Here is a 121,766-nt window from a genome sequence, read left to right on the forward strand (position 1 = left end):
GGAAGGAAGTGTCGGAAGGAAGTGTCGGAAGGAAGTGTCGGAAGGAAGTGTCGGAAGGAAGGAAGGAAGGAAGGAAGGAAGGAAGGAAGGAAGGAAGGAAGGAAGGAAGGAAGTGTCGGAAGGAAGTGTCGGAAGGAAGGAAGTGTCGGAAGGAAGTGTCGGAAGGAAGGAAGGAAGGAAGGAAGGAAGGAAGGAAGGAAGGAAGGAAGGAAGGAAGGAAGTGTCGGAAGGAAGTGTCGGAAGGAAGGAAGGAAGTGTCGGAAGGAAGGAAGGAAGTGTCGGAAGGAAGGAAGTGTCGGAAGGAAGGAAGTGTCGGAAGGAAGTGTCGGAAGGAAGTGTCGGAAGGAAGGAAGGAAGGAAGGAAGGAAGGAAGGAAGGAAGGAAGGAAGGAAGTGTCGGAAGGAAGTGTCGGAAGGAAGGAAGGAAGTGTCGGAAGGAAGGAAGGAAGTGTCGGAAGGAAGGAAGTGTCGGAAGGAAGGAAGTGTCGGAAGGAAGTGTCGGAAGGAAGTGTCGGAAGGAAGTGTCGGAAGGAAGGAAGGAAGGAAGGAAGGAAGGAAGGAAGGAAGGAAGGAAGGAAGGAAGGAAGGAAGGAAGGAAGGAAGGAAGGAAGGAAGGAAGGAAGGAAGGAAGGAAGGAAGGAAGGAAGGAAGGAAGTGTCGGAAGGAAGTGTCGGAAGGAAGGAAGGAAGTGTCGGAAGGAAGTGTCGGAAGGAAGTGTCGGAAGGAAGGAAGGAAGGAAGGAAGGAAGGAAGGAAGGAAGGAAGGAAGGAAGGAAGGAAGGAAGGAAGGAAGGAAGGAAGGAAGGAAGGAAGGAAGGAAGGAAGGAAGGAAGGACAGGCAAAACCCAGGCGAGTGGCAACAGTCTGAACAGGGAGTGACTTTCTGGAGGTCAGGCTGAAAGAAACGGCCTTAAGAGAGATAAGATGACAAAGACTGACACAGGAGAAAGAAAGAAAAAAAAAAAAAAAAAAAAAAAAAAAAAAAAAAAAAAAAGCACAAGGCAAAGCTTAAAAGATCAAAGCTCTAAGATGAGTATAGGAAATGTTTCCATGAAAAACATCTGAGAAAGAAGCAGATCATGGAGAAGGATACTTCAGACCTGAACCATAATCTGCTCAGATGCAAGGCTTCATGGGCTTTTGAGAAAAGATCTTTGAAAGGAACTGAAAAGAAGAAGAGACAGGAGCTGATCCAGCACAAAGGGACAAGACACAGGCACCAGAAGTGAGTTAATCACCAGGTCAAAGACGATGAGCTTCAGCAAAAGATTTGCTACAGAACAAAAGCTTCAAAGATCCCAAGAAATCCTGGATCAGCTGATGGAGGAATGGATTAGGGAATCAAAATGGAAAACATTTAAAGGAAGAAGAATGAAATTCTGTAGCCAAATTTAGAGTAAAAGAGAATGAGGATGAGAAGACATAAATGTGCTGCTAAATATAGCTGAGAGGAAAATTCAGCAAGTCCCAGAAATTTTGGCCAAAAATACCCAACAGAAAGTAAAATACATCCAGAAAATTGTTTGGAGGAAAGAAACCACTGCTCTCAAAGACAAAGCTTGGTGGTGAAAAATGTCATCAACAGGAAAGAAAATGTCATCAACAGAAGAAAAAATCAGAATAAGAGATCAGAGAAGTTATTATTTCAGCAAACAACTAGATGTCCTCAAATGCTTGTTATAGTGCAGATAATCTTAAAACTTAAAGATTACAGCTAATCTTTCAATGGTTAGTCCAAAAAATAGCTTGCAATTTATTCTTTTCAAGTTTTGTCAACAACTCTGGATTGTGTTGAACTAAAATGGTTTCATTTTAACCTTGCTGCATCCAAGGAATATGCCAACCACCATCTCTCCTGGCAGCCTGGCCTACCTCCCTGCTGCTCTGATGTCCTTTGGTTGCACAACACTTGGAACACATGGTAAATATACCTACATAATATAAATTTCAAATATATTTAAATAAATTTTACTAGATAACCTTGATTTATGCAGGTAAAAAATAAAGATCTCTTCACAAAATATGTTTGCCCTTCATTAACTTTGCAGCTTTGAGAAGGAAGAATTGCTTGTATCTGTTGTGCAGGTGTTTTTGGCTCTGGAATGCAAGATAAAATACATAAATTTTTCAGAGTTCAGAACTAGAAGAGTTTATTTTAGGACAAACTAAAACAAGAACATAGTTATATTTAATTGAACATGTAACTAGCTAGTTTGCATTTCTGTTGTTGAATATACCATTAGTCAATACCTGGACAAGGAACAGTATCACCTGAAAAAGTGAACAGCTTTCTTTCCCAGAAAATGAAGGCTGAAACAAAGTTCGTGGCATTAGGCTCTACACCTTTGTGAGGAAGAGCAGCAGAGCATTCCAAGAGCTGGCAGTTCCAGCTGGTGGCAACTACACAATTGGTGAATGATGAGTGGGAAATAGACTGCATTTAAGAGCAAGCCTTGGTCTGCAAAGACATTTAGGAACTTCTGCCTTGAGAAACTAAGTTTGGGTTTTCCCAAGCATGGGGCTCAAAAATAATGTCTCTCTTCTAGAGGAGCAAAATTCTGACCAAAGCAGGAAAGTCTAGCAGCTGGGAGAGCCTAACCCTTTCACAACCACTGCTGAACATCAGAATATTAGTTTTGTTCAAGCGCCTGTGTGAAATTTCCTAGCTTCAGGCTGCAGCCCAACAAGTCAAAAGCACTTTTTGACAGAAAAGAAAGTAAAGCTGCATTTTGCCAATATAAATCATTACAATTTGAAGACTTTTTCCTGCTAAACATTCAAAGAGACTGTAGAAGCAGGATAGCCTGTCTAAGAACCCTACAGTTGGAAATACACATGTTCCCAGTAGAATTGAGGATTCTAATTTGTAAATCATGCCAGCAAGATATTTACATACTTTGAAATCTACAACATTTTTACACTGCCTTCCATCATAGTCATCTACTGAGAGATTCCAGTTAAACTTTCCTGCTTTTCAGATGGACTTGGAAAGTGTAATGGCTGTGATTCTGATTTCTGTAGATTCTGGTGAGGCACAGGCAATGGACTGGTTTGCTGCTTGCCGTGCACTTATCCAGCAGTACAGAAACTTGCTCCAGCCCAGTAAGGACCTCTAATACTACACAATTCTTATTATTTCTGGATAAATATAGAACTGTAACCAGTTTCTCTTTCAAAGAAAACATGATGTTACCTCTTTCTGGCCTGAGCAGAGACCCAGGAGTCTGGAGTCTTGTGAGTTATTTCAAATGCAGAAGAAACTCCCAGAGGCCAGCATATCTTGGATATAAATTATCTTGTTACAAAAAATGTTCAAAGTAACCTTTCCTCAGTGCAAGAGAAAATAAACAAGAGCAGGTTTCTCAGAAAACAGGTAAAGGTTGTCCCTTTTTGAACAACACTTAGAATTCTCTCTCTGTTTTCTCCCATGCTTCTTTATAACTGTCTTTAGTAGACTTTTCTCCTGGATATTTCTGTAATTCTGCATCCCACAGATTTGAACATCATCATATTACAAAATCTATTTGTGCTGTGACTTTTTTCAACACAAACTATTTTCATTACAGTTTTCTGAATACCTACAGAAGCACAATCTTTTCTTACCTTTATCCCTCACAAAACCCTGTTGTTAAGCCTCTAAGCATTTAATGACATCTAGCCACCTATGACAACATCCTGGTTTTGAACACTTAGCAACAGCTACAAGATTTCTCATTGCTGCGAACAGCAGCCGTATCCAGCCCTGTGCCCCAACATCTATTTCAGCAAAAGGCAGACAAAGATAAATTACCCTGGTGTTTGGAGATAAAGAAACCGCAGCATAATAGTTCTCATAAGTGTCAGTGCTTCAGCTTCAGAGGTGACAGAAAAGGAATTGACTCAGGAGTCACTGTGGACACACAGCACAACAGGATAAGCTGGGTGCAGGGGGAGGAAGAGACCACAGTAGTGCTGCCTTTGGAAATCCTGCCAGTGGGTGAATGCTGTGAAATACACAACATCAAACCATAGTATGGATTCATGCTTAGCAAGACCTTGAAACATGATCTTACTTGTCTTTCATGCTGCATTTCTGGAATACTGTCATTGTTTTGTAATAACCCCCTCCCCTCCTTTTCCTAATTAGCCATATCTGAGAAGAGAATCCACTCTTCCTTTAGTTTTGAGCAATTATGGGCAGACATCTATCTAGACGTCTGTGAGTGTGCCTGCAGTGCATGTGAAGGTCTTGAAGCCTCAATCCTAAAGTGAACTCTATACAGCAAACAAACAAGTTTTTTGTTGGATTTCAACTGGGACACACAATATTTACAAAAATATTTACAAAACTATTTTGAAATTTAAAATAAAACCCATGAGGGATTTCAAAGCAATGTTTATAATTGATTTGGATAAGCTCAGCTTTTAGGATTACTTCCTGCTACTCTTTAAAATAACTGGATTATCTGAAGGATGAAGAAATCTTTGACCTATATATTCTAGTTACTGTCTCTTTCTCCCATTTCCTTGGTTTTAAAGCATATTAAGACAAGCTAACCCATATAAGTGTCTTGTGGGACATTAGATCCAATTTTAGCCATGCAAAAAGTACCTGTGTAACACAGGAAGACAGATGGACAGACTCTTATTTTAGCACATATTGCAAGGCAGAAGGAAACCGGTGGAAAGCAGAACTTGAATTTCTCTCTGTCTGAGAAAAGTACAATCACAGAATTAACCCAGAAAATTATAATAAGACAAAACAATACAAACAAAAACCACCAAATACAAAACACCCACCAAACAAACAATCCCCCCCCCAAAATCCACAAACCCACCTTCATGCTGCTTGTATTGATACTTCTCATATCAGTGTTGGTTATATGCTCATCAAAGCTACAAAAGCTACATATTATCAAGGAGAAAGGACAGACAGGAATGTGGCAACTTAATTTATCAGTGAATTCCCATTCCTGCAGGGAGGACGTGACAGGCAGATGAGAGAGTAAAATCAGGAGAAATTGCTCTTTACCAGGAAGGAAATGAGATATATATTACATAAGGAAATACAATAGAAGCACTGGTCCAAGGGTGTGAAGCAACAATCCTTTTCCAAGCAGGGACCACAGCTGTTTCAGGTAACACCTCCCAAAAATCCAAGGAAATCTGAGTCTCTTGACAGTGCATCAAGCCTTCTTGCCCTTCCATGGGACTGGCATAGAGTAGCACACAGTGAGGCTGCAGGGATGTGGTCCCAGGGCAGAGAGGCTGTGGAGATGCTGCCCTGGCTCTCCACAGGGCCAATTAAGCCATCTAAAACTATGCATGAGGTGAGTCTCCTGCATCTGCACACACAGTAGATATTTGACTTCATTCTCCTGTACACTGGCTCCACCACCTTTACATTCATTCTTTCTTTGAGCAATGTGTTGATTTAGATAGCACACCTGTCCTCCCTTTCATCCAGGAGAAATGCACGCAATGTTCAATGCTAAATGACCCACATGGAAGAATATCTGACTGACCTAGAGAGTGGTAAGTTTTACTGTTAACTTATTTTTTTCCACTTGGCTCTCTGACATACCTCACTGAGAAGTCAATATCATTATGGCCCCTGGAAAAGTATATGTAAAACAAAAACATGGCACACACAGAGTCCTTTGCTGGTTTTGATTTCCTGTTCCCTTCCCCATTTTAAGACCAATAGATTGATTTGAGAGATAAAACAGACAACAGTAACATTTCAATTTAGTAATAAAGCCACAAAATTATTTTCTTAACTATATTTAAACAGTTTCTTTACCAAACATAGGCATTTCCACACTGGGACAGGGGAGGGCACTAAAGAGTTATACATAGATCTGAAAGCTGAAGCAATGCTTTGTTCAACACGTAAATTGGCTCGACAATGATTCCAGGATCAGCATGTACACTTCTTGAATGAAAAAAAAAAAGCTTTGTCACAGCCTATTTTAGTTGCTTAAAGGGCTTCCTTAATCGTTGGGAAAAGCTGCTGAAGCCGAGCTTTGCTTTTGTACTTTATCTAATCTTTCAGCCAAGTAAGGAAAAACACATCCCTGTCAATAGTTTTCTAAGAATGTGTGGGACTCTGAGAGAAGTAGATGTGGTTTGAACAAGATTAGTGTGTTTAGGCATTAGTTTTATTTGTTTCTAGTCAATCAAATTAAGTCTTTGGATTAAAAAAATCAGTTATAACATCCTTGTTGTACCTGGGCTAATACCACTACAGAATGGAGACAGTTCTTGGATAGTGTCAGTTTGGACAATCGACTGCAACCATTACTGCACTGACAAGAAATGTCCTGCAAGACTATTTGCAAATTTACTGCACTTGTTAGCTCCTTATGGGAAGCAATGATTCATCTTCATGTGCATGTGTGTTTTGTGGACAGAAATGAACAACACACAACTATTTACATAATTAATTACCATCAAGCTCTGAGTAGCGTATGAAGCTGAGACAATTCTCCCCATTTTCTGCCTGTCAGAGTCCACTGACAGCTTCCATCACAGCTCAGAACATGAACGGAGGTCGTTCTTTGTACAAACACATCTGAATGAAGACTCTTTTAATTATAGCAACTTCTTTTTAATTAGTGGATAATTCTGTAACCAGTGGTAACATTTGTCATGGTGCAAGGGTATAATCAGATCTCATGCACTGGTGGATGAGTTTATCACTGCAGAGATCAGGAAGGCTTTATGAACAGCATTCAATAGTTCAAAAAAGTACAAATTCTATATTTTTCTACAGACCTTTTTTTCTGTTTTTCATACTATGCAACATGTAATAAAGCAGGAGTAAACCTTGGTGTGTTGGTCAGTCACCAGAGAGTTATGAGGCAAAGTTGTGCAGTGCACATGAGGAAAAGACATGCTAACAGAGATGGAGAGGCATGAATGCCACTTCACAGGTCACTGATACAATTCTGGCCCACTGTTTTGGTCAAGCCTGATCAAAAATATAAAATTTTAAAAATGGAGCAGAGATATCAGAGGAAGGCTGTTAAGCAGCCCTGAAGCTTTTGAGTTGATGGATATCCTGTATGCAATGAACACATATGTAACACATCCTAGGGCTTGATTTTGAAATACATCCAACTCTGCATCACACTTTTCATTTAGCAACTCCAACAGATGCTCTGGGGTAAAAGGGTTCCTCTAGCCATCTGGATTACATCCTCCTTATTGGTGTTTTAGGAGGAGTATCACATGCACCAGAAACAGAACTAGGGAACAAAGAGAGGCGTGGAGGAGAATGCCTGCCTGGAGAGTCCTAGACAACAGCCCTTGCAGAGGTGTGGTGAAAGAGTCCAACAGCACAAGTCCTCCAAAAGCTCACCACCCCAAGGCCAAGCTCTGCTCTGGTTTCCAGAGAAGCACAGGCTTGATGCCTCATGGTACAGAGAGACAAGTCCCCTGATGGCTCACAGGACTTGTTTTTCTCTCCATGATCACAGTCTCCCATGACAACAGTGTTTTTCTCCATAGGGACACTATGCCTGGCTGCCAAGAGATGGACTTTTGTGAGAAACAGAATTTTCACAGAAGCCGGACCTGTCCCCAACAGATGGAAATGGTTCAGCTGCTTATGGTGTCCAAAGTATATATAATGTGAACCCATTTTTCCATCTTTGAAAGAAGCAACAATGAAAACCACATTGCAAACAGAAAAATTAAGCTTCTTTTGAATTTCAAAACAAAGCAAAGAAGGAATCACTTTATCTTAAGAAAATACCAGGAGCTTGCAAAAACAAGGACGAGCTGTGCAAATGTAACCATCCTGACTCTGTGGGTGTAATAGAAAACAGGAATCATAAATGCACACCATGTGTTACAATATTTTTTTTTGAAACAGATCTGGCTCCTGTGCTACCATACTGACACAGACTCTCCAAATCAGTTGTAAGGACATTGCCATGAAAAACAGGAGCGAGGGAAGTGCTCGGTTTTCCCAGGAGCCGCTGGGGTTACTGGAGGTTATTTCCTCGGCACACTGCGCTGCCTGCGCCCCGTCCTTCCGATTACACACCCTGCTTTGTGCCGCCCCGCTCGCCGGGGAGAGAGCTCCGCGCCTTTGCCGTTTTGTTCCCTTCATTACCATGCAGACAATATTCGGCTGTTCTCAAGGAAGGCCTGGGATCCCTGCTCTTTTCCCAGGCTTTCTTCTCGCCCATGAAAAGAGGAGAAACAACGAGGAGCCTGTTAGGCTGCGTCTCGCCAAGCCATGGGCTGATGGTGATGCAAGGGGAGGGCGGGCGCTGAGTGGCTGCGGCCGGACTGGTCATGCTCTGTCCAGGCATGGCGCGGCTGCCGCCGCCTCACACCTCGGCCCCGCCGCCGCGCAAGGGCGGCCACGGAGCGCCAGCCGAGCATGAAGGGCGAGGGATGTGCCCCTCGGCACAGGGATGTGCCCTCACACAGGGACGGCTCCCAGCTCCCGCCCGGAGCCCGCACCATGCCCGGCTCACGCTGGGGAGCCCGCCTGGGCTGCCGATATGGTGATGGTGATGGTGGTGATGGTGGCGATCGTTATTAGCTGGTGGAACGGGATTTTGTGAAATTGGGGCTGGCTGGGGGAGTAAGCGCAGAAGGGAGAGAACCAAATCTGTTTGGGTTTCGCAGATCTCAGCCGATGTAAATCAGCAGAGCCTCATTGCCACCAGCGGTAGATAGATTCGCATAGAGATCAGATCAAAAGCGGGTCCGTGATGTCACATATGTCAGATAACCGAAGGCGGTTTATCTCTGCAACTGTTGCACAGTTCCTTGTCGGGCAATTAGTGAGCTAGATGTCTACTAGCGCACATTTAAACAAAAACATTAAAGCAGTAAGTTTAAAACCAGTCCGCTTTTTTTCCTTTTTTTTCTTTTTTTTTTCTTTTTTCTTTTTTTTTTTCTTTTTTTTTTTCTTTTTTTCCCTTTTTTTTTTCTTTTTTTTTTCTTTTTTTCTTTTTTTTTCCTTTTTTTTTCTTTTTTTTTTCTTTTTTTTTCTTTTTTTTTTTTCTTTTTTTGTCTTTTGTAATTTTTGAAATTTCATTTTGCCAAAAAAATATTTGTTGTTCTCAATGGGAAAAGAAAATCCTTAGGCAGTCCTTTGGTGATTGCTTTCCCATTTTAATTTTGAAAATGAGTTACATTATTACAACTAGAGATAGGTGGCCGCAAAAAGACAGTGAATAATTCTCAGGCTTGTTGTGCGATCTCTCCGGACACCCAGCACAGAATGCAATTCCCCAAATATTTGAGGTTTATTCACAGTAGAATGTAGTAAATACAGGATTTATCTTTGCTAGAAAACTTGTTAACTAGGTCTAGTTTTTCAGTCTTCTTTCTGCCTTCACTCTGCCTACTAAAGACTGACTCCTGGGGTGACACATTCAAACACTTTGTGTCTCACAGTGCTTACAGCCTCTTGACAGATCCATGGGGAATGCAAAGCAATGGAAGTTTGCAGCTTGTTTTCAGAGGGGCAAGACACTGAAAGCACATAGCCAAGTTTTTCTGAGAAAATATTAGACCTAAGTGAAAGAAGAGGAGGACGAGTGGGAGGAATGAAGTATTTCATGTTATCTGAAACATCTCTCACCTTAAAATTGGACCAACTTCCAAAGTATCAGTGAAAGTACTGTTCAGCTGCAGCTTCCCAAGACATTGTGGTATCATTTAAACTTGCATAAGGGGTGTCAGACAGCATGCATGTTTTACATGCCTTCCAGAGCCTTGAGTTTGAAACGTGCTATATTTTAATTCAGCCAAATTATAGGTGGTAAAATAATTAATTGTTAATTATAATGAAAATTGCCCAGGTAGCTGACCTGCATGCCTTTATACTCATTAGAACACATAGAAAAAATAAACAGCAAAGCCCTGATTATCACCCAACAACACAAATATTCATCAAAAAAGCCTCCCCTCAAGTTTGTCATCAGTCAATCAGACTTTTTAAGTGTTTCACAATACATCGGCAATTTTCTATCTGCTACATCCATTTCTCAAGAGTATGCAGGTGCTGCCTGTTTCTGCAGCTCAATGACATACAGTGCATGCACAAAAAGTCTAATGAACATTTTCATTTGGGAGATCAGAAGTTGTCTTGTGGGTAGTTCAGTCTCTCATTGGCATTTGGACATTGACACATAATGACAGCAAAGCCATACACCCACCAGGACATTCAGGGTCTCTTCTCTTTACCTTGCTACATCTCATACATGCACACACAGAGATGTTTATGACAGCAGGAAATGCGTGCAGTAGAGGGGCTACAATTGCACTAGTAAAATCAGAAATTAGAAGTGCTTGGAAAGGATTTCTGTATTAAAAAGTAAAATTAACAAGAGCTGGTGAATTCCCTGAGCCTGCCACTGTATGTTCTTATGGAAAACAGAGCTGAGGAGAGGAGTGTTTGGGGTTGACTGTTATTGGAAGAAAAAGAAAACTAAGCAAGTCACAACTGAGAAAATTTCAGTCTTCCCCCAAGCAGTTTTCTTTGCTAATTAAGTTGTCCTCATCATTAGACTTTTTTCTTTTCCTATAAAAACGAGCTATGTTGTATGACCTCACCCTTTTTCTTCATGGTACTTCTCATCTCAGTACTCTGCTCTGCAGCAAAAACTACAATTTGCACAAGGTGTTGCAATCCTGTGCTGTTAGGATTCTCATTATGACTTGGCAATTCACTGTTCAACCTGATTTTAACTCACTGCTTGTAATTCCTTCCCAAAGCCACCTTTCAAACATGAAATCTGAAAAAAACTAACAACAGTGATTTCTCAAAGGTTAGTCCTGTTCTGGGTGTTACCCAAAGCAATGGCTTCTGGATGTGGGTGCCCCATCCCTGGCAGTGTTCAGGGCCAGGGTGGATGGGGCTTTGAGCAACCTGGTCTAGTGGAAGGTGTCCCTGCCCACAGTAGAGGGGTGGAACTAATGATCTTCAAGGTTTCTTCCAAGACAAACAATTCAGTGATTCTATGACCTCTTGTATTTCTCCAACCACTTCCTGTTTTTCACTGGGTCCTCTAAGCAAAGTCAAGAATTGCTTGAGCTGTAATTTTTAGCCTCTAAACGTTTCAAGTGACATACAGAAAGTGTGTCTAGAAAGAGGAAGGTGAGGCCTGTGAACAAAGCACATTGCTTTGGTTTTATCTTTGTTATCATGCTTACAATTGTACTGCAACAGGTTTTCCTAGGCAAAACCTACCTCGTGTTGATGCTGATAGTGACTGAAAAGCAGCAGAACAAACAGAAGGTAGTGAAAATATTCAAACAAATCACAAAAGATAACTAGGGCACTATGCTACTTGAGAATACCAAAGAATGGATTGCTTTGGTAAAATTTATAAATTATATAAAAAAAAAAAATAAAAGATCAGTAAAGCATACACAGACCTCCAGAGGAAAAAAAAAAAATAAGCCATCTATCTGTACTTATATAAATATGTGTTTGGTTAGTTTTGACAACAGTGAGCTCCATTGTAGGGAATAAACATTTCCAGTTCCAGAGGGGAAACCTTCACACTTAGAAAGGCAGAAAGCAGTAGAGGCTTTTCATTCTGCTGTGAGATGCTGGGTTTTGTACTTGTTATGTGTAAAGGGACCCAAGCTTTCATGTTCATGGGGAAGTAAAATAGTTCTTTATGGAGTATTTTATAAAGGACTATCAATCATTCCAGTATGAGTCTGAAGCAGAGGGGAAGCAAAGGAGAGGTCATGCACAAAAATGGTTGTGTTTCAAGCCATGCAATGAAAGATTTGACTGTGGGAAAGCAAATTCACATTCATGCAGACCCTGAACTTGGCCTTGCAGAGCGGATAAGTGCTGCTTGTGCCTGCAGTATCCTCTCACTGAGGTCTACCACCTATAAAATAAATCCTGTAATGAAAGCAGATCACCTCATAATGCAGTCCTGGAAGGGGCTGATTCATCCAATATCTCTTGCTTACAAATGTACCACGGGGTTACCATAGTTCAGGCAGCCTCATTAAAAGCAGTGCAAAACACGCCGAGCCTGAATGGAGATGAAATAAAAGCCCTATAGATGGTTGTTACACATAATCCATTTGTTACTATGCTTCAGGCAGACAAAGGAGCCCATTGTTTATATAGCTGCTTTCTGCCAGCAGCAGAACAAATTCTTGTATGATTCTAGTGAATATTTTACAACATTCAACAAAACGAAAAGTGTGCCTCCCCCATAATGCTAGTAATTCATATCTGGGAGAGAGATGAGGGCAGAATAGAGAGTTGTGAGAGTAAAATAGTGAGATCTGGTAATTTTTAACAAGGAAACCAAAACCATAACTGATTCTGAGCACCTTAAGACCTGCACTGGAAAAGAGATGGAATTTTTCATTCTTTTATATGCATTGCATATATTATGTATAAAGTTCAGAATCTATTCCTGAACCACTAAATTCAATGGTTTATCATTTTGCATATCAATGGGTGAAAATGTCTAAGTTCAGAAAGGCAAAAATAAAAGGATATTCTTGAAATAAAAGTTGGCCAGACAGTAAAAACCACAATTGAAAGCATTGAATGAAGCAACGAATTTAAAAAGTGTAGGACCCTGTCTAGTTACACAGTAAGAAAGTTTAAAATATAATTGCTATTTCTAGTTCTATATTTGGCATGTATGTTGAAGACTTTTTTTCTCCTGGAAAATTATTCAAAAACATAGTTTTCAGTCTACATATTATTTGCTTTCTCATATCCTGAGTTAAATTATGTAGATGATGTATATGCAGACTTTATCCTGACCTCACTGGAGTTGCACCAGAGTCTAAACATGCCAACCTAGGTGTTAGCCTAACCAATTAGCACTGGTGAATTCACATTTTTCACCACTCCTTACTTTGTTTGTCAAACTGTGTCTTCAGGAATACACTGTCATTGCTCATAAATGTGAACGAACAAAAATTCCCAAATCTGGATTTCTAAAAGGAGGCTAAACACTCCTTAAGCTGGCGTGGGCCTTATACCTAAACAAAGAAAGTGTGTGATTATTCTTCAATACTTCATGCAATACTCTACATAGAGCTACCCTTTTGCAATTTAAGCAGAGGGCACTGGTCTGTCACCACACCTACAAACAAAGTGTGAAGAAAAAATTATCACCTGAAAAGAAATCTAAGAAAACGGGTATCAGAGACAGAGCCCCAAAAACCCCAAACCTATTGTGAGGTTTTATTTAGCAGCAGTATGACAACAGTTGTGCAACTGCAGCTGAAGGAAGGGATTTTCACCTCCCCTGGTCATCATATGACTTACCCTGGCTTCGAGGAGAAGGGGCAGGTCTCTCTCAAATGGCCTTAGCTCTCCCTCAGGAGGGAAAGCAAAGCAAAGAGACCCTGAATGCAGCTGGGGGCCTCAAAGAGGGACTCAATGTATGTGCAAGGAAATGGCACACCATGAGGCCCTGGCTGTTAATGCTATCTTTGTCCTGAGAAGAGAAGTGGTGGCAAAACACAGCCTGGTGAAAAGACGTGAAGACAGCACTGGGGCAGATATGCAAATTTCTGTGGGAAAACACCCCCTTGGAGGCATTGAGAAGCACTGACGTGTTTTCACATAAATCATTAGGCAAGACAGGATCCTATTTTCCATCCAAAAAGCACTCCAGAAGCTGAGGGCCACCCCTCTTCCATGCCCAAACAACCACTCTTGCCTCTACCCAGCTGCTCACACAGCAATTGCTTTTCTGCATAACTAAATGAAAGCAGCAAAAATTATAAGGATTGCAAGGAGTTTATTGTTTGTGCATGTGTGGTAAATACTGATAATTGGGATACAGGAAAAGCCACATTCAGATTTTCCAATTGCTGATTTTCTGGGTTCTAAGTTTCCAAAGTCATTCAAGGCACTATGACACTGTTTGTGTCAGTGCAGCTAATATATTCAATGCAAATTCCAGTGGGATGGATTTCTGCTGCAGCTGAAAGGTCTTATGGACTAAATAAGTAAGTAAATGCGGTGAGTGAGTGTTAATTTTTTAACTGTTTCAATGGATCAAACCTTAATTGTAGGCATATTCTGAATGATGGACTTGCCTGAAAACTTGAAGTGATACTACATAAAACAACCCAACAAGTAATAGATGGCATTTAGCAATTAAATAAAAGAGGAAATATGACTGGGTGACAAAGAAGGTTGCTGAGAGAAGCTGTGGATACCCTAGCCCTGGAAGTGTTCAAGCCCAGGTTGGATGGGGTTTTGAGCCAGCTGGTCTAGCAGAAGGTGTCCTTGACCACGGCAGGGTGTTTGGAACGAGATGATTTTTAAGCTTCCAGCTAAACCATTCCATGATTCTATGACAGGGAAAAATCTGGGGCCTTAGAGAAGTGACTTGAAAATCCTGGGCAGAGGGATGGGCTTAGGACAGGGGTGGAGGTTGCCCAGGGAATGATGAGGGCAGGGAGCTGCTGAGGGCAGGGAGCTCATGCGTACTGCCATGAGCAGTGGCACCTGCTGAGCAGCACTCCAGCCCCAGCACCTGCAGGGATGGAGAACCGCTGAACAATTGCCCTGATGAGCCCAGTGAGAATGTTCTGCTCTGCCCTGCTGCCCCACCAGCCTGCTCTGACCCACTCCCCTGGCAAACTCCCTGCTCCTAATTCTCCTTCCCCTGACCAGACTAAAGGGAAAACCCCTATTTCCTGCTGACAGAATCCCTTCTGTCCATCCTTAGAGTCTCACACACTACAAGCAACACACTCCACTTCCTACTGTGGGGCACTTTGTGGGGAGCTCTTCACCACGTATACAAATATTTAGCAAGTGTCTTCAGCAGAAAATTCCCAGCATTACAGGGGATGAGACTGTGGGCTTGGGGCGGTGTAGAGATTAATGGGTCCTCTGCAGAACAAAACCTCCTCAGCTCTGTCACAAGATAGTTGCTATGGTTTTTTGACATTGCTTAGCAGAAATTTACTTTGGCCATGGGATTGGAGGAGGGGAAATATAAAAAAAATACTGTAGAAAATCCCTCCATTGTATACTGGCAATTATTCTGAGCAAATCCTGTGCCTGTCTAGAATTTCAAGCTCTGTATAAATACTTTCAATTACATTAAAAAAAAAAAAAAACAAAACCAGAAACAACAAAAGGGGAGACTTTGTTAAGAACAAACAGCTTGAAACATGTCTTGTTAGCTATCAACAAAGTCATTAGAAATGCTGGAAGGTTTCAGCTAGGTTGATGTAAAAACAACATCAAATACCCTGTGAGAGACTAAGTTAAATGTTCTTTGCAGTAATTCAGTCAAAGATAGATAAGAATGCACACTTCATTGCAATCGGCTCCAACAACCTCAGAATCTTTTAGCATGATATTTTACCAAGGTCTTAAATTTCAGCTGGCTCTGTGGCAGATGGCAGCTTACAGAGATGTAAAATGTTCTAATATATCAGACAAGTTCTGCCTAAAACATCCAACAAAATAAAAATGAGAAGTTGGCCAAGGAATGTTTTTGAATGTGCTTAAAAATGGATGCTTCCCATTTTATACAGCATAAAAAGGCCAGAGCAGCATGCAAGAGTTTTAAAGCACTCTACCCGTCTGGAAGAGGAGTTTTTCTGCATATATTTTGAGTGACACAATCACAGGCTTGTATCACCACCCCCACTTGCAGGAAAATCCTGCTAGACTGAATACCGGAGATTTGGGTTTCAAAGCTTATATAAGATCATAGAAAAACTGCTATTCTTTAGCAGCCTTAGGCATGCCTGAATTGTCTTGTAAACTCCAATCCACAAGATGCAGAGTGTTCTAACTCCTTAGAAACACTGTATTAGGGTGTTCCATCTATAGTCAACAAACATCAAACCATCAGAACATCTGGGAGCACAATTCATTTGGGTTTGTACACTTAAGTCTGTTGGTATGCACCTGCATGTCATAAATCAACGTTATACAGGCAAACATCCAGGGGAACTTGGAAAGGAAGCAGGATAGCTGTGTTATCATGTCACTCTGGGCTACAAGGGGAATTATTCCAGGAAAAGCAGTATACTGATACAGATACTCTGCTACTGCTACCTGGGTCTGTTTATTCAGTTCCAGGAAGGACTGTATTATGTCACACAGAAATACTTTTTTAGGTATGTTTGAAAAGCCATTCCTTAATCTCAAGCAGAATTATTCATTTTTTTATTAATTCATCACTTTACTAATTTCAGTGCTCTTAAGTCAGTATTTACCAGCTGATCATCTGATCTGCACAAAATATCAAACATCTTAGACTATTCAGGACTACTAAAGCTGCTGCGGCTTTATTGGCATCCATTGGCATGTACTCTGTTGGACAGACAAGGTGTCAGTTCTAGCATGTGGGAGAAGTTTTGAGGATTGCTTTACAGTTTCAGTGGAAAATGCTGCATCACTATCGGAATTTTATATATAAACATAACAGTCCCAATTAAAATTTTAATTTAGAAAGTAGTTCAGTTCCAGGGCAGAAGGAGAAAGCATAGTCAACACCATGATAATGCTTAGCAAATGCTTGAGGGGAAGGTGACAGGCTCAGGTGCAAATCCCCACTTTGCACTTCTGTGCCTAAAACCTTGACAGCCTTGATTTTATTCCAGTGGGGAATACTGAAATATCAGGATGCTTTTCAGGATGGGAGAAACCTTTTCTGCCCAACTTTTTTTGCAACTTCTCCAGCTCAGTTATTCCTGATGTCTAAGTGGTTGCTTTCAAATCCACCAAAGAGTTTATAGGGTATGAGAACGGTGTCCAATTTTCTCATCCAGTGCAAGTCAGAAGGCACGATGGGGGAATATTTCAGCAATTAGATGTAATATATTTGACAGGTAGATCCAGATGAAATTTGATACAAATGCAGATAATAGAAGCAATTTTCTAAATGTTCTATAAATACAGCTCTATCACTGAAGGCAACATAAGTTGAATTTGAACAGCTGCAATTTGACCACATCTGTAAGCACATCTTGTGCTCTTCCCACTGCTTCACTAAGTCTTTGAGGCTGAGGTTGCCACATTTCCAGTAGTTTTCCTTTCAGCATTTTTTCAGTTGATCACTTGGTTGTATTTTCAGTCATCAACCAATGTTCCATCGTACATGTGGCTACTCTCCTGATACCTACTTTGGCAGGAATTCATATATGGTGATGAGTAGGACAAAAGCAGTGTTTCGTACAATGCTTCACTATTCCCACAACCACCAGAAACTAATTAAGCATACATAGGGTACTTTAAATTTTTAGAGGGTTTTTTTGATGTTATTTTGAGTTCCTACAGTTGTGATATTCCACACACAGTATGAAAACAACATTCACCTTACACTAGAGTTCTTTGCAGATCCGGAAATAACTAAACTGGTGGAATTCATAGGTAGGATGTTCCTCCAGCAGAATAAGAAACCCAGGCCTGGTAGATGACAAATTAATTATCTAAAGCAGTATTTTCTTGTTGAAAGCTCTAATGGTGAGCATATAGAACCTAGTCTTCAGCTTTTAGAAAATAAGGAAGAAAAGCAATCTTGAAAGTTTCTTTCTTCATTGACATTGGCATACTTCATTTTGACTGGGAATGAGAGGGACTCCCACGAGTTTTATTTTATTCTCAGACCAATGTAACAACTCACCTTCTTGAGATTGCTTTTCCATGGAGGGAAATTAGATACAGCATTAAACTAGATACTTTTTCCTTGGAAATGCTGTGTGCTCATCATTTGTCCATTTCACCACAGAAGAATACAAAGTTTCTGCTTCTGGTTTTATGCTCACAAATTTTACTAACAATACATCACTCACATATTCTCCAGTCCCATCTCCTTCAGTCATTTCATTTCTTCAAACTGACAAGTGAAAACAATAGAATTGATGAGATCACATCCAGACACTAATGAGTGCAATCTAAAGCAATTAACATATCCGTCTGGATGCACCTTCACTTCGGTTTGGATCAGAAACGCAGCTTTGAACACAGTTTACTGATCATCCTCACTTACTGTGCCTTTATTCATGTTGCCCAGAGCTCTTGAAGAGTGTTCTTTCAGATGTAACTGCATCTGGCAGCTGCATTTCAAGGGTACAACTACCATCCTTCAGCTGCTACTGAAATGTGCAGCAGTCAGATCAGCTCCTCAGCACCAACTCTCCTGTTAAAGAGGGCACTCCTACTAGGCTGCAGTTCTTATTAATGTGAACATAAGCTTCCACAGGATTCCCTGTGGAATTTCACTCAGTTCTTCCCTGGATGGGGGCTGAGACCTGTACTTACCACAGGGTTCAGGATCCATCAAGTGACATGGCCTCTTAGAAGCCAGCAACATTTACTACCTAGAAGTGCAACATGGCAGTACTGCTATAAAGAAGCAGCAGTACTTCCTTTGAAAACTAGTTACCTTCAAAAGCTAGAATTTAAATCCTCGAATATTTCAGAAATCCTTGTTCATATGCCTCTAGCTCAACTGCAGATAAATTAAAACCTTTTTACTCCACTAGGTGGTGTAATTTGTCTTTCTGTCAAATGCAACCTTACAAATATTCACCCTAATTCTTCATTTCAAGATGAGGCCACAAAAATATCACCTGAAAAGTGAAGTGGGAATCTGGTCTACAAGGGTCAGCTACTTCATCAGGTCATGCTTCTTTGACGTTTTCCATGATTCCTTAGAAAAGCTTCTGTCAGCATAGGATAACTTTCTTGCAGAACATTCCTAGATCCATGAAGGAATAAAGAACCCAAACCAAGAACGTCTCCCTCTATTTCCCCTTACACCCGGGCATGTTGCCTAGGTATCTAAGCTATTCCTGTGATTTATGTCATGTATTTTCAACTGCAACATCTCTGGAAGCTCTCTCCTTGACTTACCTCCCAGTTACAAGATGATGCAGTCAAACATATAGCTGCATCTTTCTCGTCCATTTATGCTTGCACTTCCATGGCTATAGTTACATACAGAAAAAGCAGAGAATGCCAGCCTGCATAACAGGATGTATCTTAGGGGATATAGCCTGGCAAAATGTAACCCTGGTAGCTATAACCCTCTGTCTGAAACAAAAAAAGACCTTGGCTGGTGCCATTCAACTCTGGGCTTCAATTGGAGTCCACATTAAAAAAAAAAAAAAGGTATGCCTGGACCATAGCTTGCTATTTAGACATTGGAGGCATTCATTTGTTTTTCATGCTCATTGAACAACATCTACTGACACACAAACAAAACAAAAACCACAAAAAACCACCAAAAACCCCAACTAATCTATGCAGTATGATCCCATGAGCAGAATACCCCTCTTCCTAGAATTCTGTAGCAGCTAAATCACCACATGGTCCAGCTCTCCCTAAAGTTTAGCAATAAATAAGCCTGTAATGGAAGATTTTTTACAGTGTTTCCAGGATGTCTTGTAGGTATTAAGCTTAAATGGAAGCTACAGAACTCACAGAAACAAACCAGCATGGTTTCAAGCTCAAGACTGAACTGAACAAAACCCATCTGGCAAATTGGAAGAAGCTCAGCTGTCCTACCAGTTCCAATTGCCTTATGCTATCCACCCACAACTCTGCTTGCTTCCCTTGGAAAATGGGTACTGGTAACAGGCATTTTTTAAATAAACACACCCATGAGAATCACAACCAAGGGACACGTACAACACACAGGGAATCATGAGCTTTCAGAACAGAAACTTTATGGCACTTCCTCACAGTCTGTACACTCACAGTCCGTACAGTGCCTACGTTAATTTAGATTATTTACATATCCATTTGAGGCCAGGCAGAGTTGATAGCTCTAAAGAGTTATGTTCACCATATCTTATCCAAGCACTGAATTTAAAATACAGGACTGCCTGCTGTGCACTGGAGGACTTGTTTCTGAATGCAAATTTAACAAACCAATCATCTCCTCTGTGGATGATTGATGCATGAGAAACCTGAGGTATCCAGGTCTACAGTTGTGCATGCTACAGACTGCAAAACTATCTGAAAATTTTCTGCTGCATATTTTAAGCTTGAGTAGAAACAAACCCAGGAAGTTCCTCAACAGCTGCAGTAAACCCATCAATTGGATTTGTTTTGTAGCCACTTCTACAGCTCCCCTTACTCAGGGATAATATAGAGCAGGTTCTGTACTGTATTTTGTTGACCAAAGTTTCCAAAAGTATAGCTCTTCATGTGGCAGAAAAATGGGTAAAGGTCCTTCTTGGTTATACACACACCAAATAAAGGGCCATCTTAATAGCATCATCTCGTGCACATATTTAGCCATAAGAAGAGGAAGAAGCAATCTCTGCAATTGTAAATTTGAACATGTGATAATCTTCACATTAAGTGAAAGATTAAAGATTCTCTTTGAAAAAAAAGAAACCTAAGAAACAGCATAAGTAAATGTTTACCCGTGCCACACAGAGAATGTATATGCTGAGTCGAATTACTGATGTTGATCAATTTAAACCTGATATACGGTCTGCTGCAAAATCTCATACCAGGACACTTTTTGGTATGAGACACAATGGTATATACATAGTCAATAGTAAGAAAAAAGCCCTCTGTGCTGGGCAAATATATTCTGAAAAATTAGATTAAGCATTTACAGGATTGAGGTTTACATTCCATTAAGTCACTTTTATGCCATCATTAGAAAATGCCCCTAAGAAGTGGGTTTGAGGGATTAACAAGGAAAACTTGGCACAGAGAGATTTATAATACTGGCTTTGAATCATCAACATAACTGCACTCAAGTCTCAGCAAATGCAGGTTTTGCCGACTTCAGTTTGCAAATGGTTGAAACCTGCCCCCATAAAAATCCCATGCCTGGAATGGCATTGCCTATGTTTACACACCCTGAGAAATAAGACTTGGATTTACAAAGGCTTGAGTGAGGAACTTCTATTCCCACACACTGGGATGCCTGTTAGAGAAGGTACAGTACAGGACACTTGAGACAACAGCAAAGTATCTGGCCACTATTACAAAGCAAATAAACTTTTATTTAGATTATAAAGGAAAACATATTTGCCAGAAGAAAGATCTAGAGAGTTTTACTGCACCCCTGAAATGTAGAGAAGTCCCACAGGCTCCCTGTCAGCATGTCAGTGCTTGAGCGAAAGAACAAGCAGGTTCTTTAAATCACAGGCTAAAGCCACTATCTGCATTAACTGCACAGAGATTTCATCTCCACACTGCCTCCCGATTGATGCAGTCTGTGTATGAGTAGGAATCTAAATACTGGATTGCACATATTTGGCAGGTCTTGCACCCCTCTTCGCAGAGAATAGTTTTGTCATAACTCACAATATAGTTACTGTAATACTGCTCAAACAGTGTGCTGTGTGGCATAGACAACTGCTTGGCCATTTCATGTAGGCTTTCTGGCTTCAAGTCTTTGATGCCATAAGTTTTAGTCAGGATGTATTCTAATTTCCAGTTTGATTCATTTTTCTTGTTGGCGTCTCTGAGGTCCAAGTAAAACTGCCAAAGATCCTACAGTTAAAAAAAAAAAAAAGAAAAAAGAATGAAAGAAAACATAGGCACTGCTGTATTGCTTTCTTCCCTGCTTCATTAAGTCTCTGGAGTGATATATTGATTAGGAAGCTGTCACTCCTCATTATTCACATGTGAATAGAAGGTCACGTCCCACCCCAAGAGCTGGGCTTTCACCCAAAGCTGGTACTCGCAGAGCGGTAATGGCGGGGGGATGGGGAGGAGAAGAAAAAGGAGCCACAAAGGCAGCAGTGGCAGTGTTGGAGGTCTTTCCTGTCCAAACTCCACAACATTCGTGTCTGCCTTAGGAGTGAAGCAAAAGGGTGAGAGCCAGAAGTTGCTTTTCTGTGGGCACTACTTGAGGGGCAGAATGGACAGAAAAAGAACGGCCCAGAGAGAAGTTAAGGAAAAGGAGGGATGCCGATGCAGGAGTGAAATCTGCACAACAAAGGAGCAGCCTGAATTAGCATGGGTCTCCAGAGAGAAACCCCAGTCCCAATCAAACTGCAGGGTGCATTGTCACTGAACTCGGCAGGGTCAAGACTTTATCCTGAATTACAGAAAGTCTAAACCATTCACAGCCAAGATAATTACACAGGATTCACTTTATCTCCAAAAATCACATGAAACTACAAAGTAGAAGTCTTCTACTTTTTATTTTCCTTCTAAATATATCTAACATTTCCTGTAAAAACTCTTTATAGGAAGTTTTGTGATTGCAAAAGACATCATATGGTTAAAAGTGCTTTCTTCATCAGCTCTTTTACACCCTTTAGAAACATTTCATGGGCTGCATCCCAAAACTCAGGCTATCACCAGCTAACAACATTAGTATGTAAGCATGCCCAGGATTTAGGTGAATCTCTTTCACTCTTGCAGAGCTCCCTGCAAATAGTTTTAGGATTTTGGCCAGAAAAATTATGTCTTTGATCCTACATCATAAGACTATTTGATACAGACCAGAGAGTACTGGGTAGTTCTGCAGGCACAGAAAGACCAACCAAGTTATCTTTCATGTTTCCTTTCCTTTGCCCAGGAAGAAAAACTAAGAGTAGGCACCAAAATCCCATCACCAGCAGCCATAATACTACAAAGGCTGACATCTTGCTGTAATTTTTACTGACAATATAATGTCTTAAACAATGCTTTAAAATCTTTCCTTACCAGCAAGCTATAGTCAAAAAGATCATACTGATACAATCTGACACCAGGGTTATTGGACTCTGTTTGCAGTACACTCTTCACTGGTGTTACAGCAGGTGCCACAAACAAGGAATTGACTGGCTTTTCTGCAGAAAAAGGGAAATTGAGGAGATAGTTTCCTTTCAAACTTTTCTTTTTCAAACAAATGTTTTTGTAGAGTACCAACACAGCAAAAACAAGACTGACAGGCTTAAAGACATTAGAATTTATCTGCATCACTGTGAACTGCCATACTTCCAATGGATAGACTAAACCTTGTGTGGAATATCATGGTACCCACTCCAGTGTGTACCACTGTTTACACTAGAGGCTTCCCAGCCAATTCAAATGCGGGTGCAAATTTGCAAAATGGTCTTGCCTATATGTGAAGTCTCTGTATTTTGTATATTTCTACTAAAGAAATATATGAAAACTTTAGTTGCTGTTTCTATACAGTATTTTACATGTTGCTTTATGTATTTAGGATGTTATCAGAAACACCAGGGTCTGTTTCATCACCTGACCCTTAGGAGCCCAGCACCTATTGTGTGAACACCAACCTTTACAGCAACTGAAACATGAGGATGTGAGTTTTATTGGGATAGAATGTGCAGGTGAGTACACTGGGAAGTTCTCTGTGGAACAAAAAGGAAGCCCTAACTATTCCCATCTCTGACAGCATCACAGTAGTGAAATCACAAGGTCAGCCTTCACATATAGGCAGAAGTTTTGAAAGTTTGGAAATCAGTAGATTCTTCTGGAGAAAATACAGATGAATTCTATGTCAGTACACTGGTTTTGGCTGCAATATTGCATTTATCTTGAATTCTCTAGAATTTTGTCAAGAGGAAAATGTCCTGAATAGAAGATAGTCTAAAACTGTACAGACAAACACAATGTGTATTTGATTGCTATTTAAATTTTGTCAAAAGATGCAAAATTACTAAAATAATTGGGAAGTGGTTACTTGCACATGCAAACTTTAATGTCAAATACTAAGATCAGTCTGTTCCCAGTAAAATTTGCAGTAGAGATGATGATTTCATGAACAAATGGGACAGTGTAAAAAAACACAGGTATAAGACTGCATGGAGCATCATTTGAAAGAAAAAAATAATGAAGGCAGTTCTTTCACTGGGCTGGATTATTTTTTACTAGAGATTAACACCATGTAAAAAAGTAAAAATTTGGAATAGTATTACTTAGCATTTTGGACATTGCTCATATGAGTTCATACAAATCATGGATGAAGAGCCACTTAACAATTGGGTATTTTACATAAATCAAAGCAATGAACCTCTTACTGTTCTATTGGGAAGAAAAAACTTCTTCTTTAGAGATGCTGAGTGCTCCATATGGCCATGCCCATGCTTAGAACTAAGGGATTTCAAAGCAATAAACAAAAATTTCAACGTGGGTGATTTTCTTGAAGGGAAATTAGCTGATCTAAGAGATGCAACAGGCAGAGACTTTCTTTCCCCTACCTCCTGCTTACCCTTATCTTAATTAACTTTGAAGCAGCAGGGAACTCAGCAGAGAGGCACAGTAATGATCCAGGAAATACAAGAACATAGAGCATGTCTAGCTGGCCTGAGAACATTCCCTTTGACACATTACACAATAGCAACTGGCTGGTATAATTTGCCCATGTCACTGTGAGAGCAGAGAGGAAAGACTAGAAATTCTTGTCTAGGCATAAGGATTCATTAAAAAAAAATTAGGAAGCTTGGGGAGTCTCTGCTGACACCAACAGAAAAAGACAGTCACCCTTTCAAGGTTCTCTTTGGAAATCGGAGTTTGTGAGACTTGAACTCCTGCAGATAAGTAACAGTATTTCCAAGTTTACTTTTTTCAATTATTTATAAGACAGGCTGACTGCAAAGAGCATGCAAGAAAGTATTGATTTGCTTTTAATCAGGAAGGAAAAGTTCAAAAGTCAACAAGCATCATTACCTTCTTCATCCAGGAGGACCATGATACTATCTCTATGGGTATGTCCAAAAAACTGGCCCGCAATAACACTACTGTATTTGCGAAAAATCTTTACCAGTCTCTCATTGTAATACTCCCTGATAGCTGTAGTATTCCTTGCATATGGCAAGTATCCTACTGGGACATGACCTATTATATACACCTAAGGGATTAAATACAGAAAGCACAATTAGCACCTTCATTTGAAACTTAAAATCGTAGCTGTATCCTAGAAGTGGTTACCAGTTTCATAATAATGCTGCCTTTAAAAATGGCATTCTAAAAGCTGTAAATCATGACAGGTTTTTTTAATATAAAATCCCAACAGGAAAATTGCTTAAGTTCATAATATCAAGATACTATCAAATTTAGCATCTTGCTGGGGAGAAAAAAAATCTATGCATGATTTTAGGCCTAAGGAAAATGTTATCAATTACCTCACATGAAAAAAAAAAGTTACTAGGGCAAGGCTTATAATTTGGCATCTCAAGGGGACACAAGAAACAAATTATGTTTGAGCATTATAGAGTCTGCACCAGGGAGTCAGAGAGTCACCAGAAACATGGATAACTGGTTAAACCCCTCTGTCTGAGTTAGAGACTTAACACCAACTGCACACACCATGCTGCAGGGTTTCCCGAGGAAAGGAAGTCCCTCCTTTCTCCTGATTGTAATATAATATTCTACAATTGCAACACTGTAGCAAAATGTAACCATGTTTCAAATTAAACAGAGTTGCTCAGATGATGATCCAATCTCCACACCAATCAATCAATCAATCAATCCATCAGGAGCCAACAATTTAAACCTTCACTTCAAAACCTGTGTATTAAAGGACAAGTTATTATAACACTCAAATCATAGCAATTATTGCAGCTTGACTAAGTTTTGTTCTGACAAACTCTTTTCTAATTTCTATTTTTGATACCTTAAATTACATTACAATAAAATATGCTAGCTTTTGTCTTAGGTCAAGAGCATGTTTTAAAATAAAAGGCTATGTGTAAAAAAGGTCAGATACTGACTTCTGCAGTATTTTACATGGTAGGAGAGAAAAGGTATTTTACTGTATAATTTGAGAAACTTCATTCAACCAGTTTATTAATTGTTGCAGTAAAATGGGCATATTAAAGGAGGAATGATTAAAAAATAAAATTTTGAAATTCTGACTTTGTAGTATCTTTGGCAGCATTTTTAGTCTTCTAGAAGCATGTTTACACTCTCATTATCTCTACTTCTTCCTTCTTTTTTTTTTTTTTTTTTTCAAAATTGAAACAAATAATGATAGCTTCTGATCCTGATCCCTACCTTTTCCTGCTTTTGTGAAGAGGTTTCAAGTATGTCCTCCAGCCAGGCAAACTGGTTGGCTGGGTCAGTGATATTCACAGTTACCTTGTTAGGGCTGTAATATAAATTTGTGTTCAGACTGATTATCCTGAGTGATTGATGGCTGTTACTGGATTCAAACAGCTGCGTGTAAAAGCCGCCTGTGAAAATAAGACCAACATCATATGACAAATTAAAGGCCTCAAAGCACAACTTTACAATCAAAGCACACCACTGACAAAATACCCAACCTTCCTCTTTCTAACAGAATATCATGCTTATTCAAGCCACAGTCACCTTATCCCACTAGAACATATCAACAATGTTTTCAGCCACATTTTACTAAAAGTTGACACTGAATCATTTATGAATTATTGCCTGTATTATCTTTGTGTTTATTTGACAGTATTTAGATACAATTATTCAACTGACATGGAAAAAGCGCCCTGTAATATTTCTTCAACTTTGACAGATACAGTAGCTGTTAAAGGTCCATACTTCATGAAATACAGCAAACATACAGGCTCCTTCAGGAGGAACTGTTTAAGTTTAGTAGCTTTGCATTTTGAAAGTCATTTAACTTCAGACTGATGATATGATGAAAAGTAAGGATCATATTTTTCAATCCTTGCTCCCAAAATTCTCCATGGCATGCTGAGCTTTTTCAATAGGTATAACTTCATTGTTCATGGACTTCAATAGAACCATGGCAACAGAAGCATAGCAATATAATTTAACTGCCTCTTTGAGTTTTATTATCCTTATCCAAGTTTCTACTTTCACTCTTATCCAGAGTTTGCTCTCATTCAGGACACAAAAACAAAAATGAAACTTCCAAATTCCTAATGTTTGAGTGGATTGGAAATTACATTGAACCTTTCAGTCCTTTGCAAAAAGGAAAAATTCTAATTAGGATATAATTATTCTGCCAGTTTAGTAAGTTGCATACAAACATTAACAGCATAATCAGCACAGCTATGTGTTATCATACCCTGAATAAAAATGCACCTATTCAGTATGCTCTGAAATACATATACCATTAAAACAGAAACAACATTTTAACAGTTTTTTCCCATCAAAGTAAAGTTTTTGTGTGCATCATATGTCCTCATCTAAAAAGTGTTATGAGGTCTTGAAAGCAGAGATATTTCACATGCATTGGTACAAAGTCAATAACACTAAACATGTTACAAGAAGTGATAAATATTGCAGCAGAAAGTAATAAATGTATTCTGAATATAGGCATTGCCATTCAAAAAGATCAGTAACTTCTTCCAGGAGAAACATTAGAGATAATCCATTGTTCTGACTCAACCTATGAGACTTAGCTAAACAAACAGCACAAATCCACAGAAACATTAATTCTCGAAGCCCTAGCTTCACAATGTATTACTGCCATACTTTACCTCTTCTGAAGGTACTGATTGCTTCATCACTTAGCCAAGGTTTCCAGAAATCTGCTACAGCATTGTAAACTTCACTGGTAGTTACAGGAAGCTGGTCCTGTGAGAGAGGAGAACCTGCCTAAGTCTTAGTATTCAGACACACAGACAAAAAACCCACTAAATAATCCTGCCTGACCTCTTACATAACATGTAAGTGTATCCAGTCATCACCAGGAGGAATTCAAGAAAGAAAAAAAACCAATTTCTGAATGTCTAGTATTGCTGATCAGGAACAAATGCCTAAACTTAGAACTGACTGCATGGCGTTGTAAATGCATTATTAAACTAATGCCAGAAATGTGTCAAGCCTTAAGAATACAGTAGAATGGAAAACCATACATTCTGCAAAATTAATAAACATATCAAGTCTAAAAACAAAGTCATTTGGATTAACACAGGTTTCTTTTTCAATAACTTGGGTTTCATAGCAGCTCCCCAAAATGCCACTTCTGCCCTCAGAAACATTCTGGTGTGAAACAGTACATTAGGACTGTAGCACTCTTCAGTCTGAGCCACAGGCTGATGGCACCCATGCTCTGATCTAACCCTGACAGGAAGATACCAGCCTGCCCTTGCCTTTCTTAAAATATCTGGAGTCTTGGTGCTAGAAGGAAAAACACAGGGGTTGAAAAAATTGCAGTGCATGTTTTCTTAAACATAAAATTTGACCTTTCCAATATCTTTGAAACTAAACCTATGTTATTAGAGGTTTAGGAAGTAAGTCTCTGTCTAGGAGCAGAGCAATCAGACGATGTCTGTTGAGACATTTGTTGATTGCAGTGCCCAGACATGAGTTGTTAGGACACACCTTCGAGCCAGAGCTAACAGTCACTAACAGACAAAAACCTGATTCCAGATAAGAGGCCATGTAATGGATTGAAGGTGCTTTGGCCCAGGAAGTCAGTGCTCTCTGAACTGCTAGAAGCAGTCTCAGGATTTGTCTTAAACAGGAGCAAGAGTGTGAAATAAGTAAGGCCGAGGTCACAATATATGATCTGAAAGGTATCCCAATGCTTGATCAACCTGAGTAGTATTTTAACATGTTCTGCAAGAAAAATCACTCAGGACTGTTTAATTGTTAAGCTCAGAACACAAGAGAGCAATTAAACTCTTTGGTTCATGGTAAGTGCACAGATTTTACACTTGCTTTGGAACAGCCTACATACAGTGTGTGGCTTGCTCTATATCACTCCCAGTCTACAGGACAGCTGCCAACCATATCCATATGAAGAAAAGAAATGTCATAAAGAGAAAAAAACAAATATTAAAAAACTGAACAATCTGAAACGACCCCATAGCGGGGATTGTCTGATCCCATGCCTTTTTCAAAGAATAACTGAAAAGCAAGCCAGCTCTGCATATTAGTGAAGCATGCCATTTTGAAGTATCACAGAAACGCTCCTGAGTGGCTTTGTGCAGGGAGAATGAACAACAATCACCAGTTATTCCAATCACCAGCTTGTGTCAATTCTCTATTTGCTGCCCATCTGCCCCTCCTGACCATCTTTTCTTCCTGTCTTTAGCTTTAATTTCACAAACAAAATTCATACTTGTTGAAAAAGTCCCAACATTCTTTGCTTACAAGGCTTTTGTAGGGTTTTTTTCCTCTACCAAAGGAGATTGCTGAATAACAACAATTCTCTGCTAAGACATTTTTAAAACTGAAACAAAGTGAACATGAAACACTTTGTGACACTTCAGTTCAGGTGTTACTTATTGAAATACTTTCCTAGTCATTTCTAGTGAATCAACCTGTCCCCATGTACATGCATATGAAAAGCCAAAGCTTTACCACCACAGTAAGAGCTCCAAGGACTGAAGTCACAGTTTGGTTTGTGCACTCACACTTCTGATATACATCTAGTGGTTACTTTGTCTCTCACGTTTCCTTTACCCTGTCTCTCAGCACCCCTATTAGGAAACCACCAACTCCAGCAATGACACAGGCTGTCACACAATCACCTGCTGTACCAACCTACACCCTGACAGGCCTAATAAATACCACAGAAAGCTGGAATACAAGCCTTGAGGGTGTGAAGGGGTGTTACTAAATTCCCATGAAGAATTTCAAACAAAATACTTCAGCTGACTCGCTTCACATGCCTTCTGATCCCCTCACATCCAATGACAGCATTTGCTTCTGATCCAGTGTGCTGCCAGATCGACCCACAACACACTTTAAAGGACAAATGAAGCAACTGTTTACTTTGGAGTATGCCAAGAACAAAATTCAGCACAGTCAAAGTGAAAAAGCACCATCCTCAGCTGAACATAACTAGTGAATCATCAATGTGATTATATTGGAATGTCCAATGAGGAAAGAAAAGTAGACATATTTTTAATATCAATGGCAAAACTATGGGAACTTTACAAAAATTCTGCCATTACTTTAGCTAAAACACAACACAAAAAGTCTAGTGATGCCAGCTGACAGATTTCCAGTAGGCCTTTGAGTAGGTTTTAAACTTACCACAGGCTCACAGTTCCATTAATGATGTCACTTCTGATAGATGTAAGTTACTGTATACACATGCATGACATACACAGTAAGGAAAAGTATGTGTGTATTAACTATGTTGACACCTGGTGGTTCTAAGCCATGAGGAATGATTAGTGATAAATTTGTGTGATCCCAGGCCATGTACAGATTCTACCTGGCATCAACATTTCCTTAGGTAAGAGCACAGAGTGATGTATAGCTTCTGTTCAAGAGTGGAACTATTTATAATATTAAATGCTAATTGAAGAGGTGTAGAATTTTGTTTCCAGAATAACAGTTGCACATAATTAACTCTTATTTTTCAGATGTGCTTTCCCAGGAGTTAGGAACACACTCAATATGATGAACAAATTTCTAACTTGTTTTACCTGTGGCCAGTAGTCATGATTGCCTAAGGCTGGGAAAACCTGAAGATCTGGAAAGAAATTACGAATTGTAGAACTCAGATTACCAATGATGCTAATGACCAGCTTCGTGGAGAGCTCATTTATGGGAACATGAGGAGGGCTATCTCTGAAAAAGGAAAAGGCTTGATCAATAAAGGTTGTTAACAACACAAGGAAGGCAAAAAAGTCTGCAAGCAGATCTACATTCTAGCATCTAACATTACTATACACCTTAATTAAAATCACAGAATCAAAAGCTCTCTGCAAAGGCTATTGTTTAAAAAACCACGAACAAGTAGACTTGTTCAGACAATGCGTATCTTATGATTCATATTTATCATAATGAAGATTTCTTAGACATTAAAGTCATAATTTTGAGCTACTGTGAAGTTTGCCTTATATATCTTTCATCACCTGCACTTCATTGCTAGTTCCTTTTTTCCCTTTTAACAATATCCTGTTGAAAATTAAGTACAAGAAGGTAAGTGAAATAGATTAATCACTTGCCTTCATATATTTCTTAACACTTTCCCATCAAAAGTAAGTGATCTAACAAACAAACTAGTTCTCACACTCAAAAATACTAATCTCTCAGATAAATTATTCATTGATGTATGCCTTAAGAAATTGTGTGATAGCAGAACTGAGAGTTCTGCTATGGCAGAAGGGTAAATCAATTCTATCTATTATGAATACCTAGAAAGTAACAACACACAGTAGTATGCCTTGATAGCATAGTACTATGAAGCTACTCCTTTTCACACTTCTTTGTCTGGTCCCACTGCTGTGGCACACAAAGCCTCACAGGTAACACCTCTGTGAGGCAGTACAATTAATAATACTGTCGACTGGAAGAGGGAAGGTAAATGTTCTTACTCAAGAGAGGCCTGCAGTGAGTCAGTTACTGCCATGACCTTTCCTTTTGCTTTTTCTACTTCCCACCCTCCTTGCACCATTTCTGTTAACTCACACTAATATAGCCATATGCTAAATATCACAGTGAACAGTCCAGCAGTTACCACAGAGATCAAAGTCTGTTCCTGAGGCCTTATATTCTCACTCAGGCTTGCACTTAGTAGCCATTTGGACAACTAAAGGGACAACTAGCATTAATGAGATACTGAACTCAAATCTGTTGGTGCAAATACAAACTTGTGAGGTGCCACACTATCTGGCTATCCAGCTTTAACTACAGAGCGACTTGAACACTTACCCTGTCCAAATCATGAATGAAACCTGCTCTTTTGAATCGTTCATGAATGCAAATGCTGACAAAATAAGTTGATAAGGAGAATCACACAAAAAGTCTCCAAAAGGGCCTGGGTTGGAGGCATTGACTCCTTTGGAAGAAGAACAAACTTTGGTGCGATCAGGGGTAATGTGGTAAGTTGGATCTAAATGCAGGTCAGATACATGCCAGAATTGCCCTGTTTTCAGAAAACAAAGATTACAGGAAATGCATTATTTGCATTTGAACTGGATATACCGGGTAATGCCAAGTTTACTCTAGTTTATCTACTGTGACTCCTATTCAAAGTTAACAAATTGTTGATTAGCCTGCCTGATAAGTGTGGGCAAGTTCTTCCTGAGGAGTCCTTCCCGTAAACCGCTTAGAAAAACTGAAAACAGAAGCAGGGGCATGGCTTTATGCTATTCACCAAAAATGAAATGGAGATTGGAAGGAACTGAAAAATCAGCTCCTTTTCATTAATAGCAATCTGGAAACTGGATAGTAGAGGAGGCAATATAAGGACTTCTCTATTCCATTTGATAAAGAAAGGGAGCTGCTTTTAAATTATTTTTCCAGACCTTCCCTGGCTGGAAGCTACTGTAAAAGATGACAAGAAAGATGTCTCAAAAGAAAGGCAAGAAACAGCATGTATGCAGAGACTAGACTTCTCACCATAGAGCAGCAGCGTGTCAGCCTTTACCTACTCACTACTTTCCAGGCTGACATGCTTTCAGCCACTGTGACACATGACTGTATGGATAAAGGAGCTGAGAAGTATAGGAATATGCTGAATAAGATGAACAAAATCTGTGTTAAGACTATTGACCGTCAAGTTACATGTAAAATAAGATTAATTTCTTTCTGTCAGTTTCAAAGCACTTAGTGAAGGCACACAGGTATCTGGGGCAGTGGTTGTGAAATAGGGACAGATTTAAATTGATTTTTCCCAAGGTCACACACTAACTCTATGGAGTTTTATTTCAGGAATCAAAGACCAGAGATGATCTTCAAAATCTTTACAATTGTGACGCCTACCAACAGGAGACAAGACAAACGCCGGGACGCTGCTGCGTGCTTGTTCCAAGGCAAGCGCGTGTAACACGGAATGAGAGTTCTGTGGGAAACCTTTTCGGAGCACTCACCTGCACGCACGCCCTGAGCAGGGATCAGGCCCAAAAGAGCGTGTGTGTTTGCTGCCAGGCCAGCACGGCCCAGCACAGCCCAGCACGGCCCCACAACGCGGTGTTTGCAGTGCGTGCCTCGGGACACCGAGCCAGAGGCAGGGCAGGGCTCACCTCACTTCACCCGCCGGCCTGCCCGGGCAACTAAATATAAACCCCGTGTAACCCCCCGTACCTCAAAAGTGCCCTGTTGACTGATTTAGCAGTCACGTGTGGCCGAAGTCAGCTGGGACAGGGAATGCTACGGCAGCAGGTTCTGTGCGGGCAGCAGTGCCAGGGGGAGGAAAAGGAGCGCAAGCAGGGACCGCGCAGCCCACCCCCCTCCCCGCCGCCGGGCTGGCAGCGGCCCCCGGCCGGGCCTCCCTCGCAGGGCCGCCCCTCACCCGCCTCCCCCGCCCTGCACGGGCGGCCCCGGCCGGGCCCTTCAGCCGCTGACCCGCGGCCGACTCACCCACGGCGGAGCGGGGCCGCTGCGGGCCGGCCGGCGCCGCCTGCAGCGCGGAGCAGAGCAGCGCCAGCCCGAGCGCCAGCCGCAGCTCCATGTCGGCCGTGCGGGAGCGCCAGGCCCGCCGACGGCTCCAGCGGCCGGGAAAGAGGCGAGCCCCGGCCGGCTTGTGCAAGCCCCGGCGCTCCGCGGGGCCGCCGGAAACCACCGCGCCCCGCCCGCACCTCTCGGGGCCAGAAGCCGCCCCAGGCCGCCACCCCGCTGTCGGACGGCGGCTCGGGCCGTCGCCTTGAGCCGGCCGTGCCCGGGGTGACCTTCAGGAGGTGCCACCCCCGGGTCAGCGCCAGGGAGCTCGCAGGAGCCAAGCCTGGCCGCGGGCAGGGCTGCAGTGGGGTCACCGGCTGGTGCGAGGCGGCCTGAAGGAAGGCTGTGCCCGACACCCCACACCGGTCTCAAGCATCTCTTGGAAGGAAGGAAGGTTTCTCATAGCATACATGTAAAAACGGATCCTGATTACTTAAAAGGCTTTAAAAAACAAAACAAAGCAAAAACCCAAAACCACCCAACTTGATGAAAAATACTATCGAGTACGCCTTTAATACAGCTTAAGGGAACTGATGAGGTATATTGTAAATACAAGTCTCCCCGGCCAAGGTTTTCAGAACTGCTGTTTATTGAAGTCAGAGTAGTTCTGTATAGAGGAAGAGTACTTTGTGTCAGTTTTAGGAGCAGATCACAATAACAATGTCATGAATCCCTGTGGCTACCCTGAAACGTCCCATTGCTCACTGTGCTGTTCCTGTCAGGGCTCTGCAAAGCTGTGTCAGCAGCAGCTGGAAGTCCCATTTGTCAGTATATTTCTCTCATCTGCTCTAAGCAATGTCAGTTACTCCACAGGCACCACTTCTCCACTTCTCTTTCCCGTAATTGACACTAATATTGTTTATATTTAGAATAGGGAAAAGTAACTTTTGTTTACGAGAATACTTTTCTTCTTTGTTTAAAAGTGACTGCAATGCAAAATATTTACCATTCAAGATTTGTTTGTAAACCAAGTCTTAAAAATTTGCCTCTACATTCCTTTCCTAGTATTTAAGAAAAAAAAAAAAACTGGGTTTTTAATTCATGACCCCACAAATCATTTGTTGTGCAGATAAAGGGCAGTATTGGGAAAGCAAGTCTGTTTACTCCAATGAGGGAAAAGCAGCTGCTCCCAACTTTCTGAGAAAAGGTGGCTGGTAAGGACAGTCATGTGGCACATGCACCCACAGGCAAGCAGGCAGCAGCAGAGGGGAGGCAGTATTAGGTACTGAAGCTGAGGATTAAATAGATTGAAAAAAACAAATGGCAAAAGATGCTGCTTAAAAATAACTTGCTATTACCAGTGAAACAGCCCAAAGCATAGACAGTGGAGCTCCCCCTACCACTGGATCACAGTCTACTTTTCATTTCTCTGATTAAGAAAAGACAGCTCTTAGATTTTAAAAACTATCAATGTTCACCAAAATAAATATATTTATAAAGGTTTATAATGAAGGTCTCTGTCTTCTAGCTGTATAGTGTTCCCCACAAGAGAACACAGACTTGAATATTAATTTCAAACTAGTTTTCGTGAAAAAAAATTAAAGCTAACAACACTGGATTTTAGATTTGTATGGGATAGATGCCAGTTATGTGTGAACTTTCATCAGATGAGTTACCCATGTTACCCTATCTATCCAGGGAAGCAAGAAGCCTCTTCCCATATCACGTGGCAGATCTGAAGGATGAGGCCTGGGAAGTTGGGCAAGATGCCCCTCCTGCACCTCTGGCTGCAGCCACACAAGCACTCACAGAGCAATGACCAGCTAAATCCACAGCTCAGCTTTGCCTTTGTTTACAAGGCTGTGAGTAGCTCACCTCCATGTGGGTCTCAGAGTCAGTGTGTAGAAAACGTTGTTTGGAGAGTCTATCGCCTCCATGGTGCCAAAAATCTGTTTCAATTTTCCTAAGAGTAAGGCAGTTTTTCTCACACTGGCCTTTTAGGGATACATTGTTCAGGCATAAGGTTTTAATTTCTCATTTTAAAAGCACTTTATTTTAAATTGCTCACAGTGCAAATTGTTATCTCTTGTGCATATTAGCTATGAAACAACAGTTTTGAGAGGGAAGTGCAGTAGGTTCGTGTTGTACTGTTTTCCTCCCATTGCTGTGGAGACTGATGTAAAGGAGTTACCTTGTTGATCCTTTCATCCCACCCTGTGAAAGACTTCAGTATTTTCATATTAGCAAAAGAAAAAAAAAACAACAACAAAAAAAAAAAAAATCCCAAAAACCCAAACCTATCAAAGCAAATTAAAAATTGTATAACTATTAAAACCAAAAGACTACAAACTCTGGAACACTGTCTGTCAAACTACTGATCTTAATCCGCACTTAGTAACAAATACCCAGTGAAGACAAGAGCTGAAACTTATGTGAATATCTCACTTCTCTGTCTACATAAATAAGTTAAGTTTAGATTTTCCAGCAAAAAGCCAAAGTAAGTTTTTCATTTCCCCAAATACTCTACACTGCATAGAAAGGCTGCTGCATCACTGTGTGCCACATACTTTTCTGGCCTTTAGCTCAGAAAAAGAAACTTTGAACACCTCCCTCCAGGACACTGGAATATTAGCTGATTAAATACAAAAGAAGCACAGGTTCAAAAAACATTTTAATTTTTTAAATTTGTTTTATCTGCATTCCAAAACAATTCAAATATTTATTGTAAAAAAAAAAAAAAAAAAGAGGCAAGTGTTTCAGAAATTTAATGCCAAGTTTAACCTGTTTCACTATATAACACAAGCATGCCAATTTGATGGCATGACTATTTTTTTTTATAAAAAACATCCCCCCCAAAAAAAAACCCCAAAAAACACTTTATTAACCTTTCATGCCAGAAATGTGCATTTTAGCTAAGATAAATCATGGACAGGACATGAATCCATCCAGCTGAAGTAACATCTGGACAGAAGGCAGGTATGCTCTATGCTTTCTCATAGTGGCGAACAGCAACCACATCACCAAAGGTAAGAGTCTGCAAGTCCAAGGGAAAGACAAACATGTTAGAGGCAGGACCATTTTCCACAATGGTTTGACACGTTATGAAATCCACGCTAGATATCAAGGTTGGTTTACATTATGTAATTTATAGAAAAACAAATAAATTAGATCGACATTTTAAATGAACAAGAAGCCAAACCTTAGCTAAGGTTCCCACAAGAAATGATACTTTCCCCTTGCTGCTTTATCACCCAAGAAATGCCTAATGCACATTTACAAGGCAGCTGCTAAAAATGTAACTTACTGTTTATTTTTTTAAATATAGGGTTGTTTTAATACAGATTTAATACTAATTTTCCCAAAGCGTATCCCACTAAGATGAGCAATCTAAAACTCCAAGGCCTCTATACTACTATGCATAAATACAAACTCTAGGAGAACATGTCTTAAAAGAATGCATTCTGTACCCTGTGTAGCTAGAACTACCAAATACTCTAAGTCACTGCAGTTGTGTTCTAGAGGGATTTCCTGAAGTAAATCAGGGCACCGCATTGTATTCAAATTCCAAAGGACAATGTTTTCTGTATATGTGTGATTTGTGCATAGTGCTTCAAAAACAAAAGTATAGGTTTTCCCTTGAAACACTTGCACATTGTGTATCAGTATGATTTAAAGTTTGTATTATTTGCAAGGCTTCATCCACACAGATACTCTGAAGTAATTAGGAAACAAAATAAGAGGTCTTCAACAACCAAGTCTGATAAATTAGTATAGCTGAAAACTTTTTTTTTGAAAGCTACGGCTCTGTGCCATGAAAAGTGCTATCCTGGACATTAGCTATAGTAACTTACAACATTTATGCACCCTATAGTCTTGTTTCTAAGAAGTCTGGAAAAGCAGGTAAATTTAAACTCGGACTTTTCTCCACATTATTGCTGTTTATCCTAGTTTTTAAACACGCTAGGATGACTAAATCCTTTATTTTTAAAAATGAAAATGCTGTTAGGTCCTGCAATATTGAAATTTTATTTTCACAGAAAACTACTTGTTCTGTGTAAGTAAATACTATTTATGGGTGTATACATAAAGCAAGTTTTCAGAGAAGTCCAAATTGCCACTGGCAACAGATAACTTCCTATCTAATCAAGAACTTTGTATCATTACAACTCACCAGGACTTTTTTCTTTGGTTTTTGTAAAAAGTCTAGAAAGAACATATATACTCTGGAAATCCACAGGCTGGCCTGCCTAAAGCCACTAGCAACTTTTAATTGTTTGTAAAACAAGACACAGACCAAACCAAAATAAATATTTTAAAAATCCCTGCTAGCTTTCCTCGCCAACCAGTTTAAGAATTTGCCTAAGTCACAGTGTTCACAAAGTTTGAGGTAAGGGTAAGTTGGGAGTGTTTGTGGTGCATGTGAATGCTCAGTGTACTCCATACTTACCATTACCATTTTGCCATCCTTTATTTCTCTCACAAAGTTTGTCTCTTTGCCGTCCCATTTCTGTACGTGCACTAGCTTCTCTCCATCCAGGGTCACAACTGACTGTGAGATACCCAGAAACACAAAGACATGCCTTTATTTAAGGTACTTGGGATTCTGCTCACACATTCAGCATGCACTCTTCTATTGAAGTCTCTTCAATAGATGGATGTGGATCGAGAATGATAAAGAGTCCCGGCCATTTTAAAGCCAAGGCTATGAATCATCCTCGTTTTAATCATGAAATCCACACAACTCTTGCTTGTGTCGAAGGATGAAAAAATTGTTTTCTCTGAGTTCTAATCTCACAAGAACTTGCTTCAGATGTGCCTTGGAATAATATCTGATGTTAAGCCCCCAAAAGTGCAGGGAAAACGGCATCTGACTATTTTGACTGGGAAGGATTATGCCAAATGATGTTTAGCTTGTGAGAAAAGCAGGCAACTAACACAATTGACACTGGAAGACAGAGAGGGAGCCGGCAACGCGATACACTCAGAAAAGGCATGGGGTGTTTAAGCAGGCAGGGCAAGCAAGACTCAGTGTTGCCTTTTTTTCCTGCCCTTTGCTGCGCTGTAACAAGTTGCAGCAGAAATTACATCTTTTTCTTTTGACCCTACCAATGGCAGAGCCTGGGAGGCAGGGGAGGCAAGAAAAAGAGAGGCGGCTGCAGCCCGAGTTCACTTACTTTGCAGTTTCTGTCATCGGGGGTAGTTTCATCAAATTCCTCTCCGAGTTTAAAGCTGATTTCTGTGTTTTTGAAAGTGCTTTGAGTTCTGATCACTACTTTGTCCCCCTCGGTGCTGATAATCACAGTGGGTTTAGTCACATTCCCCACCTGCCGTGTTGCAAACCCCACTCCTAGACCATTCAAGGGAAAAGAGAAACATCAAACTTCGGAATTTTTACTTTTTTTTCCCCCCCCCACATATCGAAGTACAGAGATCTTTCACCCCGCTCTCCAGCTGCAAGCTGTCCCTGTGAAACGCTGCTTTCTGTTTTTCTCGTGCCCCGGTACCGAGACTCTCCACCGCTACTGTCCGCCCCGCGGTAGCTCCGCGCCCTCCCTCGCCGCCGAGCACGGCAGCTCCGCACTCCGTCCGCGGCCCCACGCACGGCCGCGATCGCTTCCGCCGCTCAGAGTTCCAATTCCTTATCACTCCAGCATAATGATTGCTTTTCTGCTTGGTTGTTTCAAAGTTATCCGCACGCAGCACGTGCTCGTCCTTCACACGCTTCCCATAGCCCGGGGGCATTTCCCGGAGCCTCTCCCACACAAACACACCCGCCGCCCCCAGGTGAGTGACTCGCATCGAATTAGCTCTATGGATGGAAGCACAGCCAAAATCACCCCCTCCATCACCACCGCTGCTGCCAATATCTCATCTACGCCTCTTGCAATAGCGGGGAGCCTTTTAAAATTTTTTTTTCCAGATGGTGAAAAATTCCAGGGTATCCCAAAGTGCCGCCGCCCGGCCGTACCTACCCAGTGCCTTCATATACTCATCGAAGTTGTGGCTGTCTACCAACTTCCAGGTGGCGCAGAAAGCCTCGACCATGGCGGCCGGCTATGAGTTCCAAGCGCGGTGCCGGGGATAGCAGGAGCGCTGATGCCGCCGCGCCGCCCCGCATTTAAAGCCGGCGCCCGGCGGGGAGCCGGAGGCGGGGAGCGGTCGCGGTCCGCCCCCGACGCCCGCAGCGCTGGGGGAGGGCGCTCCCGCCGCCGGGGAGGGGGCGCGGGGTGGCCGGCCGGGCGCTCGGCGGGACGTGGAGGGGGCAGGGAGAGGGGCTGCCTCCGCCGGCCGCGCCACTCATGGCCTGAGCCACCCCGGGGACACCCCCGCCCGCCCGCCGTCACGGGAACGCGCGGGCTGAACGAGAAGCGGGCACCCAGCGTGAAAGGCTACTGAGTGAAAACATGGGATCGTAAAGCTACTGCAGAACGCCAGCTCTAAAAGTTTTCCCATGAAGATTTTCAAGGCCATTTTGGTGCTCACCAAGTACAGATCCCTTTACCCACAATGGCATCTGTATGGATGCTGCCTGAACTTGGTATTTGGTGTTCCTGGCTCTTAAGGGCATCTTGGCTCCACAAGTGTCATCATTTGGAGGTTAAGAATGAAGAAAAAGAGCTTAAAACCTTTTATTTTTCATTTTCTTTTTTCTTTTTTTCTTTTTTCTTTTCCCATCTTCATTCTAGTTGTTCCTCGAAATTTGTTGAAGGCATTAGGTGGTCGTCTTGTCTCATCTTGAGTGCTTTTCAGAAAGCAGCCTGTCTCTGTGGGACATCCCATGGTGCCAGCTTTTCCTGACCTTTGGCTTGGATGGATTCCAGAATAGTGAATACAGCACTTCAGCTCTTGCAACAAAACTCAGGGACTGAGTGAAAGAGAATTTACGTGATTTAGGAACAAAACCTCAACAATTTTCCATCTAGTTCAGCCATACAAAATAGAAACAATTAGGAATACTTTCCTAATATTTTAAAACTAGTTTTTGACCATCATTTGCATTTCATTCAGGCTCTTGTAGTATGGCATATTCTTTGGATGTAGGGCAAATTATATTTCTGGTGGGATTTTGATTTAAGCATGTCAGACACATTGGATGGGGCATTGAGGAGCCTGGACTAGTGGAATGGTCCCTGACCATGGCAGGGGGCTTGGAACTGGATGATCCCTTCCAACCCAAATCATTCTATGACTCTGTGATATTAAATTCTAAATTACTTTAGCAATATTCTCATTAAATGTCTCCTCACCCAGTATTGACAGGAAAAGTTATCTGCTCATACAGATTTTGTTTGCAGTAGCCCTGGAGCCCTTGTTTATTATTCTGGTGCAGATGTGTGCACAGAGCATGGGAGAGCTCGTGCTGTTTTGCTTGCTGGGGCTTGTATACAACCAGCCTCATGGACTTTGTGATCTAAAACTCCTGAAAATGATTCAGTGCCACCCCTGGTAGCTGGACTCCTCAAGCACACTTCTGCCTTGCACCTTCTTCCAGACAGTGCTGCAGCCAGGCCTTTGGGAGGCAGCCTCTTCAGGATCCTTCATAATTTAAGCAGTCATACCTATACTGATGGGACAGCTCTGTTCTGCTATGATTTCTCAATGTATTTAAATAAGACAAGTACTTAGTGGGATGACCTGCCCTTAAGGGGAAGGAAGCACGTAAGAATTTCTTAAGAAAAATATGTTCTTTAACACTTTGCACCATGCTTCAAACATAAAACAGGGTCTGTCAAAATGTTCACATTCCCTCTTAAGCGGATAGGTTGCCAGAGTCCTCACATCATGTTTTATGATGGTGAGATACCACTTGTCTGCATTAGTGATGATTTGGGACCAGGGTAAATCAACAGTACGAAATGTTACATTACTGACTCCTTTGTGGGGTGACAAGCCACAGTTCAAAATGTTTTCCATAGCATCTTATGCCCTGTGTTTGGTTGTGGAGCCTTATGCAAGAGTTATGCCAATGTCAAAAACTAGAACAAGTCATCTTGATTGACATAAATGCTTTGCTATGGCTGAAACAGAGATCTTGGTGTGAAATACACGGACCTGGTGTGCATTTTGGGTTCCTGCACAGGATACCAGCTTGGGGTTTCTTTTGCGCTGTCAGCACTTGGATGGTTTTGACACACTGAGTACTCCTGTGACAAACAGTATCTCTGGAGATTCTGAACAGCCAGGGATTCATTCTCCTTTACACTAAACCCTTTACACCACCCAAGCAGTGTAAGTAGGCACATTTGCAGTCCCTGTACAAGGTCTTCTTAAAAGATGAAAATTCTGCAGCAAGATATCCCTGTGTAATGAGTAATCCTTGCTTCCAAAGGCCATCTAGTGAGACTGCTCTAACCTTCAACCTTCAAATATAGGACAGACGACCTGATTTTGGCTACTTTTCCCCCTGTTATATCCCTGCTTCATATGCTCTCACACATTCAGAGAATGAGGCTGTCAGTCTCATTCAGCCTTCAGTCTGTACTCAAAAGAAAAAAAAAAACATTACTTCTTCAGGAAAAAAAAAAAAAGTGTGAGGGGTATGGGGAGGAAGGGAGCACCACAAGATGGTCACCAGGTGCTGAAGTAGAAAAGTGTGACCATGAGGTTCTGTCATATGTGGATTCCTCATAATCTGTGTCAGGAACTACGGAGCATCTAACCACACCAGCCAGTCACTATAGGCTTAGTGTCTTACTGTAGAAAAGTAAAACTTCTTCTCTGTCCCTCTCTGCATATAATGCAGGCAGGGCTCTCCTGCTACACCAATTCAGTTAATCTCTGTCTTTTCACCATCTTTGTAGTACAATAGTCAGGAATACTATGCTAAGGGGATACTATGTTATAAGACCTTCAGATAACGCAGTGATGATTGCATTATTCAAACATTTCTGGCAATGAAGGTCCAGGAACTGCAGAACATCTTGTACCCATATGTGCAACAAAGGGCAGCAGTGATACCAGGGCCTAACTCCCCTGGTACAAAAGCAGATGTAGGTACTCAGAAGCCTTTTAGGAATTGAATTCCATTGTAAGCCAACAGGATTCACGGTCCTAGCTCACTTAGGCATTTCTTTAAACTCTTTGTATTATGAAACGTATAGGGAGCTACTTTTGAATTAAAGAAACTGAAAATAATGTGCAGCTGAAAGAAGTTTCCTCTATTTATGGACAGCATGCTAGGGTATTCTCAGCAAATTTTAAGCTTGTTTGAAGTCCTGCTGTAAATCTTTGTGCAGCTTTGATCTTAGTGTAATAAAGAAATGAACAGAGTTTAGTGGCTATTGTGTCAGACAGGATGAGTGTGATTCTTCAGGGCTGAGTGTGATTTTGTTTTTGGAGCTGCAGAAAAACATAATGTCAAACAGGGCAGTAGAATGTTCTTAACTAAAATTACTGTGTATGTCTCTTAGCTGTCTAAGAGATTTGCTGATCTCCCTAATAAAAAGAAACCACCTCAGTGCTGTTGGTGAGTCACAGAAAATACCTAGGTTTATTTACTCCATCAATGGACAGCTAATTAGAAATCCCAGGTTCAAAAAGAGATAAATGCCTCATGGAGAAGACATCCACGTATGCAGCTGCACAAGCAAGCGGTCACAGAATGGCCCCAGGTACAAAGCATCTGTATGAATCCAGTTTTGAGCTGTGTAAATGCCATGGGAAGGGTTTTGCTGGAGCTTTGGACCGGATGATAGGTGAGGTGCAAGGTAAGGCAAGGTGTAGGCAGGAGCAGGAAAGACATGTTACCACAATATCCTTTCTAAGAGCATGACATATCTTGGGCAAAACTTAGGAACATGTTCAGCAGGTTTCCTGCCACTGTAAAGCTCAAGCAAAATAATGCCAGGACAGGCTAGCGTTAGACACAAGTCATGTTAAGGTCTAATTCTGGTGTTGGTTGCTAATTGGTGAAAACTAAATGGACTGTGATCATGCATTTCATTCTTGTAGACTCTCTCTTCTGTTACAAATTGGTGTGACATGAGTTTAGGAGAGTCCTGGAAAGTAAACACCCACTAATACCTCATTATGAACTATTAGACATATATTTGGATTGGTTTAAGCTGGGAGGACGGCTGGTTGACAATAATTTAAAGTAAACAAATGCTATGAAATATCTTCAGGGTGTTCTCTGCTTCTGAAAGGCACTTGAGAGGTTGTTAGCTCTTGTTTAATATTACTGTGTCACTTACATTTAGATTACTCAAGTCAGACAATTTCCTCAAAGATTTAGCCTGCATTAAAGCCAGCCACTCTCCTGGTTCCCAGTTCAATTTATTGAAGATGAAGTTCCTTTAATTTTGTGCTATTAGGCCTTTGTTATTTTAATATTTGTCTTTTCTTTCTTTTACATTTAAGAATAGAAAAACTATTTAAAAGCCTTTGAAGTGTAACAGAAATGTCTGATACTGTGTGTCACTTACAATAGCTCTCTAGGTACTGTAAAAAATCAATACAAGAAATAAGCTTTCCAGACTTAAAATTTCAGCACGGGTATATGTAAGGAAGCAAGAAACAAATTTGCATAAATAAGCAACCTGACTATTTCAGGGGGTAATAATAACTCAGAGAAATTTAGAAGGCATGTGAATACTATGAACATACTAAATTGAAATAATTCTTATTAGAAGGAATGGAAAAATAGCACATAGGTTTAAAGAGATTAGGTAACTTGCATTTGACCTGTTGCAGCTGATTCTGAGAGACATGTAGATTTGGTGTTCAGGGCAGAGTAGTGAGAATATTAATAGAGCAGAAAGACCCTCTGTATTAAGGTTCAAGGACTGTATTATAGCAAAGGAGGGAATGATTTTTGTCATGATTCATATTCTATTACATCAATATAAATTTTACAGTGTTAAAGGTACAAGTTTAAGTTGTCATACATCACAAATATCATGTTCTCTTTCTGTAGCCCTAGAATACGCTATGGAGGGTGTCAAATATGTAACTAAACATGAGTATTTGGAGTTCAGTATAATGAATCTCAAGCTAATCAATCCCAAGGTAAATCCTTTCAGCAAAACAAGAAACAACTGTGCAATTTGCAGGGCTGAATTTAAGAAATTTTTGGAATGGCTTAATGTACCTTCAGTTTGTCCATCTGAAGCACTCGATTTTCTACAATATACTGAAATCACTCTCAGTGCCAGCTGAAATTTAGGCAAGAAGTAAACTCAGGTTTATTTCACTGAGTTTCAAGAATTCAAGAATTTAAGAGAACAACTACTGTATTTGTAAAACAGTTGCAAAGTTACAACTCAGCTCATTAATTACCTGCATTTGGATATTACTAAGGTCTTCCTCTCTTCCACTGAGCTAGGGACTGACAGGACACAGTCACAGCCTTTTGGAGGCAGATATGATCTCCCAGATGCAGCTGGAGCCACACTCCTCTGGGTTTGTGTCCTCTAAATTGGAATCTCTCACTCAGAGCAAACTGTTTCCTCAGAAGTTTTAAAGAGCACTGTAGTGCATCTGGAGAAATATATGAATTCCAGTCTTGATAAATAATTTAATTAGGTTATCAATTTATGGGCCTGTCACGGATGAATAAATGCCTGATACAGATCAGGCATTTGAAATGAAACCTCATGCTGGGTGACCTAGCTGGAATTACATACCTAACTTGATTCATTCAAGAGTGCAACCATATCCCTGCTTTACATATTGGTTTGTGACCAAGCCCTGACTCATTGCTGAGTTTTCATTAATCTAAATACGTAAATTTCCTGAAACACAAAATTTTAGAGCAACTTGAGCATTGCAGGTTTACTACAGCTCATAACTAGCTTTAAAAAAGGACTACAACCAAGACAAATTTGGGGAAAATTTTGGTCATATTGGATGTTTGGAGACAATCCCAGAGAAATGGTGGTCTCTTCAGTCTGGTACACAAAACTACAGTCACTGTAGGAAAGTTAGAAGAAATTTATATTGAAAATTAAGTGCATATTAGCTGTGGGGAGACTTAAGCCTTTGGCAAGCTTTCAAACTGCCTTACAAGGCTTTTCAACCCTGTAAATTGTAAACTATGCTAACAACCACATCTATTGGACATGATGCAGGAAGTAATTCAGAGAAGTTCTATATCCTGGATTATGCAAGAAATCACATGAGTTGGTCACAATAGACAAGTCTATACCAGGAAACTTAAAAGCACATCCTACTTGCTAAGTGTAGGTTCGTAGTTTGCCAAATCCAGTTTGTTATGGGAAAAAGTACAGATATACACAGAAAGGAAAGCAGGCATGTAGTCCCTGCCTGGATAATCATGGGACTCACTTTGTGGACTGTACTGCACTAGGTGCCAGTAGGGACTTATAGATACTGCCACTGTTCCTTTAATTCCCTACATTCATGTGTACATGTTATGCCACTAATTCCCTACATTCATGTGTACATGTTATGAAAGGTTTCCCCCTCAGTGTGGCAACAGTAAACATAAACCAGACCCTCTGTGGTCAAAATCATTAACTAATCTTGTAATATTTAAACAATGCTTCTAATAGCATCTTCCTCCAGACCTTTGAAACTTTCTTGAGTGACTGATCAGCCATGCACCCAGAGCTCAAAACATCCAGAGTCCAGAGCCAGTGGAGGGTGCAGGACCAGGCTGACTTCCTAGCCCCATGACTGGCTCAGATGCTCTGATAAAAGAAGGGCTATGGAGCAGAAACGTGGTGCAACTGTCAAGCCTTGAACTCCACCTCATTGCCCTTTGTCTTCCCTCCCTTAAATATACTCCTTCTTACATTCCAGCATTTCATTTCATCCTTTGTAAATCTACCTAGAAATTTCGAGTCACAATAGTCAATGCTAAAAGAAAAAAAAAAAAAAAAAAAAAAAGAAAGAAAAAAAAAAGAAAAAAAAAAAAGAAAAAAAAAGGATGCAAAGTTCAAAGGCTGTCTGAAAGAAGATGCCCGGAAGAAACTTATTTCAGCACTTTTTTTAGATTGCAACAGCACCTCTACTTGCATAATGACATGTTATTTGTTTTCCACAGAAGCTTTCCCTGCCTCTGTTAAGAGACAAGGGCCGTTCTGGGCCTGGCTCAAGGGTGTCTCATGAATCTGTCTGATAAAGTAAAATTTACCCAGTACTTTGTGAGAGGAACAGAAATGTCTTTCTACCATCTTATTTTAGTGAATACGGAGGTAATGAAAGAGATTAGTTTCTTGTATGGAGTGTTGAAAGCACTAACGCTTGATGTTGGGCTTGAGGTGTGAGTGTGTGAAGCAAGGGCTGAGCACTGAAGACAGAAAAGGAGCAGGTGTATAAGCTTTGAACGGAGTAAGAGGACAAATCAAGAGGGAAGGAAGGAACGGGATAGGATTGGAATATTGAGTCCCCTTCCCCTTGCTTGGGAAGGCGCGGGAGTTGCGGCGCCCGGGGCCCGTGTGGGGACGAGCAGCCGCTGGAGCGAAGGCCGCGCCAGGGCAAGAGCGCCCTCTGCCGCCAGCGCCCGGGGGAGTCCCGTCCTCGGTCCCGCGGCGCTGCCACTGCCCCCGCTCTTCTTCAGGGCAGCGATGCGGAGAACCAGGTCCGGACGGAGACCCGAAGTCCGCCGTGCCCGGGGGGCCGGGAGCCGGGGGACGGACAGAGGCTGTGAGGAAGGCGAGGGCCCGGCTGTTTGGCTGGCGCGGGCTCGGACGCCATCTTGTGGTGCCGCCTGTCGGCTGCGGAGCCCATCCCTCGGGAATGCTGCTGCGCCCTTAGGAAACTGGGTACGTTACTGGGAACCTGCTTTTGGAATACTGCTGGGCATTAGCAGCAGTTCACATGCTCCTTCTTTTTAGGTTTGCACTGCTGATATATCATTGATAAACATGCCCGAGGAGTCTGGAAATAAAAGCACAGAAAGCCCTACACAGTAGGGTCAAGTCAGTCTTTGGCAGATTAGCTTTCCCATACATTGTGTGATAAACTCTGGATTTACAGCATCAACCCTTGAACAGCAGAGCCCCAGGAATAAAGCACTGGTAGGGATTGTCTAAATCCTCACATCAGGGCATTTACATTGCAAGCAATTATTATAAATATATTTAATACAGAAAAACCCACAGCACACAGGTAACCACCCCTGCCCCTCTAACAAACAAACAAAAAGAAATAAACACACACACACACACACACACACACACACACACACACACACACACACAAACCACACAAACAACAACCATGAAACCCCACAACACTATTTATCAAATGTAACTCTTGCACCAAAATCCAGAGATCTGGGATCAGGATGTGGCACATGCCAAGGTGAAGTGGTGGCCTTCCTGTTGCTTACAATCCATTGGGATGGTCCCAGTGGGCTGAAGATGGAAATAAACCAAGACAGTAAAGGAAGAGCTCTCAGTAATCATTGCTACTTACTAGCGAAAGTAAAAAAAGCTGCAGGTTGAGAAGATGAAACACAATTACCCCTAAAAATGGTGAAAACAGTCATCTGTGGTGGGATTTGCACCTAAGCCCAAATTGCAGAGAGGGCATCTAAAGCAAGGTAGGCTGCAAGCCAGACTCAGACACCTGTTTTACAGTATGAGTTTATGGGTTGAAACACAAGATGCCTCCTGATTGCAATCACATGGATTTCTGTATACAGAGGCACCAAGGTTCTGGGCCCACAGCAAAACTCCTGAAAAGAACATGTTGGACATGCTAGAGACATTCTGCCTCTCACCAGCCCAGCTGGCAGCCGGGTTTGAGGTCTCTCAAACGTGTCTCCTCTCACTGCCTTGCACAGCCTACCGGAGGGCACGGGATCCCACTAGATGGCAGGACAGTTTAAGCCTTTGCTATTTCTACTTCAGAGCAAGTGCCCTGGGGTCCCGGTGGGCTCAGCCCTACTGGTCTGTGCTGTCTGGACCAGGGGAAACCCACACTCGCCACTCTCTGGGGCTTATGCTCACTGAACACACATGGAGAAATCCATGGACAAGTCTTTGTTCAATTCTGTTCCATGGACTTTAGCACACACAGAGCACTAGCAGACAGAAGAGAGGAGTATGAACTAATATTAATTTGCTAAATCTTGAAGTATTCATCTTTATGTGCATGATACATAAAGGCTATTTAGCCTACTAATGGTGGCAGGTAAAATGATAGTAGTGGTAAAGGATAGTTTAAGCTTCTTATAGCCACTGCTCTCTTGTAATTTTTAAGTAACCAAGTGCAGTTATATTTTCTTAATGATATCTGGAAAACATCAAGGTAATTTTTCTATATATTCAAAATACCTAAATTGTTTTATATATGCACAATAAAATTACAAGGGTACTTCCTGCCTTTTTTTTAGCATGCTAAGTGGATAAGAATGGATAATTGCTCAATTATGTTCTAAAATATGGACACAACAAAGTTACCTTTTTTGCTTGGTACTAAAATGAAATTCTTTGCTTTGTGAAAGCCCAGGATAGCGCTGTAAGATAATGAAAAAGATGCTATTACCTGTACCAAACTTGCTGGAATGGAAATTGGGATTAATGCATTATAATACCAGATTAGCCTTAATAGAAGTTTGCTGCTGTCATTTATCAAGGTAATTAAGTATGTACCTTATTTTAGGCACCTAAGTAGTTCTATTGCCTGCTGTGAGACCTGTCTGCATTTAAAGTTAAGCATGTTTTAAAATACTCAGGTTGATTCAGGGCTATAACACTGTGGCCATGTGAACCAAGAGAATGCAGTGTTCTCAATTACCCATTAGTTGAACTAAGGGAGGTTGGTACGGCCAGCATAATGGTTGAAACTGGATAAACTGGCTCAGTGACAAACATATTCAGAAGCACTTCATTTGCTCTTTACAGACTCAGCCAAAGTTTAGTAGGACTATTATCTGTCTTCAGCACACTAACAAGAAAATGAACCAAAGCTTCCCCCAACTTCAGCTTTGCTTTAGATGGGAACTCTGCCCAAGCCCCAGAGTACTGGACAGCATGGCACAAAGCCCCTCAGACACCCTAAAGGGGTGAGCTCCCTTCTGCCTGAGGCAAGAATCATGCACAACTAATAAACTCTGCTCCAAAGACCAAAGCTCATACAGTACAATGTCTCCCACATCAGTCAGTTTGTGAGGCAGTTTATACTGGTCAGAAATGTGCACTTGGCTCATAACTAGAGAAATTTGGTACAATTCAGGCATTACTTAATATTCTTATTGCAACAACTAACTCGAAAAGAGATCTCTCATGCAGTCTAGATTAATACTTGTTTAGACACAAACTGTACATGCACATGGCAAAGAAGCATTTCTGTATTTGTAACTTGGTTAATTTGCAGTTAGATAATACACATATAACATATTACAGATCTTTTAAAAATGTTCATCCTGCTTTTAATTAAATTCCGTTTTAAATTTTAGTTTTTACTACTGCATTTTTTTCAAATTTGCTGTTAAAATTCTTTTTTATATGCAACATATTTTCAAAGGCAGGTTCATTTAGCTCAAGTACAAAGTAAACACCTGAGTGCTTACAATAAATTCCCCAGGGTGTCAAGCATTTTGGACAAGTTACAAATTATACATCTGTAGGGGGATAGAATATAAGAAAATAAAGATAGTGTAGAAAGTAATCTTACCCCTAAGGAGTTGCAGCTGGGCCAATTATCAAAGATTAGGAACAGGCCTGACTTTAACAGGCCACAGCTGTAACCAATGAGAAGAAGAGTGCTATAAAAGAGTGGGTTGGTGAAGAAGAAAGAGTCAGTGCTCTGAGGAGCTGTCCATGAGAAATACCAAGAAGATATGAAACTTTTGTGATAAGGAGACAACACGATGGAACCCCTGCAATAAGATGACAACATATATTCGTGAGCAGTTAATGCCTTTTATGTATGTAGTTATAGATTGGGGATTTTTTACATAGAATTTAGCACATGAATAATTTGCTAAATTCAGCTGGTTCATAATTGGTATTTTTATAGCAAAAAATTTCAAACTAGCTTAGATTAACAAAGTACCTAAAGTATCTATTCCTGTAACCCAAATTTCAATGTCTGTATTGTATCAGAGAGGAAACTAAATATATCCAGTGCTGCAAGTGTGAAAGAAGTGCAGAATTTGATATAGGCCATGACCCAAAGAGCAAAGTATATAAGAACTTATGTTTCAGTAATACTCATGATCTTGATTTTGATGGGATCACCATAGCTTCCTCTAATTTACCATTTTTATGTACTGTGATGCTGTAAAGGAGGCTGGTACAGGAGAATGGGACTACAACCCAGAAGAAGAGTGTGTACCACAAATACAGGTACCTCCTAGTCCCTCTCCACTGTGGTTTTCAGCTCTGGTCCTCTAGTGTCAGCTAGGTCACTCTCTCGGACTTTCTTAAGCCACCTGTTTTGATCCAGTGGAATAGATTATTTTACCTTTCAAAATTGGAAAAAAAAGCTGGGATGTTGCACTTGTTAAATGTAAACAGGTTTAAGAGGAGGGAACTAATTGTCAGTTCAGTTGAATTAAACTGCATCCTTTATTGAATGGTCCCCAAAAGCCAGGGTACGAGTAAATGCACAGTAGGAATGAAAGTTGTGCCTTACAAGCTCTCAGCCAGGTTTAGATTACACAAATATTTCATAGATGGAATACCAATCACATGTGGGATGTACCCATCAGAGATGCTTCTGCTATTTTCATGCTGTACGTAAGTGGCTGCTGCTCAAGGAATCGTGGAGGTTCGTGTTTGTACCCGAATCTTAAGTCTTCTACAACAAAGGAATGAATGCCAAGTGTTTTCAAGAGCATGACTGCCAAAACAAAACAAGTCCTTTCAGTAGAGAAAAAACTTTGCCTAAAATTTTTGTAAAAGTCACAATGATTGAAACATTTTTCACTGTCAGCAGACAAGAAAGCAAAACACAGATGAAATAAAAGAAATATGCATTATTGGGTTTTAAATATTGTCCTACAGGAGAAACATTAAGAAATAAACTGAAGACAGAAAAGATTATAGGTATTTAATTTCCACAGTGCGATTAAACAATTTTCATCATATACAAACATACCTACTTTACTTTAGGTACACATGAAAGCTACAATATTCAGCATGAAAACAAATGGCCGAAGTGGCAAGACTGCTAAGAGTGGGAGAACTGAGATGATCTGCCATAATCAAACAGAGGTAAGGAGAGTCTGAAAACAAACACTGATGTTTATGTAGTTTATAAAGCCTTCTGGTGACAGGAGTAGGAGAAAATTTTATTTTATGTAATTAATTTTTTTTCTCACACCCATCTACATATGTCTAATGAGAACAAAAATCTCAGGAGATAAATTACAGATAATGTCTGTAATCTAATATATACTTAATATCACTTTGTGGGAAGTGAACACATCTCTGTGCCAGAGAGAAAGGAGCTGGTTTGGGAAATTAAGAAACAGAATTTTTATTTTGAAACAATGATTAGTTCCTGGTAGGTATATTAATTGGAACTGTCAAAGAAGATTAGTTAGGATGAATACTATAACCAAAACTAGAGAGAAAACTGAAAACAAGAGATACATTCTTTAATTGTCTTCCTATTTGGATATGTAAGAACATTGCTTTAGAAGGATGACAGTGGAAAGAACTGTATGCCATCCACATAATCATCTAGGTACAAGTGTGTTGCCAAGTCACGTCTGTGCTGCTAAAGTTGCTACCACACTTCAGAAGGGGTGACACAGGGAAACTGGGAAGTCTGTTGATGGGATTCATTAACCCAGGAGTCCTTAGGTGTTAGGAATCATTGTGTTTTCCTTCCGCCTCTTGACTTTCCAGCAAGGCTTTGGATGATGACTCTTCTCCACCCTCTGCTCCTGCATCTAAACAGAGACAGAGTTAAACATTTATACCACACACATTCTCACAGCTTTTTTAACGTGGTTTTATTTGGATTCACTGATCATCTCTGTTTGGACCGGCTCTTTACTACCAGTCATGGGTGCTTTAGAAAGAGAGATTAACTCAAGAGATTGAGAGGCATCTGTTGATGTTGATTTTCCCACTTCTTGTACAGGCTGACCAATCTGCATTTGTCTGTAAAAAATAGATTGGAAATGACTTTGTATTATTGGTTTTTTTTTTTTTGGGTAATTTCCAAAATCAAATTAAAATGTCACATTCCTTTGAGCACTGTGTGGTCTCAGGTAGATAACATTTCAGTTTATGGACATGCCAGTGTTCTGTCTGACCTTCTTTGACAAGAAATACCCATGTGAATTTACCCTGTCTTCACAAGAGTTTTTGTTACTCTGAGTTGGAAGTTCACTTTTCCACAGATTAGAGTAGAATGCTCGCATGACTGCTATAAATAAAAGCTTCCCAGTGTTTCTGGTCATTATATGTACTGTTCCATGCTGTTTCTTTTGATCAAGTTTACTCACTGAGAAGCAGAAACTCCTCTTGCCTTGGTTTCCTTGCAAACCATAATAATAATTTTCACATTACCTTCAAGCCCCACATGGTAGCACCAGTGGCAATAGCATACCCAAACCTATGGCAGTCCATAGCTTTTGGGGACAAGGAAGAGGCCTGCTCAGCACATCTGGCTGTACAGTCCTCCACTTTATACTCCTCCATCTCCTCCACAGTCAGAATCTAAGGGGTACATTTTCACACTTGCTATAAAATATCAAAAACACCCAAAAAAGTTATATATCTTGGTCTCTACATATCACAGCAAATACATAATGCTGTACACAATTAATCAGCTAAAGCCCTTGGCAGAAACTACTTGATGTTTTAAGTCTGCTCAGAGATTCAGAGGCTTTGGAGTTCTATAGCAATAAAGAACCGAGTTACTTGACACCCTCCAGTCTTATGTAGCACACCACTGTTGTGGAAAGGGAGACAGAGCAATATCCTCTATTGGCTTTTTCTGTGCAGGCTGGACATTGAATATAAGTGGAGCCTTTCAGACAGGGCAGAGGAAAACAGTTTGTTAGAGGAAATCTAATCTCATACTTAGTGGCACTTAGGAGTACAATAGGTGCTAGTTAAGCTGCTGAGTGTTATTGGCAGAATGGTGCCCTAACACAGGTTACCAAATGTGGGAGACCAGTATAGCTTCTTGCTCTCAAACTTCTTGCAGTCTTTGGATCACCAGTGACACCTATCAACTATTCAACGAGGTTCCAGACCACCTGTGGAAAGTCTCAGCACTCCAAAACTTACACACCACCAGAGGAGGATCAGATATGATACAGATGGTCTGCATTTCAGAGTTAGGCTCCAATATAAATAGCTGGTGCCAGGATATCTTCTATTCATCTCACAAGAATGTCAACTCTGTGTGGCTTACAGAGCACATGGATATTTACATCATACAGGTATGGTCCTTGTGTATTCAAAAAAAAAAATAGAGCAAAGTCTCTTTTCTCTTCTAAACCAGCAAGTATTAGCACATCCTGTTCCTGACTTTTCATAGTAGCTGACAGTGTTTTAGAAAGAGGAAATGTATGATCCAATGAACAGTAGCTAAATTTGAAACAAGATGGAGAGAGTCCTCCTCACCATTTCCCGTAATCTTCACTGAATCTGAATTTGAGAGTAGCAACAAAATAGGGCATACTTTATATAGCCACATGTTCCATCTTCTCCACTTCTCTCATTTATCTGAAATCTTTGTTCAGAGCTACGAATGACTTTCCTTTTTAAACTACTTATTGTTAGTCAGAAATAGGCAAAAGAAATGCCTGTTAGAGTCCCAAATGTTTCACAAACTGTTTCCCTGCCACCACATTTGAACTTCAAAACTGTCTCTCCATTTTGATGAATTTTCCTTTGCTTGCTGCCTGATCAAAACTTTAGCTTACAACACAATGAAGCTGAAATTCCCATCTGATACTTGTGGATTTCCCATCCCCAGAAAGCACCCAAGCTGTCTTGGTGCTGCATTTTGTACTCACTTATTATCACTACTGTAAACTGCTGATAACAGAATGTGCTGCATTCCAACGTTCTCTGGCACAGTTATACATCAATGACAAAAGCCAAGGACAATTCGAGGTTCTTAATTGTTCTTCAAATCCTGGCAGTGCTGGTCCTGTATTTCTAAGAAAGCATCAGTACATTTTGCTAAACCTAACATAGCTACATTTCATTTCTTCTTCTTAATGAACTGGATGGAGACCAGGAGAGGAGGACTATTGTGTCATCTGGAGGGCCAGACACTTATCTTATGCCATGCAATAAGTTTTCTTATTGAAAGACTTGCACTCTTTCCTTGTGTTTGTTTTGTAGGGACATGATTTTCATGTTCATAGGAAAAAATGTCTCTTCAATACAAAATAGTACCTTCTTCCAGAATCCATTTAGATTCTTATTTTCCTCACTTCTTCGGGTTCAAGTCAGGATGTGGTCATTCCACCCTTCTCATTCCAACAAGAAATGTTCTTTCTCCATGCTCAGTAGATAGGCCCATGTGGGGTTTAGATTACAGAACCCCAAACACCTGACTATGAATTAAATCACCAAAATAACAATTTGAGATCAAATAAATCCTTCTCCCTGGCCTTTACTGTGCTTTAGGAGGCTGTTCACCTAGCATCCTGTAATTTCTCCGGGCAGTGTAAAAGGAGGATATACAACCCTGGAGACCAGGAATCCCTTTAATGATCTACTTCAGTTCTGAGATTCATGAACTGTTCACACCTTAGCACAGGCTTGCTTTCTCCTTTGCTGCACTCACACCATCACTGCTCCTGGATGTGGGACCATCTGTTGTGGTGACACCACAACAGCAACCATGAAGGGCATGAGAAGAAAAGTTTTTCTGAAAATTCATCTGATTCAGATTAAAAAAAGTAGGGACAGACCATGCTCAGGCCCAGTTCATATTTTTTGTTTCTTAGGTATTAGAAATCAGATTTTTTCTGAAAATTCATCTGAAGTAACTCTGAAAGTGAAAAGAACTCACAAAGCTGGTGTTGATTACACCTGTGCTATATCAACAGAGCACCTTATTAAATTAGAGGACGTGGCAAAACAGGGCACTGGTCTCAGATAGCAAAGTTGAAAGACTACTAAGCAGGAGTAAAATACTCTAAACACTGCTCTTAATGTATATGCCTGTATATTCTGAGAGCTGTCATTGTACCAACAGCACAGCTCTGCTGTCTTATGCAGTATCTCAGTGCAGTAGGACACTGGAACTTATAGCTGATGTGTTTTCCAAGTTGCCCGGACATACAACTGTGTTTTCTCACCCTTAAGGGAACTGGAATTCAGTTCCCAGCATTGAGCTGTTTCCCTAAGCTGCTAACACTGGATCTGTGGGTGGATATGGGTTAATATTAACTCGTCTCATTTGGAGGCACAAGTGATAACTGCTTTGGAAGGTTGAATTTAATTCTAAATGATGAAAGGAATAGTAGTATTGGTTTCAAAACTGCACGGTGGTGGAAGTCTTTAAAAAAAAAAAAAGAAGGACGACTTCATATAAATGTCCTTTTCTGAATGCCCAGCCATTACCTTCTGAAACAGAGAGCTCAGCCAGTTTGTGTGGCAGGTCTGAAGTCCCAGCACCAGCAGGAGAGCCCAGGATATCTGGTAAGGCGTTTCGGCGGCCTGACCGTCCTGATGAGGCAAAATCTGTGACCACAGGCTCTACATCAGTCATTGCTGACTCCTTTCCTCATAGCAACATCTGCATACAGAACAAACAGAAGAAGAAAACAGCTGTAGCCTGATAGATTCTAAGCACCTGGTCAATGGTCCAATAGCCAGAGGCTTTGCCCAACGGTTCTTTTGTTATTAAAAATGATACATTTCAATACTGAGTGTTTAAACTTCATTTCTTCCCCTGAAGAGGCTAGAAGAATGTCTGTGCACGTCCTTACCGGTGCCATTGGCACATCAGACTAGCACAATGAACAACTCTGCATGACAAGAAACCAGTGAATAGGGTCAGCAACAGCCCTTTCTGCCAGCCATCTCTACGTCCTTTTACAACGACCTATTCCCTTTTTTTAAAGCGTTTTGCCATACAACCACGTGGAAGAAACTAAAACTCTGTTGTCGTACAGTCTGTGTGAAGTAAAGCATGTTTTCCTTATTATGAATCTTGTTGAGATTCTTATTTAGAATCTTGTTAGAACAAACTTATTTCACAAAGAAGCAAACTACATAAAATGACCTCTCAAAGCACAAAATGAAACTCTTTGTAGAATTTCTTTATCCTTCACAGATCAAACCACTTGTTTTCCTCTGCTGCTTGTTAGCCTGGTTTAACCTTCACTTGAGCATGTGACTTCTATCTAATAAATAACTGAATACTGGAAATAATGAAACCAACTGTATTCAGCTCCTGCGATCCCTGTCTCAAAGCCCATTGAGCAGAATGGGAAAACTGAGGACTACAATGGGCTTTCGATCAGGTTCAGAGATGTTTGCATGGTCACTATCAGCAGATGAAGTGTGAACACCTAGACCAAAAGGATACTTGGCTGCAAGTGGCACATAGAGTGTGAAAACTGCCCTTAGCAGTCCCAAAAGGCTATAATACAATCAATTTACACAATAATGTGATAATTAACAGACCAATTTATAATAATTAGGTATCCATTACTCAATTCAAAACAATAGTTACTTGCTCCATATGAATGGAGTTTTGTTTGCCATGTGGGAGCAGGAATGTTGTCTCTGTATAAATATGGTCAACATTTTGTGTGGGAAGGGATACAGATGGTACTGGAGACCAATCTGACTGAAGGCTGTCAGCTTTTGGTTGACAACTGGCTGTATTTAGACTAAGAACTGGATATGGAAAGCATCAATCATGTTAGTGTTGATCATATAAGATGCAGAGCATCACAGTCCCCTTTTAAAATTCTGCCATGCTTGGAAAATATCATTGCTTTCCTTTCACGGATAGAAAAAATTATACAAATAGATATCAAACATTACTTGCTCTGATGTGCAGGAAGGAAAGGCAGAACTTAGATTACTGATACTAACCTGCCATTTCTACCACAAATATTTTCTTTTCTCCATCAAAGTGTCTTTCATCAATCCAAAATCAAGAAGAAATGTTCTTAATTTTCTTTGCATCTCTAAGTACCTTGTAATAGAAGAAATGAATCCTTCTTGACAAGAAACAAAGGCACAAGTAGGACCGCTAAGTCTGAGAGGCGACCTGAACATGCAAATAAACTGCTTAACCAAGGGCAGTAAGGGAAAGGTCTCACCTAGAAATTTAGCAGAAGGTTCCTGCTCTGCAGGAAAACAGATCAAATCCAAATGAAACTTTTCCATCAGTGGTAAAATGTAGAAACTATACATGGGCATCAAGAATGACTTTTTTCAGAAAACAAGTGAAAATCATGGAGTCATCAAAGTTGGAAGAGATCTTTAAGATGATCCAGTGCAATGGTCAAACATGCTTTGACTTTCTCAGTTAGATTTAGCATTATACTATCAGAGTGTGAGATCAGCACTGGCCACAAAATATGAAAAGAAGGAGTATGAATCCATTATTATATACACAGCCTCATGGCTTTTGGGGGTGTTCATATTTATTAAACTCTAGGTGTCCTAAATCCTTTTCCTCATACGCTCACCACAGAAAGTAAAGAGACTGTAAATTACACAGAAAATGTTTGGGGTCTCCTTTTGTTTAGCAAAATTGTCAAAATTACTCTCAATGCCAAAATACCAGCATGCTTGCATTTCCTGTCCATTTCATTTCATAATGAATTTCATTTCATTAATATGGTGGAGCCAAAAGTACTGTTGTGAGTAGGCTGTTGTTCAGTAAGATCTACAGAATGACATTAACATCAAAACACACTTTCTCAAGCCTGCTTTGGGACTTTTCATCTCCCCACTTTTCACTCTTGCATGGATGTTTTGGCCCCTAAAAACTTTTTATTACTTTTTAAATGGAGAAAATCTTGTCTACAACTCATGCCATATGAAGCTACTCTCTTCTGCAGTGCAGTTTGCACTTCTGCACTTGTTTCAAAGCTGTCCCTTTCCTCTCCAGCACATCTCCTTCCCCTCTGATGTAATCTCCCTTCACTACATAATACTAGACAACCCAGGAAAATGATGAAGGACACAGTCTGACGTGCCTCCGCATAAGTGAATTTTGATTTATGCACTTGATTAAAAAAGTATGCAAATCTAGACAAATCTAGAACATCTGTCAGACGGAAAATCAGCTGATAATGATCATTATCCATTATCCATCCATCTGGTGGCCATAATTAAAATTTGGTTATCTAAAAATACATCCTTTATATACATAATATTTACTATTAAGGGTTTTTACCTTTGTTTTTTTCTATCAACACTGCACTAGCACAGCATGTTCTCGAAGTATATTTGAAAGACGAGAGACTACCCCAATAGGCTTAGAACTGACATTGCAAAATCTAAGTCCATTTATAGGTCCATATAACCAAAAACTTAAGCTCAATTCCCAACATATGACAGACATTATTCAAAGTAGTTTGCAGCTATACTTGAGAGAAATGCCATTTTGTTCATTAATGTTCTAAGGGATTTCTTCAATTTCATTTCTGAGGCTCTCTTTTATCAGTATTTTCTAAGGCCTACATCCAAATAAGGATACAGAATTTCTCTGCTTTTCATATGTTTCTACCTTTACATTTTTTAACACATTCATTGGAAAATATCTACCTTTCTGGCATCTCCTTGCATCTGTTAAGCACAGTATTATTCATGCCTCTTCACAGAGTAAACAATAATTACAGTGTGCACAGCAACTATTTTTCTCAAATCCACTCCTCCTCCTCCTGCTGCCAACATCTTCTTCTGCTTCACTGAACCCATTTTGCTCCAGCCTTATCCAAGACAAAGATAATGTTGCCATGTTGCCAATGCCTGTGTGCAGTTGCTTCTTTGAGTTTCCAAATTACTGTTGTCATTTTTCTCCTGTGTGACTGCTCACCAGACTAATGGAGCACAGTTCCAAAAGAGCAGCGCCAGATTTCCAAATCACAAAGTTCTGTACTACGCCGGTTCCCTTTTTGCCATAAATATAAGGCAACTGGGCAGGGATGGAGGCTGTCTGCAGAGGGTCAATAGCAGGAAGGCAGGTGCATGTCCCAGAAGGGCTCATCTACCAGTGGAGATTGAAGGCTATGCTGGCATCCCAGATAGCACTCCATCACCAGGACTAAATTTGCAGGTCATTGTTGGGCCAAGACAGTGTTAAGGAGGTTTTGGGAGTATTAATCCTCTCATATGTGCCTCTGAAATGCCTGCAGGATCACCCAGAATGCACAACAGATGACTCAGGCGTGCATGGGGGAAGGAAATGCTCTGCTTGTGAAAACTCACTACAGCCAAAAGCAAAACTCAAAACTTATGAATAGTCTCTGCCTGTGCTATCAGAGAAAGCTACATTTCCTGAACAATGTTTGTTGTGAGTGCCCTTTAGCAGAAAAAAACTGGAAAGCATGAAATCCTCTCATAAAACAGATGAAAAATTCAATAGCCAAGTAGTACTTTCAGAACCAGAGTGACTGATTCTGTGTCTTGTGGGTCTCTCACAGTGAGATGCATTTCAGCATCTCAATATATTCAGAAAAAACTTTCGTCCTTCAAGTGGTGTTTAGTTTGTCTTTATTTACTTGTAATGAGTCTTCTCCGTGTACCTCTACCCCAAAAGCCTGTAGGTTCAAAACTTTCTAAGTAAGGAGAACAGAAAACATTGAATGAAGTGCTTCCAACTGTGCAACTGAGATGGAAACCACATCTTCTTGCTTGCAGTTGCCACATTTTCACATCCACTTCTGCTGCAGCTGCATCCTCATGTCTTTGTCTCCTCTTACTAAAGGTCTCAAAATAGGAACATTCGCATTATCCATGCTCACGTAATCATTATGCTTTATCCTGAGGCGTTTCTGGACCACAGAAAAGGAAAAAAAAAACCACCTAGGAACATCCATGCTTTTAAGGAAGACAGTATAGAGATTACGATGATGACTAAGAGTAACCTGGACACTCACATAAATTTTGTGAGAAAAATTTCTCTTATGTGATTTTTCATATCAGGAACATCTGTTACACACTGGCAACCCTACTGCTGGGAAGCACACAGAAAGATAAGCAAGTGTTCTTTACCAATGCATCTTTACCATATATATATATCCAAAGACAGGGGTCTCCATTTTATTTAGGGCTTAGGACAAGAAATCACACATTTCTGGGTATGCAGAAGCAATATAGCTAACTATATGAATATTAGAAGTGATCCACTAAGGAAAAACAAGTATTTTGTTACTTTTCAGGTTTTTTAATGTATCACTAAACTAGAAACAAGAGTACTTTTTATTATTTCATGTAAAAAGATGGTTTGGGTTTCCTGTACAGAGTTGGCTTTTCTAAGAAAAATGTTCTCAGAAAATTGTTTTTGTTTTTGTTTTTTTTTGTCCCTATGCAGGGAAACTGCTTATATCCCATCTCAGTAAATCTACAGTGAAGAAGCATGTCCTTCTACATATGTTTCAGTCTTTCTGTTACGGCCCATATAGGATGTGGTATTTTTGGGATGATATTTCAAAGTTTGGTACATTGTATAACGGGTTTTCCCTCTTGGTTCTTTGCAGTGTACATGGCTGTATAGACATTTTACACAAAGGTCTCATGATTTACTTCTGCTCTGGGTACATGACCTGCTCTACACTCTTGCACCAGAAGCAACATCCTTATCAATAGTGTGCAAAAACGGCTTCCATACATGATCTTCTTAATACCAAGATGGTCAGACTGGGATATCATGATCGCACCATTCCTCCATTTCCTGCTCTCAGAAGTACCAAATGAATACCCAAGATCTTGATCCTTTTGTTCAGAAGTCCATAATTTTAGGGCACAGAATCTGAAAAACTTAGCCAAAGCTGTAGGACTCTTTTTTCCTCAGAATGGAACTTTGAAACTTTCAGTTGAATTTTCTGATCACTTCCATAGAGCCAATATTATACTCATGGGAAAAACAAGTAGGGAAAAAAGGCAACATAAGATTGATCCTGCTGCTTTTAAGCTTCTGGAGAATGTGCAGATACCAATGGTGCAGTTCACCCTCTACAAACATGTACAGAGGAGAAAGCTTGACTGTGAGCTGCATTTGACCACTGAGTATGCAAAGTGCTCTGATGCACAGGAGAACACACTACAGAACTAACAGCACTTCTAAATAATGGCACAATTTTCTCTTTGTGAAAGAAATAAGGGAGAGAGGAGAAGGGGTCATGACAACTGAATCAGAAGTTATCTGCAGTGAGTAATAAATAAAGTGACATTAGCTGAAGGCAGTCGATACCAGGGAACCAAGCATGTCACTTTCCAAATGCCTGTGAGTGACCAAGAGCAATGACAGACATAAACGTTAGTCAACTTCATGGGAAACACAGTTCAATCCTAGCTCATCGGCCATGCTGGAAAGAAATCAAACACATCCCCTACTATGGAATGAGAAATGAAGCTCAGTGGTAACAAATCAACTGACCAACCTAATTCTTCCTCTTATATTTCGTCCATTCATCCCCACAGAGTTTTCATTTCCTGTTGCAAATGCACACAGCAGTTTCTGAGTTCAGCCACACAATTCCAACCTGCTATAAATCCTTTCTTAGAATTTGCATCAGGCCTGAAATTAAGAGAATTTTGCCCACTTTCAGGAATATATATGAGGAGTAATTTCAGAATTAGAAGTAATTTTTACAGCTAATCTTGCCATGCAGAGTCCCTGCAACTACAACATTGCAGTTCAATTTTATTTATAATCTTTTGTACTTTCAAAGGCACACAAGGAAATGAGTATACCCCAACCTCTCCAATCTCCTTTCTCTTCAGCCGTTTGACTGGGAATTCCTTAGGGAAGCATCAAATAAGTTTTTCCCTCTGCTTTGATATCTGCTGCCCCCGCATCCCACAAACACTTCTGTAACACAGACAAGTCTTCTACATAAACCAGCACATGTGTGTCAATCTGTATTCTTCATTAGAAGCAGCAAGGGATTTGGTTCTTTACTTGCCAGCTCTGTGGAAGAAAACTATTCTGACAAAACCACTGGGAAAACTGAGGCAAGCAAAGAGCTTGAGGCATACTGGAGTACACTTACACAATGCACTCCAGTAAAGGAATCAGCCCGGTGACATGTAAAATGTTTTTGTGAGAAGATGAATTTAGAATTTAGCAGATATATGGGAACATAACAATTCCATGCACGAAACCAACATGGCTGTGTACCCAAAGTCTCTCACTGGGGAAGGCCCAAGTCTCCTTGAGATCTTACTGACATAAATGAGGGATGTTTCCATCTGGCTCAGAGTGAATCCAAGTGTACCAGTACGTACAGCATGTTCCCAGGAAGGGAAGTCCTTGTGGAAGCGCTTACAGAAGAGGAGTTGTGGAGCAAGAAGAATTTCCTGGTAGCAACATGTGGGCACAAAGGGTTGAAAGCTGGGAGCACAAGACCGACAGAGAAGTAAAAACCACAGGGAGCTTTAACTGTGCTTCTGTGTAGAGAAGAGAGATCACCTGAGGGTCTGTGTGAGACAAAGAAATTACACAGGAAGCTAAAGGGACATGGAAAGAAAGGAGAGCTCTGGAACTTTACTGAGGAAGAGGAACAAAATTAGTAGTGAGGAGTTTCTTTGGAAGGCAAGCAAGATGGGAGGAAGAGGCTTGTTCAGTTCTGAGGAACACTGCAGGAGACCAGCTCTGGTGCAGGATGAGCAGAGATATGGGCACAATGGAGACCCTACACTTAGCAGCAAACAGGCTAGGTAAAAGTATAACAGATTTGTTTGGTTTTTTAACTTAAAAATGTTTACTACACCAAGGATCTTTCTTCTCAGGGTTTTTTTGAGGGGGATAAATTATTGTGTTAATTTGACATATGCTACAACACCTTGGCCACCAAATATGTAGTACTTGTGACAACCTTTACAGACTGATAATGTTTGGAACCCTCAAAAGAACAAGCAGCTCCAATAAGAGCTTCTGCACAGATGTGCATTCTCTTTGCCCTGCAGGCAGCACCATTCCTAGGAGAAAAGCTCCTGTTATTTCATATTAAGACCTCCAGAGTGTCCCTAGGAAGAAGAAGTGGGTTTGTTGAAAGGGTTACCTTTCCATTATGAAATTGGTGAGGGACAGAAACTTGTGCTTCTTTCCACTTTCCAGCAGTTGGGTGGTAACAGACTGGAAGCAAGCAGGAATTGCAGTGTGAATAGCTGCAGGCACCTTGCTAAGCTCCTAAGCCTTCAAAGCATGGGACTGAGACCATTTCCACTAAAAAGCAAGGACAAGCTCTTAGAAGTACTTTATTGATTTAGCTATGCAAATAAAACCTGATATTTTATTTTGTCACAGCCAAGTAACATTCTATAATTATATATAAAGCCAGATTAATTTTATTTAATTTGTATGATTATTCATTCTTCACACCTAGAAGCTGTATTTTTTTAGCCTGGCTCAGACCAGACCATCCCATCCTCTTCATGGACTTCTTCCCTCCTTATCTCAGTTTCACTTGACTGATGTGGAAATACTTGGGTTTAGCCAGTTTTGCAGTCACACCCCCCAGCATTTCTTCACCTGAGCACAGGAGAGGATACTCTTTGCCTTACAGTTTATGTCTGATGAACACTTTGGAAAAGCTAAAGCCCAACAAAATTCATACACCATAAACCTTCCTATTTAAGTTTTTAATTTCTGCATTCTGGTTTCATAGTGCAAGCACACACAAGGCGGAATCACAATTTCCAGAACAAGAATGACTCATAGCTGTCTGTTCTAATAAAAAAAAATAAAAAAAAAAAAAACAAACAAAAAAAAAACCCCAAAAAAACAAAAACAAAACAAAAAACCAAACAAAAACAAAAAACAAAAAACCCCAAACAAAGAAAAAAAACCACAAAATACCCCAACCAAACAAAAAAACACCAAACACAGCAAAAATACCAACACAAACCAAACGAACAAAAATGAAGTGAAATTTAGTATTAAATTGCTACTTACTCATAGAGGACTGGAAACAGCATTTAAAACAATGTAAGCTTAAATCTATTCTTTATTGAGTAGTAAAAGTACTAACATACTAATAAAGGCTAATTTCATTTTATTTACCATGGAAAGCTGCAAGAAAGCCTGCTTGTCTTTGTCATAAGCAAGTCTGTAAATCTAACACTCCAAGTTTTTTATTATTCTGCCTGACAGGCAAAGCAGTTGACAACTTCAGCTATTTCAGTAGTGCTTATTGTTGATGGGAACATCTCTACCACCCTTTTCAGCAAGTATCAGTCTGAGAGCCACTCGGGTATCTTGCAAACATCACCCCAACACTTCTCTCAAACACGGTTCTTGGAGTCTCAGTGCTCTTTGCTTTTGCCATGAAGCTCTGCATAACTATTTCCCCCCAAATTATTAATCTATTTCTCACTTCAATTGTGTCTCATACTCCTCAAATGATCTGAGCTTCCTGAACTATTTTACCGGCTCATCCAAGAATGCTCCTGGAAATCCAATCTAAAAAACCTCATTTGGCATTCTTCACTGAATAGGATGGTGGAAAGAAAATACTATTTGCTCAATTCAGTAAATGTTTAAATAGTTAATAAAATATTATTTTATTAACTCAGTTCAAGGACAGTAAAAGGTCTTTGATTTTGCTTATATAAGTGAACTATCGCAGGATAATTCTAAAAAGCTATCTCTACTGGTCTACCCAAAGGTTTTCCAATTACATTTTTCTAACTAATAAAAGATAATTTCTTTCCCTAAGAATTTTTTCTTAGACCACCACAGGTGCTGCAAAATTCTGCAAAATCATTCTGGTTCAATTTGTCCTCAGGGGAAGATGAACCAACAGAGAAGAGAACACTGTGTTTTTCAGATTTAATCTGGTGACTGTTAAAGTGAGCCCAGGCAGGAAACAGCCATTTGGCAAGTGAAGTCTAATACAAGGAAAATGGAGCTTACCTCCAACTGCAAGTCAACCTGGTGCCCTGAAAAAACCTTTAATGAGTTACTTAAGTTTCCTACTGCTCTCCTTGACATGTCAGTGGCTTTAACACTCACAAAGATGAAAAATCAATAGGACATATGGATACATTTTGAGAAGTTATATGACTTTGCTGCACTGTCTTCAACAATTGCATTTTAAATGAGGACCCTCAGCTCCTTGCTCGGTATGTTCCATTTATACTATATTATACTTTACCATATTTTTTTTTGCTTCAGAAAAAGTATTTCTTCAATATTCAATGAATAATCCTTCATTTTAATTTCATTCTCCAGCATACATCATGCTTGCTCTAATACAATTTCATTGAGGTCACAGTTTACCTGTTCAATCTTTGCAGTGGTCCTATTTACTGATTTTGATGAAATTACAGCTAGGAAAATTTGCCCCCTCTCATGGTGACTCACCAAGAAAACAGACTGAGATTTAAGAAATCCGTCTTCTTTTAGGCTTATAATTTAAGTTAGATAATGACCTTGATTCACAAGACTTTCTCAATTATATTTACAATAGACTTTAAATTGCAAGTAAAAAAATAAATTCAATCAATTACAATTCACTGAGACATATCCTGATAGCACAGGTTTACAATTTGACCCTGCAGTTCCCCACATATTTCACCTAATTGCAAGGCTTGTGTTGCTTCCACTGAAATTTGATAATACAGCCAGGACACAGTACTAGAAACAAGCGCTTTGACATTCAAGAGCAGATCACTGAGTCAGATTTGTCCCAGTCAGATTTGGTGATTAGAGTTATCTCCAGGGGAAAGGACACCTGATGATGCCGTCTCTGGTTACCTGTGCACCAGAAAAATCTGTGACGGCACCATGGGCAGAGACCACAGGGTATTTACACCCACAGGCTCAAAGGATCAGAATAACAAAACCCTCAGATTAAATCCTCTGCCAGAAGATTCAGACTGAGGGAAAAGCTTTTTCCACAGAATAAGGAATATAGGGGCATAAGTATTTGAGAGCATCTTATTCTTAAATTTTCTGGAAATAAGCCAGCTAAGTACTGATCCACTGAGTATCACCAATGAAAGAAATTAAATAAATCAAAAGTCCACAATTCCACAATCTCTTGAGGAGTAATGAAGGAAAGAAATAGGCTACATGATTATCCATAAAGCACATTAAGAACTTTCCCCTTAAAACTTATTTTGCATTAATTTTATGCTTCAGGTGAAGGGTTCATCTGCAGGGCTATACTTGCTTCCCCCTTCCTACTTTTAGATGATTCTGTTTCCTCTGCTGAAAGGATATCATCGATCACAGCAATTTATAAACCTCCCTGACTTTCATGCTGTTTCAGAGTGTCCCTTTTTCTTAGGAGAATACGTCTAATAGGTAAAATTCATAGTAGCTACAAGCCTAAACAAGTCAGTAAAATACACATGGGATTAATTTGGTTTAATTTATTTAGCCTTTCAATATACTTCTATTTTATGAACATATGAATCATCTCTATTACACTCTAATGACCTTAGCCTGGGACACTAAACCAGCCTTCCTATCTTAGGTCTTCACAGTTATAGACCCTTTTTCATAAAAAGAAGACATATTTCAATCAAAATTCTACTAAAATGCTAAGGAAATTATTTTATGGACTCAGCAAGCTTACTTGGCAATTGAGAAAAATTATTGTCTCTCAAAAAATCTAAGCCATAAAAGCAAATCCCTACCTCCAATTATTATAGCCTATCTGTTTTTCAAGAACAAGAACCACAAAACAGACCTTTCCAGGGCATGTATGAGAGTGGCAGGCAAGTCATTTCCACACAGCTGAATTAATGTATTTTAAATTAATTCAATTAAAAATATCTCTAATTAAGGCAGATGGCTTTCAAAGAACCCTTTCCATTTTGATAAATGATCCTTCAATAAACATGCCCAGCTATTGAAACACCTGGATTAAGTGCTTTAAATAGGGACCAAAAAAAGGTGTATTTATATTTCAATTGATAAGGAGGCTATGAAAATCACCAGTACATATAGGATGATTTAAAAGATGACAGTAGAAGGTTAAAGTGTGCTTTTCATAAATTATTTGAATGAAATACTCAGACTTTCAATACTGAAAGGGGATCTAGTATAAAAACTTCTAGCAGGGCCTATTGTAACAGGACAAGAGAAAATGGTTTTAAACGGAAGGAAATTGATTTAGATTAGACATAAGAATGGTTTTTTTACAGGAGGTGGTAAAACACTGGCACAGGTTTCCCAGAGAGATGGTGGATGCCCCATCACTCAAAACTTTCAATGACAGGTTGGATGGGGCTCTGAACAACCTGATCCTGTTGCTGGTGTCCCTGCCGTTGGCAGGGGGGTTGGACTAAATGACCCCTGAAGATCCCTCCCAACCCAAACCATTCTATGTGAATGATTCTAAGTACGGCTGGACCCTTAAGCTATTTTAGCTTGGATACCATGATCCACAGAACATTTTTTAAACTTTCTTAATCTGCATAGGCCATTAACCCATGGGCTCTCATGGGCTTAAGGAAAGTGAAGGAATGAAATCCAAAATATAAACAAGCAATCAAGTCTTGTTCCTGTTTGTCATACAAACAACATTGAGTGTAAGTTCCACATACTGAATCCTTTGGATTTAAAAGTTTAACAATCAGCTTGCTTTCTCCTCATATTTTTAGTTTTAATTTAACATTCAGCCTGCTATATTCTGAGTGAGAGGTGGGTGATTTTGACATGTTTGAGCAATGCCATTCTTTCACAAGAGAAGCAGAAGTAACAAGCAAGGTTTGTCTAAGCAAACATTGCTTCCCTTTGGAGCAGAATTGGATAGGATTTTCATCTTGAAAGCTCAGAGGAAAAGGTTAATCTGCTTTTCCACTCTGTAGGGATGGTACCATGTAATTCCTGAATCAATTTTAATAAAACTTTTTCACCAGGTCTAGGAAAGACACAGATCTCTGACTGCTCCTGAAGAGTTACTTGCCAGTATTCAGGGACTGGCACAGGGTGGGAGGATAGTGAGCTTGAGTTGCTATGGATATGGCCACTACTTAAGTCACCAGGTTCTTTGACCCTTCTGAAAATTTTCACTTTGTGGTTTCATCCCTGTAAGCCCACAAACATAACTTGCTCTGGAAAGAGCCCATACACAGCCTCAGTAATACAGCACATTTCCTAGAAGGTTAGAAGAAAAGGAAATCCCAGACCTTGGCTTTATCAGAGGAGGTTTGTTCCTTTGTGCTCTCATCCAGCACTGAGACAAGACCAGTCAAACCCTGACAGCCACAGAGGTCATGCAGGCAATGGGACATCCTTCACCTCAACTCCTCCTCTTACCCTGAAAGAGGCAGCACCAGCCCTGCCTCCCGTCTTCCTACCCTGCCATGGCAGCAAATGCCTTCTCTCCTCTTTCTCTGTGCTACAGCAGCAAATCCACATGCTCACAGACATGCTCTCTCCATGCATGGCAAGGAAGGGCCAGTGTCCCCCTCCTCACCCAGCCTCTCCCACCCTGCCCCACAGAAGGACCACAGCAAAATTCTCCACCATCCCTGCAAAGGCTCTTCCCCAGGCAGCACCAGAGGTGAATCTCCCCACAGAAAGACACAAGAATGAGCAACACAACCTGCAGAGGGGGAGTCACACGTGCCATTTGGAGTTACTCACACCTGCCATTTCAATCCCTTGTTGAAGACACTCTGCTGCAGGGGGATGAGGAACACAAAAGGACCCTTTTCCCCTTGTATAAAGATTACTGCTCAGCACTGACATCCTGTAGCCTTCAGATTTTATGTTTAACTGGAAATAACAACCCCCTGGCAAACTCCTAAGGTTTTGCAGCCTCCACAACATTTGGTCAGAGCATGTATCTACCTGTGTAATGTGTGAATTCAGGAACTGCAGAATGCTTAGAAACAATTTTTCCCCATCTGCTAAGCTAATGACCTCTCCTAAAATGCCTATGAGCTCTGAACATTTCCTTTTCTAGTATTTTCAGCATAATCAAATAACAGTCTGACACTCGACAGTGTAAATTAATGTCTTCTTTGATTTTTTTATTTTCCATGCAGATTCCTCAGAAGTCTTTTTTTTTTCTATTTTATCCTATTAAGCACAGAAAGAGAGAAAAGGCAAAAAAACAGACATTATCTCTGAGCGAATCTTTCTGCAAGCTGATACATCTGTTTCTAAATAGATTGAAACCAACACCAAGACCATTTTAGAGGACATACTCTGCAAACATGTGTCTTTCCCAGAAACACACATTCCTTAATGTGCATTCCTTAATGGAAATTCCATAGGAGGGTTTCTTGGGGTTTTTTTTGTGGAAATATGGGTTGAACATTTCAAAAGAAAACCTGGCAGTGATACTGACAAGTGTAGATCATTGACAGATTATGCTGATGTTGTAGTACCCAAAATATTTACTCCTTGGTTCATATACTGGGATTTGTAGCCATGATAATTTCATGAAAAATCCTTTGCCAAGATTTTTCTCCTGAGAAGCCTCAGAGGAAAAGAAAAACAATAATTTGCTGCTGTGGAATGCAACAGGTGCATCTTTGATTGGTCTTATGTGGTTGTTTCTAATTAATGGCCAGTCACAGTCCAGCTGTCTCAGACTGTCTGGTCAGTTATAATATTTTATTATCATTCCATTCCTTTCCTTTCAAGCCTTCTGATGAAATCCTTTCTTCTGTTCTTTTAGTATAGTTTTAATATAATATATATATCATAAAGTAATAAATCAGCCTTCTGAAACATGGAGCCAAGATTCTCGTCTCTTCCCTCATCCTAGGAGCCCTGTGAACACCACCACAGGGATTTATTACTGTATTAAGACCTATATATTAAAAAGGTCAAAAATATGAAGATGCTTGTCATGGTCTCCCGTTGAGTGCATACCCTTAGAGATGGTGGATTCTCTTTTTCTAAACTTCACTCAGCATTGGAGATGAGTAGAGCCTACATCTCCTCTCTAGAGCCTTGCATGAATCTGGATGGAAAACTGCAGATAGGGAGATTTCAAGGGACTCTTTCTGCAGATGACCTCTTGTTCTTGAAGAGCTAGCAAAGATTACAGGCATGGTAACATTTTTCTCTGCTCTTCTCTGCTGCATCGTTATGTATCACTTTAAAATGAGCAGCTGAAAGGTTTATTTCTAACTTGTGTTTTTCTTTTAAAAAATGCAGAAATAGTTCTGCCTTGTCTTGACTGCAGATGAACAGGCACAACCTTTCACTGAAAAGCCCCTGTATGCTAGTCTCTTTTTAAAACCATGGATCACATTCTGTTCCTTACAACATCAACCAAACCACTTCAGCTTTGTTCAATGAAATGGAGGTTTAGGAGAGCGCTGTCAGAAAATAAATCCCTGCAGATACCCCCTCCACAAAATTCCTGCTCATGTCTGCTGACAGAGGGAAAAAAGTAAGAGCAAGATTTGTTCCTACCTGAGAAGTTTCAGCACTTCTCCCTCAACTGCAGTCCCTCACATTTGTGATGACTGCGTGAAGGCCAAGGACAAGCAAAACCAGCTATTCTTGCTCAGTTCAGGGCTGTTTGTGTCCAATACTCCATCTCAGATTCCGCATGGTCACAAAGAGCTCCAGAAACCTGGCTCTGATACAGATGTCTCTGCAGGGCTGACCTGACAGTCTGCATTTTAGGGCCAAATAAATGGTTTCACCCAATGAATCCCTCTTCCCCTCTGAAGGAGGAAAAGATGTACCCACAGAGAAACTGAACTCATTTCTGTACTTCTCAGCAGGGAACTCCCTAAAGCACTGGTAGTCACAGCCAAAGAAAATAATTTTAACATATAATATGGATGTTTTTTGGCTTTTAATCTAACACATTTATTATACCAAACAACAAGCTAGCTCTAGCATTTCAAACGGGAGCCTAAAGAAGACAAATATGACACCCACAGTGTGCAAAACCCAGCAGAAGGAGAACACTGGCAAAGCTACGAACATTTAAATAAAGGGGAACTTCTCTGTTTGCTTAGTCTGTTCAAGGCAGTAAAGAAACATGCATAGCTCATTAACTAAAGTTCTTTAGAAAAGGCAGATGCTAATGAAACCCTGTCAAAATGTTTTAGAAACAGCTCAAAAAGGTACAGAATACAATACAGCAAATGAGAGCATAAGAAAAAAGCTACTTACAGGACAGCAAAAAGAGGAGGCTGATGAATACCAGAAACACCCAGAAACAACTGGAAAGTGATCTCAATGTCTGTCTTCTCAGCTGACTACAGCAAAACACCAAGGGAAAGCTGAACTGTTGCCAAGAAGGAAGATAAACTTGCATACATTTGAAATAAACGAACAGATAACAAATTCCCATACAGAGAGCATGCCATACAGGTAGACTTCTGGACTTCAGCCTTTTCATTCAGGGTGCTTCTGGTACAAAAGTAAATCCTTAACAACAGTGCCATTAAAGGAATTCTCCATCCTCTCATAATGGAAGGCAAATCCCTCTGCACCAGCAGCACTGTTACGTTCACCCCAAAGGTGGCAACTGCTGCCTGGACAGCGTGTAAGCAACAAGCCGTGGCTGTTCTGTGGCATCCTGCTATCCAAACAGAGAACACGTCACTGCGGCATAAAAACTGCCCTCACACTGCTCTAAGATAAATACAACTTTGCCAACACATTTTCAGCAAATATCTAAACAGGAGTTTGTATTTCAGCTTCTGAACATGGAGAGTTTCACAGCAGACAAGAAAGCTAGCTGGAAATAACCACACTGCTTAATTTTGTATTAGCTGTCAGTTGATCTGGATGAAGAATCAAGAAGCTTGTAAGGGGGTGGGGGTCATTTAGTACGGCTTCTTGGTGATCTGCACAATTCTGCCCCCCAAAATGCTAAGTACCCTGAAGTTCATGGTTCAGGTATGCCTTCAGCCCCACAGCATGCCTTCAGGAGGGACCAGCATGAGCTACAGAAGAGAGCCACTGCTCAAGCTGTGCCAGCAGCTCCACATTCCACTGTCTCCACAAAAATAACTTGCCATCACATAACTACAAGAGAAGTAAATTGCCACTGGAAAAGCCTCTCTGCTTGTAAAAATCAGAAAGGCTGCAGCAATTTGAAGCCACACACATCTTGTCAGCCATGTACGTCAACAGGGCAAAAAAAGAGGGAAAGAAACAATCAAGAAAAATTAACTTCTTGGTTGAGGAAATGATTCAATGTTCTGCACTAAGTCAAGGTTGCTCCTATCTGACATTTTTCAAGGGTCACCTACAAATGGGGGGGGCTGAGGGGGTTTATTTACCACGGAATAGGTTTCTTCCAGCACAGAAGACCCAAGCTGAATAAAACTCACCTGCTGTAAATCTAATCAATCTCACAGGAGTTATGTTTCTCTAGATATGCACTGGGGCAACTGAGATAGGGATTTTACCACAAATTGTTCATATCAGCTGATTACTTATTTACTAAGTGAAAAATGGATATTTCAGTGGATATCAGTGGACACAAAATTAGGTAGCAGAAACAGAAAATAATTTGCCTACATACAGATTCCTTTTCTCTGCAACATCATCTCTATTTGAAATATTTGACCTAGACAGGAAAAAAAGGTTGAAAAAGGAAACAATTTGTTTAAATGGCTATTTATTTAGCCTTCAAACAACTTATGTATTAATTTGGGTACAATATGAAACCACACTAGAGTCTACACCAATGTATTTGACAATTTAGCTCTTGGCAAGTATAACCTTTTCTTCTCCAGATTCTCTTTTGGATGAACATTCTTTTCACTGCACTTTCATGTTGAGAAATAATGTAATCACTTCATGCAACACTGTACAAACTTTGTGGAGGGCTCAGAGAACTCCTGCCTGTTTCACAGCTGCTAGTTACAAAAATGCTGCTCCAGAAAGTTATTAGAATATTAACAAAGGTCAGCATTTTGAAGTAGATATGGGTACACCCCAGAGATATTACTGGATTTCAAAATACTTCCAAATAAGTTGTGCTACTTTTCAGCTTCCACCTCAACATTTCTGCCACAGCAGCTAATACACTAAAGAGAGCATAAATGTACAGGAAAACCACAATCTTGCCTGAAGCTTTTAGCACTCTGTAAAATTAGTTTACTTCTTGTGCATATCAGCTATGCCTATTTTATTAGTTTTGCTCAATTAACACCATCCAGAAGAAAATTCAGTGATGTACCTTTCTTTGGCCACCAGTTACAAAATATGCTCCATTTATTTTAGAATAGTTGGCAAGGCAAAGCAAGAATGGGTTTATAATTAAGAACCAGGATCTGGAGAGAGTAATGTGAATACAGGGAGACAGAAAATGTTATCAGAGTCACACTACGTGTTCTACAGAGGCAGAAAGAAGGTACGTCCTTGATACCATGCTGATGCTCACACACAGCCCAGCTGGGGTAATGCAATGGCAACAGCACCATTAGCCCTTTTCCCAAACTGTTGTCATCCTTCCATTCCCCTCCCTTCAGTAATTCATGCCTGCTATAAGCAGGGAAACATCAAATTGTGAATGTTATCTCAAGCTAAAATGCTGCCTTGTTCCAAATCTGTTGCTCACCTGAAGACCAAACCCCTTGCTTTTACTACATTACTGGACAAATTGTTAGTACAGTCAGTGCTTTGAACCACAGGCTTAGCCCAAAATGCTCTCTTTGCACACATGCCCTTTCAAACCTGACATTTTGTGTATTGATTTTGGCTGCTTTATAGGTACCTAAGTGCTGAGGAGAGGCAGAAAACACCATGCACATACAAAAGGTCTGCTGATAGGTTCTCTCTATTCTACTTTGAAGAACAAAAGCACATATATTACACATCTTTGCAGCTCTTTAGGGATTCTACCAGCTAAAGGATAGATTTTTCTGAACAGTTACTGCAGCTTCCAAAACTGTGACTTAGAAACCAAACTTTCACACTTTGAAGTTTAGGAAGTGGTTTGGTGCCAGATAAAATAATGATCTAAGAGCTTCCTAATATGCAGCAGAACACTTTAAGGAAAGTTTGCCCATTACATATGCAAGGACAGGTTATTTGCTGTAAACCCAGATGAACTTTGTTGGTCTTGCAGCATTGAGTACATTCAGAGACTCCCAAACAACATACTTGGGTTGTGTAAAGTCCACTCTGCCACGTCATCATTTATGAAATCGCTTTTGCATTTCAAGAAATTTATTTTTCAGGTATTACTTCTGAGACTCTTACTTGCTGACTTTTTCTACAATAAGAAGTTCTATTTATTAATTTGTTAACATATGGACAAAGTATTCTGAACTTGAATTTAGTGCATTTGAGAAGTTTAGTTAAGTCTTTTTAAAGGCCAAATTTTTGAAATTTTTGACGAAATCAAAATTAGACCATGAAACATTAATGGATTGATGAATGCTCTTAGGTTTATGAGACACATATAAAGGCATTTCAGCTTATTTGTAACATGCATTTATTTTGTATTATTAGATGTGGACATTCCTACGCTGATGTCTGAGGAGATACATCATCCAATTTTGTTTATTTCTGAATACTCTTGCCATAGCCATTAAGGTGAGATAACTAGGGATGAAAAGAAGTTCTCTGAATTTCATTGGATATGAAATTGTTTAGGGTTATCCTAAAACTAATAAACCCAGACCTTTGTCTAAAGCGAATAAAGGAGGAGCTAAGCCCAGTGCAAGTAGTCATTTGCAAAGTGAAACCTTTTGTGGACTGCTGTGATGAAGGCCCACTACTGTCCCTGTAACTGATAGTGCCTTTTTTTCTCATTTCACACACCACAATTCTTCACAGCATCTGGGGGTGGACTTTCTACATTCTTAAGCCAAGAACATGTCTATGTATGAGAGGTGCTGTGTCACCTTTGCTTGAGGTAGCAGATCTGCTAAGTACAGAGAAGCCAAACTGCAGAACTGGATGCCAACGTTTTTTCTCCCAAGCTGGATGCTTCAGAAAATTACTTCAGTCTACAAATTTCATATATGAAGGAAGAGCCACCTGGAACTAACCATCAGGTAACACCTAGGAGAAGGGCCCGCCTAGGGATCCCACTCATCACAGACTTTGCCTTGCTCTGGTTGCCAGGCAGCACCTGCATCTACTCACTGCTCGCTTCAGCTGATAAAGAAATCATCACCTCTGCAATGACTCCTTCAAAGCACCAGGCATGGTTCATTCTTCCTTTCGAAAACATGCACAGAGGAATACCTTGGGATTTGAAGAAAAACTGCCTAGAGCTGTTGTCTCCCAGGCAAATGCTTTGATCCCCAGGGAAGAAATTAAGTTGAGCAACAGCACTTTCCACTGTGCAGAAGTATTGTAACTGAAATTCTATTTTTTGGATGTCAACTCCAGTTTTGCTCTAGTCTTCACACTTCAACCACTAAGGCAATGCTTTTATTGAGTGAAAAAAACCCCATGTCACAAAATTTGGGGGTCAGGACTGGCATTTGTCAGGCCACCACTTGAAATACAAAGGAAAAATATTATTCTTGTAACCTAAAGAAACCTGCTTCTGTAATTTATGCAGTGACTATTTCTTATACAAGAAGAGTCCTTGGAACCAAACATTCATAACTTCCACTTTTCCAGCTGAGTACTGTAGTAACTGTGCTTGTTTTCTCCCCACAAGCCATGAATTCTTACCTGTCCTTTTCTCCAATTAGCTCCTAGCTAAAAACTGGAAGCTAAAAACTGTCTAAAGCACAGAGCTTTTAGAAAGGGTTAAACCAAACATGAGCAAAACCAAAACAAAATCAAACCAAAACACTGTATATTTATTTAAGTAAGACTTGACACTAATAACATTGGCTATGCAGCAAGGAACTGCTGAATGTTTCTCCGAAGGAATATTTTTCTTGTATTGCCAACATTACATTACCAAAATACTGACAAAGGACTAAAAAGGACCGCAACAAGACACTGTTCTCTTGGGGACAAGAGTGACAAAGCATCTTATGACATTTACATGCTTCTTGCAACTGGAAGTAAATGAGATTAATCACAATACAGACCTACTGATCTGATGACAGGACAGTTGTAATTGCCTCTCTTTGCATGCTATGTTGACTCACCACACCTAATAGTTTGTTTTTCTAATCTCCCTGGGGGAAAGATTGTTAGAATTTGTCCCTGCCAATGAGGAGTGACCACATCTATAAAGAAAGTAACCGCATTATAAGAAAGTTGAAGAGTCAATTGCCAATTCTTTATATTATGTGCATGTACCAAACTCAAACAGTGATTATTCACACTGGAGAGAGAGTTATTTGACAGTTTTAATACAAGTATACTCAGGAAAAAAACCCTATGCCTCTTGCCAGCCTTTGGTAAAGTTTAAGTGCATGGCATACATTAGTTTCTAACTCTAGTTTCTGAGGAACACTGGAGTTAGAATTCTGAAAATACTAAAGGAGGTCAGTGTAAGCTGTTAGACACACACAGTTCCAGAGATAAAGAGACCACAAACACGTCCAAAATAAGCAGAAGTTATTTATGCCATTATTTTAGACCCTCTGGGCATCAATTTTTGTGTTTGTCATGTGACTCCTACAGTCACCCCAATTGCCAAACAATGACAAGCTGCACCAAGTTAAAGAGCTGGACCATCACACAGTGAGGCCTGAACTGATGACAACACATCTTTCATCACACGTCATAAAATGCCCTTTCTTTTGCTCCCCTCACCAAATAGAAAGTTGTTTTGCCAAAGTTCTGAAAAGCCTTGCTTACATGGCTTTTTTGGAGAGAAGTTTTCAGACACATCTCAAGTTAATAACTGAATTTGAAGTTAATAAATTCTGCAATTGCTAAGGAAAACAATGAGGACCAATTTTAAACGTGGCATAACTGGATGAAATGAAGTGACTTTTGACAGGCAAAGTTATCATTCCACCTCTCTGTCAACCCAAGGCCCTGTGTTTTCTGGGAGAGACTCTTTGTTCTCCTTATTGTAAGCCAATCTTGCAATTTTCCTCTTCAAAGTAACATTTTTAGAGAAAAATGCAATACCAAGCACCCAACAGTGGCCAAAAAAAGTGTTCTTGTAATATACTTCAACACAATTTTAGAAACTCTACACTCATTAATCCACATAAGAAATTTGACCTTGCAGTCTCTTCAATTCTAGGAAAGAAAATAAATTCTGGAATTTTCCTAACATTATTTCAGATTTATTATTAAGTCATTATTTCAGACTACTCATAGGCACACTTTGGATGATGTCTTTGTATCTGCCCATTCTATATGAATTGTGACTCTGCTGCTGAAGAAAAGCATGAGCTTGCTGAGCTCTTCTCAAAGTCAGCTGAGGAGGAGAAGGGAACAAGTAATATAATTAGGAAAAGTACAAAGTAGTTCAACTTTATTCTGTTTAGTCTTCTGAAAAAGAGCTCTGCATATAAAAATGAATTAGGGTCACTGCTTCTGGGGCAACTAAAAAAAACCTATTTAAATCAAAGCAAGGAATCCTGCTTGACTTTGCTGAAGACTTTCTGAACAGATGGGGTGCATGAGACATGAAGAAAGGTCTGGGAGGAAGCAGACTCTGGTGGCTTCTCAGAGGCTACAATCCACTGATGCTTGCTTCAGAATTTCAACACCCATAAATTTAGGAATACACTAAAATGTCTGCATCCTGAAAAAATAGAAAAGAACAATCAACTCTTTCATGGTGAAAACAAGTTAACAAAACAGAGTTCTTCTGTTCAGATGGGAGTAAATGGATGAGGCAGTCAGGTAGAAACAGTAGCTTAAACTTCAGCATTGGTCATAACCATCTTCTTCTCCAAGCACATTTACAAGGCCACAGGGACAGGCTGGCATAGGTTTGAACCCTGGCACAGAATCAGTAAAGGTGTTGACTGGGTGTGAAACATGTTTTACACTTTTCTCATGCAAGAAGTCATTCAGTCTCTTGCCAATGACACCTGGTTTTGATGTATGTGGTTTAATTTTTTTTTTCCCATCTGTCTTTTTGCCTAAATGAACATGTATCCACTGTCTTTGGCTCATTTCCTGCTCCTGCTCCCAGAAATTCCTCCACTTTATTTTGGACCCTGAATACAAGTTATTTGAACTTGCTTGAGGCTGGAACTCTAGACAGTATTATTTATTCATTTGCTGAAGCAGAAAAACCCCTTCATTTTTGAGATACTAAAATACCTCAGCTAAGTGTTGGTTGGAATTCTGTTCTGCCTTCCTGCTAATTACTGCTATGGCTTCTTGCCAGCCACCATTTTGAAAAGTCAAGTAGCAGCTTCCAGATGAACAGCAATGTGAAAGACAGCAAAGAATCATTCTAAATAAAATATATGGCAGCATGAAAGGAAAGCAAACATTTTCTTGCTGAGACAGCTGCCTAAAAGTCCTGGCTAAGCAACTCTCTTATGAAGACAAGGCAGGGTTTTGTCCACATCTCAAAACCAACACACTTTTCATCATGTCACCAAGGTTCTCTTGTGAAGAACAGCAGTGTTACTCTGCATTGCGTGTAGGTCTCTGAGAGCAGGACAGGAGGAGGTGACTGCGAAAGAGCCAGAAGCAGAGGATGTATCAAGGCTGAAAACTCACTGTTATAAAATCATAGAATAATTCAGGTTGGGAAAGACCTCAGGAGGTCATCTACTCCCACTTCCTACTTAAAGCAGAGTCAATAACTAATTCAGATCACATTTATCAGGGATTTGTCCTTTCAGCTATTGAATATTTTCAAGGATAGAAACTCCACAACCTCTTGTGCCAGGGTTTCACTGTCATCATGAAGAAAAGGCTCCTTCTTAGCTCAGGTTTACTGTGGGCAACGCACAGAGCAAGGTAAGATGGTTACAGTTATAAAGAGTTTTCAGGTTGAGCTGCTCAACCCAACAGGTGTGAAAAAGATGGGGAACTATCCACTGATACAGCAGGAATCTGTATTCTAAGAGTCTCCATGTTTTGGAAACTGGGCACGGTGACAGATTTCCAGTTTGGCTGTGAGACATACAGAACAGAGCATGTGGTACTCCAAATCAGGCAACAAAAATCAGCTTTTTTTATTCTCAATAGGGCTGGCACTGAGTCCGGTTTCCAGACGGTTTTCTTGTTGCATGTTTCTGTTGCTTAGAGGAACACAGCAAAAGCAGAAGGGGAAGCGCTTCCCCACAAAGAAAGAAGGAATCAGAGAAACAGAAGTAAAAACATGAAGAATGAGTCAATAATTAGTAAGTTACATCACCTTCCGTGTCACTTTTCTCCACTAAGGAACCAGCCATGGAAGCTCTCACTTTTATGCCAAACAATTCAGTGTTTGATTGTGCTGTCTGTTGTAGCTTTGGCTGGCATTTTCCAGTCTTATTTACACAGTTAGATGCAAAGCAACCCATTATAATGCTTGTTATTTATTAATAAATGTAGTGTTTGAAAGGACAGATGCTCTTGTTTACCATCCCCTCAGATACCAGTCAGTCTTCATATCATGCTCTACCTTATGCAAAGTCTGACTTCTTTTGTTCTTTATCTGCTTTTGATATTTAATTATTCAAACTGCTCGATGACTGCATTAGGGTCTGGTTTAGTTGTTTCTATATTTGGAAACTTTCCTTACAGCTCACCGATTGCACATTCATTTATTAATCTAATTAAAAGCCAATGGGAAATTTCAGTTTAAGAATTTGAACATTGGAGAAGCTGTGGCTGCTAAAAGATGCCCAACACAGCTGCAGGGCACATACTTAATACAGTGGGGACATGATAAAATTGACCTAGAGGACTGCTAATTACACTCACCTTCAACTCTGTGTAGGTTTTCCATTTATGTGTGGTATTAAAGCCCACTTAATACCTAGCAAAAGACATCTCAAATACAAGAGAGGAAAATGTAAAATCAATAAACTGAAGCATACTATACAATCAAATGCCATTTGAAATCCAAGTTGCAGCACAACACACCATTGTAGCGCACAGCTCCGGTACACATGAGCACTCGATTGCATGTCCAGTTTTCATAGCTGCATCCTTGAAACAATTTCTTTAGCACTCTGTACAACTGGGGCCATAAATACTTATTTCATCTTATTTTATAATTTTGTCTTCCAAAATAGCATTTGGAGGCTTAAGAGAGACTACCAGGACACAGAAGGTCCAAATGGTCAATTTCTGTTCTTAACTCTGCAGAGTACTGAGTTCTGCTGATGTCTACAATTCTCTGCCTCTGCTGGGGAGAGGTAAAAGCTGTTTAGCAACTTAAAGGATCGAGCCCTATTAAATTAAAGAAATGTGAAAGAATTAATCAGAAAGGTTTATTTAATGGGGGAAATTTTTTTTTCTAAGAGTTTTTCCTGCCATCTGATCTCATGCAACAGACTCAGTCATTCTTGTAGGGCTCTTTTGCTGCTGTGGTCTTGAACCCAGGCCCTCTGAGACCAACAGAGCAAAGATACAGCCAGTTATAAAAAACATGGTTCCCAGGATACCATCCTGCCTAAGGGCATCCATAGGAATATGAGCCTGGGACTTTTGGCTGCTGCTGAGAAGCAGTAGCTGGGATACAGAGAAATTGGGGCATGATGCACAATAGCCTCTAACTCTACTGCACTTTTGGCCTTTGCCTCTTGACCTTCAACCCATCCTAATAATTTCCTCACTCTTTACCAACTTTTCTCTTTACCTTCCATCTTACCGATGCAGAATTCAAGATAATAAATAAGCATTGCAATCTTACTACTTTTTTGTGTCAACTACAACTTACTTGGCTTGAAGCAGAAATGCAGATTGTGGCAGGCAAAATGGAAACTACCTTTGCACAGACATAAGCAGTGTATGGAAAGAGGAGCACCTCTGTCCCTGATCCTGCAGAACCTAAGGAAGAAATGAAGCACTGCTGCCAGCTGCACTGGTAAAAAGGCAAATGAGTGTTTGCAGCATAAGGACCCATGCAATACAAGGGTAAGCAAGCAGCATTTTGAAGGGTAATTCAATTTTAACCCCTGGTCAGAGATTTGCCACAGGCAGAGAAGGCACTTCAGGCTTGCCACTGTCTGGAGTACAGCCACACAGACGCCAGTGTGTCAGTAAAACACCTGTTTTTCACGTGCCATAGCAGACGGCAGACACAAGCAGAGCCACATAGACACAGCAGAGCTCCAACCAGCTTTATCTCCTGGCCTGAGACCAGAAAGAGCCACAGACTCAAATGGGGCTGGGGAGGAAGTGTGGTGAAAATAATTTAATCTTTCCCATTATATTGTAGGGCCTATTGTACTTGTTGGTCTCATGTAAAAGGGAGAGAGGAAAGAAATCTCCCCCAAACATCAGTATACAATCCTCTCTGGCTTGCAGTCACAAATCAGCAAATTCAGAGGCAGACTGTGTCTGAGCAAGGCTACAGCTTATTTCCGTGCAGGTTATCACAGTGCACACAGGATTTTTAAAGCACAATTATAGCCTCTGACAGCCTGCCTAAAGGAGTGGAGTGGTCACCATGGTAACACCTGCAGCACATGGCAGTGAACACCTGATACCAATCAATCTTGAAAACATCTTTTTAAAGAAACAGCCTCCCGGAAAACTGCAGATGGAGATTTCTTTCTGAAACTATGAAGATGCTCTCTTATAACAAAAATTGAAGTTTTACCTTACCATCTTTTCATCTGACTCTCCTTCCATACAATCCTATCCTGTATAAGTTTATGAAAGTGATAAAAAATAAAAAAGGCAATGGTGCTGTGTTGAGAAGAGTAACAAACATTGAAGTACAGCTGACATGTAAATGATACTTTGCATTTTTCCCCTAGAGCCTGAATTGTGGTTTCTGAGAATACAGCCATGCTCTGGTTGCTAAAACAAAATAGAAATATGCCTACTGTAGTGCCCCCCCACCTTCCCAGGACTACAGATTTCCCTCAAATGTTTAAAACCCCCAGAAATGCCATCAGTTTCTTTCTCCCTTTTTGCTTTCTAAATCCACAACTCAATTTCATTGATTAGAGTTGTAGTCCTTCGTGGGGGTACAAGAAGAACAATATGTTTAAGGAAGTGATGTTTGCACTCACTTTGGTACTGTGGGTTTCTGAAGCACATTCTGCTCTCCAGACACATCCAGCAGCCAAAGAGCAGATATAGTTGCTAAAAGTCTTTGTGGGTTTTTTTGGCAGGTTGTTTTTTTTATTCAGCTCAGTTCCAGCCCAACAGCCTTTGGGCTCTCTGTGCTGTGACTGCTCTTCTACCTCTTTCAACTCTCTGACACCTCCTCTTACCCCAGTAAGGACAAATAATCACAGAAAATACCTCATGCACAAAGCTCAACAGCCTCAGCAGTATTTACAACACAGTCTTGTTTAATTATATCTCAAGTTATTGCTACTTTCATTATTTGAAACTCTGCTTCTTAATTTTCCTATGAAAAAGACTTTCTTTTTCAGATGGTTTCCATCTTTGTCATCTTCCATTTCCTCTACATTCACTTTTTCAAGTAATTCTGAGCTGTAATAATCCATTCTGACAGTGCCTCTCTGTGACTGAGTAAGATTTCAGAACAGAAGAGGCACTGAAACTGCAAATACCATTGACTGACAAAAGCTGGATATCCAACTGCTGTAGAACTGATAACAAATATGCACAGAAACTCTCTGAGCATCCTGGAGATGCGTGGAAAAACCACATGAGTCCAAGGAGGTAACAAGACATGCTTTCATAGGCTCACCGAAGTCACTAGAACAGAGCCCCCTCTGCCATGCCCTCCTCACTGCTGAGCAACCACAGCAGATTTTGTGCACAGGAACTGCTGCCACAGGGGCTTGAGCTCATGTCTACACTGCACACAAAAGCTGATTAGGAAAATGCTTCCAAAACTTATTTCCAGAGACTTCTGCTTAACTCATCAGATGGCCACTTAGAAAAAAGATGTGACTATTGCTGTTCAAGAAGACTGCTATCAGGATTTTTCTGAGAAAGAAAGTGTAGTAACTGGGTGGGTATGATATATATATATATATATATATATATATGTCACTTTGCATATATCCAACTGAAAGATCAAATTGTACTTGTTTAGCTCAGGTAGGTATAAAAAAATCCAATTGTCTCCCATTTTAGTATAATATTGGCCTCTACCTACAGGTGTGTTTCAGGAGAAAAGCAAGGCATGTTGCTTTGATGCGAGAAAAATAAAGGGAATTGATGATATGTAAAATTTGTGGCAGTTGTTCTCAGCCCTCAATATGTTATGCAAATAATTCCCAGCAGCTGTACCAGGTATTTTTACTGTCTGTGATGTTCTACGAGTCAGCACTAGCTGCCATGCAGTCTTGTTATGCATGAGGAAGTCCAGCTCTAAATCTGCTTTCATAGTGTGGAAGTTGCATTTATTCAGTGTGGTTCTGACGTTTGTAAATGGCATTTCTGCTCAACAGGGCAACAGATTCCAGCAGTAGAAATACAAAGCTCCAAAACCAAAATGAAGATGTCCTTAACAGTGTACTGGGTTTTAATCTGTGGCAGGGCCCAATTACGTTTTTCAACCTGCACATAATCAATGACAGAAGAGACCCATTGATTCCACTGATTTTGGCTGGGATCAGACACCATACTTCAATTATGCCCAGTATCTTTTGCAAAGGTAAGTGGCAAGGGAATATCAGGCAACTGCAAGAGAGCTGTTGAGAAAGCTCTTATGGCTTCCTGTGCTTTATCAGCCTGTGAAACAGCACTCAAAACCTGCCCTTCCCAAATCCATGGTTTAAAGATAACAACACAATCCACACAGTGAAACAAATGCACACACAAATGCAGTCTACCCTCGCTCTTGAAGAGCACTGTCGTCAATAACTAATTAACTACCCACTTCTGCCTGGAAACTGAACCTTATACTTGCCACAAAATGATGATTCATTTGTTTCCCATATCCATTTATAAATGAAGGGTCAGCACAAAAAAATAGCAGTGAGGGTCAAAACTGCCATGAATATTTTCATTACCTTCTCTATCAGGTCTACATATGCTTTTGCTGACAGGAAGATCAGAAATCTTTCACCTCTATGCAGCCAACTCATCAGTGATGTACGAGCTGTCAGTACTGGAAGTTTTGAAATATATGCTAAACTGATGCTTTCTGATAAGGCTGCTACTATGCTTATGTGTATGAACTTCAAATACCAGATTCCAGACAGTGGACATGGCATCTGCCTTTTAGGCTGGGGCTCATTTTTAGAGCTCCCTTATGAATACAATATTTGTGTAGGCACATCTACACTGGGAGTCTTTTTTATCCCCTTGCTGCTGTGCAGTAACAATAAATAAATAGTTATTTATACAAGTACAAACACAAACCCACTAGATTTAATTATATATTTTCCTTTTGCATTTGTGCAAGAAAGCAGTGAAAAGATAATTTCATAAAAATTTGGGCCATAAAGAGAAAACAGGAAAAGAACAGCAGACCTTTCCAGCAAAACAAGTCACACAGTCTGCCTTTCAAGTTTCCCTGTCAGATTCAGACTTCCATTCCTGGCACCTATGGTAAAAGGTTTTTTTCCCCAGTCCAGTTACAATTTCTGAGTCTCAGTACTATCACTCAGACACATCTGATGTTTTTTTTTCTCCTCCTTTCAGTGTCTCAAAAAGCAAAAGGCAAAGATAAAGCCTGGATTCTCTGACAGGGTTTTTCTTCACACTGTGATTAATGAGGTTAATGTGCTTTATTGAATTTTCACTCGAAAACATCAAAAACCAACATCCTCTGAAGCAGTGTGGAAGAAAAGCACAAATTCACCTCCTTGCTGCGGGCAGCATGGCCTTAAATTGCTTAAAAAGGCTCAAAAACATTTGGAGACAGACGGTCTGCACTACTCCTTGTATTTCCCTATGAAGTCCTTTAGACATAAACCATTGACCAAGCCAGGGACTAAGATTGGATTCAGCTGCACCAACACTCCAGTAGGAATTTAGAAATCAAAGGGGTCCTCTTAGCAACCCATGACTCATTGGGATCATCTGCCTTACCTTTTAGATCTTGATCACTTTTCATCCTTGCTCTCAACATAAATCTTCTAAAATTTGGTTCTAATCCAAGTTTGCTCTGTATGCTTTGTCTGTATAGCCACTCATAGAATGAACCTTGCCACTGAATTTTGTCAAGATGCACCTTCTCAAATTCAGATTAAACCAGATGCTGCTATTACCTTTGGCAGTGATTCCTTAAGTGACCTAAACCACTCATCTGTGACAGCCTCCTAAGAGACAATTCATGCTAACTGTTGCCTCATTCAGCCTTCAGTTGAGTTTCCATCTGTGTTAGGAGCAGCCTCCTAAGTGCTAACCTCTGTTAAGAGGCATTTTATACCACTTGTTGAGAGGCACAAGATTGCTGGCTGAACTGAGCTCCACTGCAGGGGAGGGACCAAACTTCAGCCTACACACAAACTCTTCTCCTTCACGGTTCCTCCTTCCATCCTTCCTCCTGCAATTACAACATCTTATAGGCTGTAAGAGGCAAACTTGCTCTTTCTTCTGCAATACACAAATATGGTACCAATTTAGACTGTGTACTGTTTAATTGTATTGATCTGGACCACTGTTTCCCCACTTCAGTGTGGTGCCCAGTCTCTAGAGGCTCTGAAGTAAAAAAAAGGTGCCTACGTTAAAGAAATAAAGATGTGATGTTAAGGTGGATTTAATAATTTATCCAACTCACACTTATGTCAGTGGGAACATTTCCATGATCTCAAATGCAGAACAGGGGTCAAAGAGGGGGATTTTGTACAGGTTTGGACTAGCAGCAAGTAATTCTGCCTTCTGTGAAGCATCTTTGCAACCTGAGAGGATGCACAATGACTTAATCCTCCTCACACAGCCTCTGCTGAACATGAAGGATATTGGCAGGCAAGATTTCCACATTGTAAAGCAATATTTGAGGAGCTTATCTTTCAAAAATTGATGGAACTTATCAATTTGCACATTTTTGCCATTCCCATACACAGAGAGGGGTGGGCTCTACATCTGAACAGATACTAGAGGTCAATTCAATTTCCAAGCCCATGGTTGTAACTATTAAGCTAAACAACTTATGCCATAAGCATCATCTGCAGTGAAATACGTAAAAAAATGACATTTCATGAGTTCTTTTATCAAGGTTAAAAACAAATCTATAGCTCCTTGGTAGGTTATCTTATGCTTAAGCCAAATTTGCTTACAGTTGCAGTTCTTTCCTCTACCAGCAACTTGCATAAGGACATCCTCCTACTTTCAAAAGAAATTTCACAGATGCAGAGAAAAAAACCCCAAACTTTCCATACACAGTGTTATTAATATTTATTGATAAGCATTTAAAACTCTAAATATGTTCTAAACATTTAGGAATGAGCAATAAATAAAGATTGTTTTGAGCAGCAGGAATTATTTTTTTTAACAGAACTGTCTGTATTAATGAGGCTTAATTAAGTAACATTTCCTTAACAGTCCTGGCTGTAAGCACATACTAAATTACTTATTTGCAGAACTGCTGAGTGTCTGCACTTCTTATGTGGAATCTCTAAGAATTTAAATTAAATGATAGAGTGTAAAAAGAATCTGCTGTAATTAGGTTTTAAGTATTAATTACACAAGTTCAGATGTTTTGTTAACATACATTTTCTTCAGCTCTTCAAATATACCGAGTAACTGTTCTCCTCAACAGAGCAGAGCTCCTGTTTCTCCAAGAGTTGTAAATAGTTCCTGTTTCATTCTTTTATTGTGACACATCTCAACGTAAACCATCGGCATAATCAATAGATTGGTCATCTGAGGCGTGCTCACTGCACATACACCACTTCTCACCTCACATGATTTATGTGTGTGCTGAGAGGCACAAGAGCAATGCTTTTGTCTTCAAAACTGCTCAGTCTGCAATGCACTGGCAGCATCTCTACATACCTGAAGCAGGCAAGAAAACAATGGCAACAGCTGTGGCAGGGACAATGAGAGAATCCCACCAGCTTGCAGAGGGTCATGATGAGACAACAGTACCATGCAAAAGAGAGGTGAAATATGGCAGCAACAAGGCTTGGCTTTGGGAAGACTGTGCTATCATTCCAGATGTCCTGTCACTTGGCCAGATGTCTGTCAGAAACCAATATGCTGCAAATTCACACACTTCCACAGATTTATGGTTTGCTTTCCATTACACATCATCTTAGTATTTCAAATATTCACAGAATTAAGAGGCAACAAATATCAATTGTTTGCAAGACAGAACCTGCTTGACGTCAGGAAGGTGGTTTCAGGGAGCAGTTTCTGGATATCTGTAGCAAACCTAACCTGGATTTGAAACTGCGTTCAATCTGAAAGAGCTGAGTGGGAGGCTCAGGAGGTAATCGATAATGTTGAGGAGGTAATAAAAAACCTCAAGGAAGAAAAATCTATCAAAAGCTATTAAACAGAAAAATATTATGTCTTACTCAAATAACCCATGAGCTGCTGAGCACAGAGACAATACAGCAGAAAGCAACTTCATGTGTTCATAGTGTTTTCCCTTATTTTTGACCTCCCACCAACCAGACACGCACACTAAATATCCATTTTGTAGGAACCAGCTCAACTGTTCCCAGCTGCTCTGGACAGAAGTATAGAAACAAAAACTTCCCAAAAGAAATCCCCATTATGTCAGATCTTAGCAAAACTTCCTTTCCATACCAAAAAAAAGTCCAAATCATTTACTCAACATTGTTTAAGAAAATGTATTCCTTCTGTGAAAAGGCAGAACATCATGTTTCTAACAAAAAGAAGACTACAAAAAAATTTTTAGTTTTGATTTCAACCTCCAGAACTGCTAAGATAACCTCCAACTAGCTCCACAACAATCTCTGGCAGAGAGGAAGGACGATCCTCTCCTATGTCAAGAAGTCTACTGTGTCTGCTGATTTTCAAGAGGTAGAAAGCAAAATCTAAAAGTGGAAAATTACAAGGGTATTTTGTGCTAATAAGCCATCAGCTTTCTGATGAAAATGGGAAAGGATCTTATTAACTTCAAAGAAGCATTAGACAATGAAAAAGCACTCTAAAGACTGAAAGAGCTCAATCAGAAAAGAATCTAAGATTATCAGTTTTATCTTCCTATTGAAATTGTGTTACCCCTTCACTTGGGCTAAACTCTGCTTGAATGGTAAAATGGAAAGTTTCACAGTGAACAAAGACATGAAGAATACATAGTTTTTTCTATACTGATAATTCCATAAACCCAGCAACACTGGGCTGGTGGCTGCAGAGGCAGCCCTGCAGTGCTGCCCTTCTGAAAGGGCACCAACACAAGCAACCAAACCCTTTAGCAGTGCCCTTAAAAGCAAGGTGATGATGAGGAAATTTAAAAGTCAAATGTCCCAAAGAATGAGCACCTGCTTTCCTGTCTACAGGGACATCTCCGGTAACATCTCTGACATTGGGCAGTCAAGAGCAGGAGACAATGACAATTTATGTGATGCCTCTACCATTAATAAAGCCATCAGCATAGATGTGAGAGCTGAAGTCAGCAGTTCCAAAACTAAATTCCTCTTTAAAACCTATGACAAAAAGGAAAAGAGGTCAGAAGCCCAGAGAGACCCCAGCTGCAGGATGTGGTCACTTGCCAATGTTTAACTAAAGCAATCTGCTCTCACATGGGGGTTCTCTTGGGCTGAATGGCATTTGGAGGTGAGAGGAAGGCAGTCCCAGGGAAGACAATGAATCATATCTGATCCCTAAAGAGAGGTAGAGGGACAGCAGAAGTGCAAAAGTGGTTTCTTCAGTCTTTATTCTTGCTTTGCGCAGGCCAGACACAGCTGCAGCCTATGGGGTTCTCTAGCACTCCCTGGAACAACAGCATCTCTGCAAAGAGCAGAGAAGAAAAGCAAAGAAGAAAAGGAATCATTAAACCCCAGCCCTAACCTCTGCATATGCAATTATGGCTTCATTCAATAAACAGGATTTTTACAAGTGCTTTGCAATCCTCCCTGCAAGATTCCTTGCTGCTATCTGTAGGGGAATGCAATTTTACATGTCATGAAAACATGGTATTTATAGCTGCATGTAGCAAATAACAACAGTAAGATGCTGATATCAGATAACTGGTATTAATAGCAGAACAATTAGCCTGAAGCCTGGATGAAAAGCCTCAAGAGAAGTGTCTTCAAACACTGCTGCCCTCTCTAATTCCATGTCACACTGTCCTGCCTTGCCCTCAGGCAGTGTCCTGCACATGAAACTGTCTGTCAGCACAAGGGTACCCATCAGCCAGGCCCTGTCACTGCATTTGCTAATGCTTCTTTTGACCTCACAGGCGGTGACTGACCATGTGATACCCCACTTCTGGTGTCACAGAGATCAAACCTGAAATAAAACAATGGAAGAAAGCCTTGGCACGTGGGGTATCACACGGATGAGAACTGAAGGTCACCTGCAGACTCAGTGTGCTGTGACACCAAACCTCAGGCAGTGTGATGGTGTTGTTGCTCTTCTCTCTGCTGCGTATGTACACCACTGAAATGGTGGGAGACCACCTGTGCAGCTTTTAGCAGCCTGTGAGTGAACATAATTCTGATATTAATTCACTGGGTATTTTTCCTAGTCCATCTCTGTCAGGTATGCACAGCAAAAACATTCTCTCTGCTCATTCCAGGAGTGAATTCTTCCCTTCACTTATGCTGAGGAAAAGGACGAATGCTTATTCTGAACACAGATCACATGTCAATGCTCTATATAGGCACATGGTCAGGCCACACATCAATTAACCACACAGCTTTACAGCAACAAGCAGGCAGACCTATAGATTTTTTTATTTGCCCTTGGTATGAAGGACATCTAAAAAAAAAGCAGAGCCAGTGTACCACTGTGCTGCAGAGATCCCTCTGAGAGGCTACTGTAGCCAGGCACGATTTGTAACAGATGTTCTGATGCATATCGGAAGCCAAATTCACCCTAATTTACCTTCAACTTCCACAAGGCAGAGAGGTACCGACACAAAAGTCTATCCTTCAAGTCCTGAGTGGTCCATTCCTCAGGTCTTGATGAGTTGTGGGTCTAAGCTGGCTAAAAATACCCTGTGAGGCAGGAAACTGTTCTTCCAATAGCTGTTAAACAGCTCTTCAAGGGTGCACTGTTTCCAAACAAATGCATAAAACCCCCTTGAAACAGAAATAGGGCAGGATTCATCTCACAGAAGGGAAGAGACACATGGCATAGGGCCTTAAGATTCCCTGTATTCAGCCAAGCTCCTTTCAGAGTTTTATTCAATATAATAAAAATATTCGTGCATAGCAATTCAAGCACGTCCATTCCCACTGAAGGATGTCCAGGCTCTACAGTCAAATTATCATACAGCACTCTGAGTTTTTTCTGTTTGTCCTTAGTAATGTTTTGCTTCTCCAAAGACTCCTCAGGGCAGCAAGAAGGAGACACCAGGTATTTAGCAGAACTATCATGTCTGTTAGTAGCACAAAAAATACTCTGCCCCAATTAACATCAGTCAGGGGTTTGTGCCTAACCCTCTTCCTACCACAGGCTCTTAGGATCTATCAGTTAACCAGTCCTACAGCATCCTCTCAGTGTCATGGTCACTGAGTTTCATGAGCTAATACTTGTCTCTTTAGAGATATGTGTTTTGATCACACCTGGGAGCTGATTGTCAAAATACTTGATATTTATAGGAAAATTGTATCTACGTGAAGAAAAAGGAAGCAACTTCTACAAATAAACTACTCTCCTGAAATTTTGATCTTTCATCTACAGAACTGAAGGCTGAAAAACAGGCATCAGATATCACAAACTGACACAGATAAAATAACTTAGTCAAAAGAGAGCGAGCTGCAGGTATACACTTAGTCCTTTACTAGTGCAAGTGGCAATTTTATCTGAAATTGTAAACGACTATAAAAGGAAAAATCAAAGTCAGGATTTACTAATAGCCTTTCTGAGATTTCATGAAACAAGAAAATGTGCTGAACCTACATATCCAGGAAAGCTGTATTTAGTAGAGGTGGTTGCAGATCAATAACAAAGTGACCAAAAATAGTTGAAGGGATCTGGAGTCAGAGGCTGTAGGGAAGAACAAATTGAGTGAAAAAACATTGCCCAGTGTGTGCAGTGTCAGAACCCTTGCTTTGTGCAGCATGCCAGTACATGTTTCTGGGACCATAAACATTTCACAATGAATTTCTATTATCACATGGTAGGCACAGCTAAATCCAGGGCACATCACTCATCTGCCTCACTGGAGGACACGAACAGCTCAGTCTTTCAGAAGCCTCCCTGGTGACACAGTTGTCTATTCTGTGCTTTGAGGGCTTCATCTCACAACTTAGAAGGCAATGTTTTCCCATTTTAGCAGGGACAAACTGGAGATTCATGAGAAAAGCTGCTCATACCTCAAAGACCCCCAAAGGAAGGATGGCCTTCAGCCACAGATGAACACTGCCAATGCAGGATGCCCCACAACCATCCGTGTCACCAAACCACATGCTGCAGGGGATCTTTCAGGTGCCACAGCCTAGACTGTGGCACAAAACAACTCTGACAGCAAGATGTGGCTCATCATCAGGCTGAAGTAAAGGCTGAAGATGAGCAGAAATTCTGGCCACAGATAGCCACAAATCCACCAAGCTGAGGTGGAGGTGTGAGGCGAAAGCCAGCGGTGTTTATATCCTTGGATAAGGTGGCCCTTGCTATGCTGCCTGGAGGTACTGTGAGCCCACACATCTAGGCTTTGTTAAAGCTCATTCTGGATTAACTGGATAGCTGCCCTCACCACTCAGTACCAGGGGAAAAAAACCAAAATGGAAAAAAAATCAGGGTTACATAGTAAAAATGCTTCTTCAAGATCAAGTTATGAAAAATAAGAACAGCTTAAATGAATTTCTGAATTAGAAGTAATTAATTTGGTAGTGTAATAGAAAAGCTCTTTTGATCTGTTTGGCTTTTTTGTTTCTTGGTTGTTTTTTTTTTAATTTTGAACCATCCATCCCTCTAAAGCTCTGAACAATTCCTGCATTATCTCAGTAGGCACTGCTGATTCAAAGCAAGGATTAGTCACAAATCTGTGCCACCCCAGAGCCATTAAAACAGCAAGCTGGTGGATGGGAAAAGGGCATATGCATCTGATAACTAAGATGACCTTTCCTACAATACTCGTGTTTGATTACCAGTATCTTTTCTGGATATAAAGTTTCAGCAGTACACTTAACATCCCAGTTCTTCCTGAATTGTGGAGACAAAAATAAGACAATCTTTACCACACCACAACAGTGCTGTTTATGCAGTGCAAAATCATGCAAAATCACTGAAACAATTTTATTCTTCAGAATAATGAAGATGCTTTAATAAACCCTATTAAAACCAAGCATCAGTACCAACCCCAGCATTAAATTGTTGAATATGGAGCAGCTTTCCTATGGGAGATTAATGACCAAAGGTAATATTCTAGCCTTGGTACTTTTATAGCATCCATTAATTTTTAAATGGAGGACGGAGTTACCCAAGATTCAAAATGGCATTCAAAATGTCCTCTACCTTGAAGAAGAAAAGTACCCTGCATTGGAATACCGTGCCACAGCCCTCAAAAGATGAGACAACACCTGGGTGCAGCTGCTGTTGCCGAAGTACATTCGTTTAGTCAGGCACCATTCTCCTCAACAGACATCCTGCCTGTTTTGGTTAGAAACAAAATCATCCTGACCTTTAATTTCACTCCTCTGCTCAGCAGCATTGGTGCCCACTGTCTAAGTGTACAGACAGGGGTCCTCAAGCCCCCTGCCCGTGCCACAGACCTTGTTCCCTGAGCTCCCCCTGCTCTGCCACCTCAGCTCTGCCCCTCTCTCCCACTGGCAGCTGCTTCCAAGTAAACATCCTGTAAACTCAACACCCAAGAGAAGAAGCACACACAGTTCAGGAGCTGTTTACTAGTGACTTATTACCAAGTGCAGCATGACCTGAGGAAAATAAAATAAAATAAAATAAAATAAATAAAATAAAATAAAATAATTAACTGTTATTTTTGTTCCTCTAATTTAGAAAATGAGGGCACAGTTTTTTCTCCAGAAAGCAGATGCCGCAGAATTATTAGTCAGTGTTTCCTGCCATTTTGTTCACAGTTTAAACATTCAAATTGGAGTTGCAATAAGTGTTTGTTGAATGTTTAGCACAGTTAAGCTCTATTTTTCTCTAGAGAAGTATCATTTCAGATGTTACAGTTCACCAACAAATTCTCAATGTCATATTTGTTCAGAGTGGCATTTCTCCTAGGATCTACAACTCCAGAGCTACACTGAAAAATAATTAACAATATAACACATCACTGCAGGTCCTCTGCATCTTCCACTTGCAAACAAACTGGTGCTAAACTCTGTCATATCCCAGCAGCACTCTCTTCTCAGCTTTCTTTCTTCCTCACCTCAGCTTCCCTTCCTCCTCATCCTCCCCCTCTAAATTCAGAGACACAGATCTACAGAAAACATGCCAAGACACTTTCTGAAGAGATGTAAAAAGGAGAACAACATTGTGTATTTTCCTCACCCAAAATAAGCTTATGTGCCTTTTATACAGTCCATACGCTTATTTTCTTAACAATTTTTGAAACTCCCGTACTGACACCAGACACGAACAAGCCGTAATATTCCCTCCTCAGTTTGAGGGCTATTAGCCACTGAGGATTTCGCTCCTCTGAACATTTCCAGAACATCTCCAGCCTCTCCCAAGTTCAGCAGTGGCTGTGCTGGCACTGTGCAAACACATCTTGCAACACCACTGAGCTGTTTTTAGCTCCCATGCTGCCTGAGGTTGAGCATCTTCCCCCTCATCACATCCCATTTAGTGATGAGCCATCTATCCTCATGCTTCTGAATGCTACATTCTCTCTTAGGAGATGGAGCCTTAAAAAGACATGCTCCAACAAAAAAGCATGTCTCTATGTGTTCTGCTGTCGAGGCCTTTGCCCCAAAACCAGAAGGAGGCCTCACCCTGCACCTCTTTTTGTTCAGTTGTATAAACAGACTGGTGTGATGGTGTTCGCAGGTATGAGGGAAGAGACAAGGATCTGACTCCACGTTTCAGAAGGCTTGATTTATTATTTTAGATACATATCATACTGAAACTATACTAAAAGAACAGAAGAAAGGATTTCATCAGAAGGCTAGCTAAGAATAGAAAAAGAAAGAATGATAACAAAAGCTTGTGTCTCGGACAGAGAGTCCGAGCCAGCTGACTGTGATTGGCCATTAATTAGAAACAACCACCGGAGACCAATCACAGATCCACCTGTTGCATTCCACAGCAGCAGATAATTATTGTTTACATTTTGTTCCTGAGGCCTCTCAGCTTCTCAGGAGGAAAAATCCTAAGGAAAGGATTTTTCAGAAAATATCATGGCTACAGACTGGACCTGCTGTCTTGCTGGAGCAGCTCAGACTGGCACAGGAGGAGTGAAAGATCCCCCTGCCAGTTCCTGGTAAGGCATCTGAACAAATATTCCCATTTTGGGAACAGCTTAACTTCAGATGGTAATTACGTTCCACTTTTGAGGGGCTCCTGCTTTTCTAAGCCTGAAGGCTGGACTGCCTCCCCTGCCACAGCCCCAGCCAAGGGATCTGCTGCCATCGGCACATCAAATGTGACTCCTGTCAGATGGCAGCTCGGGCTGCTTCTCAGCCTCGCCTCTCCTCCCCATGGAACACTGACACTGGGAAGTCTGAGCAAGGAAACTGGGATTACGGGAGAATCCTTTGCCCCAGAGACAGCACTGCCAGCTGTTATCTCTGCTCTCCAGTTCTCAGGAACAGAGCAGTAACAAATGCACTCAATCCTACACTGAAAGGCAGCCATACAGAAAGGCCTGGGCTGGAAATCCCAGCTTTTTGATGGCTTTAATCAAATGCAACAACATTGGGAGGAGAAGGGAGAGTGAGCATGTGGTGAGAGTGGGGTGGTAGTGAGCCATTCAAATCAAAATTGATTTTTTAAATTTGCTTTGATTCACCTCTAATCTTACATGCTTTTTCCTAAATTCTGAAAAAGTACAGAAATGAGGCCAAGATATAGAAAAAAGAAAAGAATGCATAGTTAATATTTCTAGTAAGGAATAATCAAGCCATTAAGCCATAAAAAGCTTCATTAAAAAAAAAAAAAAGGTGAATCTCTAAATCTCATCTTTCAGTTCTTCCAGAATATTTATTTAATTTTAAGCAACAGAATTTCAGGTTCTAGGTTTTACCAAAAAGAACAAGCAACTTTTAAAATCATTAAGGTGTGAAGCTTTAATTGACTTTTTTGGTTGCCAGAATCATGAGGTGGATATCACTTCATGTGGATGTGCAAAATTGATCAGCTGGATAAATTTGCTCATCTTTCTTCTATGTTCTGTAGACCACCAACTGCTATTAAAGAGGCCTCCAGCTTTCTTCCTTCTCCCTTCATATGACAAAATTTACCTCTCTACAATGGCTGGATTGTTAACCAGTCACTTAACACTATGACTATACAGCTGAATGTCTCATTATATCCCTCCAAGATAACTAAGTTTCTGTAACAACATTCAATTTCCATGCTAAGATGTGTGAATTATTATAGTTGACTCAACCCAAGAAATTGCATCTCCTCAAATGAGATTACAGCAAGTAGGTGTCCATTTGGAATTATTTTAATACTCAGTAAAGCAAAATGAATCAGTATAACAATATTAGTATCATAATAATCTTTTTTTTTTTTCTTTGCTTAAAAACTTGCTAGAATAGAACACACTGAGTCTATTGGGAAATCTGTTCAAGAAACACATCCAATTTATTCTGTTTTACTTTGGAGTGTTACTTCCAGCTACCTGTAACTAATGAGAATCCAGAAGGAGAGAAGGCACATAAAAGTGAGTTACTCATTAATAAAAAGAACTGCATGGACAGCATGTACTCTCTCTCTTCAAACTGTAAATAATAAAACTACCAATTCAGAACAGAAAAAGCAGCATTGCCTTTTCAGTGATGCCTTCTAAAAGCATCACGCCTTATGATAAACACCTTCTATGTTCAAGTGGAGACCTTCCAATCACATCAATGATAGGTTGTTTCCATTAGAAATTGGCTGAGAAATATTTTTATTCAATTTAATTCCTTCCACAATTCCAGCTTTTCCAGCAAACAAATGCAAGTTCAAGGGGAAAGAAAACAAATATTCCTCCAACTCTCACACACTCATGTTTTTAAGCTTTTTTAAGCTCTCTGAGGTAAACAGCAAGCACTTTTAGTGACAGTTTCTGAGTAATGATGGGGAAAAGAGGGGAAGTGGTTGAAAGCACCACTGGCTTCTTAATGCCAACTCTTTTATGTTACTCAGGGAACACATGTTCAATCACTGCTTATGAAACAGCTTTGACAACATGGAGAGGAGCTTTTTGCTTGATGTTTGCTTAAATGAAACTCCATCTATTGTAGAAGCAATTGCTTATAGTTTACTTTTTGGCATGGTTCTTTAGTATTTTCTTGTTAAACAGAAGCAACTCACAGTCTTAATAATAGATTAGTCAGTGGCTGTCTTCTCTGGAGCCTTTGTTACCGAGAGGCTTCACTGCAATCCAGCTCTTCTGGGAAGAAATTTAGAGAAAATATCAGAAGGCTGGTAACAACAGAATTTCTAACACCTGACCTTTCCAAGAAGAAAAACAAGCAAGACCCCATCCCCACTTAGGGACCTTTATTTTAAAGTCACACCATTGCATACGATGCCTGCTCCCAAGAAAGCAATAGGCTCAGTGTTTCATTTCTGAACACAGAACATAACTTTCACATTAAAGCTTTAGCAAAACATGTTTACAGAAGTCTCTGCATTTTTATTTTACTGTATTGTGCCTTGGAGAAAGCTTTTCTAAAGTGAACAAAGGCTGCAGCAGACTTAATTAGACTTGAAGCCTAAAATAGATCACATTGTACACTTAGAAATTGTTTTACAACATTGAATTTAACCATATCTAAGGCGGACTGTATTAGCAAGATATTTTAAGGCAGGGACTGCAAAACACTATGCTGTTGTTAGCATCTGTTATTTCTTATTAAAGGTACTGTCAACCAGCCTTATTTCAGTCTGTTAAATAAGGTTCCTCTTCCCTGTTATGTTTTTCATGCATAGATGGTTAACAAAGGTCACAGCAACTTTTCAGAGGTTCAGCTTTGAGCTTGGAATGACAGGGTCACGGGACAGCTCTGAACAGGGCTCAGGAGTCTCTGGTCCAGATGAGACCGTGCTCCCTTGGGGCTGGAACTCCCCAGAGCAGCCACTGTGGGCAGTCCACACCTCTGCCTCCTCAGATTCTTTTCCTTGTGCACCATCTGAACCTCTCTGGCTTCCTCCTCCCTCCCCCTGGTACCAGGGGCTGCTGTCAGCACCTCCAGAGCCATCTTCTTCCAGACTGAGCCAGCCCATCCCTCAGCCGTTCCTCATGGGGCAGCTGCTCCAGCCATGACCATCATGCTTTTGATACTCTAGAAAATGGCTCCTTCCCTGGAGGAGAGTTCATCCTTCCATTTCCTTGCAGTTTTGCAAGGAAACAGGAGAGGTGAACTACACTGACACACTCCACAACATCATCTGACTCCCTGTGTCCAGGGAACCACAATGCTGTGTCCAAGCCTGGCTCTGTTACAGGCAGGGTTGCAGCTAAATCAGGATCTTCCCATCACAAGTTGTCTCTGTGGCAGCATCCCATCCACTCTCTGGAAGAAATGGCAACAATTGCAGACCTCTGCCCTGCTCCTCAGTTCCAGGGTGACTTTCCTTTTTTTTTCCAGAGCAGTATTAAAGCCAATCCTCAAGCTTTCTACTCATACAAACAGCAGAAAAACTTCAGCACTCCCACTGTACTGTGGACTAAAATCAAGATGAAGTGCCATATGATTGCTTAACACTTTTTGTGTCATCTGCCAAAGCAAACAATGCTATTCACAACTGGCTAAGCCCTGAGAAATATGTATACTTCAAGCAAACCTTCTACTTGGTACTATGGGGAAATTCTAGTTCAAACACTATTTTCAGAACTGCTTGTCCACTCAGAGACAGAATTTCTAGGCATCATCTTCCCATCTTCTGTTTCCTTTAGTCCTCTTACCCAACCAAACTTCATCCACAAGAGATGGAAGAGACATAACAAGGTATACTTCCAGGACAAATCTTACCAACACTATTTAATGGTGTTAATTAAGGTCTCAATTAAGGACTATAAAATCCACCTCTGTACATAGAAATTGCTTATGAACAAAGCATACCATGTATTGCCCAGGAACTAAAGCTATTTTTGATGAGGAAGAGGAAGGGTACAGAATCATTTCAATGACAATGAAATATTAGTATGAAATATTTAAGAGCTGCCAATACTTCTGCATCTGTCTGAGCAAGACCAAGGTACCTTGTAATGAAGAAGACATAAAATATCAATGGGTCAGGTGCTCGGCTAAAGGATACAAATGACACAAGATTCCAAAGTAGGCAAAACAAAATTTAAAAGGGATGTTGAGCCTGAGCAAAGGGCAGTACTTTATACAGATAGAACACCAAGTTGTGTGGTGTTGAACACTGCAGATCTTCCAAGGGCATTTCAACTCCAAAACTGCATTACTAATCACAGTTCCAGGTTGCTCAGGAGCCTATGGACAAACTTCTGGATTTCCAACAGAATGTTGTGGATTGGTTGCAAAGGTAATTGAAAAAGGCTAAAATAAAAGGCTACCCGTTTGTCCATGGGGGCTGGAAAGCAGTATAAATTATTCCCTCTGTTCTGCCTCAGCAGGTGCTCAGAATGGCAAGCATAAACATCACTGTGTACTGTAAACCCAGTTCACCTTCCTCTGTTGGATGGAATATGTGGACAGGATGGGGAAAGACAACAGAGACAGCTTTGCTATTATTATATGTGCAGTAAATACTGCTTAATCTGTAGATTAAAAGAAGAAGCAGCAAAAGGAAAAAGCAAGTGCTCCCTGATCTGCAACTGTTCTTCTGGGATCTTCCTAGGGACACAGAAAATGGAATATATTTCATTCAGAGCTGCATCCTTCCAGCACAGACCAGCATAGAAATTGCCCCTACCTCTGGTTTCAGCATGGAAAGATGTGTGCCACATACCAAAGCAAAGACATGCGCAAAACCTCTGCTGGATATATTCAGTGCTTTTTGTGCTCTGGGAAGCCAGCTGAAATCCTCCTGCCAAAGTGCTACAGCCTGGATGCACCTGGCCAGAGCTCCTCACCCCAAGGCTGCTCAAGGTCTGTCTCCCCATGTCCAGTGCAAACCTGACCCTGGTAAAATCATCACCTCCCTTTGCTGACTGATCAGGCCTTTTCCTTGACTGTTTTTTTGGCTGCAGTCAGACACGCTGCTTTAGCCACAGCTAAACCATGCGAAGGACTCCTGCTGCCAGCCCACCCCAGCCCTCCCCCTGGTCTCTGGGCACAGGCCACACTCCCTCTGAGCAGGATGTCACTGCCCTTCTCTGCCCTGCCGAGGTAAGGGCACAAGTTCGCACATCCTACCCAAACTTTCCCCACAGCACAAGTTAAACACTTCCACTGGCAGGGTTTTCAGATCCATCCCTTGGATGCATTGGAAGTGAAGCAGACTGGGTAGCACCTACGTACGATGCAACATCCCACGCTTCTGGGAGCGATGCAACCACTGGTGAGAAACTGCTGTGGGAGTCGTCTCTGACACCAGCTGGGAGGCACCCAGCCCAGGCTGTGGGGTGGCAGCTACTGGAGCACAGGGAGAGCTGCGTGGGGCTGCCACGTCAGGTCCTTGCAGCAGGGAAGGATGTTTGGCCAAGTGCAAGGGGATGAGGCAGGGCAAGACCCCACATAAGCATTTGTGCTTGTTCCAAGAAAAAAGACATCACTGTGCACCTTATCCTCCCTCTTGCTAATATCTAACGAGGATAAAGTCAAATGGAATTGCTAAACAAACATGGCGGTGTTCTGTCTTTAGTGGGGAATGAAGGCTTTAATGTATACAAATTAATGTAAAAGATATAGAGGAGAGCTTTGTGCAACGTCAATACAGGAAAATATTTTCAAAGAAATCAACATTATCCAGTGAGCACTTTATTAAATTAATTTCACTTATATATGCACATTCAGAGAGCAAGGCCAGTTGATACAATTTCTAAAATAGGAAATAAGCTAGCAAATCAACTTAATACACTATTAAATCTTTCTAAAGAAAAAAAAATTAAAATAAAAAAAAATCAACCAATCCCAAGCACCTCAAAAAAACCTACCCACAGTAATTTTACAGGGAGATAATGAAAGAGAAAAGATACACAAGTATTGTCATGCTATTAATGTTGGCAAGACAAGAAAGGAGAAAATGGGCAATTACCCGTAAACACAGCTCCTCGGTTGTGTAACTAAACAAATAATCAGAACAAAAACCACCAATTAAAAGTCAATAAAAGCACATGTATTCATGAAGGTCTTGCTAGATAAACTCACAACACCTTTTCATATTTCTCCTCCATTATCCTTCTCAGGAAACAGGGAGTGTTACAGCATCCCGCTGTGCAGAAAAAGCAGGAGAGGACGTTCACATGCAGCCTTAACCAGAAGAAACAGCAGTGGCAGTAGCAAGCAAATGAAAGTCTAATCAAAAACTTGTAAGCAATTGAGAGAAACTGATTGTGGAAGAAGCTAGGTTTTATTGTGACCACAGTAATCGAGTGTTTGCATTGAGTCAAGAAAACAAAGAAAATTATTGCACCACTGGCTATCAACCCTGTATCAAGAAGTATTAAATTATGAACAAGGAAAGCAAAACATCAGCTTACGAAGTCGAGGAATGACAGTGTTTGTATTCATAGCTCATTATCAGAAACATCTCAGACCTATTGAGCTTATTTTGAGAAAAAAAGGCCTGATCAAAACTTCCACAACTGCGCACTCCCATGAAGCAAAGAAATTGAAAAATATAATCACCAAGCCTTGAGCAGCAGAAGTTACAAAGCTCAGCATCCTATGAAGGACCCACACAAATTTTCTGGTGTCTATTAAGCTGAATGCTTTCTACAGCGCTTCCTTCAATGGGGGCATCAACCTCATCTCCATGGCCACCAGAAGCCTTGAGGTTTGGAAAATTTCATCACTTTGAAATCTCTGCTCTTCTACTTATATTGGCAGAAATTAATCCCCAAGGGTAAACAAAATACACCAAGGCAATGAGGGGAGCTATCAGTCAGACAGCATTATTATTGTTTCAGCTTCATCTCCTTAGGAAACCAGGCTGAAATTAATATAGTCAGGGCAGAAGAAGGGAAGAAATAACAAACATAAATCTAGAATGAGAAAAACTTCTAAAACCAGAATTTTTTAAAGTCAAGTACAGAAGACATTATTTCACGTGAGGAAAGCCAGATTTGGGAGCTTTTCACAAACAGATCACCATTTCTGACTTTCTAGGATTTCTGCTAAGCCACACTCTTAGGCTGCAATGAAAATCTGGATGATCCCCTTGTAAAAACGCAAACACCAGAATCTTAATCCATTCTAACACAGATGTTTGACTGTCTAAATACTTCTACCAGACAAGATCACTTGGATTTATTTTTGTAATTCTCCCCTTTCAGTGGTGGGGGTGATCTCATGGGGCACTGAGTGGCCAGTCTGGATGCCACAGAGTGCAAAAAATCAATCCAAAATCCTGCACTGTTCCACTGCTCACAAAATTATTTGGAAGAACGAGGTGCTCCCTAGGGAGAAGCTGCAATGCAAGAGGCTCTCTGGACATCAAGTGAAGAGAACACATCAATTTCCCTCACTTTCCCCCCAAAGCCAAAGAGGAAGCTACGCCCAGAGAACGAGTGTGGTCCTGAGGCATCTTCACCAGGAGGAGAAATCAACAAAGTGCAGCAGAAAGGCCAACAGGAGTTCAGGGAACACATGATCTTGAGCTGGTGGAGATAACTATACAAATGATTCCTCACAAATTGTCCACCCCAGGTTTTAGAAACTGAAGGAAACAGTTACATTCTGAAAGGCTCATTAAAAACCCTCATCAGTATACTAACAGAAAATATTATTTGTTAGCAGGATAGTCAGTGAATGGACACAAGGGAACAGTTTTGCACTTTCAGACAGATTAACAATACGACCTGACTGAGTTTCTCTGCATTTCATGACTTGCATCAATATTTTTAAAATTTGTCATGAATTTCAAGTTCATGCATATTTTTACTGCATAGTGATGTGTTATGCTCTTTTGCCTTAATTTGTAACTGTCATGACACATCTAATTTAAAAGAAAAGAAAAAGAAAAAAAGAAGAGACTGGTCTCTGTTCCAACAGGATTATTACAAAATCAAGGTAGAAAACTAAACCTTCACTCTCACTCTATTAGTACACTCTAAAGTGTGTGCTTTTGGAAGTTATGTGAGTATTTATAGTTAAGTTTCAAATTATCTCACTTAAATTGGTAAGTATTTGTATCAACCACAATGTTATATTTCAAAACCATCCTGGCATGCACATTCAAGTTCAAAACTTAAAAGAGAATATTATAAGTTAAAACAAAAAGCTCAGTAACTCAGACCATTCTCATCCCCATGACTTCTTCAGCCAGAAAAGATAAACGAAGTGTCATTGTGTTCCCTTCAGCTGTTTTTAAGGTCTCTGTTTTGATAAAATTATCAACATTTTTTTTTTCCTAAATACAGAAGGTGATGAAGTTATATTGTGTAAGACAATATGCCCTGTGTATTTCCACATTACTAATCCTAACCACAATATCTCCAAAGGTAATTTTATCCATTGCTTCAGGAATTTTTAATACTTTTTTATTTCTCTCTTTGCTAAAAACACTTGCCTGCTCTGCAGAGTCCAAAAATAACTTCTACAACTAAGAAGCATCATTTATAACTGGATTAAGAAACAATTCTCTTTCAGAAAGAAAAAAAATCCTGCCTTGCATGTGATCTAAATACAAGAACATTCCTTGCAAACACAGAAAGCTGAAAGTCAGTGATGTATTTTAACTGATCTTCCAGGAATATATTTTGCATCCACAAACTACATGTCAGTTGTTCATTATCGTGTCCGTGTAGATTAAATTATGGACTTCAAGCACAACGTTATATTTCACATGTGTGTTGTAATATGCCTAAGCAGTAAAATACTCTCTAGCCTTCGTGTTGTCACCACTGATTAATTTGACCATATAAACATAATTTGAGGAAAGAGACGCGCTTAAAATCGCACCTGGCGCACTTCTGATTGCTTTTCTCCCGGAGAAAAAGTCACTTCAGTTTCCTTCCCCATTAGAGGCAGCCCATGTGTGACACCGATTAGCGGCTTCCCCGAAAGGTTAATAATACCTGGGGCTAAGGTATTATTAACATCAAACCGGGTCAGTCCGGAAGCATCCCGGGCAGGGAGGCACGGCCAGATCGCCCGTGACCTGTCCCGAAGAACGCCTGGGACGCGGCGGTCGGACGCGGGACATCGCGTCCCCAGGACCACCCTCCCCAGCAGCTTCACCGCTCCTCGCCCGCCCTCTGCTCCAAACTTCTCCCCGTTCCCTTCGATGCCCCAAGGGCTGCCCAGGGCCGGGAGGGACGCGCTCGGTACCTGGGCACTCCGCGTCGCCGGGAACGCTCCGGTTTGCGGGCGGCCCCTGCCGCGACCCCACCGCTCCTGCGGGATGTTCCCGTCCTGCAGCCGGCCCGGGCGGCGACCCAGCCCCGGCAGCCACGGCCACGGGACCCCGCCCGCGCCTGTCGCCCCCCGCCCGGCCCCGGCTTCCCCCGCCGCCGCCGCCGCCGCCCTCACCCGGCGCCGCAGGTCCGTGCCCTGGGATGGCGCTGCGCCGGAGCCGCGGCCGTGCCCGGGGGCGGCGGGCTGCCGCGGGATGTGGTGCCGGGCGCCGCGCCGGGAGGCGGCGGGAAGCCGTGCCCGCCCCCCGCAGCCCGTCCCGGCGGGAGCAGCGGGGGCCCGGGCCCCGGGGGCTGCCGGGCCCGGAGGTGGCCGGCGTGGGGCACCATTGCCCAAAACACCGAGCAGGGCTGACTCGGGCTGCCGCTGCCGCCGGGAGAGGGGACCGGGCTGGGACACCGCGGCAGCCGGCGCGGGGGGACTCACCTGCCGAGGGTCCCTGTCCCCCGCGGCCCTCACAGCGCTCAGAGCTGTCCCGCTGCAAACTGAGGTGGGGGGAAAGAGCAGGTCCCGGTGCCCTGAAAACAATGGGGAGAACAGCTCTTACCTGGAGCTTTTCTGACTTTACTCCCTTTTCTTTCTCCTCCTTTTGGCTGCAGTCCCTCAAACTGCACCAGCAAAATGACACAGGACATCCTCCCACTCCTGCCCGACGCAAGCAGCGAGCGTGTGACAAAAAAGTTGGCACCTGGATGTAGCCATATGTGACCCTTTTTGGCTCCGAGCCTCGTTGTGTCGCACGGGGAGAGGCCGTGGTGCAGCTGCACGCCTCTGTCAAGGCTGCTGGCCTCTGGGACATGCCTTCATGCAGGAGTTTGGAAAAACCCAGCCTTGGCCTGGAACCAGCAATCTTTGCTGTTTTCTGCTTCAAATGGTGCCCTGTGAAGAGTGCTGCAAGTTCTCTGCCTTAAAGATTGTGTTCAGTGGGAACACAAAATTAACATCTTCAGGCATATTCTACCATATTGTACCAAAGTGGCTTTGAAAGCTTTTTAAAAGATCTAGATTTTGAGCATAGCATAGATTTGTTGTGTTTTTTTTTTTTTTTTAATTGTACCAAAAGGACTCTAGATTATCTATTTTGAAATCACTTTAAACAGTTTTGAAAATCACACTACCAATATACATATGAGACTTCATCCAGCTGTTTCCCTATATCCAGTCAGAGCCAAATGACAAGAGAATCTGCACAGAGATTTTTCATTTATACTCAGAAACTTTCCATTTATATTCTGAGAACTGGACAAATGCAGACAAAGGTGGGTATCTTACCTGTGCTTTTCAGTGTTTAGACTACAAACCATGTCAAGCTTTTTATCATATTTATTTATGATAACAAATAAAGAGAAACAGAGGATTAGAATTTCATTCCATTTTGAAAATGAGGTTGGCTTTCATGAACCTAAAATCCCTTGGTTTTATTTCTTACATATTTCTGGCGTGACCTAGAATACTTAGGATCTATTTTTAACATTATTTAAGCCATGTTGTTAAAGTAATCCTATTTACAATGGGAACTCTAAGCACCAAATAACTCAGGTGATGGCTTAGAATTGGTTGATTATGTTGCATTTTTATCAGATCTTTCCAAATGTCCTCTTAAAGTACAAGAGCTGTAGTTTGGAGTCCTGCCAATACTCCCTCTGAAATATTTTTCTTAGAATATAATTTGCTGTATCTCCTTTAATGATTAGTTTCTTTGCAATTTATTTCATTATTTGGGCAGATGGCTTGATTTCTCAAAAAAACCTCTTATGACTACTATTTTTAGCTTAATGACAAAAATAACTGGTAGGCGTCTTTCCTTTTCCAGGTTATAAGGAAGGTTTATTCAGAAGAATGATTCTGCAGTTATTCTCTCACAAAGTTAGTGTTTGTGCTATAGATTTACATTCAGCAGAAACTGAAATCCAGTGTGCTGGTCACCTTCAGGGCTTTGTTTGTGTGAGAACACATGAGTTAAGGAGAATACAGAGATACTGGTGCCAAGGTCCAGTCCTGCACTTAGAATGGTAACATGGAGGCCTTGACATCCTTCTAGCCCACCTGTATCTCTTCTGAGGGAGAACCCAAGCCGTGTATTCCTTCAGGCTGAGGCAGTGGTGGGAGTTGTGAGGTAGCAGGAGATGCTCCTCACCTTTCCTGGTGTGGCTGCAGATGCTGTGTGCAGGTGGGACTCCGTGCGTGGGGTTTGGAGTGGAGCCCTGCAGACACCTGCCCTGAATCAGATCCAACATGAGCGCCTGGAGGAGCCACTGATGCCTAAAAGTGAGATGATTATTCCATGACAACAAGTTCTTCGGGAATGTGTGTCTTCCCAGTGTGGCACTGAGAGAAAAATCCTTTCTGCAAAGGAGTGAATCAGATACCTTAGTGGTGTTCAGCAGTGGAAAGCTGCTTTGAAGCAGCTGGGATCAACTTATTTTCTGCTGTGGGCATGCCTTGACAGAAATGTGGAGCTTCCCTACTTAGCGCCACAACTGGGTATCTCTTTCATTTCTTTATTATAAACTGCTATTTCTTTATTTTAATTTCTCCTTTCTTGTAGCAAAATCAATGTCACTTGAAAAAGAGATTTTGTATTTGTAAGTCTTGCTGAGAATATTTTCATATTGTAGCCCTGTGCAATTTCTGTATTTTCAAATATCTGCAGGATTAGGAAAAAATCATAGTGTACTTTAATCATAATCGTGCCAAATCTATCTTTCTTTATATTATATTGTACTTATTGTTGGGAGTTTCAGATTCCCAAAGACACTTCTAATGAAATCAATTGCTGTCACAGGAAACAAACCAATGAGGAAAATGTTGTAGATGACTGTGCTGAATTCCAGTTGTGAAATTTATGAAGGAGATTATGGTTTACTGTGGTGCCAAGGAGACGGAGAACGAAGTCCATGGCCCAGATCCTTGCTAGTCCTGTGACCATGTTCCACGTTCCACTTAGCATCTAAGATTTAAAAGATAAACAGGACATAAGTAAAGTAAAAATGAAACAAAAACAAAATTCAGACTTCTATGACTGTTTTGCTCTTTGCAAAACTGGCACTGGCAGTACCACCAGGAGGGGAAGGGGATTACACCTGGGGAGCACTGGGGAGCTGCAGGGGCACCATCCTTCTCTGTCAGCCACCTCACTGGGTGGGCCATGCAGAAAACTTCCTGCCAATGGCCCTTCCCTGGGATAGAGCTTTGCTGAGTTGGGTTTTCATAGGATCTGAGCAGCTGTGGTACTGGATGTAGCAACGTATCAGAGGTGCCCTTTAAGCTGGAGACAGAATCTTGCCATAGTAAAGGCTTCTGAACTCTCTCCCTTCTGCTAGAGAACTGATTTTAGAAAGCTGACATTTTGGACTCCTTAAAAGCATCAACTTAAGAGGTGCAAAAGAAATCAATAATCCTTGGGGAAAAAGAAAAAAGAAAAAAAAAGGGAGAAAGATTCTTAGAAAGACGACAAATAGAAGAGATTTTAAATAGAAGATTTTAAGGTAAAAGGTAAAAGGTAAAGAAGGTAAAAGACATTTTTCCAGAAGCAGAAGTCATATGCAAACCGGGAAGCTTACACAGATCCTAAATCTAAACAAATTAGGCTTAAAAATATAAATGAAGAGTTTGTAGAACAACTTGCTAAAGGCAAGTATAAAAGTTACTCATAAAACCTTAGACAAGAACTAGGAAGTTTTGCAGAGCTGAGGGATTACCAAGGAGTAGGAGGACCACAAAAAAGGCCATGAAAGAGATGCTAATGCTACTCTTTCTTTGCAGTTTCTCTGCCAAAGAGCTTGGAGACATTCATATCCATCCACTTTCTTCACAAAAATCAGATCTGCAGAGTTCTCCCATATTGAATAGCTTTAAGGAGGAAAAAAAAGCTCATATAAAGAAAATGGATAATAAAATCAGCTTGCCTGAGTCCTATTCACCTCTAAGTATCTTGAGAGGTCAGGTATTGAACAACTGTCCCACTAAGTTTGAAGTAAATTTGCCATTCAAATACTTTTTGAACTCAGCCAAATGGAAAGGTGCAAAATCTTGAGAAGGGCTCCAGAGGGTATTTGTATTTGAGACAATCCACTAAAAAATAGTATCACTTGGCATATGAATGACTCTGAACTAATACCATCCTGGCATGTATCAGCAATAGTGTGGCCAGCAGCACTAGGGCATTGATTGTCTCCCTGTACTCAGCACTGGTGAGGCCACACCTCAAATTCTGTGTTCAGTTCTGGGCCCCTCACTGCAAGAATTGAGATGCTGGAGTGTGTCCAGAGAAAGGCAATGGAGCTGGTAAAATTCTGGAACACAAGTCCTGTGAGGAGTAGCTGAAGGAGCTGGAGTTATTCAGCCTAGAGGAAAGGAGGCTCAGGGGGACCTTATCATTCTCTACAACTGCCTGAAAGGAGGGTGTAGCCAGGTGGAGTTAGATCTGTTCTCTCAGGTAACAAGCAGTGGGATGACAGGCAAAGGTCTCAAGCTGCACCAGTAAGATTTAGATTAGACATCAGGAAAACTTTCTTCACCAAAAGGGTTGTTCAGCATTGGAAGAAGCTACCCAGGGAAGTGGTTGTGTCCCCATCCCTTGGAGGTGTTTAAAAGATGTGTAGATGTGGTGCTTAGGGACATAGTTTAGTGGTGCACTTGGCAGGGCTGGGTTAATGGCTGACTTGATGATCTCAAAGCTGTTTTCCAACCTAAATGATTCTGTGATCCTATTGTATGATTCTATTGTACAATTCTTATGAGGAAGCTGTGCCTCCTCCTGTCTCCTGGAGGCTTCATCAAGCTCCTCTGTATCTAAATGATCCAATTTATAAAAACTCTTATATTTCATTAATACTTCTGTCTAGGTCTTTCAGGAAAGAACTGTGAAGACCTTTATAAGGAGTCTCAACTTGAGATTAAAAGGATTAATAACTACTTAAAGGCCCATGACAGGATATTAAAGAAAGTCATCCAGATTCAACTTCTGTCTCACAAAACAAGAAAATAATCACTGAATGAAATCCTTAGGCATTGTGTTTGAAACAAATAAAAAGAAGTACTTGTTCTATGCCACACATTCTTAAATGACACTTTGCCCACATAATCAGAAAACAAAAATCATAAATGGTTAAAAAAGTGCAAATTATGGAAGAAATATTTATCAGGTGCAATTAAACGAAATATTAAAAGAAATATTTATCAGGTGCAAAAATTGAGATTCCTAGTTCTTTATATATATGAGGCCTCTAATAAATGGCCCAAAACAACAAGGCTTATAATAGGCTACAGAAATAAAAAAGCAAGTGCATCATCTGTATCTCAGCTCCTTGCAGCTTTAATACCTGTCTTTTCTTGAGGAAAGCTCAGAATCTGGAGACATTCAGAAATCTTCTCAGAGAGAACGTTAGTTGGGAAAGGTGCATACTAGGAATACTACTTTTTAAAATTTACTTATTTACTAATATTTCCATTAAAATACCAGCAGCATGAGCAGTGCATGCTCCCTCCCTAATTTGCACAGCACACTTGCTCTAAATGACAGATCTTGTTCTTGTTACCATCATACCCTCACATTGATCCAAAGCAGGACATGGCCTCCAGCATGCTGGCTTCCAGCAACTGGCCTCTGAATTAGCACAAAGCAAGAGTGAACTCCACAGAAGCTGAAAGGAACTGTGAAGCAAAAATCGAGCTTCTGAGATTGATTACATACATGCATCCAAATTCATGGAAACTGTCGGCTGTGATACAGCATTAAGCATCATGCCTTGCTGCGACCTCGAACAGAACTGACAGCTCTAAATGCACTTCCAGTTAAAGCACTCTGAAGAGAAGGGAGAAGATTACATTGCAGAGAGGATCTGCTGCTGAAATGTGTGTTTGCATCAGAATGACAAAGCCAGGGTTTGACCAGAGATGCTGCTTTTTCAGCCCAGAGTTGGCCCTGACAGGTTGCATGTGCAATGTGCTTTGCAGATATCCAGTTCCTGCCTCCTGCCCCTCTTCATGTCCAGGCTTGCACATGAATTCATAAAAGCCTTAGAGGATTTAAATAGTCTGGTTACAAAATTGCATTGAAACATAGATACTGATGCAAATCGTACAGCCTGTTGGCACTGCATGAATCACGCCAGGCCTAGAAAGAGTCTACATTAATTCCAAGTGTATTTCCATTTCCAAACTGTTCTCTTTTCATATTCATATTGTGTGTTGCCTTCATTTGGATTATTTTCTTTCTTTTTTTTTTTAGTTTTCTTTTGCATCTGTTAATGTTTTTGCCAAGTCTCTGTATACATAGCTAATTTCCAAAGCTTCCCTCATCCTGTTCTGTGTTTGATCTCCAGTTCTTCCAAAGAAATATATACAATGGCAATCAGAAATTGAGATAAAGAAGTATCTCTTGAACTAGTTGTTACAAACAAATCCCTATTATAAACAGAACCAAAAGAATAAGGAAAGGATCTTTCCCACTACAAAGTTGGTGTTTTGCATCCCAGATATACACACAGTGGATTGGAGTCCTACGATTTTGGTCACCCTTACTTCTTTTGTATGAAAAGTTTATGCTACCCTTTGAAGGCTGTTTCTGGTTTCCAAGGGAAGGGGAGCAGCTGCCAAGTCACTGCCCTGGGGAACACAGGCACACAGGCAGCCTCACCAACAGCACATGCACCATGCCATTGACAGCCGTCTGCCCTTCAAAGGATGGAGAAGAAGGAAGCCCAGTCTGGCTGGGCTGGTGACACTGCCACTGAGCAGGCACCTCGCTGAGATGGCTGGTGTGAAGCATGGCCATGTTCAGGAGATGCATTTGAGAGGGGCTATAAAACACCTGCCATTCGGAATCTGCATTTACAAAGTCAGACATAACTTTGGTGAACCTGATGCCTGTGGGGATTAATGGGCAAGACATGCAGCTCTGTGTGCTGCAGCAGCTGCCATGAAGTCACGACACTGTTGTTCGATGTTAGCTTCTAAAAATTACAGAAGCACTTGTAACAAATACAGTTGTTCATAAATCCCTGGAATAGCCTGCTGGGTGAAAAGTTCATTAAAAGTCACATTCAATTAACAAATGACTGTCACAGCCAGATGTGTATATCCTGAGGTACAGTTTAATATATGTCAGACACAGACAAAATGACAGGCTAAATGATGATTAATGCTTAACTGACAATTTCACAAAGCATCACACTAAGTAAAGGAATGCCTCTGAAATCAACAGCCTAATTTACACAGCGTCAGCTAACTTGGGTGAAAGCATGAAATAAGGAAAAATAGATGATATCCTAAAAAAGAAGGAGAAGTGCAATGTGCTTGCAGTCATTCCCCAGTCTATATTTCTGTTTCACCCAGCTGGGGATGAAACATTTCTCTTTCAGGTCAATAATTAGACAAAGATTTTGTTTGAAGTAATGAACCGAAGCAACAGAGCTGTAAGTACATTTCCCAAAAGACAAAAAAGGCAAGGTAGGGTGTCAAATGTGACTGGACTTCTGGAGAGAAGCAGCATCACACAGACGCTCAGAAGACCCAAAGTGGATATGTTCATGAGCCTTTCCTGAGCTTTGTGAAACATCCTCCAGGCCTGACACATATTATTGCGATGTTACAACAGAAAGACAGGCAGCTGAGACTGAGCTTTCATTATCTGAATGTGCTGGTAACAACACCGAGTTAAGGATTTCTTCTGCCTACTTCACAGATGGTCACTTTTAGCTCCATGAAAAGGTGCATCACTTCCCATGGGCTCATGCTGGATCCAGGAGCAGCAAATGGAGCATAGGGTGGGCCACAGGCATTAGTGAATATTGCCAGAGGCTTATCAGGAAAGCATGGTCTCCCCTTAAGCTCTGCTCCACTGCAACCATCAACATGTGCTTAATTGTATGGGTCAAGACCTGGGCTGACTTGGCAGAGCTGTGTGTCACCAGCTGGCGTGTGTTCAGACATGGTTCTGCTGGGGTGGCATCCAGTTTATGCATCATCATTTAGAGAGAAGACACTGACTCCTTTTGTCACACAGATCCAAGTTCCTAGTGCAACTGAAGCAGTGCAGAAAGGTTGTCAGGCCATTACCTGTGCCCTAATAGCTGAGTTTGGCAGCATGAGGCACAGAAAAGGCACAATGCAGGCACTAGAAAATTGCTGTCTGTTGGCTTTATAGCAGTGAGGAAAACAATCAAAATTGTTCTTGTTTTGTGAAATAGTTTCTTAACCATCTCTAGTGTTCATGATTTTGTCTTGTCTATTCAGTGACCCCTGAACTTCTGGTGATGACAGAAATTTCATAGCAAGTTAGTTCAGTTGGAAGATTCACACAGTTCCTGATCTCTGGGGTTAGAAGACATTTACTTGTGTGGCTGTCTGGAAGGTGTTTCTTTACAACTAAGGTCAGTTCAGTCTCTCAGAGCTGCTAACACTGGCTGCTGCAGTAATGTCAGAAACTGTATGAATTCCTGGGCTGAACTTTTTCACTTTTTCTGAGCTATCTGTCATTTGCACACCATAGCAGATAGACAAAAGGATCATATGGGATGGGGATATGAACCAGTTGCAGGTAGAAATGTTGGGAAATTTTCCTACCAGAAGCAGTTTTGTCAAATGCCCAGAATAAACTGTAGTTACTGGGAGAAAGCGCTAAAAAGGCAGTAAACTGAGAAAAAAAATAAGAGAAAGAAAAATAGTTGCATATGAAGAATAATTTTCAGTTTTCACAGTCTGCAAGGTTCACAGCATTCCTCTTGTTCATTTGTTTATGTCATAGATATACAGGCTGCAGTGACATCTCTGAGGTCTTCTCATGCTATTTATAATGTACTTGATACTTCTGTAAGTGTTTTACAATATTATTGTCTCAGATTTTTTTTTTAAGTAAAACAAATAATAAATTTTCTTTTAGCTCTGGGAATTGACCTAGGAGAACTGCTCCTTTCAGATGGCAGTCCCAGCTAAACATGTGGCGTGTTAAGGTACTCAGCTTACCTTGGTCGTCTGGACAAAGCCAGGCTGATGCTCAGACTTCTGTTAAGTAGTGAGCAGTGTGTAAAGGAGCTGGAGCTTTCAAAGGGACAGGAACAGGACTCTCAGTGGTTGCAACAGCTGGAAGAGCAACCAAGCACCGAGATGCATCAGTGACAAATGAAACACGAATCAGTAGACAGACAAAAGACAAAAGAAATAACATTGGGGAGAATTAAGTGCATGCCATCACAAAGTGATTGGAGAACTGATATTACAGGCTTCTAAGCACATCAGTAGCTATTAATTTGGCGTTAGCTGTCATTTAAATTTAGTATCTGAGTAATCTGGACTAAAAAGTTCCAGTTATAGAAGACACTAAATGCAAGTAATTTGGACTAAAATAAATCAGACAATAGAGTGGACTTGAATCTGAGTTTCCACTTCAGATGTAAGGATCATTATGTTAAGAATGATGTAAGCAGTAATAAGCTTGCTTTTTGTCTTCCTGGGAGGTACTGATTTCATGCCTGGTTGAGAGAAGTCTCCAGGGAGAGAACACGTGGATACTGAGATACTGAAAAGCAAAAAAATAAATTGCCAAGAGGGGTGAAAGGACTTTTTGTTTTAGAAAAAAAAAAAAAAAAAAAAAAAAGAAAAAGGACAAGAGAAGATGTTTCATGAAAGAACCTCTCAGAATGAATCAGCTCCTTGGAGTGCATCAAGTTAGCATTACAAAACAGACTGTTTCTATGTATTCACCATTCAGGAACCTTCAGTGATTCAGTGAATTAATTTCTTTCAGGAAGTTTCTCAGAAGTGCCTCACCAACATTACTGGAGAATTAATCTTTATAATTCAGTTGTCAAGCAGTGTGACTGATCACCTGTAGTCTAATTCTTGCTCCCTCATTAAATGGTCTGTGTTTCAAAAATACATTTTCCCCTAAAAAAATCATCACCTAGTCACAAAATTAATCTCAAATTTAAGCAGCCTTGAAGATCAAAGTTCTTAACTTTGTGTTTATTAGTCTCAGGAGGTGAACATGTCTAGGGCATAGACAATGGATTTGAAGATACAGGCTGACCCTCTGAAATAACCTTGTATAAGATTATCCAGGCTCTTGTAAGATGGGAGTATTAATAAATCAGAAAATATTTAAGATCTTTAAGAGAATGATGGATTTGGAGGTCCAAAGTATCATACCAGGTAATGAGACTGTAGGGAAAGAGATTAAGGATGAAAATACCTGAGATTTGATCAGTTCTGAGGTAGGCAGTTTGAGCTAGAATCTCTCCAACAGAAAAACCACCAGTAAAGGGTTGGGGAGAGATAAGAAGTTTTAGAAAGCAGAACAGAGATATGTCTCCCTTGGTGGCAATTAAAATGGGAACCTTTCCAACCAAAACTACCAAACAGTTACAAGAAGAAATCATATTCATTGTCCTTATGCAGAGCCACTGAACAGGCCTATCTCCAATTTATTCATACATTATTGGGCTGCCAGAGCAGCACCTCCATTCGCAGGCTCTCCAGGATGGTGAGAACAGCTGCAGTGATTCACACAAAAGTTTGATGACTACAGAAATCGTGCATGCGGTCTTTCCGTAACTCAAACTTACAGTGAAGTTCCTTCCTGCCACAATAATTTAGCAACTGTAAAGGGCTTGGTTACTGTAGAATGCTAGACTTTCAAATCTTCACTATGCAGGGGACACACAGCCTGAGGGTTTTTTCCACTTTCATAATCCCTGAAAGACACGTTTCCTCTAATTGTCCACTAGAAAATATTATTTCCTTTTCAGATTTGTAGACATACCATGGGACAGTTTACAATGTGCAGAGATGGCTGGTCTTCTACATTAAGTAACCATATTATTTGAGGGGCTGGCACTGAAAAGTTCATTTGCTATATTGTCTAGAGTTTATGCAATGTTTACTCACTTGAATGTGATTTTAAATTTAATAGAGCTGCTACTATAATTAAGTCTTCACATAGAGGACAGACAATGTGGTTCTTGCTACATGGGAAGTGCTAAATATAGACTTATATATTTTTTCTGGTTTGGTTTCATGCAAGAGAACCAAGAATTTCCTCTGCTACACTACAGATGTGAAATATGCAGCAAAAAGATATTTCCCAACCAGAAAAACTGACATTTTCTTTTCAGTTTGTGTGTTTTGGGGGTGTTTTGGGGTTTTTTTTTAGTTTAGTTAATTTAGAACAATACAACTTGATCATGAGAGAATAATGCCTGGAATCGGAATGTGAAAATAACAAAAGGAAAAAATGCTTTTCATTGAAACACTGAAATGCAGTTTAAAAAAAAAATTTCGAAACTTTAGTTTTAATTAACACCTAATTAAGTACAGCTCCACATCCAAAACAAAGTATGACATCTTATTCTGAAAAATCTAAATGGCAAGATATAACTTCCATAGGGGTTTTCTCCATTTTAAGGATTTTCTAAGGATGCTTAAATGCACATGAACCTCTTAATTATTTTGCTCTTAAGCATTATCTGGATAACCAGGTTATATGACAGATATCAGGAGCAAAAACTAAAATATAAGTTACCAAACATAAACAGTTTTAAGGTGAAACTACCTTAGACTTGATTGTTCCAATGCACATTTTTGTTGTAGACAGTTCTCCTTCAAATTCATTCTATTCTTACTTCATCTAGGTTTTCTTTCTCCCCTAGATCACACGGGCAAATTGAGGAGGCGTTGCTGCTTTAAGACTCCCTTCCACAAAATCCCCATGAGATGGTCACAGATGTGCCAGCGTAGGAGTACAATGGATCTATAGTTTGCTCCCTTTTTTTCACCCCTGGAGCATGAAACTTTCTGGGACTGGTCTTTTCCCTTTCCTGCAGTCATCTTTAAGAGCTCCACTTTTTCTGCTAATGGCACATCTAGTCTTGACATGAGAATGACAGAGTGATCCACAAAATGGTGCCAGCCTTCCCAGCTCTTCTGCACTTTCTATCTGTTGTGTTTTCTTTAGGAAATGTGCATAAAGACTTGTATAAACATGAGTTCCAGCATTTGTACTATTGCATATGAAAATACCTGCTACTACATGGAATGCTAGGAATGTTACCTGGGGATCAGGACAGCATCTGTCACTAGTAAAGCTGACAAGGATAAAAACATAACACTGTAAATTCAATTTATAAGCATGGTATAATGGAAAATAGTCATTATAGGTTTAATGTATTCTTTTTGCTCTAATGTCTGTGTTTTATATGCAGAGATATATGCTGCATATTTATAGGCCCAAATTACATCACACATATTTGGACACCAGGCTGTGCCTGCTCAGACGTGCAAATCCAGATTCATCCCATCCACATCCCTGGAAGTGTTCAAGGCTAGGCTAGATGGAGCTCTGAGCAATCTGGTCTACTGAAAGGTATCCCTGTCCATGGCAGGGAGGTCGGGACTAGAGGATATTTATGGTCTCTTCCAGCTCAAAGTGTTCCATGATTCACTCCAATTCACTGATTGTGCCCTTGTAGACGCTCTTCGCTTTCATTCTCTACCATCTATGTTAGGATATACAGGCAGGAAAGAGATTGTCTGCCTCCTGAAACATGTCTCCAGTCCTGAAACTTGGGGGTCCCATCACCAATAGCCCAAAGCTCTCTGCCCCAAGTCTCCATCTTTAAATCAAAAAGAAAAACACTGGTGGGTTAGCCACCATCTGCTCACTGACCACGTAGGGTCGGGGAGCTTAGGGAACCAGATGTTTATCTCAGGCACATCATTTAAGAAAGCACTGGGAAAGCTTTAGAGTTGCCTTCTATTTGGTACATTGCAAGAGATAGATGAGGGCATCCCTGGGCCTGTAATTTACCCCAGATGATGGACACTGGATAGTGACCTTTAATCCAGCACCATCTTGACCACTACACTTGGGCCTTTCTCTTTCACCATCCTCACTGTCCTAAAACTGTACCTGACCTCCTTCAGGCCTGTTATATCATCTGCCTCACTTGACACAATGCTGTCACAGATTTTACCACTTCAGAAAGAAGACAAATTCTATTTTATTCCTTTTCTTGGAGCACTGAAATTTAAGTCTGCCTCTGTTGTTGGGTAGCTTGGAGCTGGCTCTTCTAACCTCAATTTCAAGTGGGTAGGCAAGAACATTTTTATCCTCAAGCTCTGGTTCGCTGCTCAGAGCTGGCAGAAAATCTCACTGCCTTTTTTACTAGACCTTGCATGCCCACCTGAAATAGGTTTGCTGCAAGGAGATAGGAAGTTTCTGTCTTGGCTAAAGTCCTAGAGTCAAAATTAGGAGTTAATCTAGTTCAGCATTTGGAAGGTTCATGTCAGGATAGGTGTGAAAACAGTATGGCTGGTTGTGCAAGACAAATGAGAGTGCAAAGAGGAGCTGGCAGAAAGTCTCTATTAAAAAAAGAAAATTACTGAGAGTCCTGTGTTTCTCATAACAAACCTCAACATGCTGTGTACTGAAGAAGATGTGTGCAACAAAACCTTGCTGTGCTTGTGTAATCTCACAGGCACAGAGAAGAAATCAGTGCTGAGCATATTCCAAAGCAGTCTCAGAAATAACAATGCTTCTGAATGCTTTCTCTAGCTTTTCTATCATTGCTACTAAGTGGCTGTTCCAATACCACCACTCCAGTGCAGAACACCATGAATTATGAAATTCAGATTTAGCAGATTTAAAAACTGTTCCAGAAACCAACCTGTCAAGCCAGAGAAGAAAAATGGCAGAAGTATGTTTTTGTTGACCAGTGTGTGGTTTTTTACTTTCATGGTATTAAATCAGTTTAACTTTGGTTTCTGCAAAATAACTAAGTTGTCCATCTTCACAAATAAGCAAGTGTTGAAAGAGAATTTTGGATCTAAACATTCTCTCAAGATTGGGTTTTTTTTTTCTTTGAAGTAAGGACTCCAAATTAAGCATGATTGGCCAGAGTGATCTGCTAGCAGGAGATACAGAGAACCAGACAGTTCAGCTGAAGTTAACAGGACTGCAGAGGAATTTTTAACATATTAATTTATATTGCTGAAAACATTGATTGTTCTTCTCCCTGTTTAAAAACTGGTTCCATATGAAGTCAAAGTATTCTGAAAATAAACTCTGATTTACTTCCTTGAACGTTCCTTGATCAGTATATCCATGGTGTGTTTTACTATTAGGCTATATTTGCACACAGGCAATTTGTTCCACTCCAAAAAATAGCAGCAAACTGTTGTTGCTTGCCAAGAGATCATAGCGACAGCTTAACAGATTGAGAGAGCAATTTGCCCATTTGGTACACAGACATAAATCTTTACACCTAACAGCTTTGTTTTAGGGCCAGCACTGCTTGCTCTTACACCTGAACCTGCCTCCAACACATGTATGGTCGCGCTGGGAGAGAAGAAGCAGTGAGGGAGAACACTTGGATTTACAAATGTTGACTTGAAGAGTGTTGCTCTCTTAAGTGAGTTTACACGGATGCAGAGCTCATGCTGTCATCCAAACTTTTTATATTCAGTCCTCCAGTGCTTGTGACTGTGCGAGCCATACATGTCCAAATTCCACCTTCGCCTTCCCCACACAAGTGCAGCTCTTTGGTTGAAGGATTATGGCCAACTTGTGCCCCTCCTTGGTCTCTCAGGATTTTGCAGAGAAGGGATCTTGGTACAACTTAGCAAACTGCACGTACCACGTTCCTTTCTCCAAAATCTTCTAAAAACAAGAGCAATGACACATTTCAGCACTGCCCACCCCCTCCCCCGCTATATGCTCAGAGGGCTAGAGCATCTCTCCTACAAAGACAGGCTGAGAGAGCTGGGCTTGTTCAGCCCAGAGAAGAGAAGGCATCAAGGAGACCTAATGAGGTCCTTTCACTTAAAGGAAGCTTATAAAAAGAAGGGAGAGGGACGTTTTATATGGGCAGATAGTGACAGGACAAAGTCAATGGTTTTAAATGGAAAGGCAGCAGTTTTAGGTTAGATGTTAGGAAGAAATTCTTTACTCAGAAGAGCCTAAACAGGCTGCACAGAGAAGCTGTGGATGCCCATTCCCTGGAAGTGTTCAAGGCCAGGTTGAATGGGGCTTTCAGCAATCTGTCTAGTGGAAACTGTCACTGCCCATGGTAGGGGGCTTGGAACTAGATGATCTTTAAGGTCCCTTCCAACCCCAGCCTTCCTATGGTTCTATGTGAAAATTATTGCTCTATTTTTGACTAAAATTATTAAGTTACAAAAGGAAGAGTCCTTTTATCATTAAAAAAAACCCTACATAGTTGCTACAACTCAGTGCACAGTAAGACACTTAGCTTAGAGTTCAGCACTAGGTCAGGGTAAGTATCCTCTTGCCCAGCATTATGTCCCTGAACAAGACCAATAGCAAATACTTCAGGAAAGAGTGTAGCTGAAGGACAAGCAGGTGGTGACAGCCTTGCCATTCCAGTTCCAGCAATTACCATTTTAAGGATTTTCTGAATAGAGATTGGAGCTGGACAATTATGCTCAATAGCCCTTGATGGATTTTGCTAGTAGCTATTAATCGAAAGGGGAGCCTCTTTTGTCATTTTGTGACTGATTAGTTGCTTTGAAAGCCCTTAGTGAGGACGTTGTGTAAGGCTTTTTTAGAAATCTAGGTAACTGCAGAAGCCAAATCACCTTTATTCATACATTCACTAACATTTTGAAATAATGCTATTAGGTTTCTGCAGCATGTGTTCTCAGAAGGGTAAGCTGTGCAGGTGCCTCCAGAGCCTTTGTGGCACTACATTTGTTGCTCCATTTTCTGGGACAACTCCCACAGCCAGTTAAATAACAGCTAGAGGTTCAACATGTTCACATTTTAATTTGTTCAAAATAGATGGTAAGCTGCATCTGATCCCACCAGTGTTATTAATGTCTTCAAAATTGGTCACAATGCCCAAAATATCAGAATGATAACAGCAGAACGATCCCTAAGTTCCTGCTTTCTTGTTCCAGCAAAATGCTTTTATGGAGCAAATACTAAAATCCTACATCTTTAGTTCCTCATGATTACCTTTTAAGAAGATCAGAACCTCTGTATTGCCGCTCCTGACTGGCAAACTTTATTCCTAGCCAAAACTCATAATTGAGTGTAATAAGTCTTCACTGCCTTTAAGAATGAAAGGAAGGCCATTGATAAAACAGATCACTAACAGCTGGTGTGAATCAATGTAGCTCAAATAATATCCCTGCAGATGTATAAAATTAAAAAATTATATTATCTTCTCTTTAAATACATAAATGTTCCCCAGTGGTTCTGCTGGCTGACTGGCTGGTTGGATGGACAAATGGATGTATTTTAAGGGTTAGTAAAAAAAGAAACTTATTTCAGTAATCAATTTGCTTCTGATCTTGGCCACCTGGGAACACACTGGCTCATGCCCAGCTGACTGTCAACCAGCATCTCCAGGTCCTTTTCCACCAGGCAGTTCTCCAGCTACTCTTCCCCCAGGCTGTAGCACCGTGTGGGGTTGTGACCCAGGTGTGGAACCCAACACTTTGTCTTATTGAACCTCATCCCATTGGATGTGGCCCATCGATCCAGCCTGTCCAGATCCCTCTGCAGAGCCATCCTGCCCTCCACTAGATCAAGATTCCCCCCCAGCTGTGTCACCTGCAAACTAAGTGAGGGACTACTCAATCCCCTCGTCCCTATCGTTCATGAAGATATTAAACAGGACTGGCCTGTTATAGGTGGATAATGAGATGATTTGCTCTCACAATTAAAAGATAACTATTGTGTGAATATTAAGAAAAGCTTTAGTGATGTATAGTTATGTTATTGTAGTTTAGAAGTCCTCTGTTCTCCCCATAGTTCCCTCTCCCCTCCCTGTATTGTTGTCTAGGTCACATAAAAAGAAGGTCTGCACATGTGTCCCTTACCTGGGGCAGTTGGGAATGGAAAAGCTTGTTGCTTAGAGGGTGTGGCATGGCAACACCTGATCTCCAATCCAGTCACAAGAAAGCAGTCTCCACAGATAAATGGCAAAGAAGAGCTGACTGACAGACCTTGGGAAGGGCCAGGGCTGGATGATACAACCCCCAGGGGTATAGAAGACTGAGCAGCCATCTTGAAGATGAACTGGCTGTGTGGTATATGCAAGGGGCAGATCCCAGTGCTGTAGCTTTTTCCTTATGTAGTCCTTTGTTGTATTTTTGTTAAGGTTTAATAAGCCTTTTTAAATTTTCAAAGTGAACAGTTGTTTCTTACAGGCCCCAGCCCTGAGCTGGGGGGGACACCCAGGTGTCAGCCTCCCTCCAAACTCATGCTGAAGGCTGCCTGCAGCACAGCCACTGCGAGGATTCTCTCTGGAGACTGGAACCTGCCTAATGCCCTGCCAGCCAGGCATCCTCAGGTACTCTGGGATGAACCTCCCAATGCACAAGGCAGGGTGATTCTGAAGAATACAGATGGATTCTAAATTCTTGCTGGCTGATGAAAAATAAGGGTAATAAATCATTCCTTGATGAATTCAATTTGTTTCTTTAGACTTATGCCCAGGATAAGCAATGCAAACACAAAGCTTCTCGTGGCTGGACCAGTAGGGAAGGTGGAATTAGACTGAAAGTTGTCAGTATTGGGTTTTAAAGGCATCCATCACACCCTGTTACAATGCTAGCAGCAGTCTCCAAAATGCCAATTATTTAGAAACACTGAACCATACTATTCTATACAAATTGAAGGGGGCTGATTTTATTACAAATATTTCTGTCTTTCCAATTAAAAATGTAGCATTATGTGAGACTGTCTTGTTAATGTATCCTCAGAGTGCATTTATTCCAGGCACACAATAACAGTAACAGAGTAGAAATTAGTTTTCCTCTCTCACTTGCAATGATTGTGATAGGCCTTAACAGGAACGTTAATAACAATCTTGACCCAAGCTTCATCTAATCTTCTGCTGCTATAAATGGAGTGACAGCAATTTGCACAATCTGATGATATTTTGTTCTTTGCTTCATGGCAGTAGCTGTATAAAACAATTTCAGATTATCCACTCTTTTCTAAAGAAGGATTAAATCCATACATATTTAAAAAAAAAAGTTGTTAATCAATTTCTACTCA

At 40.7% G+C, this 121,766-nt stretch overlaps 3 protein-coding genes and 1 long non-coding RNA gene across 8 annotated transcripts; 1 reads left to right on the forward strand and 3 right to left on the reverse strand.

Annotated features, from left to right (window-relative positions):
* Nucleotides 1–20,929: 20,929 nt before the first annotated feature.
* Nucleotides 20,930–33,323, reverse strand: SMPDL3A (sphingomyelin phosphodiesterase acid like 3A). The gene is made up of 8 exons (XM_059468005.1): nucleotides 33,117–33,323; nucleotides 31,467–31,680; nucleotides 30,236–30,380; nucleotides 27,329–27,425; nucleotides 25,905–26,083; nucleotides 24,579–24,759; nucleotides 22,608–22,732; nucleotides 20,930–21,443 (listed from the first exon to the last, which is right to left on the reverse strand). Exons 1-8 carry the CDS (start codon nucleotides 33,205–33,207, stop codon nucleotides 21,132–21,134), a joined length of 1,344 nt encoding a protein of 447 aa, XP_059323988.1. The 5' UTR covers nucleotides 33,208–33,323; the 3' UTR covers nucleotides 20,930–21,131.
* A 2,480-nt stretch (nucleotides 33,324–35,803) lies between these two features.
* Nucleotides 35,804–39,261, reverse strand: FABP7 (fatty acid binding protein 7). The gene is made up of 4 exons (XM_059468096.1): nucleotides 39,107–39,261; nucleotides 38,309–38,481; nucleotides 37,582–37,683; nucleotides 35,804–36,168 (listed from the first exon to the last, which is right to left on the reverse strand). The coding sequence occupies exons 1-4, from the start codon at nucleotides 39,177–39,179 to the stop codon at nucleotides 36,118–36,120; spliced, it is 399 nt and encodes a 132-aa protein (XP_059324079.1). The 5' UTR covers nucleotides 39,180–39,261; the 3' UTR covers nucleotides 35,804–36,117.
* Nucleotides 39,262–49,503: 10,242 nt separating this feature from the next.
* Nucleotides 49,504–54,621, forward strand: LOC132071809 (uncharacterized). The gene is made up of 3 exons (XR_009418199.1): nucleotides 49,504–49,952; nucleotides 51,164–51,265; nucleotides 53,217–54,621. It is a non-coding gene; the product is annotated as an uncharacterized LOC132071809 (long non-coding RNA).
* On the reverse strand, nucleotides 51,087–104,350 carry PKIB (cAMP-dependent protein kinase inhibitor beta). Of its 5 annotated transcripts, none has more exons than XM_059469586.1 (3): nucleotides 104,289–104,350; nucleotides 55,598–55,772; nucleotides 51,087–51,948 (listed from the first exon to the last, which is right to left on the reverse strand). In XM_059469586.1, exons 2-3 carry the CDS (start codon nucleotides 55,743–55,745, stop codon nucleotides 51,863–51,865), a joined length of 234 nt encoding a protein of 77 aa, XP_059325569.1. In that variant the 5' UTR covers nucleotides 55,746–55,772; nucleotides 104,289–104,350; the 3' UTR covers nucleotides 51,087–51,862. The 5 variants fall into 5 exon arrangements, with proteins under 5 accessions (XP_059325569.1, XP_059325570.1, XP_059325568.1 ...); XM_059469587.1 differs by lacking the exon at nucleotides 104,289–104,350 and adding an exon at nucleotides 103,859–103,959; XM_059469585.1 differs by lacking the exon at nucleotides 104,289–104,350 and adding an exon at nucleotides 103,658–103,812.
* Nucleotides 104,351–121,766: the final 17,416 nt, after the last annotated feature.

Source organism: Ammospiza nelsoni, chromosome 3 (assembly GCF_027579445.1).
Source record: "Ammospiza nelsoni isolate bAmmNel1 chromosome 3, bAmmNel1.pri, whole genome shotgun sequence".
In the NCBI taxonomy this organism is placed as follows: domain Eukaryota; kingdom Metazoa; phylum Chordata; class Aves; order Passeriformes; family Passerellidae; genus Ammospiza; species Ammospiza nelsoni.

What these genes read in the sequence shown, in the direction of transcription:
- PKIB (XM_059469586.1), bottom strand. Translation starts at nt 55,745, where the DNA reads ATGACTGATGTAGAGCCTGTGGTCACAGATTTTGCCTCATCAGGACGG. An exon ending in TGAGCTCTCTGTTTCAGAAG is followed by an intron (nt 51,949 to 55,597) that starts GTAATGGCTGGG and finishes GTCTCTGTTTAG; the next exon opens with ATGCAGGAGCAGAGGGTGGA.
- FABP7 (XM_059468096.1), bottom strand. Translation starts at nt 39,179, where the DNA reads ATGGTCGAGGCTTTCTGCGCCACCTGGAAGTTGGTAGACAGCCACAAC. An exon ending in TGAGTATATGAAGGCACTGG is followed by an intron (nt 38,482 to 39,106) that starts GTAGGTACGGCC and finishes TGAATGGTCTAG; the next exon opens with GAGTGGGGTTTGCAACACGG. An exon ending in CCGATGACAGAAACTGCAAA is followed by an intron (nt 37,684 to 38,308) that starts GTAAGTGAACTC and finishes GGTATCTCACAG; the next exon opens with TCAGTTGTGACCCTGGATGG.
- SMPDL3A (XM_059468005.1), bottom strand. Translation starts at nt 33,207, where the DNA reads ATGGAGCTGCGGCTGGCGCTCGGGCTGGCGCTGCTCTGCTCCGCGCTG. An exon ending in GCGGCCCCGCTCCGCCGTGG is followed by an intron (nt 31,681 to 33,116) that starts GTGAGTCGGCCG and finishes TTCTGAAAACAG; the next exon opens with GGCAATTCTGGCATGTATCT. An exon ending in ATCATGACTACTGGCCACAG is followed by an intron (nt 27,426 to 30,235) that starts GTAAAACAAGTT and finishes CCTCTCTCACAG; the next exon opens with GACCAGCTTCCTGTAACTAC.